Raw genomic sequence first — 144,179 nt, 5'->3', positions numbered from 1 at the left:
AAGCTGCAGCTGAAAACGAGCCTGTTTGGCTATATCTGGCACATTTACTGTGCATGATGATAAATGTTCATAGTATTAATGTGCATTGTTCCTTTTAAATAAAAAAAAGAAATATAACAGTTCAGTCTGATTGGAAAGGGTACCTTTTGCCTTACCTAACAGTCCATGAAGGGGCAAAAAAGGAAACTCCGCCTATCTGGCATCAGGGCGACTTCAGAACAAATGCTATGAATTATTTACAGCTTCTACTTCACCCTGTTCTGGTATACATACCCTGTGTGTTTATTTGAAGTGAAAGGGTGTGGCAAAAGCCGGGTAATGAAACCCAGCTGCAGGCTGCAAAAGACACTGGATGGCTTCCTTGACAGCATGGTCCAGAGAGAGGGCCAGCTAGGAGCATAACACAACAAGAAAATGGAAAAAATACAAACAAAACGAGTGATTTGCACACAAAAGAAAACTGAATCAAGTGCGGCCCGTCCGCTGGAGAGATGTTCTTGTAAACAAGTGGCCGTGCTAAAACAATACAGCTGGATTTCCTCTCGGTGCGCGACGATAATCATCACTCACTGTTTACCGCAGCAGAGAGAGGTTCCAGCCTCAAACAGCCTCAGGTTCCTCAGTAACACAAACGAAGCTGGATTCACTAACTCTATCTCTATGATGATGCATTTCCACACGAAGATTTGGCACCGAGCATCTCGCTACTGTCCAAACACATCAGGAGAAATGTGAATCATGTGTCTTTTCTGTGCACAGAGAGAAAGTTTAGCTGCAGCGCTGTTTTTTTAAATCAGAAAACCTGAGTTTAAACATAATTTTGGCATAACTTACCTCCTAACTATGACAAAATTTCTCTTTTTTTTTTAATGTATTCTAAATGTACTTAATATCTGAGAGCCCAGAACACTTTTTCCCCAGCAACATTTCCCAACCATTCCAAAACTAATCATTTCTCTTTATGGAAAAAGAGCTTATCATATGCAAAGTGCTCAACATCAATGTCTTCATATTCTCGTTTGAGAAATTCATTGCGCGGTGAATTCCCTCGGGAATGCTGCCGCCAAGTTTCTGCCTCGCAAAAGTTTTTTTTTTTTTCCCCTTTCTTTTTTTTTTTTTTTTTATTCTCTCACTTTAATTCAACTTGGCACGTTATTTCTCAGAAATACCGTCGGGCTCCGGGGAGAAACATAGACGTGGTCTCACTTGTTAGTGCGGGTTTTAGTGCTGAATAAGGATCAGACAATGGCTGAGGGGAGAGGGGGCTGCAGTCTAGCGAGGTATTGACACAGGAGATATTGCCTGAACAAAGTGGATCCGTGAGAAAAGAGAGCGAGCGAGCGTGAAGGAAGAAAAAAAGAGAAAGATTATCTTAATTATCATTCAGGAGCTGCTTAGTGCAGCACCTGTGCATGAATAATGTCATTTATAGGCACATTGAGATGTGCATAATTCCCCCTTAAATCATACACATTAGCGGCATAACAAGGGATGAACAAGTCGGCCTCTCACAGGCTCAACTAGGAGCGAGGGGGTTCATTGTCAGCCCTTCACCTCCCCAATAAGAATGTATTTCTTTATTCAAAGACTCCACTCTTCTCTCATTCAACACTTGCTATTTGGTCCAGGAGAGCTGTGAGGTTACATATCCTGCTTCATATTACCGTGCTGGATTTCATTTGTGCACCGCGTGACTTCAAAATAGAGGATATTTCAGGGGCTCGCGGTGTGATTTAACAGGCAAGAGGTATGATCGCACTTGTTCTCAAGTGAAAAAGAAAGAAGGAGCTTCTACCAGTGTTCATGAAGCAACGTAAAGCTCCTCGGGGTCAGAGCCTGGATGTAAAAATGAAGCTTAGATGTTTAACAAAGTGACTGTTAAAGATGATTTGTGCTTTGAGCTGCTTCCTCTCCGGCACACAGAAAACAAAACACATTATAATTTGAACCCTAAAAATACAGTTTATAAATCACACGTCTGTGCAGCACATCCTGAATATTACAAACCAGCGGGGAAAGTAGCACTCCAGCCTGTTCTCATTTTGTCAAACCTGGCAACACCTCATTGTTTATGTTTACTGGCGTTTATATGACCATGTATCTCTGGCGATGTTGCTGAGTAGCTACACTCATGGGCCACTTTGTTTGGTTCAACTGCTTGTTTAGGCAAATCTCTAATCAGCCAGTCACATGGCAGCAACTGAGTGCATTTAGGCATGTAGACATGGTCAAGATGACCTGCCAAAGCTCAAACTGAGCATCAGAATGGGGAAGAAAGGTGATTTTAAACCTGGTATGGTTGCTGGTCTGAGTATTTCAGAAACTGCTGATCTACTGGAATTTTCCCACACAACCAACTCTAGGGTTTACAGATGATGGTCTGAAAAAGAGAAAATATGCAGTCAGCAGCAGAGGAGAACGGCCAGACTGCTTTGAGCTGATAGGAAGGCAACAGTAACTCAAATAAACACTACAATCATTACAACCAAAGTATGCAGAAGAGCAACATACAACACACTGAACCTTAAAACAGATGGGTTACAGTAGCAGAAGATCACACTGGGTGTTACTCCCATCAGCTAAGGAAACTGAGGCTACAATTCACACAGGCTCACCAAAATTGCACAACAGAAGACTGAAAAACGTTGCCTGGTCTGATGAGTCTCAATTTCTGCTGCAACATTCAGACGGTAGGGTCAGAATTTGGTGCAAACATGAAAGCATGGATCCATCCTTCCTTGTATCAACAGTTCAGGCTTATGGTGGTGTAATGTGTGAGGGATATTTTCTTGGCACACTTTGGGCCCCTTAGTACCAACTGAGCATTGTTTAAACTCCACAGCCTACCTGAGTATTGTTGCTGACCATGTCCATCCCTTTATGACCACATTGTACCCATCTTCTGCTGGTTTCATGCAGCAACACGATGACCATGTCACGAAACTCAAATCATAAACTTGTTCCTTGAACATGACAATGAGGTCACTGTACTCAAATGGCCTCCACAGTCAATAGATCTCCATCCAGTAGAGCACCTTCGGGATGTCGGACGCACAAATCTGCAGCAACTGTGTGACGTCACCATGTCAATGTGGACCAAAATCTCTGAATAAAGTTTCCAGCAACTTGTTGAATCTGTGCCATTTAGAATTAAAGAAGCTCTGAAGTCAAACGGGGGTCCAACTCAGTACTAGCACCTACTAAATAGTTGTACTTAATATAGACTGTATAAAGATAAAATAAGGTCGCTTTTGTTTCTGAATCAGATCTAACCCTCACTCATTTTGTCGGTTTGAAAGATTAACAAAAGGTGTGGGGTGTGTAATTTGATATTCTCATCAGCTTGTTAGCATGGCTGCCACACGGATCCGTTTATATAGTTTTAAATCGTTTGAATCATTAAGTTATTTCCTTTCATAATTGCATCAACACTTTCAGCAGGACTGAGGTGTTTTCTTGCATTTTATTATCTCTAACAGGAAGGTTTGTGATTGGTTTGATTTGCTGACTGTTAGCAGCATCAATCAAATACTTATGAACAGATTTTAATGAAAATTATACCAGAGGTGGAGCTTGACCCAAATTTGGTGCAGCCATTAATTTTTGAAAGAAAAATGAATCATTGCATAAATTACTAGACATGACTGCAAAATAAATGACTTTATTTTTGTGAGACAGGGCAAAAATTGAGTTTATAATGTATCTTCACAAATAAATATCAAATTAAAACACAGAAAATTGGAAGACATTCAAATCAGTCTAGCTAACACCTGCAAACCTCACTGATTCCTGGCAGTAAACAGCTTTTTTTTACCGTCCGTGCCAGAAATATCTGGAAGCAAACCCCTGCTGTGACAGTTTGCATTGGTGTAACTCAGAATCCTAGGTTTGTAAAACTTCAAGACATTCACATTCCAATTCCAAAATTAAAGCTGTGTCAGAGTTCACCAGTAATTCTTCAACGTCACCGTAACCTTTTAGCAAGGGAAAGTTAGTGTTTAAGGCCCCCTCCCCCGTAAAGAAGTAGGAACACCATGCCCTTGGTACTATTTTGAGCTTACTTGACTACAAAATGAACTGATTGCATCACAAGTCTGTAATGCTAACATCAGGAGGCAGGAAGGTGATGGTTGTAACAGTCCACCATGCAATAAATAAGACAGATCCTTGTACCCCCCTCGGCTTGCTGCCTGTATGTCAGAGTTTTCAGTGGACGAAAGGGTCACTTCCCTGAGCCTTTGGGCCAGGGAAGTGACTCTATTGAGTGGGTGACACCATTATCCTACTGGGAGACTTCAGTGTGATCTGGAAGGGTGTGATAAGGAGGAATCGTCTGACTGATATGAACCCGATTGGTATTTTGTTACTGGACTTTTGTACAAACCACAGTTTGCCATAACGAACACCATTTTCGAATATAAGGATGTCCATAAGTGCATGTGGCACCAGGACAGAAGCGAGAATCGATTTTTTAATCATATCATCAGAACTGTATGTTCTGGACACTACAGTAGAAAGTAGAGCTGAGCTGTCAGCTGATCACTACTTCGTGGTGAGTTGGATCAGGTGGCAGGGGAGGATGCTGGACAGACCTGGTGCACCTAAACATATAGTGAGGGTGCACTGGGAACACCTGGCAGAGGCCCCAGTCCATGAGCTCTTTAACCCGCACCTCTGGCAGTATTTCTACGGCATTCCCAGGGAGGCTGAGGACATTGAGTCTGAATAGACCATCTTCTGAACTTCGATAGTTGAGGCTGATGCATGGCGCTGTGGTTGCATGGTGGTTGGTGGTTGTTGTGGTAATCCTGAACCAGATGGGAATGCTGAACCAGCTTTTTATCTTCGTGAGGATATTCAAGTGCGTGTTGCCTATTCAGTCTACATGTGTTTTGTGGATTCAGAGAAGGCATTTGACCATGTCCCTTAGGATATCCACACATTGCCAGCAATAAATTGGACTCATTCCCGTTGGTGTTCCTGTTGGGTGCTGGACTCTGCCTGGGCTGCCCTTTGTCTCTGTTTCTGTTCATAATTTTTTGAATAGAATTTCTAGGTGCAGCCAAGTGGTGGAAGGCTTCTTCCTTGGTGACCTCAGCTCTCTGCTTTTTTGCGGATAATGTGGTCCTGTTAGTTTTATCACGTGGTGGCCTCCAGCTCACAGTGCAATGGTTCACAGACAAGTGTGAAAGAGAAGGGAAGAGAATTAGCGCCTCCAAGTCTGAGGCCATGGTTCTCAGGTGGAAAAGAGTGGAGTGCCCACTCCGGGTCAGGGATCAGTTTTCTTTTGTTTCCATTACAATTGTGTACCACCTCAATGTGGGTGGAGTTGCTATAGCAACATGGGCAACAGTCACTTGACGTAATTTGTTTGCGACTCAAATGCATCCACTAGCTCGGAGACCTCCTGATACACTTTCTCATTCCTCGTCTGCCACCAAACACAGAAACGTCTGCACCTCATCGTTGAACCACGGTGTTCATTTGTGTATCTCCATTTCGCTTGCTGTCGGGTTTTTAAAAATGACGTGTTTGACTTTGGTGAAGGAGTTAGTCATGTCTCAGGTAGTGATGACACGCCCTGGCCAATCAGTGGCATGCTGTTCTCCAACGTCACATTTTTTGGATCGCTTGGAACCCTGGCTGAGTGGGTACTAAAAAAGTACCTGATACCAGGACCTAATGTAAAACCCTACAAACCGTGCCGAGTGGAATCAAGTTGCACTGAGTAGGTACTAATGGATATGTAGCATTAGTGGAGGTGTTTAAGTACCTAGGGGTCTTGTTCACAGCTGCGGGAAGAGGAGACCAGGAGGTTGACAGATGGATTGGGGCCCCAGCTGTAGTGATGCAGACACTGTCTGCATAATTCTTGTATGTTCTTTACCTTACAATATAAAGCTCCTTCACTTGACTGTTTGTTGTGATTTGGTGCTATATAAATTAAACTGAATTGAACTGCTTCTTGTGGTGAAGAGAGAACTGAGCTTTGGGTAGTGACCAAAAGAACTCAATTGGGATACAAGCGTCGGAAATGAGCTTCCTCCAAAGGGTGGCTGTCCGCTTCCTCAGAGATAGGGTGAAGAGTCATCTGGGAGAGACTCAGAGTACCTCCACATCCTATTCCTCCCCATTGAAAGGAGACAGCTGAGGTGGTTGAGGCATAGGTTGTCACCTGGGCACCTCCTGGGTGAGGTGTACCAGGCATATCCTACCAGGAGGAGACCCCAGGGAAGACCTAGGAAATTTGATTTGTGCATGTTGTAGAGGGAATCTCCAGCTTTGGTGAATGTTTGCAGTGTTGGACTGCTCGTGTTTTCTCTGTAAAGATCCATGTGGGCACTGAAGCAGTTCAATGACACTGTGGCCACGCTACACCACGGCCCTCATCTGCATCAGCGCTGAATGTTCACATTGAGACCAAAACCACATTTCTCCTAAATGTCAGCCTGAATAACAGCCTTGTTGCACCACAGCGTACACTCATTCCATCTTAGGGAAAACGGAGGATTTCAGAACACTACAGCTGCATGGTATTTGTGACGACAGGGATGTGAAGGGTTATACATAAGGTCTTGTTGTTGGTGCACCACTTCTGTGAACTAAAAAAGAGTCCCTGAAGAATAGATTCACACCCAGTGTATGACAAACAGCCCTTGAAAATAGCTGCTCAGGCTTCACTGGGTGGAGTTTGTCGAAACAGTCCAGAGCCGGAAAGTATTTGTCATCCAAATCAGATTTTGCGTTGCCAGGGGAGACATGGGTCCACACAGAGAGGATGCATACAGTACAAAACGAGAGTAGCAACAAGGCTGTCATCACGGAGAAATGTCAAATATTCCACCCCACTGCAGTCTCCTCAGCGCGGTCCGCTGCTGTCGAGGCCCAGCCCACGCAGTCAAAAGTTCACATCAACAACAGAGGGCATTGTGGGTTCTCTCTAATCAGAGGGGGCTCCCCGTTACAGTCGAGCACTTCTGAATGCTAACTATGCCAACAGAGATATGGAGTAGGATTAAACTCGGAGTGTGTGGACCTCCTCTATGCTGGGGTCAAACTGCAATTTTAAAACACTTTGAGCACTCGCTTGAAGCCCGGGCGGAGTACGGGGTGGGTGCACTTCGTCATTTTGGGAAAATGTCAATTGGTCACTGAGAAAGATGTGATTGGATCTTGAAGTGAACTCTGGGGGAGAAAGCATGCATTCCCTCACATACAATTATCAAAACAGAGAGCCGCTTCAGCTGTTGTTAAATGTGAAACTGCAGCCACGACCTGCAAAACTGAAGAGAAGGCAAAGAGGTGGTTCACAGCGAACGTGAAGAAGAAGTGTCAGACAACAGTGACTCATCCCCATATTCATTTTCAGACATGAGTGAAAACATACAAAACCGCTGTGGCAAAAACAAACTGACCACACAGGCCCGAACGCTTCCCTCCTCGAAGGGAAAATGAAGAGTTGGTTGAAGCTGCAGGAAGAAAGCAAATGACTCAGAGTGCAAACATGATATGAAACGTTTTCAGAAGAAGTGATAAAATATGTTGTTTTCTGAATTAAACTCACAACACAATTTACAACACGTTTTTCTCCATTTGTACCACATTAAATGGCCATAACAAAAACCGTAATTGTGGCTTTTGAGTTTTTTGAGGTAAAAACAATACATAAAAAATAAAATAACACCTTTACTCATTATCTAGATAAAGCTCTGAAATTTTCTGGAGGCTTGCTAATATAAGCCATTTGCCCACTGTCTGTGGTTAACCCTCTGAGGTCTCAGTTTTTATTGGTGATGACTCCAATTTTAATCCGAGGCAATCAGACTGTGTAATTTTTGCTTTTATTTCACTGATTTTCTAAGTCTTGGAAATCAGGGAACAGAGAAAAAATTCACATTTATTAAAATTATATATATATATATATATATATATATATATATATATATATATATATATATATATATATATATATATATATATATATATATATATACACACACACTTCTCCAAATAATATTATTACAGCTAAGGATACAACTATGATGGCGTTCACCTAACAGAGTGGCTTTGTGGCATTAGAAGAATAGCAATTTCACATTAGTTTTAAACACGTTACTTACAATATGTTAATTAGTATAGACACATAAATAAATTCTGGTGGTCTGAACATGCATTTTAAGCAGTGCAAACCAGGCAGAAGTAAATGATCCTTTGCTATGCTAATCTTCTGCTAACTACATCAAGAGGTTTTCAGTGAGGTTAAGGCTTCTGAATTTATTAACATATAGACAGAAATTAAGATGTGCAGAAATGCATTATAAACAATTCAATGTATAAAATAAAAACATAAATAAATAAAAACATTGAAATAAACAGAATTTACCACAATTTGAGGAATTTAAAGGAGCTATTATAATTTTGCATTTTCAAATTATCTTTGGGGTTTGCAAGTTTCAGTGCAGCGCTTTTTGTTTGAAAATACCTGTTTCAGTCTATTCCATTTAAGTGTCATAACTGGTGATCAAAGTGATTGCAATTTTCTTGGCTGATTTTCTTTTTTTTTTTGACCTGCTGATTCCGGTTTTCTAAGAACCATAATTGACAACGTATAATAACAAAAATTGACTTTTATTCAGTGCAAAATATGATTTTTCACAAATCATAAGAAAATAATATTTTTACTTTCTCAAAAACTACGGGAAGTTACAAAATATCCTCTCACTGAAATAACTGAAAATAAAGCGCTTTGCTACTGGAAAGAGGTGCAGATAATTAACTGAAAATGAGCAGCTATACACTCACCTTTACCTGACCAAACAAACACAGGTGCAACAGATTTACATAACAAAACAAATGTCAGGTACTTCCATCATCTTCCAGAATGTAAATAGCCCCTGTCCATAATTTTCCTTTAACTGCTTTGATATTTTGCTCATACCGAGGCTGCTGGCTTGTCAGCTGGCTCTGAGCTTTAGCTTTGCCTTTGTTGCCCATGTTCAGCTGGGTAAAAGTAGCTTAAGTGTCTTATTAGGTTTACTGTTACAAACACTTGTGTCTTCTTTCATAGTGACAAGCTTCCATGCTAACAACATGTTAGCATGTGGCTGTGAGTGTGCTCATGTTGTGCATGCTTGAAATGGACCGGCTTGGGAGATATGGGAGACCAGTTACCAGTCTGGGGCAAGAACCCTGGAAATCAGACAATTTCCAGTCCCTATAACCTATTAATCTGTGCATCTCTAACTATAAGGTATGTTATGTTTTCTCCATCATGTTGACATCCTGAGTCTTCATCAAAGCCTCGTCAGGCTAGTTGTGCTGTTAAATGTGACCCAAATCTGTGGAAGCTGGTGAACCAAGAAAAGTGAGGAAAACCAACCCACAGTATAATGTTATTTTACATTATTTGGCAATTTATCTACACGTTCTTATAGTCAATGTAAACTTAAGCAGTAAAAAAGTCTAAAATGCACACAGACACACACACACACACATACATATATTCATATACCTGATAACATCACAGGTTTGACTCCTTTTTCTCTGTGTTTGTGCCCCCTTCCCTACCATTCCGGACCTCAGGAGCAACAGTCATTCATATTCAGATCATTATTCTTAATACCTCTGAGTATTCTGGTAATATCTGATAATTGCAGTGGAGTGACCTAAGGACAAATGCCATTGTGAGTTTAAAGGATGATGACTAATCTGAAAGATGTAATTCCCTCTGAATATTCGGAAGACGCTCGGTATAATGTTTGAACTCAAGTTTTATTTATCCACCATTATTTCAGATATTTAAGATACTGCAATACAAATAAATTATTCATGTCAATTAGCTTTTCATCTTCCAAGATACGAACTTGTGTGATCCCTATAACAACTATTTATTTCATGCTAAAACAGAGCTCTCCCTGGAAGCCCACTGTTATCGCCTGAGGACATGTCTTTTAAATAAAAGCATCAGAGCTTTGCATACCTACAATTTGCATATTAAAGGCACTGGGAGACAGATGATAGAAGAATTGGGTGAAGCAATCTAATCATCACTCAAGTCTGACTGGAATTACAAACTCTTTTTGGGTTTGGCCCTTAGAGACACAGCAGAAGAAAAGAAACGCTCACAAATTAGCAAAAAAAACGTTTCAAGTTGTTATTGCTGGAGCTCGGTCGTTGCTCCTGGAAGCGATCGGCCACAGTGATGGGTTTTTTTTGTGTTTGACAGTATTTCTGACGACTCAGTTCCTCCAACTGCCTGTGCTTCCAAGGCTCACAATTGGGGATGAAAAGAGCAGACATGAATTTAGAAGATGTTTAAGGATAAATTTCAGTTTTGCTTTCACATTGTTTGCAATATCCTGTCTTTGTTGCTTATGGTATCATAGCACTTGCAAATATAGAGATCGGGAAATACATGAGAGCTTGTAAAAAAGTTACCAACCAGCCAATGACAAGCACACCTGACTTGCTGTTTATGACAGCCCTGGGACCTGTAACCATAGTAATTGTTTGGTTTTCCTTCTGCTTTCTCTTTCTTTGTCCTAAAGTTTGGCTCTTCCCACTTTATTTACATCCTTTATAGCTGGGGTCATCAACTACATTTCTCAGAGGGCTGGAATTTTTCTCGGCAAACACTATGAGGGCCAGATGCTCTCGTATGGTAAAAAAAAAAAGGAATACTGTATCCTAAGTAATATATTATCATTTGATATATCAATTTTCCTTTCAAACTTATTTTTAATGATGTGATGTACAAGTCTTGCACTAACATGCTCTTCTCAGTTAGGTTGACAGTTATCATGGAGACAGTGCAATTGTGTGCTGTTGTGCTCATCATAGATATAATGAGAACAGGAATCAATAAAATCTTACGTGAGAGCAACAAGTTTGACTCTGCATACTCTACTTTTCAGAAGGCGCTTTTTTTTTTTTTTAATATTTTTTTTTTTAATGATCTGGGATGAATCTGGATCTTATGGTAAATTTTAGTAATTTTATTTCACAGGCAATGTTGAGGTCCCTTTCTTCAAAAATGTTATAAAGTAATTTACCTACTTTTTAATAAATAATATTTTGTTTTGAGGCAAAGCCAGCAAAATCTTCAGTCCATCTTCTGGCCAGAGTGAAAAGGCCCAAATATCAGACTTGGACAAAAAGATTTTGACATAGATTCACACAGTACAACTGCAATAGCAAAAAAAAAAAAAAAATGGCAGCACATTTATTTTAGCAATATCAGAATAGTAGTTACTAGGCCGCGGGGGACGCATTTTTTCTACACAAAACACAGTTAGACTCACCTTCAGCTGTTTACACTCTGATCACCACCAACATGCTGGCTGCTCTGTGCAGACAGAAAATGCTTGAAGTCAGATCTTCATTCTGATTGGTTATAGGGACATGGAGGCATTTATGTGCAATGGGAAATCACGGTTGCAAGCATTTGATGATTCAGTCTAGTCAGACGCGGGTATTTAATGGGTTATGATGATTGATTGGCTATTGTACCTGGGGCAGTACTCTTTGGTGGGCCGGATGGAAAGATCTGGCGGGCCGGATGTGGCCCGCGGGCCGCCAGTTGACATTCTCTGCTTTATAGAGATGGAGCAAATTCTGATACAATTCTGATACAAGTTAAAGTCCAGAACTTCAGACATGGCATTATGTATCAGAAGCTGGGCTAATTTTAAGGGGAACAAAGCAGTGTTTTATAGAATCTGTGGGTCGTACTGTATCTGCCAATAATTGGTCAACTTCTTACTGTAGCCTTGCTCATATCCACTGAGGTCGGGAGTTCCAAGTCTGGGTACCAGCCAGCTTTTTGGCAAGATGGAAGTGCCTGGAACCAGATTTGGATTTCCTTCAGCTGGTGCTGGTAGTTAAAGAGGAAATTAATGAACTTTATTCCCCTGCTAAAAACACTAAGCTGGAGGAAAAGCTCCTTTAAAGCACTTAACCTGTTTTTTTGTTCAACTAGTTGCTTTATTCTTTTTTAAAGCCACGTGTAATTTTCTGTTACCATCTATTCATTTGATCTATTTATTTAATTTTTGAGTTACCATGACTAAAATGCCAATTTCCCTTCCCCTAATGTGCTAATGAGCATAAAAAGTTCCAACAGTTCGAAAAGATTTATTTTGAAAAAAAAAAAATGTCCACGATTTCTGTGCTTTTCTGGTTTTTACTTCTTCTCCCCCTATACCAGCACTGATGTGGCGGTTTTGTCTGAGTGGCGACACGTATCATTCAGGAGAACACTGCAGTAAGGCCTCACACCCTTAGCTATGGTATAAATGATACAGAGCTGTGGCGGCATCACTGTTTGCATGGGAAGCAACCGATACGGTAAGCATAAATGGGCCCTCTGATTCATTTTTCCACCCTGGAGGTTGCTGCAGCTAACTAACTGACATTTATTGCAACAGATTGATGAGCTTCAACAGTGTACACAACATAAACAGCACTTCTTTTTTTTTTTCTTATACTAGTGGTTTTACATTAGACAGAAATGCTTTACATGTCTCCAGAGGTCGTGGAGTTGGAACTGAATTTGAGTGCAACTCTGCAACAGATCCAAAGTGAAGCTGAATGTGTGTGTGTGTGTGTGTGTGTGTGTATTTGTGTGCGCATGTGTGTGTCTTCTCAGCCTGCATCATCCTGATCACCTCTGATATGCTGCTGCCCCGTGGCTACACATGCCCTGTTTAGTCAGAGACAAGAAGACACCAGCTAATATCATGGTCAAAGACTTACAGGGCTGCAGTTTCATGCTGGATCCAACTGAAACGGAACTCACGCAGATATGAGTTGTGTTTTATGCACGCTCAGTTTTGGATGTAACAGTGAAGGCGAAGAGGCTCTGCAAGGAGGATCTGCATGCTGGTGTTAATTAAGAAAATAAGTACTGGAATGAAACATCTCAAAAAAATGTATGGATAGATGAAAGAAGTCAGTGGAAATCAAATAACCAAATGGTAAACTAATAAAAAGGCTAGCAAGTGGGACCTTGAAGTCAGATTATTTAGTCACACAAGCTACAAGAAGAAAGAAATGAGGAGCGGACGAAGGAAACTGAAACTTAAAGGAAGGAATGAGGAAACAAAAGGAAGAAAATCCAAGGAAAGAAAATGCCAGAAATAAAGGGAAACAAAGAAGGAATAGAGACAGGTACGAGAAGATGAGGAGGGAAGTCAGACCTAAAAAGAAAAGCCTGTAAAGTAGATACCATGTTGTCAAATAAAAATAATTATCCAAACAAAACGCTTGATTTTTCTGGAGAAATTTGCAGCAGAGCCGCGGCTCCACAGTTTCCGAGATCCGACATGAAGCGCAGCGAAGTGCAGGGCAGTAAACTCAACCAGCATCACTCTGACTTCCTCTGATTTGTTTGCCCCGTGGCTACCGGTGTCCTGTATCGGCCTGGACAGACAGGACGAGAGCTGCCCTCGAGTCCCTCCACGCCACCGCTAATGGGTCACATCACACACACACATCCGCACACCGGTGTCACTCGCATGTCCGTTCACTTTGGACCTGACCCACTTCACCCAGTCCACTTGAGCCACCGCCGTCATCATCGTCATCCTCCCTGGATTGGCGGATATACCCTGACACCCTGCAATCTGAGCCACGCGGCTAATTAAAGCCTTCAGAGGCAGCGGCCCCATATCACGGACATCGTCACAGACAGCAGATTGATGCTTGGCGAGATCACGCAAATGAGGTTGGTGGGGCGTTTATGAGAAACAGAGCGATGTAATAAAGAAAAGTTCTCCCTCAAACTTCCCGGCAGAGAAAGGGCATCACTGAAGGTGGAGAAAAAACTTATATTTGGACTCACACGTGGATATTTTTTAGCATCTTACGGTTACAGATTGAGCTTACTTTGTTCTTTGATGTGTGAGGTAATGCCAATAAACATCATAAACATTTAAATTGAATGAAACTCCAGTAAATGAAGTGCAAAATCTTCACCCATCTCATTGTCACGTCTCGTGCGATACATTGACCAGATGTCCTGGCTGCACAACGAGGTCCGAGTGGCGCGCAGGCTTCCTCAGCACACATGGCGGCCATCACTGCCACCCTCACCCCTCGGCGGCGTCCGTTTAGAACCTCTTTCCTGGAAGGTTGCACCTCCCTTCGCCCAGGGGACAAATGTGAAGCATTTTACAGTCAGACGGGCTTTTGTTATAAACACTACGGTCTCACTGCTAGCATGCCGGCTGGGCCCTGCTGATAGCTAGTGCCACTGCCAAGGTGGGCTCCAACAGACACACACACACACACACACTTACACAGTTACACCAGCGAGTGCCACAAACTCCTCCAAGCTGCCCAAGAGCACACACGGCCTGAATGGAGATGTGCAGGAGGAAGCCAAGTACATGTCGACCCTAACAAGAACACTGCTTTTAAAATCTGAACCGATGTCCAATTTTGTATTTAAAACAGAATCAGAAAGCAGCTTTGGCACATAAATAAAATTTTCAGTGTTTTAAAGGAGGAACGACAAAGAGAGGAGAATTAAAAATTATCTACTCTGGTCTAATTTGCTTTGCAGGCATTGATAGGAAAGAACAAAAAGGCAACTCAATACAAGGTAATTAATCTTTCAGAAAAGAACATAACAGTGTAATTGGTCTGCAGAGATAGTAGCAGGAAATGGAGATGAAACACGAGTTAAAGAGGTGCAAAGTGAAAAAAAAATCAAACAATAGAGTTTGTGTGTTTTAAATGGAAGTTAGATACTGCATGTTTTAATTGCAACAGCAGCTGTAAAGTACTCTGGAAGTATAAATACAGGAGATGTAACTGTAAAACAAGGTTAAAGGCCAGTGATAGCTTTTATCTATATTAATATACATCTGATTCTGAAATTGTGCATTTTTTTTTTTTTTGCCTAACACGATACCTTTCGTTAGGACTGCCATGATATTAGACTTTCACTTCACAGTTATCCTGGTCAAAAATGTTCCTAATAGCAATATTATCAGGATAAGTAGAGAAAAAAAAAAGTCAGTCACCTAAAAAGTTTGTGTAAGTGCGTATGTGTGTTTTCCATACAAAGGCGTACAGTGCTGTGAAAAAGTATTTGCCTATGATTCAACAATAAGAAAGAGACTGGAGAAAAATGACATCCATGGGAGAGGAGGAAACCACTGCTGACCAAAAAGAGCAAAAAAGGCTTGTTTCACATTTGCCAAAAAACATCCTGATGATACCCAAGACTTTACATCTGGCATAAAACTAACGCAGCACGTCATAAAAAGAACATTAAACCATAGTCTGGGGCTGCTTTGCTGATTCAGGACGACTTGCCGTAATTGATGGAACCATGAATTCTGCTCTCTACCAGAAAATCCCGAAGGCAGATGTCCGACCATCAGTTCATACCCTTAACATCAAGCTCACTTGGGTTATGCAGCAGGACAATGAACATAAACACACCAGGAAGTCCACCTCTGAATGTCTCAAAAAAGCAAAATGAAAGCGGATGGCGCTGTGCTTCAGTCAAATGCTGATTGGTTGAAAGGTTGGGGCTGGAACATGGAGCGACAGCAGAGTTCAGCGGGAACGGGAGAAGCACAGAAAAATCATCAAAGATCGAGAAATACAACATGAAAAATGCAGACAGTGGCTGCAGTGGACACTTCATTGTTTTTAACATTCGGTTAGAACTTCACTCTTCTCCATGTCTGGCTGACAGACCAACAACAGCAGAAGAAAGAGTAGCCCAAAGACCAGTTGTGGCCGTGTTTATATGTGTAAACTTCTACTATCTGATTAAAATTTGGATTAGAATGTCACTGTTTACATGGACCCTAAATGGCATGTTTACATGAAGCATTTTTATTCTGGTCAGGATTTTAATCCAGTTACTTGTGTCCATGAGCTTTTCCAGCTCCATGGCTACTGCCCCCATCTGACAACAGATGCCCTCTGCAGGTGGACCATCACTGAATCATAATTTACCCAAAGAAAGCCAGCTTTCTTCTGATTGGCTGTCCCTCATGCACAGAAGTTTTAAACAGCAGGTGGGTGGGGCTTCTGTGCCTGACATGGCCATATTAGTGATATCCTATCTCTCTGACCTCATACAGAACCAAGAGTGGAAAAAAAATGTGAAACTGAGTTTTTGGAATAGCTTGAAGTCTGAACTTTTGACTTTCTGATCTTTTTCTTTCATAAGATCATTAATTCCCTAATTTCATCTGGTATCTATCTATCTATCTGGTTGCAGAGGTAGCAGTCTAAGCAAAGACAGCTAAGGCCTCCCTCTCTAGCTGTTCAGGGGGCCCTTAAGGCCCTCTAAGCCAGCTGAGAGACATAATCTCTCCAGAATGTCCTGGGTCTCCTCCTCACAGGACATCCCCAGAACACCTCACCTAGGAGGCATCCTAGTCAGCTGAGTCTCTCACCATTCACAACTGTAAACATAACAGTATTCATAAAACAGAAATGAAGAAAAAGCAGGATAGATCCACTCTAAAGAAACTAGATAAAGTCTACCTAACATTTCTTCTTTCAAACTCTTGTTTTCAAGGCTGTATAATTCGGTGGAGACGTGTCCCAGACAATATCCAGCAGCTAGTTTATTGTTTGCAGCAATAATTTTACAATTAAAATTGCAGTGAGTGGTGACTCACTCTCTCTTGAGATCAGCTATATAACTCCTCTCTATTGTTATTTGTGCATTTTGTTTTTATTGGACAGTGACAATTAAACAGCAAGAAGGAATGTGAGAAGAAGGAGCAGAGGTAAAGACAGAGCTGAACCAGGAGATCAGTCCTGACAGCAGATTGGCGATCAGCTCTGCCTGAAGATTATACAGAAAACATCTGGTTTTACCAATGTGGGGGTGGTTATTAACAGCTACTCACTGCACAGATAGTCATGTCATTAGATTGCAAATTGTTTTCTTACACCTCCCAATTCAAGTGCATAATCCTAGCTACAGTGGCCGCTGTAGGACAAACATGTTCTAGACAGCCAGCTGTTTTAGTTACCTCAGCTGCCAGTATATGTCTACTTACTCTGGAAGAGGCTGTAAAACTTTGTGAAAGGAGTCCAATATGAATCGATGAGTCTGTGAAGCTCACTTCTGTCCAATGACAGTGATACTGAGGTGAGTTGTTGAGGATATCCTGAACTTTTCTGTCGGTAAGCGCTGCTGCTTTTGCTGCCGTTAGCCTCTGTTAGCTGCTGTTAGTGAAAGTTAGTGAAACTTTCTTTGATGATCTAACATCGTCAGACTCAGACACTTAACAAAGAAACTCTCATACGATGTGAAAGTGTAATCAAACTGTTTAGCAAAGGGAAAGTGTGATTTTTAGGATACTTGAGGCTAACATTAGCTGGTGTAATGTTGCCGATCACATCTTCTCTTTCCTTTGCATTTTTGCTTCTTTGGTGAGGGGGGTTCCCTTCTCAGATGATAAAACATATCATATATTATGGTCTGAAGGTTCAGGCATGAATTAAAATTTGCCTCCACTGCACGCGAATGCCTAAGAGCTCTCTTTTCCTCTGACTTTGGAGTATTACCTACGTGTTCGGTCTCTAGCCACATAAATAAAAGCGTAAATAGGTGGAATAGCAACGTCCATCTCACCGTATTCAAGATGGCGGGGTAGCATGGCGGCTTCTACAAACCAGCAGCTGCTCATATGTACTTTTAATGGATTAATTCTTTATGACAATGCATCAATTTGTTGGAAGATGTAATTATACACTAATCAATGTATATTTATTAATACAATATTCTTTTTTTTATTTAATCTCAAAAATGACTGACTATACTATATAAGGCAGTTATGACAATAGATATGATCAATGATTTTAGTGAACGTACTCATACAAAAGGGGTCATGTCCATTAAGGGTCAAATGTGTTCAGTCTTAAACAGCCTTGTCTGAGACCCTTTTTAACACTAGCAAATTTCAGATTCCTCATACTGCACAAAGGTTTATTGTCCCAAAGTGCAGAAAAGAACAGTTTAATCACAGCTTTGTCCCAGCAGCCATCACTCAGCTTTGTTAATGAAGTGTGGTGGGGATAATTTGTTATTCTTTATGTACTTCTTAATTACATAAAGAATAGATACATAAATGTATCTATTTATGACTCGCCTACTTCAAACCTGATCTATCTACAGATCCAAACTAAATGCCTCGGACCATAAACAGCATTTCAAAAATGACTTGCTGTTCTGCACTGTACAATACAATGCAAAAATGATTTCTTTATATTTTACTTCCAACCAGTCAGACTTTCTCATCATTTTTTAAAGTGGTCTGGAGCAATAGTTCTCCAGGCTTCCTGAAGGTCTTTCAAAGTTTTTCTTTGGACATTGGCTGCTTTTTCACTCATTTTCAGTCCAGTCCTTGTACCTGACCATTTTCACAGAATGCTTTTTATTTGTTTAAGTCACTTAACTCTGACCTATGAATCATTCAAGCATTAAAAAGGCACCTAACTCAAGGGACGAACCAGTGTTCACATATGACAGACAACTTAGCAAAGAACCAATTTTATTTTGTATTTTCAGGCACTTTTTTACTAGCCGCCTGTCACAGAAACACATCATTTCTTTAGATGAATCTATGAAAAATGCCAAAGATAAGACAGTTTGACAGACATAAAATAGTATTTTTGCACCAACAAGGTGATTCCCAAAGAGCTGTTGGCCAAAAACCTGGCATATCTCAGCATGGTGTGCAGCATGTCCTTAAAACATTTGAAAACATTTAAAACATTCACTCTGATGTAACACGCGAAGCGCTCGTTGTGGAAATGCTCACATGGGTTTTTTTTGGAACAAACATCTGATAATGTCCTTTAGATTTGAAGGAAATGTTCAAAAATTAGTGCAATCACAAAAATAAATGTTTGAAATGACTGAAGTCAGGTAGATTTACCAATCAAAAAAGAAAAATGATCCAGTAAAAGTTTAAATTTATTTGTAAATGTATTCATTTAAGCAGCTTATACAAAGAATATTTTGTTAGATCTACATTATAATCTGATAAAAATTGAACAGGATCAAATTTTTACATTTGTGATTTGTTTTTAAGCACATATTGATCATGATTAAGCAATGAAGTGCTTACTTTTGGGCTTACCTGGTGAAGACAAGACTCATTCACCTTCAGGCACTTGTAAAACTAGCAAAATATATTTAGGAATGCATAAACAGCTGCTAGACGATTCCTTCAAATGTTTCTGGATATTTTCTGTGACGTCCTCTTCCTGTGAGTCGTTCAACTTGTTTTTACCAATTACCACCAAGGCTTTCCACCAGTGAGGACTTCTCTCTGCATTCTTTACATTTATAGTTTATGTACTTGTTATCTGGCAAATGCAGCTTTCCTCTTTCCCCAAGCAAATCTTCACTTTTAGTTGGGAAAAAAAAGACAGAGGAAAATGTTTTTCGAGCTCCGCATTTGAAAGTTTGAAAGGCTTCAGAAGGTGATTTGGATCTCGGGCGTCTGAGATCGGCGGTAATCAGAAGCGGGTTTTGTAAAAAAAAAAAAAAAAAAAAAAAAAAAAAAACAGAAAACACCCACGCAAGTTCACATGGCTCTCCCCTTCCCCCTGCCTTCCTGTGCAAATTTGGACATGATTACAAGTGAGAAAAGCCGAGGGGGGTCTGGCTTCACGGCGGAGATGGAAGATACCGCGCCGAGTGTGTGTTTTTGTGCATGTGGAGTTTTGCATGCAAGTGTATGTGAGAGAAAAAAGATCCCCATGCACACACACACACGCATGCACACACATGCACTTCAGCCACGCAGAACAGACAGTCGCAGCAACATGAAATTCCAAGTAGATTTAATATGCACAGTTGCACAAATGGCATGACTCGGAAAGCCTCCAAACCTCTCTTTCTGAGGTGAAAAACCTCCTGTAAGTACTTTAACAATGGCATTTTGCTGGTTTAACATACCAGTTATGATTGAATAATACTTTCTCGTGAGTCTTTGATCTGGAAAAAGCAAGGCAAACCTAAATTTTGTACAGATTAAGGGCTGTTCAAAGCTGCAGAATGACGGCGGTTTCTCTTCCCCCCCCCCCCCCTTTTTTTCCCCTCCACCTTTTAAGTCGCCTGAGTGGAGAATCATTACACTTCAAAAAAAAGTACTGGCCCTTGCTGTAAAAGCCAATCATTAAATAAAAACTTGGGGAAGAAATACACCTAATTACAGGCAGACAAATGCACATAATTCCCCCAGTTTTTTTTTTTTTTTCACTCCCTCCTCCTGGAAGAGCTCAGAAATGCTTAAAAAATGCACGTTGTCAACTGTTTGGGGGATTAAACGTACAACAGCTCAAGTACTTTTTTACTTTACGTGTTTCACCAGCTTGAAGAGGAGAGAGAAAGAAAACTAATTCCACGGAGGACAGGAGTTGTAGCCGAGCAAGCGGAGGCGTTGGGAAAAGTGTCTCTGCAACACAGACGGTGAGACTCGCTGCAGCTCATCTCCTCCTGCAATTGTGAATGTACTTTGAGCATGTCATGATGGATAAATGCTGTCACGGAGAGAAAGGTTTGGTGGATGTGAGGCCACACTTCCAGGGGTCCTTTTCCATAAAAAGTTTCCTTGTCACAGTACAGTTATCAGCCAGCTGTACAGAAACAAGCTTGCATTTGTGGCTCTTCTGTGTGACATAAGGCCTAAGGTTAATTTATACCATAGACTGAGTACTCCACTTTAGCTCTATGGCTGGCACCATCTTGCCACCAGAGACTTTTCGGTTGACGTGTACAATTAACTGCACAGCGAGACATGTTATTTATCAGATAATTCAATTAAAATGCTCCAAAAAGGCACAAAGACAGAAAAAACAAGATTAAGTTCAGTGACTCCAGTTAGTGCATATGACGCTAATAACTGCAGCTACCTGTATGGGTAAATCTGTCAATCAAAGCAGCCCCGCCCTTAACTTAAAAATCCAAACAGGTGAGTTATTAAAAAATGTACCCACTGCAGCTGTTATTAAAAAGGGAAATTAGCAATTGACACGTATTTGGTATCAGGCTGTAAACATGTTTATTTCTGCCGTAATGTTGCGAATCTGTGGGGACTGACTCACTGTAGGAGTCAACCTCAAGTGGTCATTAGAGGAACTGCTTTTATATTTTTATTTAGTACTCCTTTTTGCTAGATTTATCCTTTTAAATTATTATTATTTTTTTATGTGTTTATTTTTTGTGTTGTATCTTTTATCTGGGACGTGCTTTGTTCAACTTTGTTGTCTTTTAAAGTGCTTTATAAATAAAGTTGGATTGGATTGGATTAGAGGAACTGCAGTTTATGGCACTTTGATACAGGCTTCACTTTCAGTGTAGTGTAGTGGTTAACACATTTGTCTAGCATGCTAAAGAGCCCTCGTTTGAGATCAGGAGGAAACACAAAATCCTGGGAGGGTTGCCTTTAGAAGGGCAACAAATCTGCTGTATCATCCACACCCATCCGCACTGAGGAATAACAGAACAAAAAGATTTATATTTCAGTGGGAAATCTACACCATAGATACATCAAACTGCAAACCCCCCTGAAACCCTACAACATCCTGATGTGCATTTCCTGAGAAACTGAAAAAAGAAGTGGAAAAACTTGCCGCACCATAGAGTGGGGACCCAGGAGGGACAAAAAGTCCCAGCATTTTACAAAGCTGGCACTGCGTGTAAAACACTGGGACACAACCACAAGGTAATCAACACTTAATACACCACACACACACACACACATCACAATCATAAATGCCAACAATGACCTGATTCGGCTGTAGGGGAGCGTCCTATCCCAGAGGTGTTTGCTAACAATTAGATCACCAGGTGTGGCAGTCGTGGCTGTCAACAGGTTCCCAGATTCAGCGCCAACCTTCAAATCACTCAGTAGAACTCATTTTTATACACGTTTATGTAATCTCATCGTTTATAGTCTTATTGTTTGGCTATTTTCTTTCAGTTGTCTCTTCTGTTGCCTTGCTTTTAGTCTCTTGTTTGGTCCTAGTTTTTGGCTTTCCATTTCAAATTACTCTTCCTGCTGGTGTTTGTCCAAGCTTTACTTTACTGTGATCATTACTGTTTTGCAGTAGTACTGTTATGAGCAGCTAAATAAGACTATAGTTATAGTCAGGGACATTATTGTCATCAAACACAGGAGGTTATTATCCTAATAATCTCTGCAGGTGGTTTATGTCCCAATGTTAGCGTTTTACTTTTGGTGATTACTACTTAATTTAGGACTAAAAAGAAACCATTAAAGTGGCATTAATTTATGAAGAAAGGATAAAAACACACATCATAACCATCTGTTTGCTATAGAGCTTATGTTTTACTATCCTTACCCAAACAGACCAAAGAACGAGTGCAACGCTGACTCCCTGCCTTTGTACAAGCAAAGAACGAGACTGATCCCTCTGCTGTGAATGCTTCTCTCTGCCTGGTGTTCTCCAAAGCTGTTGAAGCCTTCCCACACTAAATTGTTCCCCTTTCATGTGTGCAGCTGACCAAAAATATTGACCACACAAAAGCGCCGCAACTGCCCCTGCATTCCCACAATACCGCAATGTGAATATCACATTACTGATTTCACCCACGGACCATTAACCGCTGAACTCCTAAAAGTTCCCTTCACCCATTACTCCTGTCCCACATGTTCATTTTCTTAAGATATTAGGCAATTTAATTACAGTTAAGAGCATTAAGGAGCAATTTTAAGTATAATTTGCAGTTCATGAACTGTTTTTGAAAATTACTCTTAATATAATTAACTTCTGTCATTAGGCCTAATCCCTGCGGGCTACAGAGAGAATGCTTCCTTTAAGAAATTACATACATGTAACGCTACATTCATTCCTTTTCAACAGGAAGGTTGGACTGCAAAAGGTTCGCCTCCTCAATGGAGTAATTATCTATTTCCAGCAAGAGAGTACAAAACAGTGCTAAGTCCATTAATGGCAGGGAGTCTCTCTAGCATGAATAATCATAAACCAAGCTAAAAAAGTAATTGGACTGTTCACGAGGCAAAAAAAATACACACAGAGAAAAAGCATGTTTGAAGCTTGAGAATTTAGGGCGCAAATGCCCCTCAAAAAAAAAGGAGGGCAAAGGGTAAGAAATCATGGATTTTTTATGACCACATTAACCCTGTGTTGAATTGTGCTGTCTGGTCTTTCTCTGGTGAAGTATACTGCTTAATTAGAGCAGATATTTCCTTGTCAAAAATAGTGGGGGCCAACGTCTAATTAAATCAAGAGGACAGTGGCGCATTAGTGATGGGAACGCCCAGGCAGGCAGCCATCCACCATCGGCCATGATGCCTTCATAAAAAATGCATGCAGCGCCCTGCGAAGAAAGCTCTAATTTACAAAAAAAAAAAAAAAAGAGGAAGAGGATGAAAATTCATTCAAGGCTGAGGGTCTCGGCGGGGTGAGCCTCGCACCTTGACGGGTAAGTGATGGTTTGCTTAACGTCTCCTCTGATGAGGTTAAGGACGTGTCACTTTGTCTTTGGCCGAGCTTTAATCAGGCTCCAGCCGGCCCTCTGGCACGAGCCGAGGCTTTGCCGGCGCGTAACTGACCGGTGATTTAGAATGATATGATTACACCTACACCGGCATGCTGTGCAGCCGTGTGAATTAGCCTTCCCCCTTCTAGAAAATGTGTAATGAGCGATGTTCCCTGCGCCCAGCTGGGGCCCCGCGGTCTCAGCCATGAGCCGGCATCCTAATCAGCCGTCAGCCAAAAAAGCCGCTGTTGCAGGCGCATTAGAATCTGTGTTTGTGCATATCAAAAGATTTCCACAAACGCATTGGCAAAACACATAATCACTTATCCCTTAGAGGGAGGGCAGGCGGAGGCTGGATGGACGACGGACACGCCGACAGAGATCATTTCCTTTGAGTGTTGGAGGAAATCACTGTCGTCACGTGACGAGCCTGCAACGGCTGCTGGTCGTGTGTGTAATTGAAGGGCTTGGATGTTCCTGAATGTCTGTGCGGAGGAAATACACTGAGCTCATGAAAGTTCAGGACTTCCAAAAACGCACAAACTAATCAAATCAGAGCTGCACGTCCGCTCATTGTTCCTGACAAAGCCTGCAAATTCACGCCGGTCCCTAACAGCTGCTTTCCTTCTAATAAAACGAAGTGTGATTGAGAGATTACAGCATTTCATATGAACTCACAATACGCCGAGATGCAATACAAGAGAGGAACAAACTAAAAAATGAAGATTATGAAAGTGGCATTTTGTAACCCAGCCATGTGGGGGGGCATATAAATGGGGAGGGTTGATGGAGGTGAGAGGAAGGACTTTATATGTGCTATCAGAGTCCAGGGAGACTGGCCAGGTGCTCCCAGGTGCACTAATTAACCCGGCCTACCAGGAACCTGTAAGGCAACACAGAAGGACAAACAGGGAAACAAAGCAGGTCCTGGCCAAGGCAGAGGGGCGCCGATTAACCCCAGACCAGTCAAATTAAACATAATAGGCTATAAATGTACATTAATGCATTAACTGTAAAATGACATGGCTTCAGCCAGCCAATAGTACAACAAAAGGCACTGAATGTCACACACCTCCATTTCAGCATTGCTTCCACAACCTTATGTCACCTACTTACAACCTAGTACCAAAAAAAGCAAATTAGAAACAGAAGACAAAGGTTGGACACTGGGCATACAGTAGGTAACATACATAGATATTTGTCACTGTTACTAATAAGGAGTCTGAGACAATATGTCTGCCGCCATATTACCTGAACATCTCATGTACTTAATATCTAACCAAAAGGACGATAATAACAGTAAGATTACTAATCTCTGAGCCAGAACACAATTTTACAATTAAAATTTTTATTAAAAAAAACATAAAATGCAGTCGTGTAAATGCAGATGAACTTCAGCAACCATACAGCACTTTATTTATTTAATTTTGCATTCCTCAATTTTACTTCGTGGTTTTTATATTTTATTCCAAAGATTTTTTTTCTTTCTTGAAGTTCTTTTAAGCCTTTTTTTTCAAAAGTGCATTTTAACCAGTGTAGCTAAACTCAATCCTACTTGCTCCATTTCCTAGACGGTATTTAAGGTTCAGCCCAATTGTGACCCGCATCTCTAATTTTCTATGAGCCACATCTGACCTTAAATCTGGCTGCCACAACCCAGCCACAGGTGCGCCTTATATTGGCCAGCTTTTGCATGCGTTGCAACATTAGGGCAACATCTGGCCCACACAACACTTGGCAGACTCCACATCAGTCCCAGCTCGTGATTATTGGGCTGTACCTGAGCTGTAAGTGCTAAAAGAAGCCCAGATTTGGCTCAAACGTGTTTTCTGGGTCTGGTTTTCCTGCGTGGGTAGGAGCTTGTAATGTGAGATGTGCAACACTGAACTTTAAACCCACTTTTTTGTCACGTTCTGTGCGTTTAGTTGGGTTAGTTTGAGTTTTCTGTTGGTACTTCTTAGTTTATAGTTCTGATGTTTTCTTTAATTCTGTAAGTATACTGTAAATAGGATTTATTTTTATTAGGTTGTGTTTATTGTCTCTAATTTCTTTTTAATCCCTAGACTCTTTGTTTAGTTTCTTTTACTTTTTGCTACTTTAGTAATCTGGTTTTCATTAGCATTTATAAAACTTTACGTCCTTGTATTTTAGTTTAGTCTCTCTGTTTGAGTGTCTTCTCGCATCTTGTCATCAAGTCTTCATCTCTGTTGTGTGATTCCCCATTTAGTTACTTGCCATTTTGTTTTGTTGGTCCTCTGTCTCATGAGCCTCGTCATTAGTTTTAATCACTTCGCTACTGTCTTAATTAACTCTGCTTGCAGTAACTCCATAGTGTTGTGGTTTACACCTTTACTGGCCAAACAAAAAGATGCTGGTTTCATGAAGTATATGATGTTAAGCATTACATACTTAAATTGAGTTAAAACTGTTCAAGGAGACAAGTCTGCACAACTAAACACAAAAAGTACAGATAACTCAATATGAATAAGCTTCAAAAACCTGTTTAAATTAGGTTAACTTCACTCATTTGTGATAACATTTGCATTTACATTGTTGTAAGATTGTTGTTCTGTATGTGTTAGGGATGCTGCAGCACCATGAGCCACTTTACGGTATCTACCATTTTGATTTGAGGCACGAAGCAAGCAGCAGCTTCCTGATAGCGTCACCTTCAGGGTTCATACACCTTTTCCAGGGTCAAATTCAAGCACTTTCAAGGTCAATTTTCATGATTTTCCAGCACATTAACACTGGGATGCATATTTATTCAAATACATACATACATACTAAAAATTATTTTACATTTTTTAATCACATTAAAAAGATGGTAGTATGCCATAAGTCACTTGACAGAAAACAATAACTACTGATAGTTAATTCTGGAAACTTTTTTCCAGATTGTGAGCAAGTCCGGTTTAAAACAGCTCTTATGTTGCTGCCGCGGTGTACCTCGGTCTAACACAGTAACCTGAACAATCCATCAAAGTGACCAATCAAATTAGGCTTCATAGGCTCCGCCCAAATGGTCAAAAGTCAGTTTCTTCACAGTGTTGAATTCAGCTCCATGTGCATAAAGTTCCCTCACGAAAGCATAAACCTGCTGCAACATGCGCACACAGCAGACACCTGCGTGCGCCGTGTTTCTTTGTGCGCACAGCTGCTGAGTTCTACACGAGAGTTGTTGAATTTATTCTTATTTACCCGGGTTATGTTTTTTTCTCAAGTGTGACTTTTGACCTAAATATAATTCCATACTCATCTTATCCATATATCCATAATTTGCAGTTTTCCAGCGAACACTCATTGAAACAGCGACTCTCTGTCTTCGGGGGGAAGGGCGAGGTCTCAGACTGACAGGCCACGTGCAGATGTGCAGGCCAGGCGGAGAAATTTTCATTTTAGACTTTCCGACTCATTTTCTTTCTCCATCTCTTAAGGGAACTGTTCAAAGTTATTTTTTTAATTTAATAAAAAAAAATTAATAACAAAAAAACAGTTACAATTTCAAGCAGTTTCAAGCACCATATCCAAAATTCAAGCACTTTTCAAACCTTGAAAACAACATAAAAGCATTTTCAAGCACCCCTACAAACCCTGAACCACTACAGCCAGCTGCTTCTTAAAGGCACATGAAAGTTTCTGCTGTGTTTAGCAACACCTGTAATGTCAGCTTATTGTTTAGAAATGGATGCTATTCAGAGTGTGTCCTGCCAATGATCCTTAATGGACCAATCAGCAGAATGCGATCATTTTAAGAGCAAAATCAGCTCCACTGTAAGAAAAACAAATTATCAGTAATGACTTTGAGAACGCTAAAGTAAAATGTAGACATTTTTATCTAGATGTAGGTGTAAATTTATATTTAACAGTTTCACTCCATTCGCTTCGATTAGTTGAGCACTATTTCACAAACACCCCCTGCTGGGCCCCTGTTAAACTGCAGGCAGTTTCGATAAAAGTTGTACTGGGCGTCTCTTTATCTGGTTGCTGATCTTCTCAAAAATCCCACTTTTTACAGGCTTAATCAGGTTCTTTTAGGATATCCTGGAGTGGGGACTTTTTCTCTGATGAAAACAGCTCAGAATAGCCGAGCTTCATGAAGTATGAGCCACCCTCAAACAGCCCTCTCTTTCCTGCGGTGGAAGACCTCCATAAGTGGAGGGCTTCTTTTCTGCGTTTGACTAAGATTTCCTCAGTTTTATATCCAAAACTGCCACAAATCGAATCTATCTTGCTTTACTTTATTCTGTATGGGCTTCTTCTTTGGTACCATTTAGCTGATAAACTTCTATTGGAGATTTTTACAGGAGCACCAGCAACAGAGAAGCTGTTCCAGATCTCGGCAGGAGCCTGGTTCAGCACTGCCATACCATGACTCCACTGTGCCAAACGTGGTGTTTCGGTGGGAGTGAGAGGATAAAACGATAAATGCAAATTAATAAAATTCCACGCGGGGGGTCCTTGCAGAGCTGTCCAACATCACCGCAGTGCACCGAACCCCCTCTGATGGTGCGAGCATTGTTGTCTTTGTGGACGCTCTGCAGCTGCTGTATTCACTGGACGAGGCAGCGATGGCACTCTGTTCTCCTCGGACTCACACTGTCACCTCCAGTTCACACGCAAGTCTGCAGAAAATATCCACAGCACATCCTAAACAGACAGATATATGTTTTAATGTTCAGGATTTCTGTGTAGAGATCATGTGATAGCCCACATTGTATAGCAAAGACTGGAGCTAGCCAGTCACTAAGCAGTCTGGGAAACGTAGGACATCGCTCACTTTAAAAATAAGCATTTGAAAATTTCTGTGACCCATAAACACACTGCACAGTTACAGGAACACGGTTTTAATTACTATTTGATCGACAACAAGAACAATGACCAGGAGCCATTAATCGCTACAGGAGCGTCTTTGAAAATGAAATTTTTTGGGGTTTTTTTTTTTTTTGGTATCCCAGAAATCCTGTCAGCAAGAATCTCTTTATCAGCACCGCTACTCCAAATCTGTCCATTTAAATTCATTTAAAAAGGAGCTCAAAACTTAGCGTTTATATTCAGCTCAACATTTAGTTCTGTTTAACAACAGCTTTGTTTTAGCTATACGGTTAGCTAACATGTTTAACTGTTTATTCACGTTAGCCCTATTTCTACTATTCTTATATAGTTTTAGCTAACTGCTAACTAAAGTATTATATTTTATATATTTTACTAATAATTTTAGTTACCTATGTAGCTGCTTTAGCTAATTCCTCTTTTTATTATCCTGCTGGCTAACAGTTTCAGCAGTTTTAGCATAGGTTTAGTGGCTAAACTTTAAAAAATAATTTTCACATAGTTATACAGTTCAAATCATTTTATTTATTTATCCATAGTGTTGGCTAACTTTTTCAGCTACTGATCGATACCTTTATCATGTTAGGCCTTTTTTCTAATTTTAGTGAAATATTCTAACTTATACCTAAACTTTCAGGTTGTACATATAGGGGTCATTTCAGCTAGCTATTTATCCATACAGTTAGCCAACCATTTCAATTGTTTATCTACACTCACCTGCCACTTTGTTAGGTACACCTGTTCAACTGGTGATTAATGTAAATTTCTAATTAGCCCATCACATGGTAGCAACTCAGTGCATTTAGGCATGTAGGCATGGCCAAGAAAGTCTGCTGAGCATCAGAATGGGGAAGAAAGGATTTAAATGGCATCGTTGTCAGTCTGAATGTTTCAGAAACTGCTGCTCTACTGGGATTCTCCCACACAGATTTTCTGTAGGGTTTACAGAGAAGGGTCCTGAACAAAAGAAAATATCCAGTGAGCAGCAGATCTCTGAGAGAAAACGGCTTGTTGATGTCAGATACCAGAGGAGAATGGATAGACTGCTTCAGGCTGATGGGAAGACAACAGTAACTCAAACAACCACTTGTTAAAACCAAAGTATGCAGAAGAGCTTCCATCCATCCATCCATCATCCATCCATCTTATTCTGCTTATCCAATCATTCATGAATATATTTCAGCTGTCCTTTTTGACTGTGTATGCATTACTTTTAGTTAACTGATTAGGGTCAACCTGTTCAGGTCCAGTCGGTTCTTTACTTAAATGTGAACTCATTTTAGCTTTATTAGCTTCATGTGGCCCATATAGGCTATGTATGACTTCTGACTTTTACCTTTGCAACTTTTTGCTTGATTGCGTTTTCGCTCTGCAAAGCATTTTGAATCCATTACCCAAAATGGCCCATAAGTAAAGGCTGAGATATTCTTATGTCCCTGGAATATTTATGCATAATAACGGTAGGCAAAGGAGTAAGCACCAGGCAGCCAAAAAAGAAGACGGCACCAAGTCCAAAAGTAATGAATTAACAGCCCTGCATTAGGCAAGGATGCGTTTCTTTTTATCATCTTCTGCTTCTTCCCCTTCTTTTTTCCCCTCCTCTCTAGCACCGCTGGCACCGGGCTTCACCACCTGCTCCATGGCTCTTTTCGCTCCAGCCAGAATGAACAGCTGGCTGCTCTTCTGAAGCTCTGATTGGCTAATCCCTGCTGGTCACTTGCGCTTTTCCTCCCTGCGTGTCATTGAACTTTCTCTCGCTGAGTGCCAGGTCCGAGGAGTGTTTTCTCTCTCTCGTCTTTGCCCAGGCCCGTCCTTCATGTGCCCTGCAAATGGTCCGGGTGGCATATGGGGATATGTAAATAATTTAATGAGGTCAAAAGTGTGAGAGTCTCCTCTACTTCCCTGTCATCCAAACCATTTTCCATGGTATTGATGGTTAAATATGAAATATGCTTACTGGCTTGTCACCCAAACCACATTTACACCTGCTATAACATGCACCTGCATTCACTGTATACTTAATGCAAGCTGGAACATGAGAACTTCACCTTCCTGCACCAGCTCAAGTAAACCCTGAGATAATAAGAAGATCTGAAGAAGACCTGCTGACCACCTGTTATATGTTTCTGATGATATCAGTTTAAAACCTTTAGTTGAGCTTAAACACTGGGAACAAGGGGAAACGGCTAGCATAGCTCTGTCCAAAGTCCAAGAGTGTTCAACAATGCACCTCAAAATGCTCAAAATACCTGGTTCAGTGCACGCACGCACACACACAAACACCACACATATCCTGATTGCCGATGTCTGGCTTCTTGCCAGATACTATGAACTTCCTTCATAGTGAGTGAGCAGAGACCAAGACACCAAACCTGTCTCAAAAACTGCCACCAAGATGACCTAAAGGAAACAAACCAAAACACAAAGTAGTTCCTTGTGTAACATAAAATTGGAAAGCCAGCTCACCTCCTACAAACTCCAAAAGCAAGAGCTGCAGGTGAGTACAGGTGTGGCTGGTTGGAATGAGGGGAAGCTAAATGAATCTTCTGCCCGTATTTGGGATTCTTGCATTGAGGGTGGAAAAACTAATCGAAATAAAAGCACTAAACCTGTTAATATGGACGCTACACCTGCCTCTCAGTATCCTGTGCTTCACCAAGTGGACTGGCTGGTTCTGGGCAGCCTCCTCCTCTCTTCATCAAATGCAAAACTAGCACTGAGTCATATACTCTGAATATTTCAGGGACTAATCTGTTCTCCAGTGGAGCCCAGACTGACTTCAAAATGGAAAAAATGCCCCTCAAATCCTCAGTTGCAACCAAACCTCAAACCTATTTTCATTCACTGGCCTCCGACGTGTTCTGTCATGCTCTATCAGTCATATTTTGTGCATTAAAGCGTGATCTTTTTTTCCCTTACGTCTTCATTTTGCTGTTGATGTTTCATGCTCTGCCTCCCTTTTTTTCCATACTGTAACCCCTCTGCTTCTTGAAGCTCATGTATGCGCCAGCTTTGTGTTTTTAGCCCGGCGTATAAATAGATTTGATTGACAACCATCTACAGTATTTGACAAATGACCTTTGCTTCTCTCTGGGGATGAGGAATGCAGGTAAGGGAGTGAAGATGATGAATAATACAAGACAGACGAGTGTTTTCTATGCAAAACGAGTCAATTTTACTACTAAGTGTATCTGTGGAGGCAGCATAATAGCCTGAGGCAAAATGTAGACTTAGCTTTGGTCTATACACGGCCCAGCAGTGAATCATCAGAGCTCAGCTGTCCAAAATACACCACCAATCTGGCCCAGGCATATGGCTGCATGACACTCGTATGAATTACTACTACACGCCAGTGTTGTTGTTTTTCCTCCCTTTTAAATGTTCTATGAGCCGGGCAGTGCTCCCAACACCATTTTACATGAGAGCAGATCAGAATCACTGACCTGGCGCCTGAGACGCGTCACCAAACAGGTCTGCCTTTTTCAGCTTTTCAACACCAGAGAGCGAGCGAGGGGTCCAATCAGGTTCAGAGGTTTCACAGATCAGTCTGAATGACGTGAAAATGAATATTTGGGGGTGAAAAGATTGCGTTTAAAATACGAGACTTAAAGAGACTCTGAAGGCAGTAAAGCTATAGCTGCCCTGATGCTGTCACGCTGGGGTTTGGATAATGCTTTAGTTCAAATTTAGCTTGATTACCATCTGCCATCAGAGATGACCATTTTTTAGATTTTTAGGGTGCAGACTGCCAGATGGCATCTCACAGTTACTTAAAAGGTGTCTAACATTGGAAGCCAAGCGATAACAGTGCCCTTTTAAAGATTTGCAGTAGTGTGCAAAAGTCTTGAGCCACCACTTGTTTCTTTGTATTTTGCTTCCAAGCAGCCAGACCTTCTTGTCATTTTCTGGCATGTTCTGGAGCAGAAGACCTCCAGGCTTTCTGAAGATCTTTCAAAGTTCTTCTCTGGACATTGCCTGCTTTTTCACTCATTTTTAGTCCTGTCCATTTTTAGAGGAATGTTTTTTTTAGCCACTTAACACTGACCTATGAGTCATTCAAGCATTAAAAAAGGCACTTCAAGGGGTGAACTAGTGCTGTATTTACACATAACAAACAACTTAGTAAAGAACCAATTTTAAATTGTATCTTTAGGCACTTTGTTACTAGCAGCCTGTCACCATTTGTTCCTATTTGTTTAGTTGACTCTATGAAAAACACAGTTTAACAGACATAAAACAGTATTTTTGCACCAACAAGGTGATTCCCAAAGAGCTGTTAGCTGAAAACCTCCATGGTGTGCAGTGTGTCCTTAAAAAACTTTGTCCTTAAGAGACAGGAAATAGAGAGCACTGCAGCCTTCACATTTGAAAAGATGCAAGTTTTACGTTGAAGGCAAACGTTCAACGTTTCCAGTTTGCGCTGCACTTTTTTACAGTTTCACCACAGCTTGGAGAGCTGCTGGTCAGTGTAGACAAGTCCATCACTTCCAGTCAAACTACAACTGCACCAATCCCAATGAGCTTTTTTCCAGCCATTTGAGGGCTGTGCATTTTCCCCCAGTGACGGGTGGTTCCCAAGGGTTTGCCAACTTTAAGCCCTTATACAGTTGAAACGGGTGAATTATTAAAAAAAATTACCACCTGTACAGTTGTCACAAAGGAGGAAATCAGTTATAGAGACCAAAATCATTTTTATACCTCTCTGTAAACATGTTTATTTCAGCTGTAAAGTTGGACATCTTAATATGGAGTCTATAGGGACTGACTCACTTTTGAAACCAGCCTCTAGTGGCCACTGGAGGGACTGCAGTTATTGGCGGTATTTATTAATTTATTTATTCCTGTGTGATGTGCAGCTTCAAATTTTAAAAGGAGCAAATTTCAATTTTCTGTCAAAACATATTTATAGAAAAATGGTAATACACACACACACACACGCACATGCACACACTCACACACAAAAATCAATAGAGGGCACCATGATGCAGCTTGATTGCAATTAAAAGCTGTCCTCCTCCGGGCCTACAGCTAACAGTATGAGACAGTATTGATCAGTAAATGTAAGAGTAGACTGGATCAACATCAGTGTCAGTCAATATTTAAGCGTGACAGTAGGAATTCATAAAAATGGGAGAAGAGAACAGGAAATAGATGGCAGAAACACTTCAGAAATCAGTGGACTCTGATGTAAACAGAGGTGGAAAATCTGTTTCTTTCTTTCACACCTTTTTTTTTCTTCTACATGACCTGATAAGTTTAAAGTCTCTCCTCTTTTTTTCCCCCCTATGTTTCCAATTCCTTCTCTGCCTCCTTTCCTTTAGGGTTGCAGGAATGTTTCATCACTCCCATCTCGACCTTTGACCTTCCCCATTAGTGGTTTGTGAAGTCAGAGAGTGGCGAACTTAGGCTTGTACGCAAGTCTAATAGATGTAAAATGCAGAAGTAGAGGAAAGTTGAAAATTTCTTCCTTAATGATAGTGATATACTCCAGAGGGTTCCCTCCTCTCCCGCTCATTTTTACGCATGTGTAATTGTCCAGGCGGTTCACGGCACATTATCAAATTCATCAGCTAATCATTTAAGACCCCCTCTTTTATCTGCAGGATGGTCCGCAAATGATCCGATGGCGTGCCGATCGATAGCAAAATCGGGATATGCAAAGCGCGTTCTGATGTTTGGCATCGCTCAACCTTTGGTGCTTTCATCTCGGCCTTTTGATGTTGCTTTTAATCTGCATAACGCCGCGTGAGTGGATGATCGAGGCGAGCGTCTCCTCCACTGGAGAGGACTCCTCTGCTGGAGTCCACCTGTCAGGGTGGAGGCAAATTTTAAAAAGAGATTCGGGAAATGAAGAGCTGATCTATGGGTAGGAAAATAAATGTCAGAAAACCGTGGAAAACTGCTGGTCACAGGTCCAACGTGACGCCTTCAGACGTCTTCTTTAGTCTCACCAGGAATCCAAAACAAACCAAAGCTTACACGCATCCTTGGAATATAACTGCAGAATGTTTTTGTTATATAACAAATTATAACTTCTTTTGAAATCTTTACCTTTATTTTGAAGGAAAAGGAGAAAATGAATCAGTCCCTGTTTAGAAATCTTTGTAATGTGCCTAAATAGGTAGAGCCATTTTTTTTATGCTTGATATTAAATAACCTAGTTAAAAATTGGTTCACATATTTGATTTTTACAGGGATTTGTGTCTCTTCCTGGGGATCGTTCCCTTTGTAGGTGACCACCACACAATGAAGCCACTACTAAATAACCTCATTTAGATGGTTAAAATTTGTTGTCAGCTTCACAAACTCAAACCTGTTCAGGCAGATTGCAGGATAGCTCAAGTTTGGATTATCAAAATGTGTGATTAATGGAGGTCTACTTTTGACTTTCACCATTGAAGATGCTTTAAACGAGTTTTAAATGTTGTTATAATTCAAAATAAAAGCTTCAAAATGTGTTTTTAAATGAAATGCTAAATATTTTGTACACACTCATAAATGTTAAAGGGACAAGTCAGATAAAAACACATATCGCACAAAAAGTTTAGTAATTTACCAAAACAGCTGATCAGCGTAGTTTTCCCTAAATGAAGAGGAAGTATTTGGACTATTTATAGGTACTATTTTCAGTGGCGGATTAATACACACTGCCTGCAGCAGTGAATTTAATTATCAGTTGGTTTTTGGTCTTTTTAATGGATTTAACAGAATATCTTTGGACTTTTTTTTTTAATACTTGCTGTTTAAAAGTTTGTTTGTCGCTTGAAAAATGATTAAAACACTGATAAACGCACGATATCAGATTTAAAAAATTGGGGAATAATGCAGGTCACAGGTTTCAGGTCCACTGTAAAGCCTTTAAATCTAAATGGCATTTTTGATTATTATATAAATTATTATTAATATTATTAGATAACTTACTTGTAGCGCCTCCCATCAACTCACGGTGCTTTTGACAGTCGTATAAGTTGTCAACATTTCAAAATAAAGGCTTCAAAATCTTTAAAGATGAAGCCTTTATGTTCAAAGCCTTTAGAATATATCTGGCATTTTTCTCATTGGTTTCGTATTGATAAATTCTAAAAAAACAAACAAACAAAAATCACATAGATACATTTAAAAAAAAGCAAGTTACTGCAGTTTTTACCCTGACAGGAGGAAGCGGTGCATGTCTTTTGTTACTATTTTCAATAGCAGATTGATACATATTTGCTACTCCAGTTGTAATAGGCTTTAGAATATTTCATTGTTTAAATGCTGGTGAAGAAAATGCAGGTGAGAGTTTTTGGCCTTTTTGTCTTGTTGTCCTCATATTTAAAAATGATAAGTCTGTCATTTTTGATACTGTCAATAAATTCTGTGAAGACTTCAAAATAAACTTGGTGTATAGTTCCATTAAAGAAGGTTATAACTTCCCTTATTACTGAAACAGGAGGAAGTTATGCATTTGCATGTTTTCTTTTTTATTATTATTATTATTTTGTTGTCGACAGTGACAAACAGAATATATCTGGCCTGTATCCTTTAACTTTACTGGTAGTCACTGATTTAAAAATGTGGAACAAATGCAGGTGAAGGTAGTTTGTGGCTAAGCATATTTAAATGATATCTGCATTTTTATTACAGTAAAAGTCTGTTGAGACTTCAAATTTCCCAAAAAGAAAAAAAAAAAACAGCTAAAATAAAAAAGCTCAAGAACTTTCCAAAACAGCTGCACAACAACTGTAGCTCCTCAACCACATCACTAACAGGAGGAAGTAGGACATTTTTTATGAACTATTTTAGGTGGCGGATTAACACACAGTTGGTGCTCAGTTCAGTGAGTGTCAGCAATCAGTTTAGTGCCATTCTTCAAAGTAAAAGCTTCAAAATGAGTTAAAAATGAAACTTTTAATGTTTTAAATCCTTTGAATGTGTCTTTACTTTGTGTTTTCTTGTCTTAATCAACATTTAAATGAGTAGTAACTGCAGCTTTTCAACAACAGGAGGAGGAGATGCAATCGTTAGGATATATTTTCAGTGGCGGATTGGCACACACTAGGTCCTCCAGTTAGTACGATCAGCTCAGCGAAACAAAGCGAGTCATTTCAATTATTAAAAATGATGAAACTTATGAAACTTTCGATGCTCAAGTCATGGAATCAGTTCAATGAAACAAAGCTGAAATTACCTGAGACGTTTATCAGCTCAAAATGTCACACTTCAAAATAAAAGCTTCAAATATGTTTAAAATTCTGAATATCTCTTCACCTTGTGTTTTCATGCCTTAAACCAGTATTTAAATGATAAGTAATACCTATAGTTTTGCTCTGTACTATCCTCAGTGGCAGATGTTTGGTGTTGCAGACGGCAGGGCTGGGCTCAGTTCACTTTGACCCATCACGATGCCGCTGAGCACGCCTCACCATTTGTGAATAAACACGAAGCGCTGAGGGTTTGGTACTCTGTAATTTGGCTACTTTTATTCGAGCAGGGTCATTTTCAAGAGAAATTACAAATTAAGAATTCAATAATACTTTTACAAAGACATTTCAGGAAAGATTCTTCTTCAGTCATGATATCATACATAGTATTTAACAGTCCCTCTTCATTTTTTTTAGCTTAAAAAAAGAAACAAAGATGAAGAAAGTGGAATTTTTCAGTCGAAAATACAGTGTTTTCACAATTGTATAAAAGTTCCCAAATTTGGAATTTTCCAGTAGCTGGAAAATAAAGGAAAAAAAATAAAAATAAAATAAGATTAAACTTCGCATTTCACAATGTTTCAAAACACAATAAATGCTCTCTTTACGTAAAATTTGCCCCTATGATCGACACCATGTTCCTTTTTACTAAAATATATCTATATATTGAAGAACTATAGTACTGTACACAACAGTATGAAATAAATAAAATTAGGAAATATAAAATGGGCCACATAAATAATGTTTTTTTTTAACCTACAAATAAATGAAATGCAATTTGTTGTTTCCAAAAAAAAAAAAATGGTTTGGTGTAATACTGACAAAGAAAAGAGGTGAGAAAACATTGCACAACATAATGTAAACTAAAGAACTGCTGCCTATAATACTGACACGGGTGCTTCAAAGAACAACGGTGAACCATTTCATCAATACTGAAGCTGGTGAAAAAAAGTAACCTTCCTTTTACACAATACGAGGGTGGCACTTGCAGAAAACACACAGGTTAAAAGGTTTGCATATAAGGCTTCTTTTTTCTTATCAAAAACACCTTACAAAGGCTTTGTCCTTCTTTTTTTTTTTTTTTTGCCCCTCCCCAAACAACAACATCTGTCCATAAAACTGTATTTTCCCTTAAAATGAAGGTTTCTTTAAAAAAAAAAAAAAAAAAGAAAGAAACAAAAAGGAAAAAAAGCTCCTTCACACAGTCTTTGAATTTAAATTCCTTCATTTGATTCGAGAGGCCTAAAACAGTGTGGCTGGAGATGAAAACTAAAGACGACACCGTAGGTAGGTTGGTGATAACAAAGGTAATACCGAAGGACTGTAGTAGTGCAGGTACTACTGCTCTTTTTCCAACACTGTATAAATATATACATAGGCAATACTTTTTATTATTTTTGTTCATGATTATAGAAGCGGAGTGCAATTTGTACAAGTCACTAGTTGTGCTATAAATACTATGGAACACAGGGGTTTTTATTTGAGGAGGTTAGCACCACACATATTTTTAGGCCTTAGTACTGTACATTTTTTGAAATGTATTCATTTATTCATTGTTCGGTTTGCATAATGCAGCTTATTTCACAAACCCAAGCCTCCCCTTCCCCTTCAATGCCTCCTCCTCCTCCTCCAGATTGATTTTTGAGTCCACGCCGAGGAGTCCGTCAAGCTTCCCGGAAGCTTCAGGCACGTGCACGTACAGCTTAAAACACGGCGTTTTAAACCGAGCAGGTAAGAATACTTGAACCGAAAAGAGAGAAACTTAAAAACTTTTTTTTTTTGTTGTTGTTGTTGTTTTTTTAATTCTTAAAGATGGGAAGCTTCTGAAGTGTCGCCGCCGATTACACGCCATCCTCCATCGCGTCCTCGTGATCCGATTTGGTTTCCGTTTTGCCGTCCAGCGAGCTATCATCCATCGAGTGCTCTCCGTTTTCCTCCTCGTCCCTCAACGTGTCCGGGTCCGTGTCCATGCTCTTGCTCTCCTCCTCCTCCTCCTCAAACTCGTCATCCCTCCGTCCAATCTTTGCGTACGTTCCGTCCACTTCCTTTCGCCCTCCCTCTCTGATCCCTCCGTTTACCACGTCGTGCCTCAGGATGGCCTCACGCTCCGCCAGCTCTGGATAACCCTGAGGAGTCATGCCCTGCAAGTACGCCCTGCTCATGAGCAGCTCGGTGGGCTCCAGGTGGCCCTTCTCGCGGGCCTCCCTCTCGGCGGCCTCCCGCTCCTCGGCCTCCCGCTTGCAGTAGGAGTAGCGGTGATTCATGTGCTGCGAGTAGGAGCCCGAGTGCGAGAACCTCTTCCCGCACTTGTCGCACTGGTAAGGTTTCTCCCCCGAGTGCAGTCTGGAGTGCTCGATGAGATGGTGTTTGTGTTTGAAGGCTTTCTTGCAGATCTGGCACTGGTGTGGCCTCTTGCCTGCAGAGACACAAAGAACAGAAGAAAAAAACGGGGGGACGTGAGAGTCGGCCTGCCTTGCGTATCCTGCAGCCACAGCAAATCACACACAAGTCAGAATCAAAGCAAAATGTTGAGGAATAACTCTGATGAATTGGATGGCATGGAGTAAAAATGACATCACGGAGCATTAAATCCAACTTACGACTTTGGGCTATTTGTTTATTCAAATTGGGAGCACGATGAGAAAAGTGTGCTCGCATTCACGGGCCTACATTATGGAAATTCCCCTCCCGCGGTTGAAGCATGGAGAAACTCAACCGCAACTACTTATTTTAGGCCCTGCGTGCCACACTGATGAATGCAACATAAATAAACTACTGCAAAGCAAACAAACAGAGCAGGCGACAAAGGGGTAAACAAACCCGAGATGGGGCTGTGGGGTGGGGGGAGGCTCCAAGGGGTAACCCTGCTCATCTCCGATTGCAATTCGAGTTCATGACGAGGCCTGACCCTATATTAGGTTTTGGGCTGGAGCTCCTTGCCTACCAAATATGACGGCACGGTTCAGATGCCAAGCCAGAAATGAGAAACTCGAGCCGGCTGGAAGCGCGGGGTGAGATAGCTTTATGACACAAGGCCTTAAACTCTCTGGTTAAATGGCACTTTTTCTTACACTTCTTCACCTAAAAAAATACCTGAATGCTTTTTGAGTAGCTACAAAGAAGCCTCTAATTTTGGCACTTCCCGCACTGCTGCTCACCATGTGTGGAAATATGGTTTCCTGCCTCGCACAAATCACAACTCCCCCCTCTGACAGCTCTGAAACTGCACTCCAGGTCTAACATCTGGCTCGATATTGTTAAAAACACACCGCGACGCATCAGGACTAGAGATAACACCCCCCCCCCCATTTTTTTTTCTCTTTTGAATAAAAAGGAGTTCTGATGGTGCACCCCCCCCCCCTTTCCTTTTATGTCCAACCAGATAACACGAAGGCTGTATAAAGCACAGAGCGCTCCTCTACAGATAGTGGATAAAATAAATGATGCAACTTAGTGAAAGAGGATCTCTGTATAATAACTATAATGAAAAACTTGTTATCAGTGCTCTGAAGCTTCTAAGCGCTCCTCCGCTGATGTGATCTATCGCCAATAATGCAGCCGATAAAGGCATTACGGGCCCTTTTGCTGGCTTTACATATCTAGGTGAATTGATGTGTGTCTTTTAAGATAGCAAAGTGGCTCATACAGGAGGATATGATTGGAAAATAAACAGTACAATCCTTCCTACACCTGTGTTAATTACAGAAAAGAACACACAAACTCTTTACTCATTCGCTGGATCTCAACCCTGTCAATGAAGAAGCAAGTTAGGTGTTGGTTTACATATACAACTTAAGGGTCAAACAGAGAAGGAAAGAAGGAGGGAAAAAGGGGGTAACATAAAAAAAATATATATATATATAGATATTTATTAAAATATATTCATACTGATAAGATTTGGCAACACAAACATTTAAAACATAAAAAAAGCATGGGGTTTAAAATAAGGGTCTAGAACAGTATATACCTGTGTGTTCATATTTGTGTCTTAGAAGGGAACTGCTCTTCTGGAATGTTTTGTCGCACAAGTCACACGCGTACATACCACTTTCAGTCTTCTTAATCTTCTTCCGCGACAGACAGGAGTCGGGGTCTGTCATGTCGTCCAGCCCTGACATGTAATCTGGTGTACCGTCGAGCAGGTCCCCCTTAAAAAAAAAAAATACAAACAAAAAAAAGAGAGAAAAAGGAAAAAATAATAATGAATTTGGTGTGATAAAGTATTCCTTTAAAATAAAATCATTAGTAAGTTTTTTTTTGGAAATTACCTTGACAGGTTCCAATTTTTAGCTTTTATTTGTTATTGACATTATTTTCCTTACATTTTTAGCTGTTGAATGACATAACTAAACTACACCTATGTGCTAAGTGCTAAACTATAACTTCTCACTTTACCGAAAAAATACCAAACTTTGATGAAATATAAAGTATTAAAACTATAAAGTCTAAAAAAAGCGTGATAAATTAAGTTTGTTTAGCACACAAATGTTTCATATGTTGGAATTTGAAGTTTTTCACCAATTAAATTAATTTTTAAATGAGTTTACATTCTTAATATGACTTTAAGATAAATTCATTTGTAGTTATCTTGAGCCATCAGACTCCTATGTTAACATGCTAATTGCTAAGCTAACTGTTACTTGAAGTGAAACTGCAAATGCCACATGTTGCTCCAAGACCATGCACTTTAAAGTTTCAAAAAGTGTGTTAAACTACATTTATTTAGGTAACACATACAATAAACATGGCTTTAGCGGTTGGCATTGCAGATTTTAACCTATTTAAGAGGGGTTTTAGCTTAAGCTACTGTAGCAAAAAAGCTCATATTTGTTGCGGGCATTATTGCTAATCCAGTGTCTTTGTGTTTTTAGTTGAACATAAAGTTTATTTTGACTAGAAAGCTATAAAATCTATAAGCACTTAAATTATTTTAAAAAGTGGTGTCTACTTTTTTAAATGTGAAAAAATTAAATTAGTTGTTTTTTTTTTTTTTTTTATAATGTGTGTGTTACTAGAGTTTTTGTTTTCCCAATAAATCGACCTTGGTAGAATAATTTGTTTTATACTGGTAATTCAATTCAGATTTTCAGCCATATATCCGCTTAACATGACTTCTATAAAACTTATTTAGAGTTAAATTTAAAAAGAAAAAGAAGATGACTGTGTACAACTACTAATTTGACAGAAATCTCAGGTAAAAAGTGAGGCTCAAGAATTTTGGATATAATTTGTAGTTCTATTTAAATTTAAGCTATGAAAAATATTGATATGACTTTATTAAAAAGTTCACACAAAGTTGAAGAAGAAAAAGGGATAAGCTAATTGCTAATCTAACTGCTAGCTGCTGGTTAGCCTGTCAGTTTGTTTTAAAGATGTTTTACCAGTGCTTTAAACAGTTTTGTTGCTGACATAATCCTGAATGAGATTTTCTTACAGTGAGTTTAAGCTAGAATCTTTTTATATGACATGAATCTAAAGTTACTTGCATCATAGTCAAAGATCACGTGCTAATTTAAATTAACAGCTAATTTGAGGGAAGTCTAGAAGACCAGATTTATTTTAGAGGTGAATATCCACTTTCCTTTAAACAATAGCTGTTGAATAATAATAAAAATATCTAGTCTGATGCCATTTGTACATACATAAAGCATTAAACCAAAGTGTTCCTCCCAAACAATCACACAACGCTGCATGTTCTCATGCATTTTTGATTAGCAGCACATACCGGCATTTATTTCTTATAAAACTTTCAGCTCTGCAGTAATATCGCCCATCTATAACTGACAGGCCCCTCATTATGAAACACAGCCATAATGGTGTATTCAGTGTGGTCTAATTTTGTACACGAGCGTTAATTCTGCACATTCCTTTAAAATTCTCTTTTATGATGAAGATTAGTCTTAAATATGAATTGATGGAGAACAATATTACAACATTAGAGGAGGCACAGTGAGCCATTCTTGACATTGCAAACTCATATAATGATTAAAATCAGAAGGTGCACCTTAATGGCCAATATTGAGCTACCAAAGCTTTTTTAATGAATATGTGTGTGATAATGTGAGGACAGTGCTGCACTGTGTTTTAAGAAGGGACCACTATCACTCTGCAATCAATTTGAACTAAACGCCTGTAGCTGTATTTTTAAAATCTAATTTAATAACTTAGAATAGGAAACATTATTAATACTTTTTTTCATCAAAATGGTTCCCTCTATGTTAAACAGCCTTCAGCATTCACTGGTAATGAACATGGAGACTGTGCATTATTAATCCACATGTAGAAGCTCATTTTGGCTTTGGCTCTCTTTAAAATGCAGCAAAGTTGCAATGGGAAATTTCAGAGAAGTGCACAGCTCCGGGGCTCACCTTTGTCATTTTTACAAAGGCCTTTCACCCATATTTAATAACAAAGTATGTGAGTTCAGGCCAGCTCTGGAGGACGACTGGAGTCGGGAGCATTAATGTACTCCAGCGGGTAAAATTTACAGTGCAGAGTGGTAACAATTAGAGCTTTAACGAGATTAAATTTTAGGGCCAATATGGGTCCTGTCATATATTTGAACCTGATGCTGTTTGATATTTTGTGCCAGTGTTTTTTTTTTTTTTTTTTGAGGGTAAAAATTAAAACACCACTAACATTCATAAATCTGCAAATGAAACTCTGGTAGAAGGGCTGGAGGCTCATTAAGGCAGGATGAGATAATCCAGTTAAAATGAAGTCAAGAAAGCAGGAGCAATTTTTTTTTTTTTAATCACTGAATGATATTATTGCTAAAACAGCTGAACACAAGCTGCACAGGCCTTCCTTTTCTTCCACTAATGACGCCTCACTTTTTCCACCCCGAGGTTGTGTCACAGCTGTTTATCTCCATCGCCTCTGCCAGTTCAGTCTACCTCAGGTGAGCGTTTCACTCTCCTGACTCCTGAGTGGTTTTTTAATTAGTACAGAAATGAGTTCAGATCGTTTTAGAGTATCGGAGTGAGCCTGGGGCTTTCACAAAACCACAGGTGGCTTATTTACCTGGAAACCTGGTTTCCGCTGGTACTTTCTCCTCTGCTGCATCTCGGCAAAGGTAGCTGCCCCTGCTGCATAAGTGTAGGCCATGTGTGGTAGGAAGCCCATTTGATCCATGCCCGGATAGGGCCTAAGACCTGGTATGCTGGCCTGCATCGGGGGCATGAATGTGGCGGGTGGGAAAGCGCTCTGAGGTGGAAGCGATGTGTACAAGGGTTTGGCCGCAAATGGGTTAATGCCGAAGATGGGGCTAGTGCTTTTTTCTAAGTTTCCATTGTTGGTAGAGCCTGAGAAATCCTTTTTGAGATAGGCCAAGTTCAAAGGCTCTTCGAAGTGCTCTCGGGGAGAAGGGATGCTGTTATGGTCAATGGTAATGCTGTTGACTTTAGGTCTGCTTTTGACAGTCAGTGCATGCTTGGGTTCCTTCATGAGTCTCGGCAGAGACAGGTCCAGCGGCTCAGCCTGCAGGTCTTCTGAAGTCAAGCTGTTTGGAGTGTAGGAGCTGCTGTGAGAGTTTTTGGAAGAAGTGGAGGACAGATTTAGCGGGGAGGGGGTGTTGCTGCGGGAGTGGTCCAACTTTTCACCTGTGGGTTTGGCGTGGCTGCCGCTGAACTGGTGGTTTTTCAAATGTCTGAGCGAGTTGTCACAGTTGTTCACGTTGTTATGGAGCTCTGCTATGGAGGGGGATGTGATGCGGTCAGTAGGTTTGATTAGAGACAGTGGCGACCTAGCTGCCAAAGAGTCTTTTGGTGGAGTGTGGTGGTTATTTGTTCCGACAACCATATCCGTGTTGTTCCTGTGCTCTAGTGGTGGGGTCCTGTTAGTGCTGTATTCGTACATCTTTCGCTGCTCAAACCACTCCTTAACAAATTCCTGAGGAAGGCCGACCGCTATGGAAATCTTGAGCAGCTCCTCCGAGTTGGGATCCATGTTCATGGCAGAGTATGCCTTCAACACGGACATGTGGTCCCTGTAAGGGTTAAGAGGCCCAGTGAGTACCTTGTCAGACAACACAGAGGAGGGTAAGTGAGTGTTCTTCTCCATGAATATCCCTGGTTTGTTGGGCATCAAATTCTCACTGGGCTGCAGCACAGCTTTGATCTCCTCATTCATTTTACACAGGTAGCGTTCATGCTGATGCAAAGGTATTGGCCCGGGGAAGGTTTCTTTGCAATATTGGCAAGCGTAAGGTGTAAACATGTTTTCCTGCACCTTCTCATCCACACCTCCTTCAAGCATGTGGTTCGGTTTCTCTCGTTTGATATTGCTAATCTGTCTCTTTGAGTCTGTAGTCAAGCTCTGGAGGCAGGCTTTGGCTTCGTTCACTTTTTCTAACGTGTAGTCGATGATGCTTTTGGTGGCGCCGTTGTGATTGACAAGTGGAAGACCGACCTGAGGGCCCCCTGCCGATGTCAGCGCCTGTTTCTGCTCTTCTATCTGGGATCCCAGCTCCTTCATGTGGGCCTTGAGCTTGGACAGCTCTTCCGGCTTGCAGTCCATTTTCTGCCTGCACACAGTGTTGTCCACGATCTGGAGAACTTTCTGCACCTCGCTGAGGTTATTCCCCAAAGGACCTGGGTAGCTCAGGAGCTGCGACTCAAGTCCGGCCATTCCAAGATGCTGCAAAGGGCTCTGGGCCGTTGAGTGGACTCCCAGTGGGCTGTTTCCTCCCACTCCTCCATTCATGAACGGCCCAGGAGCACCAAAACCATGAGAAGCCATCATCAGTTTGTAGTCAAAGTCGAGCGGCTCCGTCTTAATGTTCAGGTGGTTGTTGTGCTCGGCAAGGCCGAGTGGCTTGCCGTTCTCGAGCTTCTGCCGCAGCTGGGTGATGGCGCTGTTGGTGGGGGAGGCAGAGGCAGAGGTGGGGGAGGAGCCTGTCTTCATGTTGCTGCGCATCCTGCCATTGACAGCAATCAGGCCGATGCACTTTTTGCTGCTTATGTGGGAACTGTAGGAGCCCGAGTGGGAGAAGCGCTTCTTGCAGTTGGGGCACTCGTAAGGTTTTTCACCTGAAACCAGAAAAATATGGATAGTTAAAGAAGACTATCAGGCTGAAATTAGTGGTTTATTTATTCATTGAGGCAGAGAAATGCACTAGAGCAACAGTTTTTAGATAGAGATGCACCAACTGATCAGCCTGTGACTGGAATCATCAGTAACCAGCCGACTGGCCTCAAACGTGTCTGATTCAGTTGCCAGTCTGCTGCAGCCTGATGTTCACTTTTTTTCATTTAACTTCATCCAAGGCTCTGCAAACATGCTATATTGATATGCGCAAAAATATGCAACATGCACTAGAGCCGGTAATCTGCCAGTATAGTATCTGCACTTTCCTGGTTTTCTGCCAAACGGAGTCAGTTTACAGATCTTCACTCTGTTTTGCATTGCCACATTTTCAGTTTAAGTAACCATTCTTCAACATTTATTAGTTCCAAGTCTGGCATCATCTACTCAGCTCGGTCAGCATTGACACGAAACAGAAATGCATGGAAAGCCCACTGCCAACCTGTGCTATACAGGATTAAAACATATTAGAAAAAGTGGGATGGACTGCAAATTATTTTCCTTTGATTTTATTTGTAGAAAGAAAGCTCTTGTCCAGTAAAGTGGGGGTGGGGGGGGGGGGGGGGGTATTTTTAAGATTTCCTTAACAGTGTCAGAAGATCCTGCAAACTGATGCAGCTTTTGCAAAGAAAGTTATTTAATTGCTAATGTAAATTATTTTGAGCCTATAGTCAAGTTTTCATTGAGTAAAGTTGCAAAAATAATTATATCAGCTGAGAAAAAATGCACTCGGTGCCTCTCTAATTTTATTGTAAGAATAAATGTAAAATTATAAAATAATAAATGGCTATAGCTCAGTAATAGGTAATCGGTTTACCCTGGTTTGGTTAAGAATATGATTTGTTTAGCAGAATAACACCTCTATAGTACATGAAGCAAGTTTGGAAGCAAGTTTTAATGTAAATATGTGGCAAAATAATGTTCATGTGTTTACCTCTTTACCACCCCAACCACATTCAGTTTGTATGAGGCCAATCAATGGACAGTTTTCATGACAAATAAACTAATAAATTCAATTCAATTTAAAAGCTTCACACAAATTTCTAAGCAACTCACCGCTATGAATCCGGAGGTGTTCCTTCAGATGGTGCTTGTATTTGAAGGCCTTGCCACACTCGGTGCATTTGAACTTGCGGTTGCCGGCCGCTTGGTTGAGCAGTTGGTGCTGCGAGAGAGAAAAAGAGAGAGAGAGAGATTTTTTTTTTTTAAAAGTACAAACATGGAGGGGGTAAGAGTTCAGTTCACACTACAAGCCAAATGGCTCCTGCCGCAAACGAAGCATCTTGGCTTTCTACTCCCACCTCCGTTGAGCAACTACAGGCAGCGGCGGCGATAACAGAGAGAATCACATACCTTTTAATTTCCTGGCTCCTCAGCCAAAGGAGGCCTGCCTTTAGAATTTGGCAGCCCGGAAAATAGAATAAATGAAAAGAGTCTTTTTTTAGAGCGTTTCTCCTTCATTAGAGCTGCCGATGTGATCTACTTTTCATTAATTTGGGGCCTAATCAGTCCAAAATGTATTCAGAATCATCTGTGAGCTCTCTCTCACCCAGCATACCTGTATTCACACCATCTGAATTACACTTTCCCCCCCCTCTCTCCTCCTGCAAATGTGTTACAGTAATTAGGTCTTTTTCTAAAACCTCAAATGTTTCTTTAATAATCTTAGAATACAGGAGTGAACACATGGGCCCGGCCTTGATTTGCTGTTCAAAAAGGTAAACATCAGTTGCAATCCATCAAATTTGCAATTCAAACACAGCCTTCCTCTCTAAAAAAAATACAGAAAAATCAAAATGTAATACCCAGCGACAGCAACATGAACACTGGGTGTGTAAACCTGGCTCATCGCTCACAAAACAATTAATTCCAAGTGGGAGGTAGGGATGTTAAATGGTTAGTAAATATAAAACAAAAAGAGAGGGAGAGAGGGAGACGTATTTTCTCTGAGCTCGCTAGGGGGAAAAGCAGAGCGACTCCCTCCTCCCTGTTCAGCCTTGACAAATGCTGGGGTGTGTGCTGACTCTACCCACATTCCTGGGGAGACAGATGGTGGCGCGCAGGACACTGGGAGGACTGGGAGGAATTGTTCAAACAGCCCCAACCTTCAAAGATCAAGCAGGGAGAGTCGAGGCCCCGCCAAGCGCCGGAGAGGGACCCCACCGCTCGTATGTTGCTGAGTTGCATAAACAAACAGCAACAGCTGCTTCGCTACCTCCGCCCCCACCTCCATCACCACCTTCCCCTTACAAATCCCCCCCCCCTTCCCTCTCGAGGACCCCTGCCCGGTAAAGTTTAGTCTCGCCACCACTGCTAATAAGACACAATTGCTCCACGCTCTTAATTGTGAATGGCACTGGCAAAACGCTCCATCTCTCCTTCATGGCTTGTTGTGTGTGTGAACACCACCACTGCTGTTTGTGGGCGGGGGCCCGACTGGATTGGACTGGATGTTTGCATATGTATAACCTCTAATTAGTCATATTTCAGCTAATTGCTTAAGAGGAGGAGGAGTATTAACGCTTGTAAACATAGAAGACAGAACGGCGCAGCACATGTTTACCTATCAGAACATTACTCTTTATGTTAATCTGACTGCGGCTTGGCTTGTTGTTAATTGCCAAATGTACATCTAATGTAAGCAAACAGTAGATTTTGTCGGTCTTGATAATTAGAGGAAAGGCAAAAACGAGAGCGCCACCTAGAGAAAGAAATCAAGATGAGTAAGACATCACCTCAATCTCATCTGGAGGATTACCACTTAAACAATCCAGCTCATTTACAAATCAAGATAACCGGCTTTGTAGAAGGAGCCACGGCGCTTGAATAGGAGTCTTTGGCCATTGACTGGACTCCGGAGGGGAGCAGCAACAGCATTGTAATATGAGGACTGGGACAGCGGCTCAGTTGGCCGGCCCATCTGCTCACGTTTACACCCAGCTGGTAGATCAGGTGAAAGTGCTGGCTGCTGACATCTGATCAAATCAGCCACAGTCTGAGCCTGTCATCCTCGCTTCAGAGAGCACAACACAACACCCACGACCTGGGACTGAACACCGCAAAGCATCAGAGTACATGATATCATCTGTTATTGGCTGAATGGCTCAGTTCTTTTTTTATAACTCTACTTGCATTACAAGGTTTTTCTAGCAGAGGAGGTCCAAGAGAAAATTGGATACCAAGAAGTGACAGATTATTTTTCTCCAAACGGAGCTGACCCATTTGTGCTGCAGTTTTTCTGTATGAAAAAGGATGAAACGTTATAATAACCACTGTTAATAAACAGTAAAGTGACAGTTAATTAATCTTTGTATGAAAGGTCAGTGGGAGGAGCGGGAGCACTTTAGTTTTGATTTTTCACTTTGGCTGTGTAAATAGATTTTGGAATGTCTAGTTATTATTATTATTAGCAGTATTATTAGCTAAGTTATTATTGTCATCAGCCAATAATAAAATGTATAACCAAAATACTAAAGCCAAGCATCTAATTTAAGTGTCAAACTTTAGTTAATAGTTCTACTTTTAACAAACCACGAAATTATAATATTATTTGCTGATTGGTTAATAGTTTTTTTTTTTTATGTTCATTATGTGGTTGACGATTATAAAGTTGTAATACGTGTTTAAAAGCGGAGAGGTGGGATGGTGGTTTGGATCCTGTCGCCTTATTGTTTGGTTGTGGTTAGGCACCAAAACTACTTGGTTAGTTGTAAAGAAACATTTGTGGTCCAGGTTAAAATTAGGGGTGAAATCCATCTCACACCCCCCTCTATATGACGACAGGTTCACTGACCAGTAAAGAAAACTTTATTAGAAAATGGCAATAACATGCACTGATCATTAACAGGTCATTATATTAAATGTTGTGTCATCAGAATGTATGTGTTACAATATTTTATATGATTAATAAATTAACATAAATTATTATAACTTAATGTTTTCAGGATTTTTGAGTGGAATATTTCTCTATTTATTTACATTTTTTTTTAATGGTTGCGGCAATTTGCTGACACAAACAAATGAGCTTTGTTGGAAGGCCCTTCCTGAGAAAAAGTAGTTCCTTCTTCCCACTTTCGCCGAGCGATTGCTCCTATGGGATCAATTGCTGGCTTCTCACTCTTGAAATGACTGTTGAATGGCGCTGTTTAAATAAAGCTGGCATGGCTCAGTAAGTAGATTCTTTACATTTAGAGTCTTTAATAAAACTTAAATTCTTCAATTATAATTATCCTTCCAAGCAAAAACACCAACTCCATCTACTTTGAAATTTACTGCTCCAATTTCAGCTTTCCGGGAACTTATAATTATCCCCAAATGTGTAATGTTTTTTTTGTTTTTTTGCCACAGTTTATCCCAACTGCACATCTTCAACTTAAAGCTGACAAGCGAGTTAAACGCCCATAACTGCTGGATGCATCTTCACCTCGCAGGACTTTAAGGTGATTCATGCTAACTGCCAGAGGATTCACATTATATTTCAGATGTATAGGATATAAATCGCAAGAGAAAATTCAAGTATACACAGATGTTTATGCAGTGCATGAAATTAGAAGTGGAGGGAGGGGGTGGAGTTTGATGGAGTGCTACGACTGCAGGCTGCACCAGAAGAACATTAAAGGCCAGGAGTGAAGTGAAGTTAAGGAGCTGATAAAAATTTCCAAATTGGAAATTAACACAATCATTCGATCGTGAACACGAGACTGGAAAATCATATCAGGGAGGGCCATCAAAAAACCATTTAGGGCCTCAATTAAAGTTATTACCATTAAAGGATCTGCATCTTCAAAATGCCATGAAAAATTAATAATGATTGCCAATCAGAAAAAATGATCTCCCTTCTCTGAGGGATCGGCGCACATTAGAAATGAAATGAAACAGGGGACAGGCAGAGGAGGAGGAGGGGGGGAAAACAGGAAGAAGGGGATGGATGAGAAAGGAGAAAAAAAAAAATGAAAATCCCCCTCACCTGATCCCTCGCAGGCTTGTGTGTGGCCATATGCCGCTCAAGCTGAGTGCGGTAAGCAAACGTGTAGTTGCACAGGGGGCAGGCGAAGTTCTCCTCGTTCTTCTCATGGCGGTACTTGATGTGCTCCTTCAGCGATGTCAAACGCTTGTAGCCCCGGTCGCAGTAGGGGCAGGTCAACAGTTGGGCGAAGGCATCTGGCGTTCCAGGTGGCAGGTCTGCACAGGAGACAGCGGGAGGAGGAGGGAGGAGGAAGGGGAAGGGAAAGCGGGCCAAAAGGTCAGCGAATCAATGGCAGCTAACGGGCGGGCTGCCCAGAGTGGTATGGGAGTTATCTCTGCAATCTGCTCCACATGAGAGCCACAGTGTCAGGCTGGCATCCGCTGCACTACGACCTCCTCCCGACTCAGACACAGTACTCCCACTCGTTCTCACTTTCCTCCACATAGTTGCAAACATGCACATGATACTGTATGTACACACTATTCCCCAGACCGTCCTAATTTCTTTAAACAGCCCTCACTTTCTAGATCCTAGCCCCCCCCCTGCCCCTCCTCAAACTGGCACGTTCATCGTGTCTCCAGCATGAATCACGAACCTGTTCAAATTCACCCCCCCTCATCCAATTCTTTCCCTCCGGGCAGCTTCAGAGGTGTGCTATCTGATTTCAAGCCACTGCCCAGCTGTTGCTTAAGACTGTAGGTAAACACCCAGGCATCCGACGAATCTGTGGGACCAACAGCTGCCCGGTCCTGTCAGCGAGAAGACTCCTTTTTTTTTTCCTTTCTCTTTTTTTTGTTTAACATTTGCTGGGACATTAGCTGAGCAAGCACGCTCAGTTTCTCCAGGAGTTATGCTACAAGAGTAGGCCACATGTAAAGCTGGACAGCTTTTAAAATGGTCAGCAGAGATCTTAATAGGACACATTTTTAAATCCCTTAAAGTTTAAACGTTATTCTGGATGTTTTTCTGCAAACGTCTTCACCTCTTAACATCCACCAGGCCACTGGGAACATATCGAGATTTAAGAGCAGGGTTTGGGTTAGGTTTTGCCTACTTGGAGAGCCTTGAACTGAAAAACTATGATGCCAAAACAAATGCATGTGGCTTAATTTGAAAGGTATCATCTTCTACTTTCTGAAAATATGCCTGTTTAGCTCTGTGAGGTCTAACCCTAACCCTGCCTATGTTTTGGAGAAAAGGAAAAAGGACTTATTTGGAGAAAAAGAATAATACTTTTGATGCTTTTTTTTGATCTTAGAAAACTTAGAAGAACAATTACAAAAATTCAAATGAGAAATTCTGATTGCATGGGGTTAGGATTAGGGTCATTGCTTATGATCTCTTAGTCCTCACTTTGTTATTTTTGTGCCTAAAAATAACAGTGACCCTGACTCTAGATAAAGCTACCTTCAATTCTTTATTACACAGGAAACAATAGATATATTATCAAAATTAGGACTTAAATTAGCAACATTTCCCAATTATTCTAATCTTGATTGTGAAAACCTTTACCAAAAATGCATTTATAGCTGCTCTGGTCTTACATCTTATCTCGTGTCCTTCCTGTCACCCTAAGCTTTCACCTCTGACCCCTCCCACTGGACAGGACCCGTACCGTTCTCCTCTGGTCCAGTGGCCTCCGGTGTGCCCAGGCGGGACAGCTCCTCTGGGGCCTCCGGGTATATGATGGCAGTGTCGCCTCGCTGCAGGTACTCGGCGATGCTCACCACGTGGCTGTCGCTGTCGTCCAGCTTCCGCTTGGCAAAGAAGTCCTCCAACTCTGAAGTGCAATCGACGCTCTTGACTGAAGAGAGAGAGAGGAAGAGAGAGATGGTGAAGGAGGAGACTGAGGAGAGGAAAGGGGATGGGTGGGGTGGAGGAATAAATTGGATTCCCTTCGTCCTCAGAGAAATGTCTTACAGGAGGATATTGGGAACATCTTGGTGGAAATGCAATGAGGATAGCCACCCTAAAACATTATAGCCATGCTTTGGAGAGAATGCATCTAAATTACTGGGCTTGCTTGTCACGCCATGTCAGCTAAGAGAAGAATCGTAACTTAATCTGGCCAAAAGTCGGGAGATAAACGTGCTACTATGAGCTGTAAAAAAAACTTCAGTGACCTAATTTAAAAAAAAAAAAAAGACCCTCATATACATGCATATACAGACAAGCCTGGCTTAATCAGCAACAGAGCCACGTTTCTCCATATCGACTTTCACATATAAGGTCAATCAAGAGGCTGTGGCTTTTGTTGATTCTGCGTTGAACAGATTACCAGGGCCAAACCACAAAAAGAGAAGAAAAAAGAGCGAGAGAGGGGGGGGGGGCACGCTTTGCCATAGCTGAGCTGAATGAATCTTAAGCCAGCCAAAGTGCTGAGGCCACACAATGCGTTTTCTCAAATTATTTCCCAGTCCCTTCTCTTCAGGGAAACTCTTAAGCTGCACCGTGGAGATAGCTGCCTCCGAAAAAACAAACCAGAGCTAAAAGAAATCAGCAGCCTTCATTAGTCAAGGGGAAGGCCGACTTTCAAAACACAAACATCACACGTATACACACACACACACACACACACACACACACACTGTTAACAACCTGAAGAGATCCTGGAGGCTGTTTGGCTATCCAAAAAATGAAAAAAAAAACAACCAAGTGACGTCTCATCAGACTTCATCCCCTGTTAATTAGGCTTTTAGACTGCGAGCCAAGGTGAGGTTTAAAGAGCAATTTGTTAGACCGTGATGACTTTGCAGGCCAATTTGCAAAAGGTCAAGGTAGTAGATATTTGGATGTCAAAAATGGCACCGAAATGTCAACAGTGCCAATGGATCGCTTTTGATAACCGTGATAGCATAATTCACAGTGTTCTCATTAGATGATTCTTTGTGGCTTTGGTGGAAGCGCTAAGCTAATTGTGATGATTGACTGATGATTGACTGGGTGCGGCTCAAGGCAATCAGTTCCTGGACTTTAAACTGAAAAGCTTCAGGGTAATGAAATATGGTTTGTTTTTACATTCAGCTGATGCAAGCGACAGAGCTTCTACCATCCAGAATAATAAAATGAGGACATATTCTGGATGAAAAACATAAACGTAAAGTGTTTCTTTAAGGAGGAACGACCAGCTTTCGTTCCAACAGAGGAGGAAATCACCTGGATCAAAGTGTGCTTTGGCACCAGGGACGTGATCAAACTGCTCATGTCTTTAAATGAAATCACATGTGATCTAGTGGCGAGGAGCTTCCAGAGCGGTGCCACAATATTGTTTCCAAAAGTCCTTTAAATGGAAAACATTTGCTGGGCTCGAATTTTCAGAACATGAAGAGAGGGAGAGGAGAAAAGAAAACGAGGAGGAAAACACCAGCAGAAAGTAATAGTAATTAAAGCTGAAGGGAGCATTTTGATTCAGGGCTTCATGGCGTTCTGTGGGGCGAGTTTGGTTTACCATAACAGCATCCAAGGCCAATTGTCAGGGTGGCCAGGATGATATCATGGAAGGGAGGGTATGTGGCGACAAATCAGCTTTGGTGGCTTAATGAAAAATGGCAGATAGGGTTCGGCTCCAACAGAAGAAACACTTAGCTAACTGGGAAGGCTGAAAGTAGCATGTGTAATCAATGGTTATTAAAATCAGAATCACTTTAGCTGCCTATAAACATACACAGGATTGCCTCAGTGATCACTGAGTCAGCAGAGGAAGATTTTCCTTTTAATTACAGCGCACAGTTTGTGGATATGTTTGCATTGTTCTGTTCAGGAACTCCTCCAGGGGCTGCGAAAAGCTCACAAGGCCTATACTAACTATCCACCAGGCCACTAGCAACCGTTTAGGGTTAAAGGTTGATTTTTGTTTTATCTACATGGTAATTAGACAAATTTTCAGAAATTAGAAACCCTAAATCTAACCCTAGATCAGTCGCCAATGACTTGGTGGATCTTAAGAGGATCAGGTTCTGTGGTTTTATATATAACACTTCTCTTACAACCAGAATAAGTTTACTTTGAACCCAGTTTTCACCTGGAACTGGTCATTTTGATTAGTAAACCTGATGTTCTACGACAGGCCATCAACCATTTAGGGTTAAGATTAGAAACTACAACATGCTACCATTCAGATTAATCAAATCTTTTGATGTCTTTCTTGTCTTTTAAGATTATGCAAGTGGGTATCCAAGACAGGTAGGAATCCCTTCAGATGGCTGAATGTTACCCCAACCCTAACCCCAAACTAGCCGCGGTCGACCTAATGGTGGTTGGAGAGGATCTTCAGTTTACTAAAGCCTTTTGAACCTCTTAACATCCACCTGGTCACCAGTAAATCCTCTATGTACGACTGAGGGTTTGGTTCTGTTTTAGCCACATGCTTGGTGGATTTTAAGAGGTTCAGGTTATTTACAAGTAGGTTTAGTTGAGTTTGAACTCAGTTTTGACTGTGAAACTGTCATGTTGACGAGTTCTCTTTCAGTTTGATGAACTCACAACATCCACCAAACTGCTTTGGACTTGGATTAGAAACTGTAATGTTACCTTTACAATCAGTCAGCATCTCACATGCATTTTGGCCTCACAGTTCTTCTGTTGTAAGCTTTTCCATTTGGGTATCCAAATCAGGTAAAAGCCTAATTTGGATACCCTACCTCGAAGCAAGCTGCAATCTAACTAGTGGGGGTAATTTATCTGGACACACTAAAGACTTTCTAACCTCTTAACATGACCTGTTGGATGTTAAGAGGGTAAAAAGCAGTCTGAGAATGAAAACTATAATATTCAGTAGTTGATGGTTGAGTACCCCAACCCTAGTTTTTGGAGGAAAAACTAAGGGCTTTCATTTGTATGTTTATTTTTCCCCTTAGAACTGGGTTAGAGTACTATTAATCAATGATAATTTAGACCTTAACAAATTGAAGGCCAACAAAGAAACATGTTTTATTTGATCATGTAAGGCACCAGACAAGTATGGCTTAACGTGAAAGGTTTCACACACATACAGTAAATATCGTAACTCACCTGTACCGTTTCCAACTGTCTGCAAAGTGGTATCAGGCCCCAGGGTGTCAAAATCATCTTTTATTTCATCTGCACAGAAACAGAGAAGAAGAGAAGGTGGAAAAGGGAGGGTGAGTACCTCGATGTACCATGCACAACGACAAACGCTGACAATGAGGCCTTTAAGAAGAAGGTATGGAGAAACCAATAAAGGCACTGCTGTGCATCGCAGTGCACCGCGGCTTTGTTCAGCATGCTTAATGAATGCTATCATCTGAGCCAGACAGTGACTTATTTACCTTTAACATGACAACAAGCGGCGGGGGAGGCGAAGGAAGCTTCAATCGCCAAACAGAGCGATTAAATATAACACGGAACACATCCACCTGAGCAATCATAGAGCTCCAGCCAACACGCAGGCTGAGCTTATTACTCCCCGGCTGTGACGCCGCTGCAATCCGCTGCATGCAGGATCACGCTTGTTTTTTATCATATGTCATTTGGTGGACGCTTTTATCCAAAGCAGCTTGGAGTATTGTGAGCATGCACATTTTTGTGATTCACCACAAGCCCTGGCAGAGACTTAGTAGTGCCTTGCTCCGAAACTAAAAGGAATACAACCCATAACCACAAATTAAGAGTTTTAGTTGCACAAACATTTCTCCCGGGCAGAAATAACCTCATTGGTTGGGGTAAACCTCAGGTGGGTGGAGTCAAAAAAAAAAAAAAATTAATGTTTTCTGGTGAGCTATAAAGCCCGACAATACAGAAAACATGTAAAACAGGAGGAAACTATTATTGCAAAGCCTCGCACACAAAACCGAAGGGGAAAGTGCATTTTGAACTACCCTATTTACCACTTTTCCAGGCATTATGGACCTTCCAATATTCTTTCTTCTGCCCCAACCTTTCTGGCTTGAAAGCCTTTTATAATAGTCTTTCATTTGAAAATTATCAAGCAATATTCCTCAGTTTCTGGATAAATTGCAGGCTCTAAGAATCTGTGGCTTTTTTTTTTGTTTGTTTTTTAGCCCCACCTACTCAAGCCTGACCTCAGCTATTCAGATTATTCCTTCATCTCAAAGAAACCCTGCCTCAGAGAAATGTTGGTTTAAGCAGGACAAGTTCTTACTGCCAATCAGGATAATGGCTTTCAGTCTGCGCAGATATTGTCCTGGCACAGGTGAGGCAGCAGTAAATAAACGGTGGATTGACAGGCTCATAAACAAACCCTCCACCTACACCTCATGGTCGACAGTAGGGCACCGACTTGACAATCAGCTTAAGAAGTCCCTGGTCACTCCTTCCTGCCTTGTCAGTAAAAATTAAATCAAGGTGCTTCCGAGAACATGAAGCCTTTGTCTTAAAATAATAATAGAAAAAAAACAAGAAAAGAAAACCTGCATTGTCTTCTTTTCACGCATCTGTTCTTGCTCTGCTGCTCCTGCAAGGACGTTACAAGTGTTGCATTGTAAGGATTTTTCTTTTTTTTTTTTTTACCAGATGACAACAGGATCCGATGTATCAGACTATCCCTTGGCTATTAAACCAGGATGAGCGCCTACATTAGAGCAACCTGGCCGAGATAATACAGGAAAGGTGGTGGGTGTGTTGTTGATAATAATGTTATCCTGCTTACATTACTCTGCACAAAAGCCAGAAGGAAAAAGAGTTTTTATTTGGAGTTGGAAACAATGGGCTCGATCGTTGTGGAATGCTTTCTAAGGCTCGCAATTCAGGGTTTGCTTAAAATTAGAGATTTGGCTTCTGCAGTGAAATGATAAATACCCCTGTCAATGGCTTCAGAGAATAATGACAGACTCTTCTGCAGGGGTATGTCCTAGTTTAACTTTCCCCATGCTGTACATTTGATTGCATGTCTGCCAAATAGCATCGAAACCACAGTCACACTATGGGAAAATAAATGGGTTTTAAAGAACATAAATTAGAGCTATGACAAAACAAAACAGATACAAAAAATACCTCTACCACAGATTAAAATATACCCACAAGTATCAGATATCAGAATGTAGAAAAGCTCCCCCCGCCAACCCCCCCCCCCGTGCTTAAAACTCCCTCACATTTCTGTGTCCTCGTAGGCACCGTGTTTGCTTTGGGTAATCAAATTTGACTGCATACTTTTAGTCTGACGCAAGGGGATGACCAGTGGGATTTACTGGCCCTTCACTTTCCCCTATTTACCTTGGAGAACTTTTGTTATCTGTGGTCTGAAGGGAGGGATGGCTGCTTCCAGTAGGAGGTAGACTAACACCGCATACACCTCTCTGCTATGGCTTCTGGCACACATACATGTCTAGATCTATGCCAGTCCTGAGCTACATTCAAATGGGACAAAGTGCTATTGTAGTGAGCAACAGTGCCTAGCAGCTCTATAGCAGTGGCTACCTTTTCCTTCTGACATATCCAGTACTCAGCCCTGTCAGATGAATGCAAATGAGTGCCCTCATTTTAAAGTGTCACTAAACTCCTCTCAGCTTACCATTTATTTTTAGTGATTTTATTCAGATTCATATTTATCATTTATAGATTGCAAACTAATTGGATGTTCATTCATAACCTGGCTGTATTTCAAGCATTTTTCTGCTACTTTTACACCTATTTATTCTCTTTAGTGATCATTTTCTAACCATTTATGTATTGTTGTGTTTTCCCCCATTTATCTTAACTAACAATATCACCTGCTCATCTATATTATCATATAAGCATTTCATTGGTTAATCCATGCTTTTAGCTTGCAATTTAAACTGACTGCTAACCATACTGTTAAATAAAGAATTTCCAAATTTAAATTAATAATTTTTATTCACCGCTTCAACTGTTTTTCATGCTTTTAGAAAACTACTTCCCAAACAGTTGGTGAGCTAAAATCCTGAAAATACCTGTAAATCTTTAACTATTTCAAGAATGTATTAATGCTTTTAGCAACTCATCAGCTACACTGTTAGATAAGAAATATCTAACTTTTAGTTCATAATTTTAGCTTGATTTTTTTTTAGCTTTTATTCTTACTTTTAGCTAACTGTTAGCTATACTGTTAGCTATGAACTTTCTAACTCTCAATTCATGATTGTCATTATTTCAACTGTTATCTATATTTTTAACTGTTAGCTAGAAAAAAAATCCAACTGTTAAATCATAGTTTTAGCATGCTATTTTAACTGTTATTCATACTTTTCGGAAATTATTACCTATACTGTTAGCTAGGAATTTTCCAACTTTTAATAATTTTAGCCCACAATTTATAATGTTTATATTTTCTTCTAGTGACCTGCTGGCCATACTGTTAGCTAAAAAAAAAATAAATTAAATGGTAATTTCAGCTAGCTGTTAAACATTTATTTGTTATGTTTAGCTACTAGTCTCTACAATTAGCAGTTTAGCAGGCCATTTTAGGCTCTTAACTTTTTGTTTAACCAATTTTAATAATTGATTTTCGGTTTGTACTGCATATCCATTACACTTCATTCGCACTATTAACATTTCAGCCTAAATCTGTTGGAGCTTTTTTCGCCAGGCACAGCTAAGTCATTGTTTTGAGTTATTTTAAAAAAATTTTAGGTTAGATATCTCAAAATTTCAAGTTAGTTTAGAGTAAGTTGCAATTTTGACTTACGAACTTCAGAAAAGAAAAAACCCAAACTTTTTTCCCATGGTGGTAGCAAACTTCCATATCAACCTCTTCACGTCCACTTAGTTTTTATAATAAATTGCATTTTCTCTTTTTTCATATGAGCTGGGCTGATCTTTCCATCTACTTCCTGGCTAATATAGATGCACCCCCTTTGGCTACTAGTACTAGTAAATCGCTGCTTTGCATTAATAAAAAGCTCCAGCATTTATGTTATTAGCCTCCCTTTAGAAAAATTAATTGTTAGAAAATGTGAGTTTATCCTTTAAAGGGAGTTTTAAATTGTTACAATATTAAAAAAAAAAACATTAATATCAAAAAAGCAAAAGAAGAGAGGGATTTGATTTCCTCTGGATCCACTTATGCCACAAATATGTGCCTATTCTTGGTCATGGAAACCATCTTGGATGAAAGTGTCCGCTAAATGGTGGAAAAGTATGTTTTGTCAGCAGTAAATCACAGAAGACCTGAGGCGGTAAGGTACACACCTCCTTGAAGAGTGATGTTGAGGTCTGAGAGCCGACTCTGGACTCAGGAGGAGTCCAGAATACCTTTGGCCCGACTGTAATTCCACCTATTTTCATAGCAGCTCGGATGCTGTTTATTTTGAAAACATTCCTATTTTTATGGCCGGTCACTGCAGTCACAGGCGCTTTAAAGTTCTGCCTTTGTGCATTTGGAATCATTTATCCTGAATCTGTCATGTCTGAGTCAAGCACCTAATAGTTCTGAATCTCGGAAACAAAACAAGAGTGGCTGGATTAAAGGTTTTAGAAGGCTAATGCAAAATGGGGTATTTTTAGACTTGTCAATAGCAGATACTCTGTTCCATCGCTGCAATTTTGAGCATTTAGCAGCCAAAGAACACAGTGTTTTCCTCTGAATTTTATTCTTGGCAGGATGGATAGTCATCTGAAACACTATGGGAAAGTCCTGGACTGCAGTAGGTGTTTAAATGACAAATTAATAACTGCACAACTCGATAGATGTGCAAAGAAAACAAGAACCACTGTTTGATCAAAAACAGAAGGCCAAATTTGGCTAAAAATATTTCTTTTTTTGTTGTTTGCAAATAATGCACACACGAAGCAAACAGTGCTGCTGTCAGAAACCCCCCGACGCCCAGGAGAAGGGTTTAAAAAGGGTAACGGGGGAAGGCAGGTGATTTATTTGAAAATGTCTGTCACTGATAATGATGTCATGCTTTCCAGCACATCGTGTCCAGCCTCACTGTGGGATTAAGGAATGTCAAGGACAACAACAGACACAAGACTCTGTTTGTGCCTAGGAATCAGACGAGGCTCCGCGATAAACTTTTTCTTTCTTACATGCAGCAGTTGTGTCTAGGAGAATCACCGCCGCTGTTTTGCTCCATATAGTTTCTATTTTAGGGGCCAAACTGGCCCAAATATTCCCAACCCTTCTCAGGACCTTCATTCACTCGCATTTCCAAGACCTGAGCAAAAACTCTTGATAGGGGAGTGATGGCTGGATCAGTCCGAGCAGGAAGGAGGGAGGGTGCTAACTTATCTCAGGCCTGAGTTATGTGCTGAGGTATCACTGTAGACACTTAGGCACCGCGGATGAAAAAAAAAAAAAGGAAAAAAAAAAAAAGGAAGGCTGGGAAACACAGCACCCACAAGATTGGGAAAGAGACTCCCAAACGCTCTAATGAACTTGACTTGCTCTCCGAAATATGTCAGACGCTTTATCACACAAGAAGCACATTATCTGGGAATTGCAACATAGTTGAATTACAGACATTATGGCACCGCAGGTCTTTATCAAATAAACAATTACCGTGTGCAATGACAGCTTGTTTATCCTTTATCTTGATTTATTTACCAAACTGTCTTTTCTTTCTTCCACCCCTTAAGGAGGCAATATGAACTGTTATTTAGGAGAAGTGAAAGTTGATACCCGCTAAGTTTTTTTTTTTTTTTATCCCTAATAAATGTGCAATTTTCCCCCATATTAAAATTTAAGACTGCTGAATGTTCCCCCCCGTTTTTCGGCGCCGTGCACAGCTAGTTCATTAGCAGAAATGAATAGCAAAGCCCAGCTCATTTAAATGGGCTGTCTTACATGACTTCTCGCCATACTCTGTTCCTGTCACATGCTTCCAAGAATCATTGACTCTTATTATACATGTAAATGGCTATCATAAAAATAAAAATTTCATTTAAGATTGTTAATGACTTTTTGCAGCAGTCTGGCTTCCTTTAATGATTATACCCTGCCCCCTAATTAAAAGTATTTATCTTTCAAGCATCCGTGACTGGGGCCCCTGCAGTAGGAGTTGCTCAAACAAAAGACGATAAGTCAGTCAAGTTGGGGAAGGTATCACCTGCCTGGGATTAGGCAGCTTGTTAGAAGAGAAGGATTAAATGGCATCAGTCACTGCTGGACATTGCTGAAACACCATAAAAACTGATACACCATGCTAACATTTCATTTCCTGCAGCACACAGGCTTTTTTCCCCCTCTTATACATTACTGTAAATATTTTTTGTTGTTTGGCTTTTCTCTAAGCATGAACCAAATGGTCTCCGTCGCTCACAGAGAAACTGTTTATCATGTCTGTCTGCTGAGGGAGCGTCATCAGGGCTTCACCGTCAGACCTGGCTCAAGCATTGTTTGCAAAATGCTCCGTGGCGTTTGTTTAAGTCTGCTCGGGCACCAGATGGGTGGGGTTTACAGCATAAGATGATACCACAAGCGGCAGGATGAGCACACATTTGCTATAAAGTATCCGAGACTCAGCTTAGTGGTAGTTTTTCTGATTGACAGCTCACCTGGTAACATCACATCTGGTAAGAAAAGCTTGGAGTTCAAGAGGTCTATATCATCATCGGTGACAATCCCAAGCCTAACTTTAACCCTAGGTAATCAGAAATTTATTTTTTTTTGCTTTTATTAAGCCTTGGTAATCAGGGAACAAAGAAAATAACCATTCTAGCTAACAAACATCAAACAAACTAATGTTCCCCCCCAAAAAAGCCCATTTTGCCCTTCTCTGGTGTTAGGGTTACCACCTATAATGACTTAGACCTCGGAGGGTTAAAAAAAATGGTTATTTGATTTTATGATTTCAAATATATTTTTCTAACGTCTTCTGATATTTCTAGTAGTGCAGGTCACGTTTCTCAAACAGTGGAAATCCCAGCTTGGAACAAACACCTCCATATGTTTTCTTTGTCATTTCAGGCAACAGATTGCTGCCTGTTTAGGAACCTCAGTGGGCAGATCCACAACTGTTCCAGTCAACAAAACCTAGACTGAAAGCCAAGCAGAATTTAATTAGGAAGTCATCAATTTGCCTTTTTGCCAACTTTACAAGCTGAAGCTAAATCCAGCACAGAGTTACTTCGGGAAGTCATAGAGCTCAGCCACAATCACAGCAGATCGGATCATCTCAAAGCCAGCCCCCATCAAACTGATGGCTTTCTACACATCTGACAACTGGCAAGGCTGCTATTAAGGTGTTGTAGCCTGCCTCACAACTAATGCTGCCTCTGCAAGCTGCTTTGCAACCCGCCTCCTACCAAACTCCTACTCGACTGTAGTGCTCATGACTGAATTTACTTATTTTACACTCACCAGTACCGTCCACGGAGGCACTCAGCATGTCATTGTCGGGCCAGATGTGCTCCACGCCGCTGTCCCTCATCTCGTCATCCTCTTCGTCCTTGGTCAGCAGGCCGTGGCCCTCGATGCATGGTGAAACCTCTGGGTTGGTGAGGCTGGCCGGGCTGCCGGTTCCGTTGATCAGAGGGTCTTCCTCGGACACTGGCAGCTTGTCCTCCTCCTCCGTCTCTGAGCCTGTCTCCACCACATTCTCGTAGTTGAGAGCTGTGACACAAAGGAGGAACAAATCTGGTCAGCACAAGAGAGGACTGCAGAGAAACTACTTTTTGTACACAGATGAATCTGACAAGGGAATTTGACCAGTTTTGGAAACAGGTTTATCCACAGTTTAAAAGGATAACCCCACATTACTGCCCAATGCAAGGCGTAGGCCCCCTTTTTTCTTTTGGTCGGTTACACCCCAATTACAACATCCACGGCAGGAATTTGTGACTGAACCACAGCGGTGCGCAGACAGCTGTCGAGGAGATGTGAGCCAAAATAGCCACTAATTTTCAGTCCTGCTCACATGTCTCAGATTCCAACGAGCTGCACCTTTCGGGATGGCTCTGCTCTGGAGCATACCGCTCACGTTTGAGATGCTCCACATAGCACGTACAATATTACAAATGTTGTTGCTATGCATACAAAAGGCTTAACCTATAGTGATTTAGATTATTCATTGCATGTAGCCCTCGGATGTCTTCACATTTGCATTGCCAGTGAACCATGAACATAAATATAAATGTTTCCTAACATATGAAAATATAAAAGCACGGTAGTGCCTTTAGGCGCACACACACACACACACACACACACACACACACACACACACACATTGAAAACTCCAACAGCAGGGCTCGCCCAGTTCCACAACACCCAGGTCCCAGACATATGCCTGCATTTCTTAAAATAGACGGCCTGTAAATAAGGGCTGTGAACTCAATCAAAGGTGGCTCTCGTGCAAATTAGTCACCACCATCGGCTGGTTCTCAGTGAGTACGCGCCGCGGCGTAAATCACTGCAGTAAAGGGACGTCAGAGGACTTATTGGAGCAGTGCAGATGGATGGCATCACATGGGGACACACCTCATTGGCAGCTTGTGCAAAAATGTTCTGTGGTGAGAGCCAATCATGGGAGGGCCCAGAGTCTGAGCCACCAAAGTGAAGAGGTGGAGGCTTTAGTTGAATTTATGTTTCCGAGTCATAAAAAAAGCCTTAGCGTGCCCACAAGTCAGCAAAGCTTCGGTGAAAATCAATAGATTTATAACATGTTTGTGGAAAATATGTAGAACTTCTCACATTGTGACCCTGCGAGGAATCAACAAGCTTAATTAAGGCAGTTTTTATGCCAAAGTTATAGCTACAAGTGTCCCTGCTTCTTGAACTCTCTGAGAATCAGGAGTGCCAACCAGATGAAGTTCATGCACAGCATTTCTGAAAACATTATACATATCAAAAGATAAGCCTCCCCACATCTCCTCCTGACACGTCTCTGTGCGATTGACTGGTCTGCACTTGCCTTCAGCGAACAACTGCACAACAGGTGCAAATTAAAATGAAAACAGGGCTTTCAAACGTGGGAGGGAAGGCAGTTGGGGGGGGGTGGCAGGCAGAAAGTGGGGGAGGAGGATGAGGAGGAGGGTGGGAGTGCGGTGACCTGCCTCGAATACCAATCGACGGAGGAAACAAAACCTTTTCAAGAGGTGTGATCACAAGGGTTTAGGCAAGTTCAGACTCAGTAATGCTCCTTGGGGATGACAAAAAAGGCAACCGGGGCAGGAGACCCACGAGTGGAAAGAGACGTTAGGAGTTCCTGGGTGGTCCACATCTACCTTGGTACAATTGACATTGTGATTTTTGAAAGGTTCGACTGAAAGAGAGCCATCTCTACCTGTCAAATGTCTAGACGTCAGAATGAGATAAAAGTTCGCCAGACTTAGGGATCTCTTAACTTAAAAATTGTTGGAATTCACCTCTCTGTGCCCCTTCACCCCTGAAGTTTGGAACTTTTCTCAGCAATGTCCCATCAGCTCTGTGTCCCCCCCCACCCCCACCCTCCAGCTTCCAGAGGAGGGGGCAGCAGCGCGGGGCTGGTAGAACAAAAGGCCAAGAGGCTTGGGAAGCTATCAACCCGTCGCTGTGAACCTGATCTCTGGATGCAGATTCAATGACGGCCGGGCAGGGGCCGGCTGAATGAAATTATCTAAGGCTGGACAGGTTTTAAAGGGCCTATTCTTCCCTAATAAAAGGAGCTGGGGAGCTTCTTTTTGTTTAGCAACACATCCACCACGGCAATGCACACCGTTCTGACTTCCCACATAAGGAATTAGGGAGTGCAGCAAACTTTTGAGGGCAGGACTAGGAATATTGGACTTCAAAGTACAGCAAAAAGAGAAGGAGCTTTCATTTTTATTTTTGACACCAGTTTATGTCTCCTGCTGCTTTTTCTTATCACTCGTGACGTCTTGTCCTCAAGTTTCTGAACAAATTTAAACACGGGGGCGTTGAACTGTCTCTGTGGATGCAATCTTCCCCGAACGTCAGCTGTCTCCTCCGCATTCAACGTATACCTCCAAGAAGGCAAAATGACAGTGGGGTGCTCGTCAAGTCAAACGCGCAGTATTAACGTCAAGAAAGCTGCCATTGTTTAGGTGCCACTGCTGACAAGAGCCTCTCCCTCCCTGAGCATGAAGCATCTATTGGTATTGTGTCAAGCAACAAAGTAATTCTAACCTACTAATATTTCGCAGGCAGTTATTTCATCCCCCTCCCCGAACCTCACTCTTAATCAGCCTTTTGTGTTGCCGAAGAGAGAGGAAGACAAAGAAAAGATAGTGTTTACTTCTTCAGCGCCTCTCCTCTCTTTTTCTTACCTTAAGTGTCATCCTTGACAAAAGCAATTACGGACGACATTTTACAAACTGTTGCTGCTACCTGTTTGCTTTCTTCTTCTCCTCTCAAGGTAAATTAAGAGGAGAGCGCTTCGACTTAAGTTTTGCAGATAATTAAAGTGACATGTGTAGCAGCGCAATTCTTGTTTAATATCAGGTTTTAAGCTATCTGACATAACCCTTTCACAGTCCTGGCATTATTCTGTCACTCACAAAAAAAGTACAGAGTGAGGACTAATATTGATTAGTAAGATTCAGCAATGACAGCCTGAGGGAAAAAAAAATGTGAGAGCAAAGGGACAAAGTCTTATTAAAATCTCATCATTTCTTTGATAAAGACAGGGGAAAAAAACAATGGCACAGGCGATACTTCAGCGGTGACAGTTGCACTCTGCAGATACAGAGAAGCCAGTGGAATTAATTTAGTCCAAACCTAACATGATTGTATTTACAAAGCTTCAGGTTTGACAGCGAAGGAGTAGCTCCAGTGATCAAAACATGCTTTTAATGTTGGAATCACAATCGACTCCTGCACGAAACAACACAAAGGATAACAGTTGTCAGGCCACATGCTGTATTCAAAGAAACCCAAAGTCACTTGGAGGAATAGGCAGCTACCAACTTGCATCTTTGATGTTGATCGTGTGCATCTGTGTGTCAGAAAGATTTTGCACGTATGGTGTGTCTGTATGAGGCAAGAGTTCCTGACCCAGAGTCTGCTTTTGAAACATTTGAACGTGCTCGGTTAAATTACCTGAGGACTATGTCATCATTGGTGATAACCCTAACCCAAGGCAATCAGAATATATAGGTTTTGTTTGTTTGGCATGCATCAAAAAAAAAAAAAAAAAAGTCCTTTTTGCTTGTCTCTAAAACCCAAGACTAGTGATTAAGATCATCATTCAGTGGTGACTTTGACCGCAAAAATCATCTAAAGCTATATCTTTGCCCCCATTTTCAACATCAAAAAGTGGTTTCGGACTCCTTAAATGACAAATCTAGTTGTAGCATCAAATAAAGTTTACAGTTTACATTTTGGGGAATGCTGAAACTGATGTTTTTGGTAAAAAAAAAAAAAAGTCAGAATGATTACTGTCATTGTTTCCTGACTGCTAATACTTTGGAGAACAATAAAAGCATAAATTATATATTCTGATTACTGAGGGTTCAGGGCTATGGTTGGAGTCATCATTTGATGGTAACTTAGACCTAACAATGTTAAATTCCCAAACCCTAACCCCTAAAATCTATATCTTTGCCCCATTTTTCTTCTTTCTTCAAAAGTCAGTTTTGGTCTTCTCCAAAAGACAGTGTTAGGGTAAGGATAGGGTTACAACCTATGGCAACTTAGACCTCAGAGGGTTAACATAAAAACTGGTTTCTACTTCCTTAAATAGCAGAAATCTGATGGTAGCATCAAGTTAAATAAAGCTGAGCTGCAACAAAACAAAACGGCTGGCATGAAGAAGGTTTCTCTTCAGTGCCCAAGTACACAGGGTCAGTCTGTGCGATAAAATCCTTCCCTTTACACTCTAAAACCTGCGTTCAGAGGTGTTCCACCTGCTTTCTGCTGAGAAAAAAACTTTTCCTGACGCTAACAGGTATAATCACATTTATTTAACAATCCCAAAGTAGTCATCAGGCTGTACTAAAGGCCCTTCCTGCTGGAGCCAGAGAGGAAAAAGAGCTCTTACTATTCGGCAGGCCAATGGTGGAGGTGATCGCTGCGGGGGGAATGACTAACACCCACGTTCGCGCTCTCACGCTAACCCCGGCTGACTTTTTAGTCAAGTGTCGAGGCTTAGCTCCAGGTGACACGCTCGGCCTCCTACGCCGATAATGAGCCAGGACATTCTCCCTATTGGATGATAACTGCTCGCGCTCGCTCCCTGTCTCATAAATGTGAGCCAAGCGGATCACCTGGATGGCTGCGAGGGAGATGGGAAAGCAGGGGCACTCTGTTAGTCAGAGTGGGTACGCGTTTGTGTGTGTGTGTGGGAGGGCATTAAGGTGGAAGCGAGGTCGCTGCCTTGTGGCTACGGCCAGCGGTAGTGGATTCTCATGATGACCTTTTGTCTGCCGTTGTTCCTGTCTGCAACAGTTTAAGCACTTCCTCGGGTAAGTCTTACTCCTGTCTGATGGAAACCTCACACTTACAGTGAACATGGCTAAATCCTCTTTTTACATATTTCTAGATGGACTTCACGGCATCTTTTTCTGCCTGAAATGAAAGTCAGGCTGAGCTAATAATTTTCTTTCTTTAAAGTGAAACAGTTTCATAGATTAATTTACTTGTGTGCTCAAACCAAGAATGCGCCATACTTCAGCTGCTAAACTAGAGCTGCTCCGACCCAAGTCAGGCCAGACAAAAGGATAGCAGACATGTTTGGATATTTTGTGCTATCTTGTCTCAGTATAATGGTGTGATCGAGCACAAGGGGCAAATCAGGGCCAAGTCGGTGAAAGGACGGTGGCAGAGGGCAAACAAAAGCTCTGAAAGGAGACAGAGAGGGAGAGTGAGGGGTGAGGGCCAGAGAGAGGGGAGGGAGAGACGATGAATGGTGAAAACTCAGTGAAGTGTAAACGCAACCTGGGAGTGTGTTTTGTGTGTGTGCGTGCGTCTGTCTGGGCAGTGTATGGTGTGTCTGCAGAGAGGGGGGAGGTGTGTTGCTGAAAAGTGAAGTAAGTGATGGATATAAGTTGCTGAGGACACCTTTAGGTGTTTAAGAGCTACTTTTGAGTCTAATTTAAGAGCAAATAAGTCGCTGTCAGAGCTTAATAAGTTAAAGAAAATCCAAGTATGGAAAACTGAGCAAAATACACTCCAAAAGCTGGGAAACAGAAACTGCAAGTCGATTTTCAGCAGAGTGAAAAGTAACTAATGGTGCGCTGATTTCATGCAAAGAAAAGCCTCCCAGCATCAGCGTTTTTCAGGAAATCTGCTCTCGAAAAGTCTTGTTGACCGTACGACACTAAAGCTTCACGAAGAGGACCAACGCGGGGTCAAAATGAGCCAATCACAATCCTTTCAAAAGCTTTTTTGGCTTTGCAGTCACTTAACTTTATATAAGTTTGATATGACAGCACTGTAGCGTGCATCCTCTGATAGCTCAGGTTACCCTGAAATCAAATGATGCCGATAACTTGATGAAGCTGAGATTACAGAAGGACTTTTACACAGAGACACATCACGGGCAACGAGGCCTCCGAATGGCAGATTTCTTGCTCTATTAGAGAGCGGCAAATTACACACCGAGCAAAGAAAAGTTGCAGCATCAATATTTGTGGCGTCTTCCGACTCGTTTGACTGCGTCGAATCGCCGCTGGGTTTTGTCCACGAGAAGCCCCTCGCAGCAGCTCTGACTCTAATTCAATTAAAGTCCCATTTATTTGCAGAGGAGGCCTGAGCAACAGGCTGGGGAGGGCGAGGGAGGCACAGAAAGCTTCAAGGTTTGCTCAACAGCTCAGAGGTCCCACCTTTGCCGGGTCCTGCATGGATTCACCATCTGTGCCCACCCCTCCCCTTCCTCTTCCTCCTCCTCCTCCTCCCCCAGTTCACACATGTTCCTGCCTCCAACAAATGTTCGAAGAAGTAAACCTCCCCTCCTCCCCCTCCTCCTCCTCGTCACACAAGCCAAAGAAGAAGAATAAAAAAGACACACAAAAGCTTCCCCTGGCTGCCCTCAGGACTCCCAGGCCAGGAGAGTGGGAGGGAGGATTCAGAGAAGAAGAACAGAGGAGGGAAAGGTTGGGAGGCAAAAGGAGGGGGGGGGGGGGGAGGCTGCAGAATATTTATTTTTTATCCCCGGCACAGGTGATCTTCCCCTCGCCGCCTCATGTTACCCTGACACTCGTCAAGCAACGGGAAGAAGGGGGGAAAAAAAACGGTTAAAATTAGAAAATTTAATTTATTTGATAATTTCCCAGAATAATTAGAGTTAATATGGGTTAATTAATATGCAAATCTCTCAGCAGATGTTCGGCAGCGAGGCTGCGCACGGCTGAGGAAAAACAGCCCCCTTCTACTTTCTCCTGCCTGGTTTTGGCTGTCAGTTATTGGGCCGTAATTACTGTAACTAACCAAACACACACACACACACACACGCACACACACACACACACACACACACGGGGGAAAGAAGAAAACGTTTGCCGGGTGAACTGCTTCCAGTTTTGGAGTCGTCACAGGCAAAGCAGGGCTTCTTACACACATAAAGGGAGACCATCGCTAATTTCCCCTCCACTATAAAGGCCCTTTTTAATGCTCCGAGCTGAATGAATGCAGCAAGTGCTTTAAACTATTTGAAATTTGCAGGGCTTTTTGTGCGTGTGCGCATTAACGTGAATTGTAAAGAAGAAGAAGGAGCAGCAGAGGCATCAGTGGAGGCAGCGACAGGAGCACCTGCAGGTTAATATCGAGAAGGAAACGCAGCTAATAAAACAGATGTGAGCGGAGTCGCTGCGAGCGCCATAAAGAGACGGACATGTTTACACGTGTGGCTGCAGCCGAACTGAAACGCAACAAACACACACACACACACGGGTTCAGACCAGAGGACGGATGAGACCCACGTCAGGAACTTTCAGTATTAGAGCCAGACGTGAGAAAAAAAAGAGAATTTTGCATTTTGAGAATAAAATCAAAACATTAACAGTAAAGTTTTCTCTCATCCACGAAGTCCAGAGATGACTTTTATTCTCACGTCCTCTCCATTAATTTCTTTTTTCTCGATAGTTAAACTTTTACTTTCTTTTAATATGTTGATTTTATTTTCTACCTTTCAACTTTATTCTCAATATTTCAACAACATTTTGACTTAATTCTACATTTCAACTTTTTCCCACCAACTTTAATCTCACAGACTGAACTTTTAATTAGTTTTGAACATTTTTCTTGACACATTGATTTGACTCTAATTCTCAAAATGATTCCAACATTTAAATATTTAAACTTTAGTCTTCATGTTTTGAGCTTTCTTCTACTTTGAAATTTTTGTTCCAGACTTGGTTGATTTTATTCTCTATTGCTCAACTTTATTCTTAATTTTAACATTTTGAATTCATTCTACTTCCTAACTACATTCCTGATATTTTGCGGCGTCGTTCTCTACTAATATTTAGGCTTTATCCTCTACTTTCAACTTTATTCTCAGTATTTACACTTTATTCATTACACTTTATTTTGTCTTTATTTTCCAATGTTTTGATTTCATTCTCAAACTTTCAAGACTTTATTGTCACATTTAAACTTTATTGTCAACGCAGAAGAGAGACATGTCGAGAATAAAATTGGCTTTATTTTCCAACATTTTGATTTTATTTTGTATAACTTTATTCTAAACATTAACTTGTGTTATTTGAACTTTGCTTCGGTGTTGAATTTGATTCTACTTTTATTTATTTTCCTGACATGTCGATTTTTTTCCTCTGCTGCTCCACTTTACGCTGCTTTTCGACTTTATCGACATCAAGACTTCTCACATTAAAACAAGTGTCAACACATTGACTGTATTCTCAAAATCTTGACTTTATTCTTCATATTTCAACAATCACTCTAATTTTTTTCAGCATTTATTTCTTTATTTTTGACACTCAGACTTTAATTGACTTTTTGAACTTTATTCTCAATATTTCAGCCTCATTCTATCAACATTATTCTCGATATTCTTACTGCATTCTTGCTATGTTGTTTTTGTTCTCAGTTGTAAACTTACATTCAGACTTTATTCTACTTTTCAACTTTATTCTGGAAATTTCAACTGTAACCTAAACATTATCTTTAGCTATTCTTAATATTTCAATCCTTTTCTCAAGATTTCAGGTTTATTCTCATTAAAATTAAAGCAAATAAATTCTGCTTTCTTTTATCATTAATATGACAGGACTACCCAGTGCTTCGTCACAGGAACCACGTTTCTTGCTAATGTCTGCATACTTTATAAATACTTGATCCATTCCATAATTTAACGAGTTAATCAGGAGAACTTCAAGAAAACACACCATCTATTGATACATGTTAACTGTGTCAAACTGTGCTGCTTTAATGTGAGCAGCTCTGAATTCTGGGCTGACTTTAATTGAGCTCCGACCACTGACAATAGAGGGGTTCTTTCTTTGCTTTTTTTTTTTTTTTTGCAACGTATTGATCATCTTACCAAAACAATAATCAGGAGATTGTTTGATAATGAAAATAATCACCAGTTGCAGCTCCAGATTGAATACATCTCCCTCGCTCTCCCCCCCTTGTTTGTATTCTTGTGGGAGGTGGAGAGAGTTACCTTTAATAGAAAGATTTAATTCATGGCCTCTTCCCTGGGGAGGGAGGGAGAATATAAGAGCCTATCTCGGGGTGCTTGCCAGGGTTCTCCTGTGGTCAGCTCTCTCCAATAATAATGTGTTTCTGATAGCAGCTCTGGGTGTGTGTGTGTGTGTGTGTGTGTGTGCGCGCGCCACAAGCTGAGACTGTTATCTAAATCGTTCCTCTTTCTCTCCCTCTCTCCGTTTCCACTCCTCCTCCTCCTGCCCAGTCTCAAAGGGACACTGTGGCTCAATGCCACGAGTCCACGCCCCACAAAAAACACACATGTACACACCTACACACAACAACAACATGTATTCATAAAAACAGTGTTTTGAAATATAGACAAACATATAAGACACATTCAGGTGGAGGAATCTGCTGACGGACCCTCGGATCAGGTTGGAGGCGGAGCAACAAATTGATAGAGGCAGCCTTCTGTTATCAGGTCTGCCTGTTTAAAACTGACTTTATCACGTGTGTGTGTGTGTGTGTGTGTGTGTGTGAGAGCCCCAGGAGAGCTGGTGTGGCCTTGCAGTACTTTGTGCACGGTGCCACCGTGATAACACATCTGCTTTGGGTTCATCTGTTTATGAATCACTCTTATCTGCCTTGCAAGTGTGTGTGCGCGTCTGTTTGAGAGTGTGTGTGTGGGACTGTACATGTTTTGATGTTCCTGTGTACCCGAGTGTGTGTTTCTTTGTAGGCTCGCGTTATTGTGAGTATTTACACGGGAGGAAAACAGCGAGACGAGGAGGAAGGTGGCGTTTGACCGGGAAGCAAACACACCTGAATCCATTAGAGCCCATATTTACATTTGCATGATAATACAGGCCAAAAGGTCAGCAAAGGATAACACGGAGTAAGTCACAGGGACTTACAAAGTGGTGTTTGAGGTGATTCTTTGATTACAAATTTCCAGTTTTTGCCTCAACCGAGAAGGTTACGCGATTGATTCAGTTTGTCTGGTTTAATCCGAATGATATTGTTACCAATGTTAGGACTTAAGAAGTGGCTAACCTCCGGCATCAGATCCAGATCTGGATCCAGGAATGCTTAAGAATACATATAATTAGACTGTGCAGTTTCTGGAGAAATTGTAGTGGGATTGCTGCTTTGGTAAGATTCTAGGATGTCAAAATAGATCAAAGGAAAGGTTCGAGATTGTTGCTATGTTTGAAGACAAGATCCTGTGTTTTAGATCGAAGCCACATTAGGCCCTCCACACACAGTCTGCCCATTATAATGAATGGGATTGTTTGTGATAAACAGTCATAAATTAAGAACAGTAAAACTTGTGAAGCATGCATCACACAATCAAGCAAGTCATCAAGCGCTCAGTGTCCTGAGAACAAACCCCTCAGTAAGAACTTCTGTCTGGTGTCTGCAAGTACTGCAGAACAGGAAACTTCCTCAGTTACTTTTTGCACTGCAACTTTTCTGCAACTGTAGTTTCCATATACAAATGAGCTAATATCTCATTAAATATGCACTGATTTGCACGCATGCCCAACAGCCTGTGGTGTCTATGAACCCTAAACAGTAGTATTAAAAACACTCCTGCATGGCTGTAACGCAAAATGACCTTCAGCAAAGGCAGAGACATTACAAACATTAGGAAGCAAGGATAAAAAAGCCACACACCCCCCACCCCACCCCGCAGCCGTCACCATGTGACCTGTCGCCTCCTGTCAGGACAGGTGCTCCGACACCTTCCCTCACACCTATGAGGAAACCTTTTCCCTCACAGCACCGAGAGGCAAAAAAAAAAAAAAAACCACCAGCAATTCTTCATCTCTGACGGCCCCCACGTGCCTCAGTTTAATAAAAAAGAATCTATAAAAATAAATTACTCACACTAAGTATATGCAAATTCAAATGTAAGCAATCATTGCAAAATTAATTTTGCCAGAACTGATTAAAAGCTTTAATAAATCTATATACAGTATTGCGCCAATCTGATATTGTAAATTTATTACGCTCCCTGTAAGATTAATTAGAAAGCGACGGTAACATATTGCACTGCCAGGCCAGATTACTGTACTTTTTTGTTAATAACAGTTAAGCAGAACCTGAGCTGTAATTACCGACTAACAGGAGCTTTTTGATTTCTCTTCACTGGGAGGAAGGAGAATGGGATGCAGTAACAAATGAAGGCGTCTATTTTGGAGGGGGGGAAAAAAAGGAGAAATTAATCACAGCTTGAAGTTCATCTTTTAATATTGCTAAAAATCCAAACTGGAAGACTTCATTTCGGGAAGAAGTCATTTAATCTCGGAGTTGAGCAATGCTTTCAAGGGTTAGCGGTTGCAGCCCCAGTTGAGCAACACTTTGGGGTTAAAACAAAATGTTGCAAAAAGCAGTAAAAGATCAGAGTCTGCTTGCATAAAAGTATCTGAAGTAATCTCCTCCTTTCACAACCAGTCACCTCGCAGCTGCAAGAGAGACATCACCGTGGTTACGCAGACTCCTTTCACCTTTCCTCCTCAGACGCCAAAACTGTCGCCCCGGCCAGATAGCAGCAGGGCAAAAAAAAAGAAAACACACAACAACCGGTTTGATCTGGCCAAGGTTGCTTTGCATTCTTGTTCACAGCGATGGGGCCATGGCCACGTTTATCTCAGCAAAACAGCACCTGAGAGCGAAAGCAACTGCTTTTCAGTCCTGAAAAGGAGCAGCAGAGAGAGAGAAAATGCTCCTATGAAATGTTTCTTTGAGGCGAGAAAAAGCAGAGCAGAGTGAGACCTCTCGCTGCCATAAAACTCTGCCAATCAGCAGCTGTTTAAAGGTCGATTCGTGTGTGTGTGTGTGTGTGTGTGTGTGTGTGTGTGTGTGTGTGTGTGTGTGTGTGTGTGTGTGTGTGTGTGTGTGTGTGTTGGGGGGCTGAACAGGGAGCTCAGATGGACTAAAGAGATCAGACAGGATGAACTGCTGAAGGGTGGGGGGTCCAGGTGAGGGGCCACCATGTTAAAGGGAGGAGGTTTGAATCTGCTTCTTCTTCTGTGGTCTGAGCCAATCTGGGGGCCCGGGGCCTCATTCACATGGTAATGAGAGTGTAAAATCACATCTGTTACCCCCTCACACACACACACACACACACACACACACTGAAGCTCTTTGTCACCTGAATAGCATCCCCTACCAGGTATCAAATAAGCACCAGGAAATGGGGAAGTGTGTGTGTACACGTGTGCATGAGTGTGTGTAACATTCCCAGTAGGCAAACTGCCCCCACCACCACCACCACCACCACCACACACACACACACACACACACACACACACACACACACACACACATGAAAGGTGGCCTGGACCCTTGCAGAGAGGGAAAGCCCTTTGGAGAAAGGCAACTCTCTCTGACACTGTTACCAACTTCCCAATTAGCTGCCAGCCAGCCAGAGGGAGGAGAAGCGGGAGGTGGAGGAGGATGAGGAGGAGGAAGAGGAGGAGGTCGCTTAGGATTTGGACTGATGGGGTGCACAGCCCCAGAACCATCTCCCGGTAGGTCTTTTGTGAGGTGATTTAGGTTAAATATCTGGCTCGGTGGCACTTCGGTTGAACCCCTATAGCATGACTGCTAGCACATTATAATATAATAAGTTGTCACAGTGCCTTCAAATGTTGTGCCTAAGCATGACAAAGACCTACCAAATTGTAATTAGGATTGATAAATGCTGGTTAAAGGGGACCTATTATGCTTTTTATTTCTTATTGTCTTACTTCCTGGCTAAATAAAGCCTTAATATATATGAGGGCTCTAAATATGCTGTTTCTTAAACTCTATGGTATCAAATGGGATATCCCTAATATGGTCATCTCACAAAAGCCCAATCCACCTGCTTACGAGGGGCAGCCAGTCAGAACAAAGTTGCCTTGAAGGGGTAGAAGCTTGTTTCAGGATGAGCTGAAGGCATTATAAAGGCTTATTTCGGTTTGTGAATCATGCAAAGCTACCCTAGCAGAGTCCAAGAATCAAAATAGAAAGCTGGATCTGGATACAGGAGGGGAGAAAATGCTTGCAAATGTACATTTACGGCTTTCTTCAATTGATTTTAGCTCTTATTTTGATTTCCATCTGAATGAGATTTTGCACACCTTCTTATGCGTACGTGTGTGTGTGTGCTAGACGGCGCCAGCGGCAAGGTACGCCAGGTGTAAGACAGTAGCTAGATGACACAACTTAACCTTTTTCTCGATCTCGGTAAACGGCACAAACAGCCAGCGCTGCAGTCAGAGGGCCCCAGAGCCCATGACTTATACATGACGTGGGTGGGAGTAAACAGGAGCAGATCGAGGCATTTTGTTTCCTTTCTTCCCTCTTGCCAGATGCTTTTTTTTTTCATGTGGTACCTGTCTTTCTTATCTAGCCGCAGGAGGGCGAAAGCTACACTTTTAATTACATGGTGGGAGTAGAAGGTGGAAGCAGGCGAGAGTGATGGGGAAGGAGGGGGGAGATGTGTGGATACCTAGGGCTCTTTTAAAAACACCTTAATAAGGAAGCTCAGACATTAACTGCAAAGTTCAAAACAGCAATAGCCTCGATGTGCACAGGTGAAAGACGTTTATTTGAATAGCTTGGCAGTTAACAGCAAAATTAACACCTTTTCTGCTGATTAAAAGCACCTGCAAATTATGTTTTTAACCACAGTCGTAGAACAAAACTGCAAGATAATTGTCTTAAAACCCCAGGAAGACAACATATAAGAAAGTTATGATATTTCTAGTTACATTTCAGGTATTAAGCTGTGTTTCTAACCCTGCCATTAAGCCCTAGATGACTAAAAGCACATGCAATAAAGTCTTGTTGTGCTTTAGCTCACTAATCAGCCTTGCTCCATGCAGAGAAAAGTACAAACAAAATTTACTTCTAAGGGAAAAAAGTGGATTTCTTACTGAAGGATATGATTGCACAGGCTCTGACCTGTGCATATGAACCTAAATATGGCTTACATAAACACTCACTGGCCACTTCATTAGATATACCTATTCAGCTGCTCATTGAGGTAAATATCAGCCAACCACATGGCAGCAGCTCAATGCATTCAGGCATTTATACATGATCAAGATGACCTGCCAAAGTTCAAAGTGAGCATCAAAGTGGGGAAGAAAGGTGATTTAAGAGACTTTGAATGTGGCTGTTGGTCTAAGTATTTCAGAAACTGCTGCTCTGCTGGGATTTTCCCACACACCCATCTCTAGGGTTTACAGAGGATGGTCTGAAAAAGAGAAAATATCCAGTGAGCGGCAGCTGTCTGGGTGAAAAAGCATTGTTGATGCCAGGAGGTCAGAGGAGAATGGTCAGTGTTTCAAGCTAATAGGCAACAGTTACTTGAATAAGCACCCATTACAACCAAGGTATGCAGAAGAGCATCTCAACAGCAGCAGAAGACCACACCGGGTGCCGTTCCTGTCAGGTAAGAACAGGAAACTAGGACTACAATTCACACGGGCTCACCAAAATTAGGCAACAGAAGACTGGAAAAACATTGCCTAGTCTCTGAGGAGTGTTTCCAGTAACTTGTTGAATCTGCGCCATGAAGTGCTATAGTAGCTAGCAAGGTCTACCTGATAAAGGTGCTTCTGCTTCTTAGAATCACCTCCAAACATTTTATTTTCCATCATGGATGTAGCAAAGAGTGGAAGATAACCATAACAGGGCTAATCGGATGTCAGGTGCTGCTAAGGAGTCTCGTGCAGAGAGAAATACAAACAAAGGTCACAGTGTGATTTCTTACTATAGGCTATGATTGCACACACTCAGTCCCATGTGTGTGTGAATGTGTATGTATAGACGGCTTACATAATTGAGCAGCTTCATTGGCATGATGTGAATGGCTGCAACTGGCACACACACACACACTCACACACTTTGTGGTATACTGTAAGTAAAAAGGAAATTTTGATCTAAGGCTTTTCCCCCCACCTACCCTTGGGTTCTGCCTCCCTGTGTTTCTGTCAATCCTCTTCTCTTTTTTTTTTTTTTTTTTTTGATCAGTGGCTTGAAAGAGGCGAGCATGTGTGAGTGCTCAGGTACCTGGGGTATGCAGAGGTGCTAATTAGCTCGGCAGGATAATTGATGTGTAGATTACACCGTCGAACAAATGCTCCGACTTGTTTGTTCTTCGCACTTCTTGGTCGCTGTGCGAGGAAAAAGTGGAAAAAAAAAAGAAAAAGAGAAAAGAAAGCCCTCCCAACCCCCCCAACCCCCTCCTTGTACCTCGGCCCTAATGAACAATTTACCTGGCTTGTAAAGGAGGTGGTTATGCCTGCCAAGGCAGAGGGAAAACAAAGGAGGGGTTGCACTGGAGTTCATTTCCCACAGGTGGAACTACTGTCTCCTGTGCTTCCAGACCTGACTCCGCTCCCTGGTGTTAGTGGAAGAGGAGAATGTGTATATACGCTTTGCCAAACCCTGAAGGAGAGGATGGCGAGCATGCATAATTCCAAAAGGGAAACAATTTTCAAAATGAAAGAGCATGCCATTAAGAGCGCCGGTAGGCCTCCATTGTTCTACACGCCCCCCCCCTCCACCTTCTCTTCCTATAATGCTATTTCCTCCATCTTTTGTCTTTGGGACGCTATTATTAGCCGACTGTGCACGCGTGCAAGCCCCCCACCTCCCCCCTCCGCGTCCGTTCAATAGGGTTTGAATTTGCTCATTAACGGCTAAGAATCCGCAAACACATTCGCCGGAGCTTTTGCTACTGCTAATAAACTAATCATGCCCTCGCGTCTAATTGGGAAATGGAATGAGAGCTTCGCCTGAGGATTTTAGGAGCCGGCTCTCTAACGGCAGGGAAGTGGAAGCGGAGCCCATTAGCAGGACAGATGTAGAGGCAAAAGGTGAGCGGCTGAGACGGCGGCTCCTCGCCGCACTCCCGGACCGCCCGTAATCTGTCACCCGCGCTGGTTTACAAGTTAAACACATTATAGCGCTCGCCTAGGCTCATTTCTAGGATGCATAGCCCCTGCTGTTTTTTTTTTTTTTTCTCTCTCCCTTGTGAGATGCTTACAGACCTGCCAGGGCACTGTCACCGAGCATTTTTCTCAGCAGACCTGATTATTCAGGCAGAAAAACAGAGACATCTTAGATCTGAGTCTTATTGTTTCCTGATATTTCCCCTCACAAACTGTGCCTGTGAAGGCCCTAAATTACCTCACCGGAGTCTGATCTCCACAGCTCCCGGAAGTCATACCATTTTTATTTTTCCTGTGTAAGAGGCAAATGCTTTCAAATGAGAGGACATGTGTCCAAATACACCCGTTAAGACTGTATTTACCAGTGATTTAAAGCCACAACCACCACCCCCCACAACCACCACCACCACCACCACCAATCGCCATGCTCACACAAGTTCAGCCATGAAAAATGAACTCAATACAACCTTCCTCAAGAAGATCATTTTATTCTCCTGTTATTGTGTCGCTGGCCTTAGGCACCTCCAGTTTGCTATGTCGGTGTGATAAGGAGGAAAAAAGATGAGCCCTCTTCTTTAGATCAACCCTGAACTCCCTGGGACAGATTACCGTGTCATCGAAAACCCGCGGCGGCATGTTTGGACTACACCGGATTGGGAGTCTTGCTGACTAACTGGCAGTTTCCATCGCCAACCTGATAACTCTCTTCCAACATCTCTCACCGCAGCTCAGCCAGCCAGCTAAGCAAGCAGGCAGGCACTTTCTTTTTTTTTTTTTTTCTTTTTTTTTTTTTGTTTTTCCTCCCTGCCTTTTTCCTGTCGCCATCTCGGTATTTAATCTAACACCGGCAGGCGGCAAGAAGGGTTTACTTTTCCCCCCTCAAAGACAGCTTTGCGAGGCAGAGAAGGCAAAAGTGGGAGGAAGAGAGCCGAGCACTCAGGCGGGGAGGGACAGGGGAGTCTAGGCAAGGCACAGGAAACCTGGGCCAAGCGTCACTTTTAACAAAAGCCTTTCATCTTTCTCTCTGCTTTCCCCCCAAGACAGTACGCTTCCAGCAGTGGGATCCTTTTAAGTACATACCTGATAAGGAAACTTTTTTCTTCCCTTTCGAGAGTGCATAAAGGAAAAGTATCCCCCTCCCACACACATATACGCACACCCCAGTGCGGCTAAAAACCTCTCATTGCTTTGAACGCCAGATACTGTCCCTTTTATCCCCGGCAAGCGGGTTTCCTATGGCTATTAACTCATTCAAAACAGGTAATTACGGCGGGCAAACAGAGACGCCACGGATCAGAGCGAGCTGCTCAGGCCCACTCCACCTTTGCAATCAAACCAGGCGACATCTTGGCTAACAGGATGGAGGTAGTCAAGAATCCATTTGTGGATAACTGTACCTAATCCATTTTAGTCAGGAGTCGCTGTGCCAGGGCTGTGTGTGCACTGGGGGAGGGCCCATGGGACGTATCTGATGGAGAGGTCATAAATCACAGAGAAGAAGTTGGAAAAGTTGAGCTCCCATGAAGAGAGTGAGATAGGAGATGGGGGGAGGGGGGGGAACGCCCCTCAGAGGAAAACAACCAAGGCTATCATCACCTTAGTTAAAATATCAGCAACCTCAGGCTAGTAAGGGCGGGAGCTGCCAAACAATGCCCTCTTCCCTGTGGTTGGAGAGGAGGATTCATGCAGAACCTCCAGTGGGTGGTTGTTATTGCAGGACAATTCCCTCAAGTGTAGTTAACATAGCATGAGCCAGTTGGTGGACATTTTTATCCGAGGCGCTTTTACTGCATACAATTTTAGCATGGGTGACACCAGCGGGAGTTGGACTGGTAGTCTGGCATTGTTGCTCCAGGAGAGTTGAACCTTTAACCCTGTAGGAGTGAGTGCAGAATTAAACACCCAACCCTAGCAAAATAATCAGATTACCAGTTCAGATGTTTTCATAGCTAACAGTTGGCATTAGCTAAGAGTATAGATTAAAAGCTCAGATGTTTTTTATGGGTGAAGCTTTAGAAAGATAGTTTAAAGTTCCTTAGCTAACAGTAAGGTTAGCAGTTAAAATTGTTAGCTAAAACAGCTGGATGAGTACAAATAATGGTTAAAAAGTGAATCAAATGTTGAAATAGTAAGCAAAAATTATTGCTGAATTTGTTAGCTAATAGAACGAAGGGATAAATGAAATCCTGACATAAAAAGAAAAAAAAAAGTTGAAAATAACTGCTAATAGTTACAGTTAGCAATTAAAATGTAAGCTAAAAGTATACATTAACAGGCGAATTGAAATTGTGCCGCCATTGAAATTGTGACCTAAAATATGGATGGTTAATTTGCTTTTTTTTAATAGCTAGCAGTTTACACTGTTAGCTCAAAGTACAGATTAACTGCAGATAAGCAAGATAAAAGTATAAAATTACAGTCTAGACTGTCAGCTAACAGCATGGATAAACAAACAATACATAATAGATAAGATGAATGACTGACTGAAACTGTAAAGCATTAGCTCTGCTAGGCATAAGTGATAAATGCTAAGCTGACTGTAATCGCTACCCAGACCCAGTTTAAAGAGTTCAGGTGAAGATATCTGAATTAAGAGAGTCCATCTAACAGGGCTTATGAGGCATTTTGGATGGAAAGGTTGGAACACATAAAATATGAAAATCTTAACCCGATCTCAGGAGCCAAGTACTCTTTTTTCACCTATCTCCTTATCTGCACAGGAAGTACATGGCGCCCCAAGGGAGCACTCAGTCTTTCCTTCCTTGTCTCCTATTTTTTTTCTACACTGTTTGTTGTTTCAGGTAATGAAAACAGAGCAGCTGACAGAAACATTTTCATGTTGTTTTCGTGACCTGGACAACGTGCCAGAGCCTCCCGCCACGCTTGTTCGAGTCAGAGGTGAGGTCTGACAAGATTCTTAAACATTTTTTCCCCCTCTTCTTCTCTTCACCCGCCCTCCACTCAAATTTTGAAGCAAGCTGTTGTGTAAGAAACTCTCTGTATCTATGGTAATGGGCAGCTAATTGATCCCATGGGGCTTCGCTGGCATGGGGAGAACTTATTTACTCTTGCGACACAGGAATATTTCAGCTCAGACATTTTTCTCCCTCCTCTCAAGCTCTTCCTCTAATGTGACTACAACTCTCAAATTCTCTTATCTGTGCAGGGCACGGTGAGGTGCAAAGGAGGACAATGTCTACACATTTTCCCATTTGAGAAACATGTGTTCATGGGGTGACAATCAGCCACCCATTGCACCACAGAGAGGAACCAATCAAGCTTTAACACCTTGACTCTTCTCGCCGAATGTGGCCACCGCTGCTGAGCCGCTACACCGCCTCAATGTCAGTGCAACAAATTGGCTTCCAACAGGAATCCAAGGTGCCAAAGAGCCATTAGACGAACAAAGTCTCGAAGCCTACCCGGCGATTAATGCATTAGAGTCCTTACACGAGAATCAACCCCGTTTATTAGGGCTTGCTATAAAGGCAAGAGAGGCAAAGTCAGTTCACCTCAGTATTTACTATGATTTCAAATGATTTGAAGGTTTTCAAGAGCTCGAGTGTTTGCCTGATACTTCCGGTGAGGGTCACAGATATCAGTCTCCCTAAAATCTAATAATTCAGGGAGCTATTCCAAGAGTCTAGGAGTCTAAGAGTCTTTGCTGGATGCACGATGATGATGAAAAGCACCAGTAAAACACCTGCACCACTGAGCAACAACAGGCCCGATTGTCAGGAAAGCCCATCTCCAATTAAACAAAGTCGTAATCTGTCCCTGACAGAGCGGATTAGGTTTTGTCCTGGAGGGGCCCTCACAGAGGGAGGAAGGAGAAGGAGGAGGGGGGTTAGCCACGGCTGGCAACTTCATTTCCTGTGAGCACACCCTTGTATCCTCCTGTGGAGTTACCTGACTCAGCGCAGTCCGTCCGCCAGGCAAGTGACAGTCAGCTGACTTGCCTTCCTGCTTGTAGGAATCAAATCCTGTCTAAGATAACAGCTAATCATTTGTCACCCTGAGAAGCAATTCCCCCAAATCACCCAGGAGGAGAGTGCCACTTTATTCCAAGGTGCTGTCAGGATGGCAAGAAATTACATTCAGCCATGCTTTCCCTTAAGTCCCCACCCCCTAAATCTCTCCCGAGTCCTGTTTGGAATGACAGAACAACAGCTGACAGGACTGGAAGACACTGTTGTTCCAGACCCAAAGACTACACCTGGCAGGATGTTCCTTAAAAACAACCCCGCGTCCAAGCTTTGCCCCAAACCTTGCAAAATGGGTGCAATCGTTGCCTTTCTTATGCAAACACATTGCCCCAGACACGTAATCACACAGAGGCTTTAGGAAACTATGGGAAAACACATGCTGGCAATATGCAGGCCTGTATCAAACACACACACACACACACACACACACACACACTGAGAGAAACACTTCAGCCTGTCCATGCAGCTGTTTCCTTTTGGGATTCTTGAGCTGTTACACTGTGACACTTGCTCTGCTTTCTCACTCGGATGAAACGGCGTCCAAGTTTCAAATTCTGCAAGATCGTCAAAATGTTCAAGAACGCAAACCTATACTGATCTGCAAACATGACTTCCAAGCTATTTAGGAAAACGTCTAAATGACAAACTGCCCGGATCACATATATCTGCACATCCCTTCTCTCCTACAGCGAGCAGCGGCTTCACTGTTTCCCACCGTCGTCCAGTGAACTTTAGCTTTGTGTTTTGAAATTATTTTCTTAAGCAACGGGAGCTATTTTATCATCAAGAAAACTCTCTGTGCCAAATTTGTGTTGTGTTTGAAATGTTGCTACAGACAGAGCGTGGCCCACATTTGGCCTTGATTGTCGGCACTGACTCAGGGTGAGTCGCAGCTCAAAGTCCACCTTATATGGGCCAGATGTGAGGTGTGCTGTGGCTTTTGGGCCACCTTCGGTCCACACAGCACTTTCCATAACGTGTTGGCCCATGTTTGGCTTGTACTGCATTTGTCAAAGCCGTAAATGCCCCAAATAGTCCTGATTAGGTTGAAAATGTCTAAAAACTGAGCAAAACTGTGCCAACACAACCAGTGTCAAACTGGGCTGGTGACTTCTGAGCCACGTCTGGCCCATACTGTGTTTGTCGGTGCCATAACTGAGCCAAAAGTACCCCAGCCTAGGCTGAAATGGATCACACAAAGCCAGATAATGCATTACATTTTTCTAGTATCATGCTTTTAACTGTCATATTCATGTGAAATGCATATCAAGTTCAGGCAAATACAATCTTGTACTGCAACTATAACACAGATTTTCAGCTCAATGCAGCTGCTGCTCAGCGACAGAAAGGCAAAGCAGTGGCAGTTCATAAGGTTTTTATATTTTGAGTTAGTCAACTGACTGGCTCTGGGACGGCTGCCCGCACAGCATTGGTCATACTTAATTACATTATGCACGGCGTGGGGATATTCATAGCATACATGAGCAGCAAATTAAAAGGAAAAAAGAGACAATATTGCCAGTGTGGAAAAGGACCTCTGACATTGAACGAATTTGGCGATTTATTTTAAAAAAGACACCATCCCATTTGATTAGCGATGCTAAATTAACGTCAATTTAGAAAAGGGGAGAAGAAGTCCAACCTGAGAGGAGATCAGTGCGGCAGTGGCGTCTGGGAGACACCAGCTTGTTGATGGCATAATGCTAAGTCTGTGGGTTGTAGATAAGAGTGCCATACAGTAGGCCCTAGGCCCAATGCTGCATGCGTACGGATGCGTCTCACGTGTGTGGGGGGAGGACGTGTGTTTGTACACAGATATATATGAGTGTGTGTGTGTGTGTTAGCGTGCAAGACAAATGAGAAAGGTGCTTGATGGCGTGAAGCGACTTATCTCTCATTATGTGGAACAGTGGATGAATAAGGCTGTCGATAGAAGGGAGAAACAATTAGAGGAAGAAAAGTCCAGGGACTGAGTATAGATGGAGCAATTTAAGGTGTGTGTGTGCAATAATTTCTTCTTTAAAGAAGAAATGTGGACCATTTTGAGCCTTTTTGTTTCAATTTGATGGTAGTATCTGGAAAAAAAAGGGAAGAAGAAGAAGTACCAAAAAGGGAGACATCTCATTTTTCTCAGGTTTAACTGAATAATGTATGCATACTTTCACTTGCTGGGCATGATGAAGCAATTCTGGCCTTTACAACCTGCGCGAGCAGCGGTGGGCTTCACTTCCTGCACCTTTAAATAATTCAAACGGCCAGGTGCAGAATCTCAGAATACACTCCGCTAAGTGAAAGAGCTCGATTTCCACAGCAGATTAACGTAGGTGTGAGGAAAGGATGTGTTGTTGCACAAACAAAAGCGTGGGTTGACCTGGATTTATCACACCCATCTGAAATTTAAATTTGAATGATGCATTTCAGGGATCAAAAGGTCCCAAAACCAACTCCCCAAATTGTAATAAATACATATAAACCTGACCTTTCACCCTTCGGCTTGCCTCCTTTCACCTACATCTGACCGTTCAGGTTCAGCCCCGCCGTTGTACTGTCTCTGCAAGTCACCGCGGATGAGAGCGTCAGCTAAACGGCTAAAATGTAAATGTAAAATGACAGGCCCTGGAGATCTCCCTGCCCTGGATGTGTGTATGTGTGTGTGTGCGTGTGTGTGTGTGTGTTTTTCATGGAGTTCAGGTTTGTCCTTGATAAAAGAGAGAAAGGAGGTGAAAAAAAGGGAAAATATATTTGTGCCAAAGAAGAGAAAATGAATAGAGGGATTTGGCGTTACAAAAGTGTGTCTGACAGGTTGAAGGGCTGGAACCGTGAGCGAATGGACACCTTGGTGGGTTTCCTGAAGTAGCGGCTCTCAAGCAGATATGAAAGGGGGAATATATGATATATATTGGGAACATAGCAGGATGTCCTTCCTGCCTAACTGTTTGGGGAGTAAGTAACACTCTAACAGCTCGGATCCTCAGTATTTCAGAGATATAACGTATTTATTGTGTCCCACCTTCTTGCTGACACTTAAATTTCCCTCTGGGATAAACGGGCCCAGTATATAGCAGAGGCCCTGCTGTTTTAACACACAAGCTCACACTGAGCTGTCTGCGAGAAAACCCAGGTACCAGTCCCTGCAGAACCTTCAAATTACTTTGAATTGATGCAGTAAAATAAAGCAAAATGCATAATAATGTGTTAGCTCCCCGGTGGGAGCGCAGGAAACGCAAAGAAGACGAGGATAAAGAGGCAAAGGTTTCCCGGGCCAGGCAGCGCTGTCAGTTTCTCGGCTTTCTCTCTCAAACTCCAAACACCCCACGCTGCTCGCTCCTCTTGTTGCCCTCGGTGACCAAACAAAGAGGAGGATGTTTGTCAGAAAAGTAACGAAAATCAATAAAAGCAAGACCCCACCACCAACCACCTGGCCAAAGGCTCGCCGCGTTCATACACACTATTACGAGTACGGCTCCTTTCCCTCCTAGGTTTTTCCTTCCTACGCTAGCTACAGCATAGAGGAGCAGGGAGGAGGAGGCCCGGGGGGGGTGGGGTGCGGGGGCTCCTCCCACAGTGTTGCCCGTGGGCTGTCTGCGTTGCTCTAGAGTCGGGGCAGAAGGCATTTGGACACTATTACCACCACTATTACCACCAGCATTACTACCTGCAGTCAGATTTAAGGTATTTAAAGTGGTGTTTGTAAAGTCAGAATCCTTGCTGTTTCCCTCTCTGGTGCTAAGTGGTCTTTGCTGAGGTATTTTCAGCTGAGATCATTTGGCAGTCTAATGGTGTGGGTGGTACTGTGTGAACTCCATTCTGCAAATGAAAGGTGGGTGAAGCAAACCAGAGTTTGGGAGGGTTTACTCAAATATCAAAACTAAATATCTTAAGCACTCCTATTAGAAAGTTTTTAAAGACTCAAAAAAAAAAAAAAAAGGTGTTGTAGTGGTACAAAATAGAGAAAAATATTCAATAAAACAAGTCGACCTCTATGGGGTTTATCGAGACTCCAAAGGTACTTTATTTGGAAAGTTTCTTCGCTTCCATGAGGTCTTTTGTTTCTACTTTTAAGGTCACATTATGTTTAGCAACTATTAAGAAATCTTATCAGCTCTCCTTGGCTTGACTCACTGGTAGTTTTCTCTAGATTACACAATGGTTATTTGGATTTTGGCAGGGGATTTTTGACCTATTAGCATGCACTAGGTTGCTAGCGACCTAAGGTAAGGGTTAGGTTTCCGCCCCTTTGATGTGAAATCTATTAAGACTGGTTCTTGAAATTAGGCTTGTTTAACATGTGGCTAAAACAAAATAAAACCCTAAGTGGTTTGCCAATGACTTGTTGGGGGGTGAGGGTTGCACCTAGCCCTTTAATATCCAAAATAGAAGTCTTATAAGAATTGTAAATCTTAAAAGAGACTTGATTTTAAATGGTAACATCTTTTAGCTTTTGACATGAGGCCTATGAAGACTGTAGCTACAGTGTAGACAAACCCTAAGTAGTGTGCCAGTGATCTGCTGGGGTTACAGTTAGGGTTCAGATCTACCCCTCTGACATAGTCAAATGTAAAATATTATAAGAGCTATAAGGCCATTTTCTAGAGAGACTTGAATTGAAAAGTAACATCTTGTAGAAGTAGGCTTGTTTAGCAAAAGCAATCCTAATCCTATTTCGTTTGCTGATAGCCTGTTTAGAGTTAGGCAATGTTGCTGGATGTTGAGAACAACCAAGCAACCAAGCACTACAGCTACAGCACTACATCACTCCAATAATCAGCAACTGCCAATATGTCTGTGAGGTGTATCTGAATGGCAAGCAACTGTGCCATCCATCCATTCAACCAACCAACCAACCAACCATCCATCCATCCATCCATCCAGAGTGCATGTTGTTAACTCTCTGGCCATCAGTGATGCCTCAACCTAAGACATACCTCTAGATGATAAATAAAATGACAGAGAATAACAACAAATTCAATAAATGCCCCATTGAAAAATCAATAATCAAGAGATTTGATCAGTTGTCGATAGTCAATAGATTCATCCAATTGCCCACTCTTTATAGAGATCTCAGTTTCTTAATGCTTTGAACTGATTTAAATATAAGCCAACCTTAAATAAAGACCTTGAGGTGTTTGTTCTTTCCCTTTTTGCTATACTTTTCAATCTCTGGCTCTCCTACGGCTTTAATTTCTTCACCGGCTGGTGCCAAACCCAGTTACTTCAGTTTCAGTTAGAAACCCTTCCTCGCTGGCTGTTTCAGAGTATTTCCCTCTGACATCATGCATGAGCTCCTCTGGATAACAGTTGAATGGCTAAAATCAAAATATGACTCAACACTCCCTCCCTCCTTGCCTCGCTCTCTCTTTCACTCTGACACACTGTTCTGGCAACATATGGCAAAACAACATAAAACCCCTAATGCACTCCAACTGTGACTCGCCCTAAAATGCTGCTGCACCCTGTAAAGAGAGCACTTGTTTCCTCCCACACAATATGAGAGTGCGACTTAATCTCAATTACACCCAGAGGTGAGCACCATTTTACTTCCCCACCTGAGTGATTGGCGAACAACAACCAGCTGAACTCTTAAGAGCGGTGCTTTTCTGCACTCCTCGACTCCACTTACCCAGCGAGAGGGGAGAGTATTGTGGTTGAGGTCAGCAGAAACAGCCTCTTACGGTTCCTCATTCCTGTACTGCAATCTGTATTAGAGCGTCTTAAAGGACGGATTTTAGTGACCAGGAGAATTTTTCTTTATTTTATTTTTTTCTCAGAGATTTTGGTTATGGATGCCAGCAATCCCCTGGATGCCCGCATGTTACAGCAGAGGGCTGCCCACGCCGAGACCGCATCACGGCTGACTGCTATAAAGGGTCACAGCTACTGCCCTCGGCCTCACTGCAGCGCACTGGGGGGATGTAGGTGGAGGTTACACTGGAGACCTGAAACCTTTCTGGCGTATTTGGTTGTTTGGTAATTTATGTTTAGCCACTTCCATACATTTCCCCAGGAATTAAAAATTTTACTGTAAAAGAAAAGTTTTGGTCCTTTATTACAGAGAAGAGAAGCTTTTAGCAGTTACTCCGTTTAACAGCTGTCTTATTAAGTTTAGTGACCAGTTTTACCATTTACTTTATCCATATCATTCAGCTAACAATTAGGGTTATTATTTCATACTGTTAGCCAACAATTTCAACTGTTTATCCATGCTTTAATCAAGTATTTCTATCCATTAGAATTGGCTAACATTTGTGCATGTTTATCTAAATTATTCTCTGACTAATGTAACTGTTAGCTATGCTTTAGCTCAAAAACTTCAAAATCTTAAATTTTGCTTACATTTCTGATATTTATCCACTATTTTTAGCTAACAATTTAATTTGTTTATCTATACTTTCATTTAGCTTTTTAAGCAGCTTGCATAGCCAACAATGTTAACAGTTAGCCATACTCTTAGCTAAGAAATTTATAACGAGTTAATTATTTTAGCTAACCATTTCCGCTCTTTTATCTGCTAATCTATACTTACAGAAGGCTTCAAGTCTTAGCCTTAGTTTTAGCTAAGACATTTAAGTGTCATTTTAGCTAGCTATTTAAGTATTCTCCATTATGTTTAGCTAACAATTTCATTTTATTTGTTTATTTTCTTTTACATTTGTAAGTTGAGCAGTTTAGCTAACAACTTTAACTGGTAGTGATACTATCAGCCAAGACATTTCTAATGTTTAATTCATAATTTCAGTTAATCAGTTCCATTTTTTTCCTATTATGTTCAGCTGACAAACAAATTACTTTATCCAGACTTTTATCCAGCTTTTTAGACTGCTAGTTGGTTATGTTTATATGCCTGGTTGGGAATCATTGCACTGAGACACTTAAATTGCCATCACTCTCATTCAACTCCAACTTTTTGTATCTTCCACTGAAGAGGGAAAACAGTCCAGCTTAATTCCTGCTTGCAGTCCTCCAACACTCGTACCTGCCTCCCCTTTCACAAAGAAAAAGGGAGAGAGAGAGACGGTTTGAGGACAAGGACAGGCACCATGTTTTTGTATTTTAAATAAACATGACCCTTGTGGTATCTCTCAAGGCGAGGCATTAAAAAAAAATAGAGAAAGAGAAGGGCTCTCAACAACAACAACAACAACGATACCTTCGCCTGGACAAAAAGAGACGAGGGGAGTTATCGGGTTGGGGGGGCAGAAGTGCCATTCAGAGCCACTCAGACCTGCACTCTCTAAAAATAGCACAAAGATAACCTCATTGCACTCAGGAGAGGAGAAATTAACAAAATAAAAGCCTATATGCAAGAATATTTTCATCATTTGAGAGTATAATCTTAACATTTGAGCTGTTTATAAGTCCGCAGTGTGCCTGCAGATAGAGCGTATCGAGCAAAAATAACAATCAGAGTTCAACAGGTAAAAGTTCAGACTTTCTGTCTCCTTAGATTAGCTAATCTTGTTTTCAGGGACATTCAAATTGTTGGTGCATGTACAGTAGCAACAATAAAGAAACAGAAACACAACAAATACATTTCTAAGTGAAGAAACGTCACTGAAATGCCAGTTTTTCCTGCATTTCTAGATGTTTTGGTGGACACTGGTTCATAACAGTAAATGAAGAAGCGTCAAGGAAAAGGAGGGCGAGGGTCTGCTTTGTGAAACCTTCACTGAAATCTTCCAATAAGGGATTATGACACAGATCATAAATATACTCAACCTTATAAATATTTGAGCTTGGCTACTCCCCTTGCTTAATGTGCTGTACAGGCCCTAATTAAGCCAGTATCTGATAGATGCCACTGCATAATGATGTGCGGGTATCTGGGGGGGGTGGAAGGCTGGTAAAAGGCGGCAGCAATGGCGGCAGTGGCGGCGGTGGCGGCTGGGGACACGTATCATCTGAACTGCTCGCTTTGTAATAATGATAGCAATGTTAATGATGGCACTGCTGCTTCAATTAAAACTACTTAGCTACTACAGCTGACCCCGGCTGAGCCCGTGAGAGCGGAGAGGTAAGCTAGTCCTCCGTCTCCCTCGTTCACAGGAAAAATCCTCCCTTTATCATCAGGTCATTTGGAGTCTATTGTGAAGGCTAATTCTCTTAAACCAAGTGAGAATATTTTCAATAGAGATGGACTGTTTCGAGGACGGTTTGGGATGAAGGGTCATTTAGCGCTGTTCTGGTGTTATATCTACTTTAGAGATAATTACAAGGCTTAAAGTGGAACTAGTTTGCTAAAAACAAGTGCAGGCCAGGTTGTATCAGTTGTAATGCATGAGAAAACTGCTAATAAATGATGGAAAATAAGCAAAACTGGACAAAAACAGCGACTTATACCTTATAAATGAATTCTGAAAGCGAAAGTTGATTCAAACAGGAAAATTTAAAGTGCACGTTACTTTATTTTCAAGGCATGTCTAGACAGTGCACACATCAGCAGACTTCTAGTCTTCAGCCAGCTTCATGGCTTTATCCGGACTTCTTTCAAAATGTTTTTAATAAAAGTGAGTAGCTAGAAATAAGACAGAGAGGCTGAGTGGCAAAAAAAAAAATGTTACTTTCTTCTATCTTGTTGGAGAAAGGGAGAAATGAAGTCCCAAAACAAGCAGGATTTTCACTTGATTTAAGAAAAAAATGACTTGTTTCTGCCTCTCTGTTTTACACACACACACACACACTCACACACACACAGAGCTCCTATTTGGATGAGATAGAGCAGGCATTGATTTACACGTCTCACTTTCACTCCCTCCCGTCTCCCTTCGACTGCAGCCGACCACCTTCTCCCGCCTGTTCGTGCCTGTATACGGGACGCCGTTGCTCTCCTGCACCGATTTTTCTGCTGATGAGGTCCGTTCGCCGCCTCACACGCCGGTCTTGCCTTGCCAAGCACTATCTGAGCTGTGATTCACTCACTAACGTGCTATCCAGGTCTCACCAAGAGGAAGTTTCTCACTCCTGACCAGTAAATTATTCTAATAAAAGAACAGTAAAAGGTGGCCATTTTTAAAACTTGCGTGCGCGGCTTTTATTGCTCATGCTGAAAGCTCCAAACAATCCAAATAAAGAGAGGAAACCTGACCCAGTTTGGGTCTTGAAACAGTTTATAATAAGAAAATAGATGCAGAAAAGTTTTTACGACGCTCCTCCGGGGAGCTGATTCTTCTGAGCTTCCCCTAATTTAAAAGCTCAACTTGTAACCTTCATTAAGACCCAAGACTGACTCGTCACCTCGAGTTCAAAATGTTAAAGCATTGTCTGGTGAACTCGTGCTGCCACAAACCATCCAGGGAGGCACACGGAGTGAGCGTGGGGGGGGGGGCCTCAAAACTTCATGACTCAATTATTCTCGGCATTTGATTCATGTGCTAACCAGATGATCAATGCAGATTAATTATGTAATAGTCGTTTTGGCGGCGCGCCACTTGCAGCAGAGGTAAAAAAAAAAAGGAAAGAAAAGAAAAGAAGCTGTAGACCCTTGGCTTGAATCGGGGTTTAAAAGCCACGTGGGCTGCAGGCTTGCTCAGGTACTTATTCAATTACTGCTCTGCAGAACTGTGCTGGAAGCATACACGCTCTCCTTCTCTCTCCGCTGGCCTGGCCTGCTTCTGACAGGCTCTTATTACTGAGCAAACATGCCTGCCAAGTAGCCATGAAGCAGATCCTAATGAGCACATTATTGTATTTACCTTAGATAAGGTGAGCCGCCCGAGGTGATAACAGGCAGATAACACCGTGTTTGGATAGTGGATGTATACATGCAGGGGATCTTTTGGTATTTGGCGAGCGGGTTGAATTAGGAATGTGATACACCTGGATCAAAGTGGAGGCAGGGGAGTGGAGGTTTGGGGTGGCGACGCCCCACCTGAAATGTAACTGCCAGCCCGTGGTGACCCCTACCACAATAAATGGCGACGTCATATCAATTTAAGAGTTTAAATTTTCTGGGAAAATAATGATGTCCTCATTGTAAATATGACTATATAATAGGGGTGTCGAGATTATATTTAACTAAAAACCTAAACTAGGTGTAAAAAAAAGAAAATCAATAATAACTTGACTTTTGGGGGGGGGGGGGGGGGGGACTATGAGAATATGAAACAACTGAAATAAACAAAAAAATATATATTTGCAGAAAATGTGATCACACTTTGGTGCCTCTGTTTATTGAGACTCGTTTGCTTTGCAAACTTAAAACAAAGGATGTGTGAGACGCTGATCTTTATTTCTGCCTCTCACCAGAGACAAACATGATCGCAGTTGTAACCACACTGCATTTTGTTGGCTCCATTACCTCGCTGGTTGAATTCTGTGCTTCAACGTGGGGATGCTGCCTCTTCTAATGCACGTTTATGGAGGCGGGTGGTCTGCTCGTAATTAATATTATTATTATAACTCGCTGATTTTTCAATTTTCAAGTGGTTTGGTTTGGTATTTATTACTGATCGCTGATCATTTTCTAATTTCACATGGACACGCCAAAAGTTGGGCTGGGGTCCCCACGTTCAAAAAAAAGATCCTAGAAGCACCCTCGAACAGTCACAAATCAGGGAAAATCATGTTGAAATCTTAAAAAAGCTGAACCATTAAGAATCAGGGAAAGGGATAGCAGGCAGGAAGTGGCCTGACGATCTGATTTTGGGGGTAAAAGGTCACCAACGAGGCCTTTTTTACCTCAGCTGCCCTGCTGCCTCCTTACCCCTGGAGAGCTCACATCTAAATGACTGCAAAGAGCGCCTCTCAGATTTATCACCTATTGACCACAGTTCACAGCAAAGTCATAAATCCTCGCTCCTGCCCCTACAGATGGAGCTCTGTCAGCTCCATAATACAAACGGGGCACAGGCAGAGAAGAAGAACAAAGCCCCAAACTCGCTCTTGTGTGAAAAGGTATCCGCCGCTGTCAATCCCGTGCATTCGCAGCTTCCTGATTTGGAGTTTTTTGTCCCCCGGTGGCACCTATAGTGTGCCAGATGTGTGTTACCCCCATCCTCCCCCCTTCCACTCCAACTCCCGTCCTCCTGCATGTGACCTGAGACAGGCCCGGGGCTGAATTCTGGGTAATTTCTCGCTCACATCCTACACCGTCGATTGCGGCGCCTTTTTGAGGTGAGGGAAAGTGACAGCACCGACTCTCCAGGGCAGAGCTTCCCAGTTGAGTGGATCAGTGGTCTGAAAATCGCTTATGAATAGTCATTAGGGCCTTCATTACAAAGCCCCTCACTACCCACTTCTTCCTGTGCAACCAAATGCCTCTTGTCATCTTCACAAGGTGTATCATTTAATTGCCAATTGATTTTTCTCCCCCTCCTCCTCTGTATATGACAACATGTCACATAGCAAAATGCAGGCTCGACCAGCCCAAGGCGGCCGCATATTCTTGGCATCCTGAGCAGCCTGTGAATATTCTTTAAGAAAGAAAAAGAGAGACAGGAAGAGCGCTTAAGCGCCTCACACAATAATTAAACTCAATACATGTGAAGACAGAAAGAGAAAAACACTCTTTGTGCGACGGATTGTTTCTTTGTGACCCATTTTCCATTTTGCAGGCCACAAAGCTTTTGAGAGAGCGTATGTTCTCCTTTTTTTTTTTTTTTTTTTTTAAATGTACAGGGTGACTCGTCATGGTGGCATTTTCTCCTTCTTTAAAAATCTGTATATTTTCCACTGACATGCCTGTTTGCTGCTTCACAGTCGCTGTCAGTGCCATTAGCAGAAGTGACACACCTATTTTGTCTCAAAGTAAATGTAGGACAATCGCCTCTGATCGCAAAAGAGTGAATCTACCGTTAAAAAAAAAAAGAAAAAAAGAAGAAGAAAAACCCAACAACATTTCAGTGACAGCTCGACACACGTCCGCTCAAATCTCTCAGCGTTTTCCTGTCAGCCTGCCTCGCAACCCCTCAGGTTTGCGCCCAGAAACTATGGAGCATTTGAAGTCAGAGGAAGGACACAAACATCGAGCCCCCCCCGCCCCCCAAACATGTTTCCTCGCTCATCAGATGATGCCTGTTGTGTTTTCTTTTCCTTCTTTTCCTTTTTGTCTGTGTGTGCGCGTGTGTGCCGACAGATTGCGACGGTCCCGTTGTAATGACATCCAAATCTGCAGGGTTATCTGTCAGGTGCACTTCGCCTCGGGTTCAACTACGGGGAGGAGCGTGCATTGTGTCCAAAAAAAAAAGAAAAGAAAAAGCAGCAGCATTACACGTCGCCCGTATTTACAGAGCAATTTCATCCCGCCTGCATGCGTGGAGGATTGAGCTCGGAGCCTTGTCTAGCCTTCAAATGTGGCAAATCAGCACAGTCGCCCCCTTTGACACGAAATGCAGCACGATTATCGAGTTGGTGCAGCCTTAATAAGCTGAATAATGAGGGAATTTCAGAAATGCCCAAGCGCCATTATACCCCAACAATAAGAGCTAGGAGTGAGTAAACCAGTGCAGGGCAGAAGGTAGGCGTCGGGGATATAATGAGGCTACTGTGTAAGTAATGTAGTCTCTATTGTATACCCATGTAAATGCCCATTTCTTCACATGCACAGCAACGACGGCATTAAGCCAGTCAGATTTCTGGAAGAATGGCACACACAGTAGCGCTCTCTTTTTCTACTTCGCCCCTCTCTCTCTCTCTCTTTTTTTCCCGTCCCGGTGACAGCCAGCGACAGTGGCTGGCAGCCGCCCGGCTTCTTGAAGGCAAACATTACAGCGAAAGATGAGCTGCAGGTGTGCCAGACTTGTAAACACGCGCTAATTACACATTTTTCCAGCGGATGACAATGAGGTCACTGGAATAATTGCTGTTTTTTTTGTTTTGTTTTGTGTTTTTTTTTTTTACTCCAGTGTAATCTAAGTGAGAACGACAGGCTTTTGAATCGTGCTCCGCTGCTGAGCTCCAAAAAAAAAAAAGTGTAGCTCCTATAAATGAAGCGATTTAAAAAAAAACAGCATGTTTTACCTGTTGCAGGGTTTTCGGAGCCGTTTTCGGACAGAGTTATTTCACTATTAAACTGAGTCCGTAAAGACTTATTTCAAGTTCACGCAAAGCAAACTCTTAAAAAAATGCAGTTCCTCAAGCGGCAGCTAGAGGCTCTATTCAAAAGTGAGTCAGTGCCCATAGACTCCCATGTTAAAATGCCAGCCTTTTACAGCAGAAATAAACATGTTTCAGCCTGCTACAACAAGCAGATCTGGTTCCTAAAGCTAATTTACACCCTTGTGAGAGCTGCACGGGTGGTGAAGTTTTATAACTCGCCCCCGATTTAAGAGCATTAAGGTGCAACATTAGGCATTGGCTCACCTCAGCTAGTTCACGTCGCTGAAGTTGACCTCCCGACCCTGTGATTTTGATGCCCTTTTCGAGCATCTTTAACACAATTACCTGAGGTCAATGAGCTTTAGTATTTATGAACTAATTAGCAGGGGTGTGCAACTCTGGATGCAACTTACCAACCAAGCTATCTAGCATTAGCTGATAACTGAGCACCCTTGCCTCCAAATAAGGTTGCCTTTTTACCATATATTGGGGGAAAAAACACCTGATGGTCACCTCCGTAAATCTAGAGCTGAGGCTTCAAAACTAGGTCCAAAAGCCAGTGGATGGAATCACGTTGCCCACTGACATCTTTCATATTCAGTCTGAGTGACTCTACAAGCGTGCCCTTTACCCTGTTTTGCTTTGAAACCCCGAGCACAAAGCCCGATCTCTATTTTACATCTGCTAAATGCATGAATGGGGTAAGTGGGCAAACAATTTCCGCATGATCATGATCGCCATTAATTATATTGGCGGTTCGTTCAATACCGTTTGTCCTCATCTTTTGAAATATGAGTCCCCCGGACAGTAAATGATGTCAGGTACCTCACAAATCATGCCTGTGCCCAGCTAAGTTGCTTCAGCTGGGAGATGGCGGGGGAGGTCTGTTTGAGGAAAACAATCTCCCTCCTGCATTGTCAGACATGGAGGGGGGGCAGGGGGGGTTACGCAGCGAATGGGCACATACATCAAAAGAACTGCCAAACAATTGTCTGTTTTTTATTAATAAGCTCCGAATATTGCTGCCGGACAAGGCCAGGAGAAATGCCTGGCTTGCACTTTTTTTTCCCCTGCAACACAATACAGGTGCAGCTTGGTGGTGTGGATTTTCCTGCAGCATAAAGAGGCTTGTAACACGTCCTAATCTGTCAGGCTGCGGTGTGGCTCGGCTCTATTGAGGAGGGAGATAGGCCTTCGCCAGGACGCCTGCTCCTTTTCAAGCCGAGGTCACAAAAATCCAGGTGGATCGTGTTCACGAGCCAAGTCCCCCCACTTTTATTCCCCTAACACAGTTAAAGACATGAATACAGATCTCCCTGAGCCTGCAAGGCCTGGCAAACCTCCACAGTGGAGCTAATGTGAACAAGCTCCATCTCAGCGAGTCAGTACTGACTGAAATTGCCTCCTAAGAGACTCGTTTTCTTTAAAAGTTTTCTAGAAATGAGCTAGAACGGATACATAAGGCAGGAGAATAAAGAAAAAAAATGAAAGCAGGGATTTTTTTGGCTTGTTTTCTTGATTTTTTCTCACTTGTTTTAAGAAGAGAGGATCGGAAAGGACTTGTTATGAGTATTATTTGATCAATGGGAGATTTGCCAGTATCCAATATGGATATTGGAGATTTATGCTTCTTGTTGAGTTATTTTTGTTTGCATTTTAATTCCTAGAGTTATAAATGCACCATTTCTGATCCAGTTGGATGCTTCGGGATTGTTGATCTTCCAAAATTTACATGTTTCTTCTGTGGTACTGTGATATTTACCCAAGTCAACCAGCTGCAGAGATGACCACCTTCTCGTGAATGTAGCCCCTTAACTGGCAAGGGCCCGGTGACGGGCCGTTTGTAGTCCCTTTTATATGGCAGGCTAGACCCTCCCATTTTTATTGACACGTCATTCGGCCAATCATGTAACTGGCTGCACCAAATCACCTGACAAAGCTACGTGACGCCCTCTGAGTATTATTGGCTCTGGGAAACCCATTTCTTAACATGATTGGCCGAATGAGGTGTCAGTCAAAATGGGCGGGTCTAGCCTGCCATATAAATGCACTTCATTCGGCCCGCGGACCAGACGCAGCCGATTAATAGGCTATGAAATGGGTTGTTCAGAGCCAATAATAACCAGAGGGTGTTATGTAGTTTTTGTCAGGTGATTTTATTTGCTGCCAGTTAAGGGGTTAAAGGGACTAAATGGCACTCACCTTGTGGTGCTTAAATGTGCCAAAATAAAAATAAAGTTCAAAAACTCAGCAGAAATCATGACCTTGTTACTCCGAAAACCTTTCTGTGAGCAGTTTCATATAGGAACTACTTTCTTTGCACCAAACTGTGTCTGCAAATCAATCAAAGCGTGGAGCTCAGCCAATGGGGGACGTGTTACCAGGGATAGATACACCCTTCCTTCTGCTGGATCAGGTGTAATTGTTCTTTTTAAGAGTAAACGGTCCCTTTAAATGCCCAAGATGTTCCCGCTAAAGTCTGCATCCTTAACATTACTCTCCAGCACACGCATCTATCCAAACAAAGTTTTAAACTTTTGAAGTGACTCCAGCGCTAACTTGGAATAAAGCAAATCAGTTTAGCACCAAAGCAACAACTTCCCTGTGGAAAAGAAGCCAAAGAGCTATTTTCTTTTGACTGAACTACATCCTCCAACCACAGCATGTGCAGAAAAAAAGGTCTGTCTGTGATGCGATGGTCATCATTGGTAATGCAGTGAGGTGGCTCCGCACTTCTTTCGTTTGGTGGATGTAGACAGTAGAAAGAAAATAGTTCCCATGCAAAGCTGCTCACAACAAGGTTTATTGGTATTTTTTGATTCCATTAAATTTGAAGACGTTTCTACAAAACTGGGCACACCAAAACGATCTAGCTGTAGAGGCCAAAGAGAAAATGCATGAATTACATCTTCAGTCAAACATCCCCTTTAATACCACAGACTCAGATGAGATTATAATAAAAAATCTACTCATGACAACCCTTTCCTTGCAGAAATATCCACCTGCTGCCTCAGTACCTGTCACCTTTCACCGAGACAAACACTGGAGTTTCTGTCTGATCTGCTGCACTTTGTTTAAGTATCTCTTTCCATTTGTTGGGGGAGGCTAATCCTTTGCGGTACTCTTTACAAGCTGTTAATATTGATTGCCGCCGCGGATGAGAGAGGGGGCGGCTCAATCTCAATAACAGCATTCCATTATATGGCAGACGACAGCCGTGCCGAGTGTGCATCTTCCATGCGGCCACGCATTTAGGGTATTATCAAATTGATAGTGACTCAAATTGATTTGGATAATGAAGGTCGCTGCACCTTGAAATATAATGGCCACTTATTGTAATTACCATCACAATTATCAAGGTCACCGCATCAAAAACAAAAGGGGGCTGACATTGTGACCGGAGCAATGGAGTCTGATGAGCCTTTATATGAATCCCGATCATAGAGGTTGGGATGGGAGGGGCGTGCTGTTATATGTGATGATGGTAAATCCAGATCAAGGCTCAAGTGTTTGATGGAGGTTGTTAATTTACCCAAAAAACACACAGGGCTCAAAATCCTGGTCTCATTTAAGGTCAAAAAACAGAGCAAATGGCATCTACCCCTGTATGATTTTGACTTCCACTGCCCTTCACCCTCCCTCTTCCCTGTTCTTTTTTCCTCGCTGCCTCTGATGCCCGTCAACATGTCAGGGAAAACAGGGATGACATCCCAACACGAGCGAACTGTCACGCTCAACACCTCAGCTGGGGCGCTCGCGGGTGTGAGCAAAAAAAAAAAAAATCCACAAGAAAAAAAAAAAGACACACACATCCAAACAAAACCCACGTCTCTCGGTTCAGACACAAACCGACCTGCTTGATGGCGATAATACGGTCGTACAAGCATTCAGAGGAAGCAGCAGGGATGGCTGCCGACTATCTCCGAGAATCAAACAATGTTGGAGTGTGTTTCCTTTCACACAGTCGGGCCTGCAATAAACCCTTGGCCTTTGTTTCGACTACGCTGAGCAGAAGGATGACCTCAGCTTTCAAACAATAAAGGGCCTGTAATGGTCTCTCATGAGGCCTGCTGCTTCAACTTTGTTTCTCCTGAAAGTGTGAGAAGGCAGGAAAAAAAAAAAGAGGGCCGGGTTATAAAGTTTTCCTGCTCTTTAAAAAACCGTGCCCATCGGTGCCACCTTGGAGATAAATGAGAACGATAAGCAAGGATTTTCAGTCTAGGTGTCCAAACCAGCACGCTGGACGGATTTGGAAAATGTGAAAACTGGAAAGCTCAAAATGTATGATTTTTAACGGCTTTTTGTTGGTTTTCAGCCTTCCTAATAACAAATACATAATCCATGACCTGGCACGCTACATCAGAGTAAAATGTAAACCATTAAATGAGAGAAAAGGTCCTGTTTTATCACCATTTCCCTTTTTGGTTTGGCCCACAGTAAAAACAGGACATACTCATACATACATGTGAATTAACAGGAAATTTGTGTCCTGGTAATGAAGCTGTCAGTACCTTTTTGACAATTTTAATGCACTTATTTCTTGATTAACTTGGTTAACTTGTTTTGTTAACCTTGTGAGGTCTCAATTATTCTCAGTGAGGACCCCAACCCTAACCCCAACCCTGGGGGATTACAGTATGTAAACTTTCTTCGAACTCTTGGCAATCAGGAGACAAAAAATGAATCACTCCAATGCACATGCATCAGAAAACTGGATTTTTTACAAACGAAAAAGTCCTTTTTGATTGCCTATGAAACATAGAGTTCTGGGCTAGGGTTGGACATTGTCATTTGATGATGACTTAGACCTCATTGTGTTAAAATCTTTAACCCAAACCACCAAGAAATCACACAAACTCATACCAACACCACTGGTTAACATCAAAACTGGCTTTGAACTTCCAAAATTGTCATATATTTCCAAAAAAGTTACTTTTGGCATCTCCAAAGTACAGGGTTTAGGGTAGGGTTAGGGTTACCACCTTTGAGGTCTTCTTGAATCCTCAGAGTGTTTATCATCAGTTTTGTAAATGGATGAGTTATTAATTGTGTAGTTAAACTTTTTTTACACTATAAGAAATAATTTGCAGGGTTTTTTTTTTACAGGTTGTTAAGCAGTATCGCCATGGTCTGGCCTACTTACGGCCCAAAAACTAAAATAAGTTTGACACCCCTGTTCTAGACAGTTACAGAAAAGTGTTTCCCACCCTGCTGGGAGGTAGCGGAGCTCAAAACAAACACACTGAGGTTATTTGCTAACAGGTGACAAGAGAAATCGAGAGAAAGAGCAAATGAAAGTGTGTATGTGTGTGTTAATAGTAGTGGTAATAGTGGTGAAGGGTACTAAGGGGGCGGAGGCATGGCAAACTGCTAAGAGGATCAAATATCGAAGCACAACAAAAGCTGTGTCACAGGGGCGTTTGAGTCACAAGTCTCCCTTCGACAAACCCCTCCTCCGCCACCCACCTCTTCCCCCCCGCCCGCTACCCCGTACCTCTAACCTCCTGTTACCACGACAGCGCTCTGCCACAAAGACAGCCCCCGATATGACAAAGAACAAAACGGCAGACAGATGTAGGTATTGTCATGCAGAATGTTCCCTCCCTCCTCCTCCTCCTCCATCCTCCTCCTCCTCCTCCTTCTTCTCTCACAGAGAAAACCTGCTCTTCTTTGCCTCGAAAAAAAAAAAAAAAAGAGCATCGAGTCGCTGCCCCAGAGCCGCCGCTGCTGGAACTTGGAGGCCGCCATGTCGGTCAGCGATCCGGCCAACTCTCTGGTCACGTCTCTGCAGCCCAGTGGTGGCGTGGAGTGACACAGAGGTAAAGCCAGATGTTTTTAAAAAGCTGCAAAGGTGGTAGTTTGCGCTGATATTTTGGTGCATGTAATGTGGGCGCTTATGGTGCCAAAAAAAATCCAAAGATTCCTGCTTGTTTTATTCTTAGGGAAGAAAGCCACAGAGGCAGGCCTCATATCACGGCACACGAGGGCTCTGGAGTGGAAGTTTGCAGCAGCTCCTTAAGGCCGGTGAGGCCAGCTGATGCATTGATCTAGTTTCAACATCAAACAGGTTTTATTTTTAGCTTGTTGGTAAACTGGGTGAGACTGAATGCTCTCATTTCACTCTTAAATCACAGACAGATAAGAGTGGACTATATTTGGTTTGAACTTTCCCTCGTGAGCACGAAAGTTTAGTTTAGAAGAGGGGGGGCTCTTCAGTGTCCTTCTACTCAGGTGTTGGGTCATCTGACCCATGGGCTCTTGGTGAAGCCGGGGCATATTATTGCAGCTGGGAGATCCAGAGGAGATGCTAGCGTGGGGACAAGGTCCTGATTGATTCAGACCAGATGGGCGTCCCAACACGCTGCAAAAAAGCCGCGACTGAAAATAGCTCCTACGCCGTCTCGCTGCATTCCTCGGGAACACATTGTGCACTTCATGGCAGAAGATCTACAAGTTGTTCCCCATGAGGGAGGTGTGTGTGTGTGTGTGTGTGTGTGTGTGTGTATCGGGGTGGGGTGGGGTGGGGGGGTGCCTTAAATCCAGCTTTTTAATATCCACACGCGATTGCTTATCAGAGCTGGACAAGAAGTGAGACGCTTAGATCAACAGATATTACAGGAGGAGTATTAAATATCAACAACCTTTCTTTCCACACCCATGTTGAGTGATTAATCACCTGACCAGAGCCATGCCAGCTACAGCACATGACTGAACAAACAAGCCTCAGATCTATGGTTTCCCAGCACTCCGGCATGATTCTGCTTCTCAGAGGTAAATTAACAACTATAATCGTGCTCGTCGCTATTGTTTAAACCACTGAGCGTGTGCACCAAAATAACACATTGCTTAACACTGCGGGAGTTGTGGTGGCCGGAGAGGTACCTTAAATTAGCTGGGGATTTAGCCTTAATTGGTGAAAGTCATCTGCCTCAACCTTCACCCTGCTAAATCCCCCTTGCTCTCTAGTCTAGACTGAATTGACGGCAGTAATGTCCCAGGCCGGCGGTGGCAGCAGCAGCAGCAGCAGCAAAGGGACAAATGCAGAGCGGCAGGCCAATCTGACATGAAGCCCATCTCCGGGGCTTTAATGCAGGGTGGCAGCAAAGGCCTCTTTTTAAGGAAATCAATTAAGGTTTAAAAAGGTGATTCCTGGATGCAGTGTCTGGCTTTATTCCTGGGAGAGAACGAAGGGGAAAGGAGGAGGCTGGAGGGAGGAAAAGAATGGAAGGGTGGTCCCATGGGGGTAAAACAGAAACCACACACACACACACACACACACCCATAATCACACACCTCAATGGCACCATTGTTGTAAGCAAAGCGCATAACTGCAAATTTGGCAGAGCCGTTTCGCCTGATGTGTAAGTTTACATGGTTGTTTTAGTGTTGACTGACTCTTGGACCTTGGAAACATGATGAAAGTTTAACTTCTTTACATCTTTCATCCCTCAACGGAGTTTCTTTGACAGCTCAGATAGGCTTCAGCCTCCCCGTGACCTTAAGTTGGATAAGCGGCTAAGAAAATGTTTGTATGTGGGAGTTGGAATGGAGAGAGAGAGGTATCTAAATTAGCCTTCACGTTACATCCTGGACAGGTCACCAGTCAATGTTTGGCAGTCTAGACAAAAAAAAAAAGAAAAGAAAAATCTGCTCTAGACGGAAGGTCTGGAGACATCAAGCACGCTCTAGTGAAGACTGCCAAACATGTGAGGAAAACATGGTGCCTAAAAATATGACGACTTTCCTGCGTGATTCTAAACTTGTGACACTTTTGAACATAAAGTGGCTCGAGCAGGAGTCATGGACCCAATTTGAAGGCAGAGATCGCTCAAGTAGAAAACTGAAAACAGCTGAGTTGATCTGGCTCGGGCTGCGCTGGTGCTAAAACGACTATTTTCCTAATGAACTCTGGGTCACCTTGTCACCCTCCATTTGAAACCACTAGCTTCTCTCCAAGTAGCCTCCTGGTTCTGTTTTCAATATAACTCACATCTGATGCCGCTATCACTCGCCACCGAAACTTTCAAACCTGTGGGAAAGGGCAGGAAGGGTTTTAGCCTCATTCTGCACCGTTTAGCAGTGAGCTTGTTGGATTTCACTCGGTTACGCCATGTATCAAAGGGAAAGAGTCTTTATCAACACAAAGGTGCCTCTACACCTTAGAAGCGACTTTAATCTCCGCCCTGAGGCGCCAGAAGAACTATTCTTTCCTCAGCGAGGCACCTTGCATAAGATGTCGAAATCAGCTTACGACATGATCTTTTAAGAAAGCCCGCTCTTGTGTGCAGGTTTCAGACAAGGTGAGATGTGCAGGAGAGTAAATACCATTGTGTTCTGTGAAAGATGAACATCCTCCTCAGGTCCCAATCACAAGCCTTCAGCACTCAGATACACATAAACAAATCCAGGGAGTCTGGCTTAATGCATAACTCTTATTTATGTCATTCAATTTAGCCCTGCTCGCTTGGCAATTCATTTTCATGATCAATTACAAAACCTTAAGGCATCTGTAATGCATTTGGCTTGACAGGGCACGTTCACAGACACTCACTCAAACACGCAGCTGTAAAATATTCAACCCCAGCACCTATGAGAATAGGCTGAATTGGCTAATTTTCTTCCCTTTTCATTGAGTATTTGTTTATATTTATCCCCGGGGAGTCAACAGTTACCTACACCTTTGATGCTAATAGCAGGCTTTGTGTTGCGTTGAACTCGCACACTATGTGAGGTGTGTCTGCAGCTGACTGAGCTCGTATGAAACGAGATGAGAAACAAGCTGCAAACTGGTAATTTGCACGGTGTAGATGTAATCTAGATGCAAAGAAAAGGGTTGACTCTGGATATCTGACTTGAGCCGATGAGCAAATAATGGTCGGTTTCCCCTCAGGGAAAAAGAAAGATCTTATTATAAGAATCTCGCAGAGGGTAGAACCGTAAAATATGCTCCTGAAAACCAACATCACCTCTAACCAGGGGGTAAAAGGAGGAAAAAAAACCTTTGGACTTAACTTTGACCTCGTGTTTGATCAGCTGATGATGATATAATTAAGCTCATATCGACATCTTATCATATTCTAGTGTTGGGCAGTTGGGTAACCCTACCAGCCACCACGATAGGTCTCTTAGAGGGGATTTTTGGGGTGGTTTTATCCCAACCTTTAACCTTTGAACCTAATTTTGACTTGATGTTACGTCTACATTGACATCACATTAGATTCTGGCATTGGGGGATAGGACAACTCTCACAGCTACCAGCGATCAGCCGAGTCCATCACATGTTGGTCTTTTAGAGCAGATTTTTGCTTTTGGTTGTTTTATCGTGTCTGTTTGAGAAATTGGCTTTGTCTAATCCTGACCCTTCACCTTTGGGCCTAACTTTAATCTCTGTGCCACTGGACAGCTATATCAGCTATCAGCGACTGGACAAGTACAATGGTTGTTTTTTCTTTTAGAGGTCTGCCTCCTTGAGAATTTGACTTTGCCCAAACCTGACCTCCAAGTTCAGATAAGTTTAACTACTTGGATTCCACTTAAGAGCAAGATCATATATGATTAGTTAATGGCTACACAGAGATCTAATGTTATATGGTTCATTTGAGTTACAGATTGCACACCCTGATTAGTTAACAGCAAATCCTTTTTTTCAGAAATGGCCACTCGGACTAATGGAGCTGTAGCTGGTTGGAAATATCTAGTTAGTGCCATCCACCTGTGAGCCATTGAGGATAATTTAGTTAGTAAATGAATTTAACTACTGCTGAAAAGCTACTAACACAGAGAGACTCGTGTGTCTTGGTTTTAGTGATGCTGAGTGCCCAGTGACGGGCAGGATGAAAAATCCAGAGGAAATATTTGAAATTTATAGCAGATAAATACCAGTGCTTGAATTATCTGCCGCCTGTAGTAAGAAAAAAAAAGTTCCTAGTATGAAAGGGCAAAAGCCTCAGCAGCTCAACAGCAGATGTAGAAAATAAACAAAACATTTGAAAACCACAAGGCTGTCCTGTTATTCTGCTGTTTCTCTTTTCTCTCCTCACACCGAGTTCCTCCTTCAAACAGGTTCGATTTTATGAATCACTGCTTGCTCCTCAAGGGAACGCATTGTGCATTCCTAAAGCCACGGCTCCGGCCGTCTCTCTGCTTATATACTGGGAAAATTCATTTCAATATTTATCTCCATGAATATTTTTCTTATTCTTCTTCCTTTTTTTTTTTTTTTTTTTTTTTTTTTTTTTGCGAGGTGAAAAATAACGTGGAAATCACAAAACGGGTTTGGGGGATGCGCGCCTGGCTGCAGCGTGGAGGTGGGAAGCTTGGAGGAGATCATCAGAAAGGGAAATTGTGCACAGCGGGAAGAAAAATCATTGTGTTACCCCAGGTGAAAAATATTGTTGCTTTGCTTAAAAGTGCATGCAAGGCGAGCTACATTATTAGAATGTTTAAATATTAATTCTTCTGCTGGGTAGTAAAGATGATGGAGTCGCGGAGTCAACTACTTTGTTTTTCCTCCCCCCGCTCGTAGGCCACAGCTGCATTATTTTTTATTTTTTCCCATCTAACCTCGCTTTGTTCCCTGTTCCTGCAGAAAAATATACTTTCCTCTTTGCACCCAGGGTCACTCTGCAGATTCCTTTCACAGCTCAACATGCTAATGTTTGATGTTTAAGCAAAACGCTGCACCACATGCGATAATACTGAAAGGATCCGGAGGGTTTAACGTGTCATCTGACCAGCTTCGATTTGAAAATCAATACCCCTCGTCTTCAACGAAGGTGAGGTCACATTTAAAGTGCTACAACAACAACAGACACTTGGTGTAAAAGCCTCCTTCTGAAACGCAGCAGCTTACGGTGGAAAAAGTGCTTCTTTTTTTTTTTTTTTTGTCAAGGTGACTGTCATCTCAGGGAGTGGACATGAAGAGGTTTCACTCCAAAAACACTATGAATAAATTCCAGAAAGTAATTATCACCTGATGCTCATTTCCACAGCCTCACTTCTACTGATATCGTTCTGTAAAATATTAATATTTCTTGTGCAAATGACTCAAGATTGCTGATAACTTCCACGCAGCAGCTCGGTTCATTTCAGAATGAAACTCCTCAGACGCTAAGAAGTGCTTACAGGGTGTTACTGAGAAGAAAGGAGGGGAAAGTGTTTGCCCAACAAAGCCAGGTGTGATTTACAAGGATCTTCACCAGCACTCAGGTAAAGTGGAGGGAAGCTAAGTTCCCTTGTTATGTCAGAAAGAGATTTCAAAGCCCCCAGCTTAAAGGTGGGTATTAAGCTGCTCACATCTGAAATACTTTGGGATCCTTCAGACTGAAATGGATAAAGATACAAAGAGCTGGGGGCAGGGGGAGGTAGGGAGGGGGTGGAAGAGAGCGAGAGATGGAAAGGCGGCATTCACACTGCAGCTGCGAGTTTAATCAATTCAGAAGGACCTCTGGACCATGTATTGTAGGCTATATACTATATATCAGTGATGCTCAAACATGGGGAACTTTTGTGGGACAGTTATTATAGTTCCATCTCCTTTTAACTCATTTTTATTGTAATTTCATCTTGATTTTTGTATTTTTATTCAGTTTATTTTCAAGTTAGTTTCAAGGGTGTGTTTCTGTTTAGCTTGAAAATGATTAGTTTTAGTTTAGTTATTATCAGTTTCTGTCTTAGCTTATATCACGGGATAAAACTTTAGCTATTCAGATCAGGTTTTGTTTGGCTGTAATATCTGTGAGCTGGGAATATGTGTAAAAAACAAATACAATTACAATTTTATTTAAAGAGCTGAGTGAAAAATTAAAAACTAGAGGTGGACAGTAGAAATAATTAAAGTAGATTAATATGAGTTCAAATAGCTAGATAAAACTATGATGAACTGTTGTTAATGAACTTGTTTGTTGGCTAAATGATAAAGAATAAAAAGTTTAAAAAACTTTAATTTAGTTTAAATTTTTAGGACCTGCCATTGGAAATTAGCTTAAACTAAAGCTAGCGGTTGGAACTGTTAGCTAAAAGTCCACATAGCAATTAAATTATCAGCTGTTGTTAGCCAAACAATGTAAAACGGTTACAACAGTTAGCTGAAACTAGGAATAAAAAAAGGAAAATTTTGAAATGATGTGGCTAGCACTCAAAATTGTTAGCTAAACCTAAAACATTTGTTTGAAAATGTTAGCTAAAAGTGTCTAAAAGAGAATATAAAAAAATAAAAAAAACAAAACAGTTAAAACAGCTGTCTGTTTGGGGATGTAATGTTAGCTAAAATCACATGTACCTGTTAAACTGTAAGCTAAAAGTACTGATTAACAGCTGAAATTGTTAGTTAACAGTACAAACAAAGCTGTTAGCAAGACATAATAAATAAAGATTTAAAATTGGCCCCTAAACATAAGGATAAACTGCTAAATACACTAATAAAAGGGGATGAACTGTTGAAATAGTAATATTACCCAGATCAAGTTTAAAACAAGTTCAAATGAGCATACATGAAGCCATTAACAAAGAGTTTTGAGTTCATCTAAAAGGGTTTAGAGGCTACATAATGAAAAAGGCTGGGAGTCACTGCTATAAATGGTACTAAATGAGATCCTGGACTACAGGTGGCTGGTTTTGGATGCTTTTATCATCTTCCAGTGCTTACATAAAAGCTCACTTAGAAGGTAGATAAAAAATAAAAACAAAAATCCTATGAAAAGTCTACATTAGCTGCAGGTCAGTGCACTCTAAGTTGTCCTTCTTAAAATAACTTTTTAAAGCAAATTTCTATTGGAAACCAGTTAAATTGGTTAAAATTGGGTTTACAGGACTTGCTGAGATAGCTATTTTTCCCCAATATGTGAATGCAACCTGACACCATGAGGGCAGTGACACGAGGAAAAGCAAAGGGAGGGACTGAGCGGAGACAAAGCAGAGCACAGATAGTGACATGAAGGCCTCCAGTGTATGAAAGTGAGAGTGCTGTCACTCTCGGCTGCCTCTGCCAGCCCTCTTCACCCTTCCAGCTCTCTGAACCGCCCCACCTGAGAGCGATTGCGATGCATGTTCTAGTCACTCATGCAGGAGAAGCAATACATAAGTTGGGTGTACAGCCACTTTAAAAGCTCATCAAGCACATACTCGGCTTGTAGGAAATACCTTATTCATGACGGAGCTGGCTGAGGCCTAGGTAATTACTTGAATCAAGGTGGCCTCGGAAATGTTTAAATCTACAAGGACTGGGAGAAAGCATGAATAATGCAAAATAATTTGCATCTAAATTTTTTAAATGTGCTTTATTCGAAAAAACTAAAACGCGGGCTTCGATTAAACTTTGATGAGTGAAAGCTGAGAGCATGCGGACGGGTTAGGGTGGACAGGCGTGTGTGCGTGTAGCAGAGAAAACCTCCTAATTTGTAGAAATTATTTAGAGGGAAGGGGACAGAGGGAGTGCCAATAAATAATAATTAAGAGAGAGGTATTACAGCGGCGGGGTGTCTAAAGGATGGGGTGAGGAGTATCCACTGTTGTGCAGTCAAACAGGTTGCAACCACACTCTTACATTTACGCTGAGCATCTTGTTTGGAGACTTTTTTTTCCCCTCCTCATACACACATTTTTACAGCTCTGCTTGCGTTGAATATTTATGAGATTGTGTTGTTCACAGAGCAATATTTCCCTCTTAGTTATGGCTTGGGAATTCATTGGGCTGAGATAGCCAGGTCTGCGTTTACAATGTGAAGCAAAGGGGTGCGTAGTGCTTGAAAGGAGGTAACACAGGTGCAGTTTACATAATGTAGCATGCGCGAGGAGATGAAGTACTTACCTGCTTTGGTGTGAAGAGGCGCAGGTGGAAGGAGGGCATGGGGCGAGGAGGAAAAAAGACAAAGAGAAAAGGGAGACTGATTAATAAATGACCACTTTTAAGTTTTCAATCATCTTTTGAGCCCTCAAATTTGTCACACAACCTCTTAGGCAGGCTTGAATCCCCTGTGACAAGCTGCTGAATGAACCAACATCAACTTTCGGTGAACAATATGACATCCAGATTTTAAAAAATCCTGATAATTCACTGAATAATTGTCAGCTTTTGACTCTGGTGAAACACAAATATTTATTATCTGCACACAATATCATCCCTTTGAGTCCAAAATGTCCAAAAATCTGTCACCACGGATCCAAATGATTTTTTTTAAAAACTGAATGGATGCACACACATCTCTCTCTTTGTTAAACAAACCATATATCTCCTCTTCCTCTCTCTGCTTGGCCTGGACTGGGAGGTGATGGAGGAGTAGGGGGGGAGGAAAAGGAGAAGGAGGAGGCGGCGGTGGGTATTTTTAAACGGAGGCTGGAAACAAAGGCCCCTCCTGAGGCCGGCCCCCTGCCCGGAGGATCACCTAGTCCCAGGCTACCCTGCTCCACTTTTCCCACGCTAACCTCCGGCCTCATTTGCATCCCCTGCTGCCCCTCGTAGCGATTATTTTCAGGTGAGCTGCTCTGTATAGGCGGCCCGGCTTAAGTACGTGTGTGAACGTCTACGTGCATGTGTGTATTTTTGCAATTTTATGTCCCTAGGTCTATCTCTGTGTGTGCGCCCACCCCCTGATCCTGCTCTTAATTACGACTGACTGGCACCAGACACAATTGCCCCCTTGATTCAGTCAGTTTGCCCCCCCCCCCTGCACCCCCTCCCCCAAACAAGCAGCCCGCAGTGACCCGAATCATCTCCCAGCAGCTGGAGGAGGAAAACCTTGTCTGCACATGATTACGAGCCCAAACAGAGATAGCCGAGACAGACTTGCGCTGTCTCCCTCCTCGGCTAACACAGCTCGGACACTGCTTAGGCTGTCACTGCTATTAAAAAGGCTTTCTATAGGTTACAACAGCCCCCTGTGTGCTACTGTATCATCCCAGCAGAGAAGCAGCAGTGCTGTCCTATTCATTCATTAACGCAGCTGTCACACTTGTTAACTAGATTCACCAGTCAACTGTTACATATTAACACTAAAGGCTACAGCACTGTAATATACTGCTCTAATGGTTAGTGCAACACATGCTCTAAGGTGGCAACATAAGATTCTTACCACACTTGGTCTCTTCAGGTTAGTAAGCTGGATGATAAAGCTTGCTTCATCATTCAGCGGCGCATTACTGCACACGAAGCTGTAGTATACCACAGTATACTCGCTATAATGGGGTACTGTTTTGCATATCAGATATAGTATTCAACATACAGTGATATTACAACACATGCAATAGATTTGCCAAGAGTAACAGTGTGCGGACTGTAATCTACAACAAAAGTACCCCACTTTAAAAACACAATAGTGGTTTACTGCTGTTCTTTTCCGGTGTCTGCGCTGTAATCTACAATGGCAGATCACTGATGTGAAGTATTTCAGCAGGAAACTGTTTACCTACTTCACTCTACTACACGCTGCTGTTTCAGTACAATACCGTCAATTTTTGCCATTATACTGCAAAAAGTCAACTATTAAAAAGACAGTGTTATTTTACTGTGTTCAGTTTGATCCACAACAAAAGTGTCCTGTTAAACTTTCACAGTAAAACACTGTTATTTTATATTACAGAAACTGTAATCTGCAACATGTAAAAATACAACAGCAACTCACTGTTGTTTCACAATGTGCAGACATCAATTTACAAAAATAACAGTAGCACCGTTATTTTACAGTATATGTAATATATCCCAACAGCTTCCTGCCTTCGACATTTCACAGTAAAACACTGTTGCTGCAGAGTCCTGTAATCTAAAACAGCTTCCTGCTTTAAATTTTTAAAGTGAAACCGTTTTTTTACAGTACTGTAAACCAGAACAAGTTAACTACAGTGAGAAATATTGTTATCTATCAAACAAAAGTGCTCTTCTTGAAAAACATAACAGTAACAGCTAGACCTACTACACTGTAGGGACTGTAATCTACGACAACTTTGATTTCATTTGAACACACCATGTAAGACATTATATTAGGTGAACTGTAAGACATTTATGTAAAAATGTTCTCATCTTTTGTGTTGCTGTCCCAAATAGACCCGAACTCTTTCACCCCAGCTGTGTTGGTGCCTTGTTCTTCCCACTGAGCAACACATACAGTCAACCCACTGATCTCGGCCACAGCGGCGCTTTATAGAGATAGCAAACAGACAAAAACAATGTTTGTCCTGCTACAGCCGGGAGCCGCACACATAGCTGCACCTTATTATTTCATATCATCATGAGCTCCGAACTCTCTCAGCTGTGGCAAGGGGAAAGGTAGCTACAAGGCAGTGTACAGGGATTTACACATACAGAGAAACAAACACACACATGCCTAATATAATTGTCAGTGTCTGTCCCTCCCCGTCTCAGAATGAAGTCCCAGCGTTCACAGAGAAGGGTAATTATCGTGTATCCGAATGGGAGGATGCAACCATCTCTAGCTCTGATTAAAGGGGACAAGAGAGGAGTGTCGCCTCCCTTTGCAAGCCAGCGTTTACGGGGAGGCGCACCTTTCACTGTCCAAACAATGTCTGTCAGCCACTATCAATAGCTGCCGTGGGAGGAAACAGTAGCCAAGGTGCCTGGACTGCAATGCTGACTGAAAAATGGATATAAATTGGGTGAAAAGTGCATTACAAGGCTCTGGTAACCCCACAAATCCCCGTGTGGAGGCGGAGCGTAGCGGCGTAGCGGAAAATGTTGTACAAATGTCCCTTTGCACTTACAGCAGGTTTCTATTATGAATCACAGTGCCACGCTTTGTAAATCTACACTGTGTTGTACCTGTAAGTGATGAAGACAGAACACAAGAAAATAATTCTGGGTGGTTTTTTTTTTCCATTCGGCCCGTGTGTCACGCTATGCTCCTCTTCCCTCTTCCTGCTTCACTCCCTTCACCTCATTTTGCCTCCCCAGAGGTTACCATCTGTACCCACTCCCTCTCCCTGCCTTTTGCTGCACATTTCAGCTTCATCTTGCACGCTGTACTCCCCTTGTCTTCATTCGCTGATTCTATAACTGTCTTTTTATTTAAGGCACTACTTTTTGCGGGCTGAAAGTCTCGAAGAAGAGCGCAAACTTAATGTGCCGACTGCCTTTGAAGTTCAAGGGAAAGGAAGTTGGCTGCCACTTGAGATGTCATAGCTAATTGTCCATTGCATACATGATCATACAGCAAAGTGAAAAAAAGGGGGGATAATGACAAAACAGAGAAAGGGGAAAAAAAACCAGAAGGGACATATGTGAAGGTGTCATTTAGTAAATAAATGAGCTAAAGGGGAAAAGGAAGCTTCGCTCATACACGTGCACACACACACACGCACACACACACACCCTGAGCTGAGTTAACGCATCACAGAAGATGATCGTCTCGACTCAATTTCTGAAAATTGCCACTGCTGCTGCACCCCCCCATGAGAGAGAGAGAGAGAGAGAGAGAGAGGAAAAGAAAGAGGAAAAAAAAACTTATCAGCAGTTACTCCTCCTTCATTTTATTTCATTTATGAATTACAAGGAAAGATGCCATTATATATTATTAATTCTCTGCTGTTGCTTTGGCTCTGGCTGCTGCAGCGGTGAGCTGCGGATGTCGGCGGCGGTGTAATTACGTTCTAGCCGGGCAGCCATCCGTTTCCTTTCAAAAATTTACAGGATTCTTAATCACGTTGCTCATTTGGGTGCACGGTGGCGGGGATGGCGAAACACAAACAGGGGCACGTCTGTTTGCACGGGAACACCTGCTTAGCATTGATAGCAGATGTCAGTCAGTGAACTGAACAAAAAAAAAAGTGCAGGGAGGGGAGGGGGTGGAATTAAAAATGCAAGCATCACCAACTTCTTATTATTTACTTACTCCAAAAATGAACTACTGGAATGGGAGAAGGAAAATCCTGGCAAACGCCAGGGAAGCTGGGCCTCGTAATTGTGCTGCTGCTGCTGCTGCCTCCCTAACTCCTCTTCTTCCTCTTCTCCTCTCCTCCTTCCTGTCAATCTCCTTCTCCCTTTCAAATCCAGCTAAGTAGTGAGCATCAAGAGGCATTTTTTAACCTTTTCCCTTTCCTTTCCACCCCACTTTTTTCCTTCTCTCTCGCAGTCCCCTATTGAGCGCAGGAGTCTTATATTTCTATCCGTTTGCATCAGTCTTTGCTGCATTATTCATTTGCATTATAGCGCTGGATGGTAATTAAATCTTGCCTGGGATGCTGTTGTATTTAAATGAAATGTGAATATTTTAGCGGGGGAAATGCAGAATGCTTAATCTGCCCCCCACCCACTCACTCTCCCTGTTTTGTTTTTTTTTCTTCCTTTTAACAGCCTGACTATTGGCCGAGCTTTAAAACTGTTTATTGTTCTCGCAGATTTTTCTTGAGAATAATAGTGTTGAGTCAACAGCTGCACTGATGAGCATATTTCAGCTGATGCATTTGCCCGGGCAGGGTTATTTGATACCTCAGAGACCCACATGCTTGCATGCAGCTTCCTCTTCCACACACATGTATGGGGGCATGCAAAATCTGGCCCACAAAATGGCCACTGAGGACCTTCAACACACAGAGAGACAGCAATAGAGCGGGAGACCTTGATAATGTAGTAAAAGATCGTGAGAGCCCGTTAAGGAATTAGGGAGGAAGAGACAGAAAGATAACAAGAGGGACGACTGACAGGAGCGAGGAGATAAGTAGACAGCGAGGGGGGTGGGGGGGTGGGAGACCTTCGTCATAAATACATAGGATAAGCATAACCGCTAATGAGGTTGGAACCTGTAAACTGAGCTTTGAAAAACTTGTCTGCATATCAGTCTGGTATCATGAAATGACGAATGAGTAACACGTCATTACTTTGTATCCATCATTCATCCCCTTTAACAATGCCCTAATCCTGACCTTGACCCATAACCTCTTCCCAAGTCATTTAATACAGGAAAATGCAACACAAAAACTATCTGACGGGACATGAGAAATGTGCCTTTAGTGTTTGATATTTAATCCAGTGTGATTTCATCCTGGAGATTGGCTACATCTCCAAAGAAGCCTCAACTAATTAGAAGGTAAAGAATTTAACGTCTTAAGATCCACCAGCTCAGTAGCAACCTGCGTAGGGTTAGGTTTAGGTCCACGACTACCTTTTTACAGGAAATTTTCACCTAATACACATAAATTATAAGGCCAAAATAGCTGCAAGAGACTTGATTTGAAAGGTAACATACCCACATGAAAGTCTTAGAGATGTGGAATCATACCCATAAAATGTGTTGTGGAGATTGCCTGCCTCTTTTTGCATCCGGACAACCACGACTTAAGCCAGAAAGCATCCTCAGCTGATTAGCAGGTAACATCTTTAACCTCTTAGGATCTGCCACGTTGCTGGCTGCACATTAGAGACAGGGTTAGATTTGCATTGTTTGATTACCCTGGAACACCAGTGCAGGAGTCCAGTGGTGAAATCAGCCAGCCTTATAACTTCAACAGAGCAAGATTATAAAGGAGATTTGTCCAGCCATCAAAATACCCCCCGAAATACCCATGAAAACACTCGTTAGGTTAATGATGCTCCTCTCTAGCTGCTGTACAGTTTAAGATGTAAATATTAATTTGCTGATAATTTCACAATCTAGACCAACTAGCAAGAACCTTCTCTGAATGAAACCTGACTGAGACTAGGTTACTAATACCAACTCAAACAGAATAAAGCTCAAAAACCTTTACCTGCAAAGTCTGACTGCAGCAATCAGGAAAAATCAATAGTTGAATGGTTTTCTACCTCTAAGCAATCTATTCTCTACCTCCTCATATGGAATCTGCAGCCATTTGGCATACCCAAATGGAAACCTGTTAGGCCAGATTTCATGTCGTTGACTTAATTCGAAAGGTAACATCTTCTAGTTTATGAAACTAGGCTTGATTAGCATGTGGATAAAATGCAACCAAACCTTAATCTTACCCCTAAGTGGTGGATTAATCAATTTTTCTCTCTGTAGCCACAATTAAATACTTTGTTTTGTTTTGTTTTGCAGCCAAAATGTGATAAAGTGGGGGGAAAAAAAGGGCTTTCTATGAACGACCTGAAAACATTAGGGTGGCTGCCCTCCTTTTGTATATGTGTTCATTATTGGTGGGCTTAGTCCAACTAACACAGAGCGGCTGACAAAGAAACAGTAAAACATTGGGGGGGGGGGGGGGGGGGCAATAAACCTTTGTCAAACATTTGCAGATAGTAAGAAAAAAAAAACAACGGGAGGAATTGGAGAGCGAAAGAAGCAGCAGAAAATGAAAAAAAGAGAAAGAAAGACAGAGATAAAGAGACCCCGCGGATGAGATGACAGAGCAGAGAGAGAGAGAGGTTGAGAGGCAGAGGGATGAGCTGTACCTTTAATGCCCATCTGGCCCGGAGATGTAATAAAATTGACATATTGATTCCTTTGAATTTACGAATGCCTGTTTCATAAACTCCATTTCCAAAGCCGAGGCCTCTTTAGAGCCCTGTCATTTTTCCCCCAAATGGATCAATTATGTGCCCACGTAATCCTGTTACCTGAGAAACCCACGCATACTTCTCCCATTTGCGGCGCTTCACCGGGCGCATAGACTCGCATTATGTGCACATAAACAAACTCTAGGTTTTTTTTTCTTTTTTCTGTGAGTGTCTTCACCTCCTTCCCCACTCCCCACCCCCCTGTTCACCTCTCCTCCTAATATTAGCGATTGTTTTCTCCTCCCTGGTGTCATCGTGTGAGTCTCTCCCAGAGGGGTTTTAGGGAGGCTTTTCCTCTTGTTCCTCCTCTGGCTTGTTTTTGAAGTTGTAGAAAATCCCTTTCACCCTCTTTTATAAACTGCAATTCTTCCTCCGCTACATCAACACAAACATCACATCCTATCCTCTGTTAAAAGCCATATAAAAGCATAAATTTCATTTCCAGCTGAAGGGGGGAAAAATGGTTGCTTCAGATCTTCTTTAAAACGTTAATCACAAAGGAAGACAGTTACAAGCTACAGGATGATTTTCTTTGATAAATACACCTTCTTCTCTCAACTGTGCCTCGAGCAATAAACAGAGGAGAGTTTGCAGTACTACACACAGGAGGTTTACCCCATCTGCTGTAAGATAAATACTCTTTTGTGGCACTGAGTAGCTGGTTATGAGGGCGAGACACTATCTCAGCCAGGGGTTGGGGGATTTATTTCCCAAGGTGGTCACCTATAAGAGTAGTATGCCACATAAGTGAGCCCTAAAAACCTTGTTGTAGCACATCAGAGGATGAAAAAGCAAAAATCAGCCAATGTAATGCCAATATTTATGGTGCTTTCCTGCAGAAATCAACAGAAATCAACCCCTTTAAGCTAGCGCCAAGAGATAGGAACTTGTGACATTCAAAATGAAGAATTCAATGCATTTTTTTCTTTTACTGATGTAGCCATACAACTTTTTATATACGTTCATATGACAATGCTGCTGCACATATATCCTGACAGCACAGGTTGTCCTGAAAAAATTATGTATAAATCTTGATTATGCATTACAGATATGAAATTATGCAAGCATTTTTGCATAATGAGACTAGGCGGATCGAAACCATGAAAAAGACCTAACAAAGTCAAACAGGAGCTCTTAAATGAGTATCCTTATTAAATAATAAAAAATCAAAGTGGCTTTTTTCAGTCTTGCAAGGTGCATCTACAGGGATTTCCTCATGTAACAAACTGGTTTCAGGGAACAAGCAGAAACAGAAGTGGAATTTGTCCTCATCTCATTGGTGCAGAAACATGTTGACAACAGTTCCTGACCCGTTCTGACATTACAGGGATGGCTCTCATGTCTAACCCGGGTGAAAACAGAGGAGTCAGTATGGCTACTGCCTGGGCGGTAATAGCATAATAGGCAGCTACAAGTGGTCACGGGTCAAACCGGTGCGAGTGTAAATGCTGGAGCAATACAGCGGGCTGTCAGGTGGAACGGAAATGTATGAAGAGCGACAGCAACGCCAGTGCACGGGAGAGAGCGCTCACTGAGCCACTGGATATCTATTTTACTATCTCACATTGTTGTAAAACCAACACAGAGACAGAGGGGGAGGGAGAAAGGAGGGAGGTGGTGGGAGAAAGGAAAAAAAAAAAAAAAATCAGTCCTCGATCTTATTTTCCACACTCCGGCGAGCTACAAGCGGCTCAGTTACACTACACTTGCACCGAACAATCAGTCTGGCAAAGGTTCACAAAACGACGAAATACCTTGTCACTTACTGCCTGACCTGTTCAGCGGAGTGACTCGGAGAGGGGAGAAAGAGAGGAGGAAGAAGACGGAGAAGGATGTAGAAGACGGAGAGATTGTGTGTGTGTGTATTGGGGGTGGGGGGGGCAGAATTATAAAATAATCATGAAGGAGCTCTGCTTTGGGTGACATGCATGAAACAGTTTAAACAAATTCATTCACATTATTATTCCTGTTTTGAGATACATTTATAAGACATGTACTCCAGTTTTTTGGGTTTTTTTTTTTTGTTTCACCATAACGTTGCCTCAAAGGTTTGCTTATTTTTCCAGATCTACTAAATGGAAAAGTTCAAGATGGCTTCTAAATCGGTGATTCTCAACTGTATTTCATCAGACGTGACCTCAGAGGCCCGTCAGATGTTCATAAACTCATTTGAGACTGGATCTGGTAAGCTTTCAGTTTACCATCATTTATCACAAAAAAATTCACCTGCTAGCATGTTTAGCTAACAATTTTGTTGGTTAATCCATACTATTAGCTAACTATAACAACACTGTTATCAAGTTAGACCCATTTCAGAGCATTAATCTGTAGTTTTAGCAATCCACTTGCACTCCTAACTACACTATGAGCTAATCAATCCAATATTTTCTATACCATTTTAGCTAATGATTTATCCGGTATGTGTCGCTAACAAATTTATCAGATTAGCTATACTGTTAGGTATCAATTACAAGAGCTTTTCCAGATTTCCAGCAAACACTTTCAAAAGTTTCCATGTTATTAGCTAACAATTACAGCGCTGAGCCATACTTTTTCGTTTTTCTAACCATTTTAACCTTATGATCGTTATTTATCTGTTTTAATCTTTATGCATTTATTTTGACTGTCTGTTTCTATTGCATGTGTGTTACTTTGCAGCTTAAACTTATTCTGGTCCAGTCAGTTCTTATAATTAAAACCAATCTGTCCACATACTCCACGGGTCCTGCAGGAGTACTTGTATCCATGCTTTGGAATCACTGTTCTAAATTATATACATAAATATTCCCCCAAATTCATCCTGACATTTTCAGTATGTTAGTACAAATTACAACCACTGTGAGGCTTTCACACTGGACACCTCATGTTTTAGGATGAGAGAACTCCACTGGATGCTGCAACAAGCATCTCTGGTGTCAAAAGCAGGGGGTAAGAGGGGTATAAAGTAGATGATTTGTCACATAGCAGCTGTAGAAAGTTAGGGGAGCTTTGAGGCTGAGTGAGAGAGGCGATTGTTAAAAAGTGAAGAGGAGGAGGGGGGCTTAACGGGCTGACAGGCGGCTGGGTTCTGCTCACTGGACTTAATCTAAAAGAAAAAGGCCCCAGTTATGATGAAAGGTCGACAGAGTATGTCTCAGCAAATTGGCTTTCCTATTTTTTTTTTTCTTTAAACCTTTGCGCTGGCTGATGCTTCAGCTCCACCGCTGTGGAAGCCTAATGATCTCCGGCCTGCTAGCTCACCCCCTTCCTCCCACCTGTCCAACCCCCTTTCTCGGTTCAAGAACGCCAATTTCTGTGAAAACTTTGACTGCTGATGCCACTGAAGTTTTTCCAAAAATCACTGCTGGTGACAAATCAGGAAAGGTCAGATTTTTGGGGCCTGTCTCTGTCAGAGAATCACTGACAGAAGCATGTAAGCTTATGCAAACTCTGACATATTTCAAGAGAGACAGATAAAGCAGATAAATGAGACAGATAGGTCAACGGGGCACATTCAGAGACAGAGATGTGACCCAGTTCGGAACACGATGGAACAGCTTGGCTTGGTCTTGTTCCGGGCCTGACATTTCTCCAAGGCCAACTATAATGATGGACAATGACAGGTAATTACTAGTGTTGGGAGGGGTGGAGAGCGTACACAAGAGTTCGAGATCAGCGGTATCTGTGAAGTTTCTGGAAACTCTGAGTGGGACGGAGGACGCCGGCCAACGAAGTCTGAGGGGAAAAAAAAAAAACCGCAGCTCCAATGTTGTGTTTTCCCTGACTTGGATTGAAAGATTTACAACAACCATTTGAGCGCTGCTACAACCTAAAAGTTCTAGGCAGATTTTGGATGCAATCTCTGCTTCCTACCCGCACAACCCCCCCCCCCTTCCCTCTTAGTGCTTGGAAGTGATTCTCCTGACTCCCTTTTTAACCTCTTGGAAAGAAAATGTGTGTTTGCCTTCATTCCAAAAGCGACGCTAACTAAGACAGAATACCAAGCAGCTTCGATGTTTTGCAAACAGCTTCACCTGCATGCCGGGAAACCAGCTATGTGGATGGAGGAGTTGGGGTGAGGTGCGGTGTGGTGTGGTGGGGTAGGGGAGTCCGTGTTGCAATCTCAGCCTCTCCTCGGCGCTCCCCCTTTATAAATTACCTCATCAGTGACTGAAATTAACACCGATTCTTGCAGGCAATTTCTCAATTTCCAATGCTAATTAGCTTTCTCTCTTTACTTTTAAATTCTGTAGCACCTGTTTAGGGGGACGACATCTTAGGCAGTGCAGGCGCATTTAATCACAATTTTAATTAACCATCCCTGTAGATGTGAAAGAGAAGCAATTATAATGCAGATGAATGATGATTTTTCCACATTAAATTGTTTTGTTTCTTCGTTATGTTGATTGCATAAATACGGGCGCCGTTCAGTTTTTATCTACTGTAATTTTGTAATTGTTTTGCAGGGGGAAAAAAAGGCAAAAACCAGCAGCAGAAAAAGGGGGTTTGGATAAACTGTCTGTTGACAAATTGTTTCATTTAGTTAACCCGTTGATTGCCGTGGCAGTATGGGGAGGATTTGGCAGGAAGTGCCTTATTTGCTTCCCCCACCACCACCCCAGAACAACTGTCATCAACTTCCTCGTTTGTCAGTCATCCCGAGATTTTAAGGCTTTTTGAGGAGATGGAGGAGGGCGGGGATTAAACCATCTCATTTGACCTTAACAAACTATCGAATCAAATGAAAGTCATCGCTGCGTCTTAACTCTGCCCTCCCCTTTAACTGCTCAGCATATAGTCGCAAATGAAAGCACAGATGGGGTGCGACTGAAATGGACTCATAATCTTTATGCGCTCGTGAAAATATCATTGGGTTCGATGACGGCGCTTTCAACTGCGTTTACGGCCCCTTGTTCTCCGAAACTTTCATTTTAATGCCGGAGTCACTTGAAGTAAAACTAAATAAATAAAGCAAACACACATATCCTTAAAATGCCTGTGTATGTTTTGAGGTGGGAATTGTACTTGGAGCCACAGAGGTCAAATTTACATGTTTCATCTTGCCTGTGCAGCTATTTATCCTCCTCTAGATTGCTCTGGCATGAGTTGCCAAGTTTTGGAGATGTTCACTTGAGTGCAGTGGTGCTAAAGGGTTCATGATGAGTGGTTTACACATTTACTTGGCAAGCAAAAGGTCACTGGTTTGATTCTAGCCTAAGATACAAATCCCTTTCTCTTTACATGCGGTGCTTCCTGCTGTGGCGACCCCCTTGTGACGAGCCGAAAGCAGCTTTTTATGACCAGGTTACTCAAAAAAGATCCACAAACCTTACGTGAGCAGTAGCTTTAACATGTAAGAACTATTATTTTTTTTAATTATTCTTTCTAACAGCGAAAAGAAGCATGCAGCCTGCTAACTTCCCAGCTCAGGGATGGCAGGAAGCCATCAGTGTTTACAGCACAGGTGGATGCATGCTTTTTTCTGCTGAGTGATGCAGCCGGACAGGAAGTAGTGAAACTGAGCACAAGTTGTTTTGTTTTTTTAAACCCGTCTCTACAGCTGATATCTCCAAACCTGGGCGTCTCACACAAAAACAATCTAGACACATAAAAAACATGACATGCCAAAGGAATAATGTGAAAATTTTTTTTTTTTTTTTTTTTTGCCTTTAAGTTGGAGTTTTATTCTCGAGGTAAAAGGCTAAAACTAATGCACTTTAATGCAACTGCTCAGTTTAATAGAAAAAATATGCTGCCAGGTGACAATTCTGGGAAATTATTTGGTATCAAGAGCAATCAGGATTGAGGATTTTTGGATGCAACCTTTAGGAAGCAGTTGTTTTCTCTCTATAGCAGACTGCAGCTACAACAGGGAGAAAGAAAAACTCCCAGAATCCTCTTGTGTTCTGACCCCCCCGCCCTCCGCCACCCCGAGCAACACTCATTCTCTAATCCCACTGAGCACTGCTTTCAGTTTGCCCAAAGACCATGCAGGGTAACTCCAACGGACTAGACACACACACACACACACACACACACACACACACACACACACACACACACACACACACACACACACACACACACACTTTCCCTCTGTGTGACACACACATACACTTGTTTCATATCTCTCCCCCAGTCACCGTCACTCTCGCTGTTTGCAAAAAGCATTTGGCATTATTTTAAAGATTTATGGGATTCATAGAAAGTTTGGGATGTATGAAGAGCGCTGCACTGCTTCTGCACAACATACAGGCCTCGGTTGATATTTTACTTTAAAAACAACTTCCTTTCAAGACTTTCCTCCTTTTCTCAAGATGGATATCCTGTATGACACTCCTCTATTTTTTTTTTTTATTTTTAGGGATGTATCTTAAAGGAAGAAGCTCCTCTGTGAATATTAGTGGCGATTGGCTGGAGGTAAACAGAGCATTAAATCCTGGAAAACTGTGGCAAGGCCAATACGGGTGCGGGGGACAATGGCTCGGCCCCGGCATCTCCGAGGCCTTTGTTCTCGGCTTAACAAAACTCTGCCGTCACACCGTTTTACCTCAATGCTGTCGCAACGGCCATCAGCCCATCAGATGCACATGCAAAGCTGAGGACGGGGAGGCAGGGAATGGGGATGAGAGAAAAGGGGGGAAATATTAGGGGTGGGGAGGTGGGGGAAAGATTAAGATAGAAGGTGGGAGAAGTGGCGAGGAAGGATGACGCAAGCAGATGAAGATAGAGAGGGAGAAGGTGCGACAGGGTGACGCGAAAGTGAGGAGAGAGCGTCAAAAATCCTCCGAGGCCGTTAAAGGGGAAAGAGGGGGAAAAAAAGAAAAGGCGCACTCACCTCTCCCACTTAATAAGAATATATAACAGCTGTGAGGAGGGAGGTGGGGAGCTTTGTGCGACGTGGTGGCGACAGATCTGGAGCAAGCGAAGAGTCGCTGAAAGTTTCATCACAAAAGTCTCTCCGCGGGCCGCGGCGAGGTTCAGGAGGAGAGGAAGACAGAGAGGAGCGACACATGTGCATCTGCCTGCCAACGAGCACGAGCACGCATGTGTGGCGTATAAATGTGTGTGTACAAAATATGCAAATACGGATGCTTGTAGCCCCTCTTAAGAAAATAAACCACCCCGCCACCACCAGCAGCCTCAGAAATATGCAAAATAAAACTCTTTTGACTTCCTTTTTCTCCCAGCTGGTGATTAATATTCATACTTTTCTTAAAATTTATGTTTTTGGTACATCGTGGCTCCTCGCTGGGGGAAAACTGCTCATGTCAGTGGTTATAAGAAAGAAGAAATGTGGCAATCTGGCCCTGTAAATATCCAAACTATTAGTTATATTCTCGCTAATAAGATTTGATTCCGAGCTGACTTATTAGCACTTAACCCCAAAGCTTGACCTCCCGATCACCATCTTGGATGTAGTTCAGGCCTCTCTTGTGCTGTGATTTGCCTGCTTCTTCCCTCCCTCCCTCCCTCCTTTCTCTCCTCCACTGTCAGGTTCTGGCCTGCCAATTTCCACTTGAAGCTTGACTGGGCCTGATTTGATGCAAACTACCTTGGGGTGAGTTAGGGGAGAAAAAAAAGAGGAGGTGGGTGGAGGTTGGAGGAGGCGGCGGCGGGGAGGACTGAAACTGATGAACAGTTATGTCAAGTCAATTTTGCACCGTTGGGAAAAGGTAACCTCTCCGTCGGGGAGGAGGAGATAAAGGTAGTAGAAAAAAAAAAGAGGGGGGGGGGGGGGGGGGGTCAAAAAAAGAAAAAGAAGAATGGAGTCGAGGCTGCAAGCTAGGGGGATGAGGGAGGAAGGTAGGGTGGCAGAGGGGGCGTGTAATCACACCAGGGTGCACCCACCCACCCTCAGCTGCCTCACCTCGCCTCCCTCTGCTTGCTGCCGCGCGCGAAACGCTAACTGTCAGTGCGAGTACTAATTGCAGATGTGCCAGTCTGCCATCATAATAAAATCAGAGGCAGGGCGGACATTAAGCATGGCTGGCTCATTTGTGAGACCGCTGAAAAGGTAGCATAAATGAATATTTCATTACCTTAATTACTAAGGAATACTCCTTTCCGCCAGTCGTGGAATGAGTGTTGCTGTAACTAATTATGAAAAGTAATAACATTAGGGATACTGTGATTGCCAGTTTATAAGGCTGCGTCTGCCTGCTGTTGAGGTATAAACCATGTTGGGTAACATACGGCGAGAAGCGGAAGGAAGGAAGGAAGCGAGGGCGCGGGCTCGATCAAACCCGCACATCTGCAAAAAAAAAAAAAAAAAGTGGGGTTTGCAGGGATGAATGGAGCGCTGATTATTTACCCCAGGATGCTTGAGATTGCAAAGTGGAGGTTTTAACAGGTATGAAGGAGCTGGTGAGGTTGTGAAACCGGCTCGGTGTGTAAATGACAGCTTTCTGGCAGCGCAGGAAGCCCTTTAGTGGGCCGTTTTCTATAAATACAAACAGAAAATATGAAAGGACACATGCAATACCTGGACCGCGGAGTGCAATTTGACTAATCCTTTACCACGCAGCCCTCGAGTACCTGCACAGCTACAAAGGCCACAAGCTGCACATTTGCATCGCTTCATCATCCCACACGCCTTTGAAGTCGGCTCGATACCTCTGTCCGTTATTCACCTCTGCGGCCCGTGGGCACGTCCCCCCCCCCCCCCATGCCCGGCTGTAATGTATGACCACAGATAAGGTCGTGAGGGGGTGTGTGAGAAAAAAGGCAGAGTACAAGGTCTGCTTTGATGGCCATGCTAATTCCAATACCCCTAAGTAGTAAGAATAACAAAGTGGTGGGGAATTTATCTCAGGAATGCCGGAGCAAGACGGCCAGGCGATAAGGAAGTAGCTTCCCTTGGGTGGGGGAGAAGTAATTAGAGAGGGCTGACTGATTAGATGACTGACTGGGATGGATGGAAGTAGAGGTAGAGGGAAATGGACCGGTTGGGAGACACAAAGGGGGAAAAAAGGCCAAAAAAGAGAGTTAGACTCCCTCTGGTTGTCGATGTTTACAGTTTAGGCACTGAACTCATGGCTTGATAGTGCGACAGAATCTAACCTGAAGGTTTTCAAACTCTTAAATTGGAAGGAGATAGACGGAAAGCAGAGATGCACCCTTGACTTGATAGCTACCCCCTAAGGAATTTGTAAGGTCTTTGAAAACCCCAAAGAATAAACCCTCAGTGATACACAAAAACATCCTCGGGCTCTCAAGCCATAAAACGTTGACGCAACCAAAGGCCAGGCTGTGTCTCAGGCTGAGTCACAAGGCCAAGTCTGAACTCGAGTCTCCATATCGGACCCGATCTAAGTCGTCTCCCACAAGGTTTCTAGGTCAGGAAATACCCTTCCATCTAACAATCCAGTGTGAACAGCAAGCCATAGCTGAAAGGTCTCATCAGTTTTCCCAAGGCCTCAAAAGCAAGTAACAGTTACAACCACACAAACCTTGGGTTTATCACTTCATCATGACTTCTAAAGGTTCATAATAATTCTGCCTCAGAGCTTTTTCCAAATCCAAAACCAGAGTCGGGCTCTGACTCCCGAAACCAAAAACTGCAACCACAACCACAGAAAGCTCGGTCCTGTCAAACTTCAGCCTCCGGCTCCAAAAATCCTCCATTCACTGTCATGTATTTAACATTCAAACCCTTGACCTCTTTGCCGGACTACCTTGCCCAAAAACCTGGACCCGAGCTGCAGCCAGAAACCTGAAAAAGCCACTCTCCGTCACAGCCTCGGCTCTCCCCCGCCCCCTGTTCGTCCTGCGTGTCAGAAAGGCTGAGGACAGGCCTGTCGGTGTGATTATCCCCCCCGCTACCTGAGGAGGTGTTTGTTTGACATTCGCGTTTGACAGCGGCGGGACACGAGGCATTCAGGGGAGGGGGCTCCCTCTCCAGTCAGAACCCATTAACACATGGATTCACCTCTCAGAGTCCACTGCCTGCACCGCAGATGACATTTAAAAGGGAGGAAGATGTGCTCCCTGTCCGTGTTCCAGCTCCCCTTCGTGCCAAAAGGTTAAACGTACGTTTGAATAACAAGGAGGCCGGGGCAATTTCTGACCATTTCCTCTTTGCGCTGCAACCTCTGGTTAAGAAGGTGCTTGATCAACGTCGAGATGAAAGTGAGCGAAATTTGTGCAACCGCAAAATGACCTAATTTTGTCCTAATCTCACTTGGCAATCGGCTGCAATTAAATTGAGATAACACATCTGAATTTACTTCCACGCAAGACGGGATTGGAGAGGGGGAACTGGAGCACAAAGAGAAGCAGACAGCAAGTCCTCGTTAGAAGAAGAGGAATAAAAAAAAAAGGTAACGAGAGGGGCGCACTTAGGTGGCAGAGAAGCGGGACACCTTCTGAATAATGAACTACGGTAAGAAAGTGAACCCCTGATCAAATAGCATGTTCTATTATCCAGAATTAAAGGTGGGACGGTGTCGAAGGCAAACGTGGAAAAGGCCTAGATTTCCAGATGTCACCGTGCCTTAATCTGACGATCTGTTATTGATTGTTCCATGCGGCCGTGACCTTGCCAGAAGAGCTCTTCCACCCGACAATCAAACATACATCAAAGAGTGTGTGTGTGTGTGTGTGTGTGTGTGTATGTGTGTGTGTGCGTGTGTGTGCGCGTGGCACGAGCGAGCGCTTGCAGATCAGCAGTGCCGACATCAGAGCAGAAAAACTGGGGGCTGCTTTCAACACTTGTTTGCACAAAGGTGTCATCTCTGAAGCAGCTGCCGCCAAATAAAAAAAAGAAGAAGAAATGGGGAAAAAATTATTTTAATGGATTATTTCTGAAAAAAGCATCATGAAGCTGTGCCCTGCTTTACGCCTGACAGCAGCAGCAGCGATAAGTCACACACACACACACACACACACACACACACACACACACACACACGAGCTCGAAGCAGCTGTGAGGTGTTTGCTCTTTTGATTAAATCTATATTTGATTCTTTGTTGCTCTATTAAGACTCAATCTTGTTTGTTAAAAGCGCTTCATAAACAGAGCTGACGCGCAGCTCCCCCCGCTATGATCGATATTTGAGGGATTTCTGAGCTGCAGAGGTCGTGATAAATGTGCAGAGAAATGGGACATTTTAGAAAAATTAACCTCTGCACAAGCCTTTGGATTTGGCACAACAGTTGCCGTGCACACAGAAGATGTTGTTAGGTAAAAGTGGGTGTTTTTAAAGTTGTGTTTCTTTTCTCTTTTTTTTGCCTCCCCTTGCACCCCCCCCCCCTCTCCCGCCATTTAATTATGAAATCTGAACGTTAGTTTACACCTGCTCAGCAACCTGTCGCCTGTCGCGCCCAGACTCCCTCGCAAATGGGAAAAAGTCGTGGAAAGAATGTCGAAAAGCACTGAAGAAAAAAAAAAAAATCACAGGCGTAGAAAACGCAACGACTGAATAAGTGCAAACAGCAGGAACGAGATGGAACGGATGGGCCAAATAAAGACTTTGCATTTTCACTTGAGAAAGACTCAAATGAGGCATGATATTTAAAAAAAAAAAAAAAAAAAAAGGAAAAAAATAGAGAAAATGCATTTTTTTTCCCTCCTCCTTCCTTCCTACACGATGCATAAAACATGCCCGGCTTAGGGTAAAGAGTGTAAATGAAAAGTCCAAATGCATGCAATTATTTGCCGGACCACTGAAGTTTCAATTTCTGCGTTTGCTTTTTATTATTATTTTTTTTATCCAAAAAAAATAAATAAATAAATAATAAAAAGAGAAAACAAGAGGTGGAAGAAAACAAGCATGAAGGCATGAAATAAAGTCAGGGAAGCAGGAGAAAGACATCTGAGTGCAACTTTTAGAGCGAGGATGAGGAGGAGGAGGAGGAGGATGAGGATGAGGATGGCGGGAGCTGTCAAATCTGGGTAAAAAAATAAGGAAGGAGGGGACGAGCTGCTGCCACAAACACCTTGACGTCTGTCACCTTTGCTCCATCTCTGGTGCTGCTGCTACCGCCGCCTTCGCACCACCACAAGCTACCAGAGTCCGGCTCAACCCTCACTGCCAGTTTAGGGTGCAGATACGGGCTTTTTCTTTCTTGGCCTGACGCGTTATTTGCAGCGGGTTTAAACATAAAGGGAAGTCAGTGGGGCAGAGTTGGCTCACTATTGGCTGATTCATGCCTCGGTGTTAGTCAGGCAACGGATCCCAGCCACCGCTCTCGCTTTCATCGTTCTTGGCAGTTGCTGCGTGTTTGTGTGAGTGTGCATCAACCCAAATACCTTCTGTAAAATAATAATAATAATAATAATAAAAAAGCAAAATACAGGAAATTTTCACCCAAACCAGAGAACAAGAGATGGAGCAGTAAGAGGAGGAGGAGGAGGGATGGCTGCAGAGTTGTCATACAAAGAGTTAACCCCTCCACCCCAATTTCTCCAAAGCACGGGTTAATATCATGGCTGCCTGGTAAGGCATTATCCAGAACCTCTCTGAACAAAAGGCCCCTTTTGCAAACAGACTCCTATTCCTTTCTCCCTCTCCCCCCCACCCCCACCCCCACCCCACCCCACCCTCACCCCAATCCCACCAACAAGCCCCAGTGTCCAAAGGTGTTTGCTGAAGTAAATCTGCCCAAATCCTGCGCAGCTTGGCCAGGAGGGAGGGAGGGAAGGTGTACCGATAATCCGTCTTCTTAACCAAAAAGAAATTTAGGGTGGGGGGAGAAAAGTTCTGGCTGAGGAAGGGAAGAAAGAAAACTGGAATCCAGATCACATGATAGCCCCCCACCCCCTTCCCCTCCATCCATCCATCCCCAACACTTTGCTTAAGATTTGCATACATCCAGCTCTGGGAATCAGATGATAAAGATATCCTGCTAATCTTATTCTTTCTTTTTTTTTTTTTTTTCCCTGATCTAAAATAAAAATATAGTGGCTATATTTTTTTTTTCACGTGCAAAGTTGCTGAGAAGTTGCTGCCAAGCAGACGAGCAAGGAAGAAGGAAAAAAAGAAGAAAAAAAAAAAAAAGCGCATCGTGCAGACACCTGCTCCTGACTCTTATCTCCTTCTTTATGCACAATCCAGTCGGTCGCAGCCAGGATCTTTTTTTTTCTCCCTCCCTTCTTCTTCTTCTTAAGTGTGAGTGGCCACGAATAGTGTGGGCATCTCGTAACACTATCTGTCTGTCAGGAGGGGCCCGGGTCCCTGCTAGAGTAGGGAGGCTATAAAAGGCTTGTAACCAGGGGACAACCAACAAACAACCACAAACACCCTAGTTATTTCTCTCCACCACCCACCCACCCACCTCTTTCTGCCTCTATTTTTCCCTTCCTCTTCTTCTTTTCTCTCTCTCCTCTCTCGCTCCTCTCTCTCTCTCTCTCTCTCTCTCTCTCGCCCCCCTTTTCATCTCAGGCCCTTTTTCTGATGCTGAATGCAAATGTGCAAGCCCTGCTGCTGCTGGCGGCGAAAGGGGGTTGAATTGTGATTAAGAGGGAGAAGGAGAAGAAGAAGAAGAAGGAGAGGAAGAAGAAGGAGAAGGAGAAGAGGAGCTCCTTTTCTTTGTTCTCCCCCCCGGGGGATGTTTACCAGGAGAGACGCGGCGGATCAGATATGAAAGGCATTCAGGTCAGCATTGATGTGAGCGAAAGTGAAATCGTACCTAAGGCATTCCAAAGACCCGCGGTGTCAGGGGTCCGGGCTCGCCGTGCCTCTGCGAGTGTGTGTTCTCTGGCCGCCAGGCGAAAAATATCTTCACACAAGCAGGGCGGTCGAGGAAGAAGGAGAGGAAGGAGGAATGGAGGATAAAAAAATGTGTCAAAAATGCTTTTTGCGTGTGTGTGTTTGAGGGGGGGGGCAGGAAGGAAAATAAAATATATTAATAAAAGAGATGGGGGAGGGGATTGATGAAAGTTTCCTGTCCAGTATCCAGGATGGAGTTGAGATGATTATTAGCTTCTTCTTCTTCTTCTTTTCTTTCTTTCCTTTTTTGTTTTTAAAGTGCATTTATGTTGGGAGGTTTGAAGGGAGGGAGGTGGTAGAGGAGGGAGGAGGTGGGTGGGGGGGGCAGAGGGGGGGGGGGGGGGTACAGCCACAAGCCATGCTATTTGCTTTTATCTGCCTTATCAAAGCATGAAAAAAAAAAAAAACTGTGCATGTGTGGAAATGCTGCAGCCGAGCAACATTCCTGATTTAATTCCTGGTGGAAAGCACACATTAAGGGAACAACAGCCGGAGATATCACACCGCATCTCCAAATAAATTCGAATCACAATAATTTTATAAGGAAAAAGTCCCCCCACCCCCCTCTTTTTTTTCCTACCCTACTCTTCCCCCCTTCTATCGCGATCTCATTCATGGACACGTTTAGCTCGTGCAGCAGGAAAAATAAGAGGAGCAGGGCCTCGTGCTGGAGTTGTGACAGACAGGAGATTCGGAGGAATCAGCCCCGCCTGATGTCATTATTTCACTTAAAGAAAATAATGCACAGCCCAACACTCTTTCTTCCTCTTCCTCTGCGCTTCCTCCTCCTACAGAGGGACTGGACCTTCGTCTGCTCCGGCTGCTGCTGCACACAATCGCCAACCCGTATGGGAATGGCAGCAGTGAATGGCTGCCGTGGACAACCCCCCGCCACTATTGACGGTATAAACATGTAAATGAAACACATTACCGCTGACAATCAATTGTCCGCGAGCGCCCCACGAAACCTCCTCCTCCTCCTCCTCTTTTCTTAGTCGCCCTCACCCCCTAAATTCTCAACTGCAGATGCTCCAAACACAACTTTAAAAAAAAAGAGAGATAAAAGGTTAGACATCCATTTTTTTCCCTCCATCTTACTCGTAAATATGTGACAACATTTGCACGACTGAAGCAGCAGAAAGGACTTAGAGGAGAGAGAGAGAGACAGAGGCTGCTTCGGATTATGTAATCGCTGTATTTCAAGGGGGGGGGGAGGTCAAAAAATAAAAATACTAAACATGAAAAAAACATTTTAAATGAGGAGGAAACACAACTGCAACATCTGCATTTCCTCCTTCCTCTGCTCGTGTGCAGGGAGTTCAAATTGGAAAACACAACAGAGCCTCTTCCAGAGAGGTTTGTTTTTGATGCTTGTGCCGGTTGAGTAATAAGAAAATAAGGACAGGTGTGTGTGTGTGTGTGTGTGTTCTTTTCTGTTCTCACAGCTGGATGTGACAAGCAACACCTGGCGAGGGCCAAACTCTCAAACGCTTCACGCTGCTGGGATCAAGTTTCACACCAGGAAAAGGAGAATTTCTTTCTTTCTTTCTTTCTCCGGCGCTTTTAACAGCAGGGGGGGACAGGACGATAATAAAAATGTAATTTCTCAGCTTTTTAAATATTTCTCGGAGCCGTGAGAGCCGAGGGTTTTTCTGGGATAAGTCGTGAGCTGCGGTTCTAAATACCACATGACGTGAATGAGCAAAAGCTGCTGTAGCACCTCCAACCCTGAAGGCCAACAGTCATCTGGAGGAGAATGTCACAGGGGTGGACAAGTTAGTGAGGAAACGCTCCAAGAAATCCATCCATGGAGGAAGAGGAGGGTGTGTGTGAATGTGTGTGTGTGTGTGTGGGGGGGTGCATTAAATCATAAATTTTCTTTTTTTTTCTTTTGAAAAATGCAAAAACAGGTGGTGGACAAATTAGAATTAGCACAGCACCACCTCAGAGAAATCAGCTCTAATTCGACATATATCACATTTGTGTACATTCATCTGATTTGTCAGTTAGTGCATCTGATCTCCATCTGCTGAAATATTTTGCATTTCTCCGTCTTCTTCTGCTTCTTCTCGTTTTTTTGGTTTTTTTTCCCCTCTTTCTTTCTTAAATTTGTTTTTGTGGCGGCCGGCCGTAAACATGCTGCCATCCCTCCAACCGACCCACCGAGCGGGCGACCGAGCCGGGCAGGAAGAGGACACAGAGGAGAGGAGAGAGTGGCCAAGCCTCAATAAGCCTCTGCATTCCCAGAGGGGGGGGTTGGAGGGGTGAGGAGGGGGAGGATGGAGGAAGGGGGGGGGGGGGTCATCAGACAGAGCTTGTTTGACATTTTTTATATGTATTTTTTTAAAAACAAAAAAAAAAGAAGGGAATCTGCTGCATGTTTTTCCTACAGGAGATAAAAATATTCTTCCCACAGTGTGCCAGAGCTCCGCCGTCTCCTGTCAGCTTTACTGGGTGTGAAAATGATATTTGCTTTTGCTCATATTATTTCTCTTTCCCTAAAACAGGTGGCCACAGCTAAAACACACCGCCATCTCCTCCAAATGTGCTTCATTATTCCATTTCGCTGCAGATACACAACATGAGAAATCTCCTCCACTGTTGTGAGCTCTTTAGTGTGGAACAAAATGCTTGTCTGCCATCGATTGTGTGGAATCAATAAGTGAAATCTGATCTAGATAAATAACCTGTGGGGGCAGAGATTTTTTTTTCCTTTCTTTTTAATTTTTTTTTCTTTTAAACTGCAAATAAAAGCCTGCTGAATCACAGCACACACACACACACACACACACACACACACGCACACACACACACACACACACACACACACACACACTCACACACTGTTTGGAGCCTGTATGGAATAATCAGGAATAACGGGGCCAGGAAATGTCACTGCAGATTTGCCTCTTGTGGGAAAGTGTGCAGTCAAATGGAGGAAGAAAAGCAACAAATCTCCACCTCCAGCGCTCCCAGTCCAGACCCAGTTAATGTCCAGCATTTATCGGACATGTCATCCTATTTATACATGCCTTCTGCGCTGCTTTAACTTATTGATAAAAAAGGTTTGAAAAAAATAAAGTGAGCCAGCCAACCAAGTGCCACCTCCTGTGAATTATGTCCCGGAAAAGCAGCGACACTGTGGCGTTCAAATACTTTAAAGAAAAGAAGAAAAAAAGGAGCCCCACAGAGGGGATGTAAAGGCCCGTGTGCGTGTATATATAAAGAGAAAAATGATTATGGCGTGCCAGCGCGTGGATTAAACTCAGAGTCACAAGATTGGACTTTTACAGCGAGCTCCTCCACAGCCAGTGACCGCTGCTCAGGCAGCCAGTCAGTCCTCCCTATGGCGGATTTTTGTCCCAGCGAGAAAGCGGCCGGCACCGCCAACTTTCCAACATCCACAAGTTTTTTTAATTTTTCTTTTTACACAAACCTCCTGACAAGCTTCACCCCGCTTCTCTACAATAAAAACACAATTAAAAGCCGCTACAGTTTTGTATTTATTTTCTTTTTAAAGTGAATCCCTCCGACGCGTTTACGCACAGTTTCTCTCCCGGATACTGGTCCCTTTATCCCTGCGTAAAAAGCCTGAATGAATGCGCACCGGCACTCTCACACACCCCTGAACCGCAGCGAGAAGCCTTGAAAGCGGGCTTACATCCAAAGATATTGCCCCCCTCCCTCCACACAAACACACACACACACACACGCACGCACGCACATATACACTTACACAGCCATCACCACCACCACAACCTCGGCTGCTTGGCTTTGTGTCTCCCCCCGTGATTTTTCTTACCGTTTTTCCGTCTCGGGTTGGCTTGTTTTCGCCTCTTACACCTGGGGCCATCCGCCATGATCTCTTGCTTCATTGATAAGTGTGTGTGGGATCAGATGGCAGCTCGCATGGACTCGATTCCTTGATTTCAGCTTGAGATCTGACGGGGGAAAACACACACACACACACCAGCACCAACAATGTGAGTTGGGGTTGGGGTGAGGGGGTGGGAGGTGATCCACATCCACTTGCGCCCGGACGAGAAACTGAAAATGTGACTTGGATCGAAGGGACAGATTGTTTAAAAGAAAGGAAAAAAAAAAGGGGGGGGGGGGGGGGGGGGAGAAAGAGCGGCGAGAAGGAGCAGCGAGGGGATCCGTGTCCATCTAATTTTGATTTTCAGCTGATCGGCTCGCAGCTCAGTGCCACTAACAGCAGCAAGAGGAGGAGAAATAGAATTCCTCTTATTTAAAATCAGGGAAAAAAAGTTTCACAACCCGGTGAGCATTTTTTTTCTCCACTCTCAGGAAAATATAAATCTGACTTATTTTAATTAAACCGCGAAGATCTGTGCGCGTTTTGCGCTTTGGCGAAACAAGTCACATTTCTGTCTAATTTTAAAGGCTCTCACTCTTGATTTAAAAGTCATATAACTCCAATAAACACTTGAGGAAAATTGCTCTTTCAGGTTTAATAAACTGAATCCAAACTCTGTTAATAAATAACAGATGGGGAATAATTGTTAAAATGTGCCAAAGGAAGAGGAGGGGGGACAGAAAAAAAAACCTTTAAGGCACAAATGGCGCATAAACAAAAGCGATTAGACCCAAATTGCGCGTTTCGCCTGCAAATATATCAGCGCAAATACCGTTATTGGAAGCAGTGGATACTGACTGAAGGTTTTCTTTTAGCTGACTGGAAGAAAAGGTTAAAATAGAAGCTGAAGGAGGGGAAGGGAAGAAGAAGAAGAAAAAAACGGGATCGTCTTTTCTCTCTCCGGTGCTGTGCAGCGACAAACGCCCGACAAAAAGCAGCTTTCCCCCGGCTGTCACAAACCCGCAGGACGCCTCTACAGGACACCGCGCAGGGAGACGTTGGGGGAAACAAAATGAAGAGGATGGATTCAAAATAAATAAATAAATAAAAACCAAAACAAGCGCACCTCTCTCCACCTGTGCAGGTAAGGCGAAGTTGATCTCCAACTCTGGCGCGAGCGCGTGGAAGTTTAATATCCAACATTTCTCCGCGAGACAGAGAGCGCGAGAGAAAGAGGGGTAAAAAAAAAAAAAAAAAAAAAAAAAAAGGCTGGTAATAAAAAAAAGTGAGGATGCACGTACCTGCTTTTTTTTTTTTTTTTTAGGAGTGTAAAGAGGTGTCTTGCGAATAGGAGCTGCGAGGAGGGATGATAGCGGAGCGCGGCGGTGAGCGGATCCTTTTCCACCGGTGATAATAAAGCCTTAGAAATAAAGCCTTAGAAATAGTTGGGAGGAGGGAGGGACCGCTATTCCTGCTAGGGCAGGTTTACAACTGATGTCTTACACCCACTCCAGGAAACAAACCTGGGTAGGGACTGACGTGTTACGCCTCTTCTAATGACATTTTTTTTCTTTCCACCTCCTTTTCTTTGCCGTGCAACACAGAGGAGAAGCCCCCTGAAACGCACGCCACCTATCTTCACGGGAGGGGATAATTGAGGAGCGCCAAACGTGAGCATCTTCTGGGTTGAAGTTTTTTTTTCCCCTCCCTCTCTCTCTCTCTCTCTCTCTCGCTCTCTCTTTCTCTCTCCTTTCCCTCACTCTCCCCCTTTCTCTCTTTTTTTTTTGAGTGAAACCAACTATGTCGGGCTTCGACGCGGAGCAAAGACCAGGCGACGCTGTGTGTTTTCTGTCCCCTTTTTCTGTCTTTTTCCTTCTCTTGTCCTGTGAGTGTTTGTGTTGTAGGAGAGGGAGAGGGAGAGAGAGGGGGGGGGGGGGGGGGGGGGGGGGAACTTGGAGCGCGTCCACGCCGGACAAAAATCATGTAAGGATTATTAATTTATATATACATGTATGTGTGCATGCGTGTGTAAATATGTGCGTGTTATTTGTTTGTAGGTTTATCTGCAGAAATAGGAGGAAGATGCGGGGGGGGGGCAGTTGTATATATTCATTTTTGTAATTGGCTGCAAAATACTTGGGGATGTTCGGCTTTTGTGTACGCTGCAAAAGAAAAAAAAAGGACTATATTTAGTGTAAAATGCAGTTTTGTTTTTTAGTTGGAAAAAGGCTCAAAGTGTGCGCCCCCCCCCCCCCCCACCTTAGAAATGATCGTTTTCTCGTGTTTGTCTCCGCTTAATTAATTAATGCCGCTTTATTTTTATTTCTTTCTTTCTTTTCAATGATTTTGGGACCAAGTTTGGCGTTTTGCGTTTCGATCCTGGAGGGAAAACGTGCCTGTAAATCGGAACAGTTTTGCTTTTATTACCTGCGACGCACCTGCGCGCAAACTCCGCGCACAGTTCAACTCCGCGGGGAGATAATATTCCCACCTCTGCGTGTTCGCAGGAGACAAAATCGTTTCCTTGATGCTGCACAACTGCCGGGCAGCTGCAGCGCGTGTAGGGAAAAATATTTTTAAAAAATAATTTTATTAAAAAAACAAAACAAAAAACATAAAGTCGAATAAAGTGAGCGTAAAGTCAGCGGACAGCCGCGCGAGTCCCCGCAGGAATATTAGAGGAATATTCCGGGATTATTAGAGTGATTTTTTCTCCCTTTCTGGACGCCACTTAACAGGATGAATCCCGCATTTATTAGAGAAGTCAACCATCTCTGCACCACTCACACACACACACACACGCACACAGAGAGAGAGAGAGAGAGAGAGGGCGAGGGAGGAGGAGGCTCCACCTTTGCAGCGCCCTGATTGGTTATGTAAATAAAGTATTATTTTGTGTCCTGTCCTCCTGCAGTTCGCCACTGTATGGCTAATTAAATCATCAATCAAGGGGCTGAACTGGTTGATGCACCCCCCCCCCCCCCCCCACTCCACTCCCCCCTCCACACACACCCTCCATCACCTCCACCCCATCGCACCTTCCACCCCCCCTCAAAAAAAACCCGTCAGATGCTGCAAGAAAAGTTCATTTTTCTGCACTTTTGCACATAAACCCTTCCCTTTAAATTATTATTGTCTTTGTTGTTGTTTTCCGCACGGACAGGAAATTAATTCATTTTGTTGTTGTTGTTGTTTTGGAATTACTTTAATCATTTCCATCATTTCTTTCCTTGAAAATTAAAGAGGGTGATGTTAAAGGAGGAAGAGGAGGATGCGAGGATGGGCGAAGCTGCGTCGCCGCGCTGCTGCTCGGGTCCAGTTCTGAGTGAATTATTGTCATACGTAATTTCCTACCACAGTGCGTGGATGTAAACGACGGAGTCATGCTATATAACCCCCCCCCCCCCGCCATATTTTCACTCTCTTTCTCTCTCGCGCACACACACACACTTGAATCACAGCTCAAACTCTGCCCCCACTCAGTGGTTACCCCCCCCCCCCCCCCCACACACACACACACACACCTCCACCCCAATGGGGCCACATATTCACCGTGAAAACGGATTACAGTCGGTGTGTGACCTATAGGGGGACCTTGTGCTTAATGAATATATTGGTTTCAATGAGGGGAGGTTTGGGGGGGGGGGGGGGGGGGGGGTCTTCAAAACAACACATACATGGTTCATTGTGTGTGTGTGTGTGTGTGTGTGTGTGTGTGTGTGTGTGTGTGTTACCTGCAAAACTGCCAAATGAAAGTACAATAATCAGGAAAGTGTTAGAAATGTGCAGTTTTTGTTGTTGTTTTCATGTGTATGTAATTCCTTCTCTAAATAAAAATCTGGAAAATTTGCAGCACATTACCCCGCTGTCGCTTCTTTCTTCATTTCTTTCTGTCTATCGGTCGTTCTTTCTTTCTCCTCCTTGAAGTCGAAATGTTGCCCCAGAAAAATCAATAAGTGGGAAATTCACTTGGGTTTAATGGTTTTTAATGTCCAACACCTAAATTGGAGCTCTGCAGTTCTGCAGCTGTCCGCCTCAGGCGTGACTGCTGATTACCAAGATTATAATCCTAATTTTCTCTCCGAGCCTCAGTGTGTGTGTGTGTGTGTGTGTGTGTGTGTGTGTGTGTGTGAGAAAGGCCCACTTTCAGTTTTTTTTTGACAGCGTAAACACATAAAGACAGCGGTGCAGTGGGGCTGCAGGAATGTTTCGCAGTATTTGGAGAATCTGTCAGTCTAATTACGGCTTCTGTTTGTACGTACTATTGAGTAGTCGGGTTACACTCGCTGCTAGGATTGTATGCACGCTGTCAGCTGCTGTTACATGACCAAATGTCTCAGCAGCCTTCAAAAAAATACCAAAAAAAAAAAAAAAACCTCAGCATTAATAATAATAAACATCACTCAGCAGACATTCGTGCACAGTATGAAACGTAAAGATTACAGGCAGCAAATGGAGGAGGTCAGAGGTCAAAGCAGCTCACTTTTATGGGGTTTTTTTCATGTTATAAAATAAAAATTTCTGCACTGTTTTTTTTTTTTTCTTTTTAAATCTCCCAGTTTGCACGCAGAGGGGAGCTGGTAGGGCTGCATGCTTCAGCTCTATCTGAGCACCGCTTCTCAAAGATTTCACACGTTCGTTTGCTACGAATGACACCAAATCAAACCTCCGCACCTCGCGGGCTCGTGTCAAACACACGATGGGCATTATTTACCGGTAACAGAGAGAGGGGTCGAAAATTAGCAATAAGAAGCCAAATCAGAGGCCAAAGCTATGTGCTGTGCTGCGCGTCGGGGGTGGGGCTTTACTGGAATCAGAGAGGAATCTGTGACTGAGAGGGTGTTTGATATTATGTGTTATATGCAGTTAATAGTGCAAACTTCCTGCTCTAAAAGAAGGTCGAATACAAAGCCTTCAAATATTCCCTTCTCCTCTGGTTTCCACGGGCTGAACTGTCATGTTCAGGGAGCCCGTCTGTAACAAATTTACAGTTAAATACGTTCAGAAATTTGCAGCTAAATTTTCATGTTTTTCTTTAACCTTTGTACAGGTCATTTTTAAAATGATTACTGTGATTACTGTGCTATCCAAAGAGGTGATTTTATTTATCTATTTTTTTTGGAGGGGGGGGGGGGGGGTGAAACTATAATCTGCAATCTGTCTCACCTGGATATAAAGGTGTAATATATCTCCCACCTGGCTTCCATCTGTCCAATCCATAAAGATTTTTTTAATGATTTGCATGTGATTTTGCTCTGCTTTTTTTGACAATATTAAATTGTAAATGTACTTCCATTTATTTCTACCCTAACACACAGAGATGGATGCATCAGGAGCAATTTGGTGTTCAGTATTTTGCCCAAGAATACTCCAACAACTCCAGAGGAGCCTGGGATGGAACCACCAACCATCTGATCAGTAGAAGACCAGCTCTGCCTCCTGGAAGTTTCCTGATTTCTTATTGGGTGGTGTTCTGCAGCCTGTCTGGGCTGTGGGTGAACAGTAACAGTGTGCACTCACTTCTTCACACCCTATACAAGCACAGAGGAACCAAAATCACCTTTTACACCGGGGCTGTAATAACCACCTTAAATATTGCGCATGCAATTATGCATGAAAGAATAAAGTGCTGCAACTGATAATAAAATAACTGATTCTGTCTTCAAGTCAGAATATTGCACAACCCGTCGCACCCCTCATTTTGCCTGAGAAACTGCCATTTACTCTGGTATAAATCACATTGTTTAATGTGTTGTAGTGTAAATAATAAAGAAAATTTAGTGTTAAAAATCATTCTTCCCCCCCAGGATCTACATCCACCTGTTTCCAGCCTCAAATGGCTCCTATCTCATCCCCGATTGGTGCGGCCGGTCGTGTAACAACTCTCCCCGTGCTACAGCCATACCCAGTCTCCCCTCTGCAGCCGATACCACTGACCATCTGACGTCGTCGGATTGTGATATTTATTAACGAGGCCCACAACACGCTACGGATAAATTTGCAGGGATTAATGTCGTCATGTGGGCTCCGGTTTTTTGGTGCACGATGATATAAGACAAGAGGCAGTCAGAGCGAGAGAGGGATGCCATTGCAGAACACGCCTCGGGACTGTTGCATGTACATGTTGTGCATTCAACAACTCTGCCGCCAGGCGTCCCTGATTATTGGCCTAATTTAGATCTGTGAGACTCACGTGACGTGGCGGTGATGAATCTATGCCCAGTCCAGCAGCAGCAACAGCAGCTCGACCAAACCCATTACAATATGAGAAATACTCATCATGGTCATTTGTGCTCACTGCTCTCTGACGGTTTAATTTAAGGCTTCGTTTAAGGAGAAATAAAAGACTCTGGCATGGCAGTGATGCATTTGCATGTATTTGTTATCAAAAACTTACCTGTGCCTCTCAGATCTGCAGCATGAGAGCCGCAGAATCATCCTCACGGAGGATGGCGGTGAGGTGGAGATGCGTCTCATTTTGTTCACCGGGTGGAGTTTTAGTGCTGATGAGACATCAAAGAGGGAGACAGAGGGTGAAAATATTTCATGTGACTATAGATTAGGTTAAACATGCCAGCTAGCAGACACATTCGTGACAAATCTGGGCTCCTTTAAGCACCTACGCCTCAATTAATGTCACGACACACACACAACATCCAGCCCTTATACAGTGGAGCTGAGGCTGAGTAAACGGCGTCACTCGACGCCAAATGCGGCCCAGATTTGGGCAAAACTTTTGCTGCTACCTGGGATTACGCACAACCGACACAGTGGAGGTCAAATGTCAAGCTGAGGATGATCCCAGCACTGATGTCTTTGGCTTTGAGCTACTGAAAAATTGCTGTTTCGTGCCAGCAGTTAATACTATAATTGTTGGCACAAACAACTCTGACACTTTTCCAAACAAAACAATGATTCAGCATTTCCCTTGTAGTTTGGTTCATGATATCAGAGCAGAAAATAGCCTTACAAAGAACTGTTCAGCATGGGAAGCCGACGCTCTCCAGGGAGAAATGAGAGCTTCAGATGAAATTCAGGGCAATAATGCAGCAGCATTAGTACAGATCTGATGCACATGTCACATTAATATAATTACAGTTCAATTCTGTACAGCAAAGAGGAGTCCTCCGAAAACTACTATTATTAATATGTGTGATTTTACAAATAATAAACACTAACAAATGAAAGTCATAGACTGTATAAAAAAGATGGCCACTGTTGGTTCATGGACTACCTTATTTACTTTATTTGGTATTTTTTCTTGTCACAATATTGTTTTTGTTACCACTGAATACTCAGCTACAACTCATAAATCACAAGATAGGCCCACTTTACCTAAATCATCACCTGCTTTAACCTTATTTTAACCATAATTTATAAAATTAACATGTTGTAATAAATAAACTATCAAATTACCATATAAACTAGTCAGAAAAGTCGTTTGTAGGTTGTAAATCAAAGGAGAAGTAGGGCTGTTTCCTCAGACTGCTCTACAAACTGGATATCTAGTTGTAACCAGAGTAGTCGCCCCCTGCTGGACAATAGAAAAGCTGCAGATTTTTACACACATCTGCATTGGCTTCAAGCTTCAAACCAGGAAGCAACTCCAACTTTTTTTTATACTGGCTATTGGAAAAAAAAAAGAATTTTAAAATATTGTTATTTAGCTTTGGCAACAAAAGTTAATGACACTTGTTTCTTGTCAATTATTGCGAGGCTTTAGCTACACCGGGCTGTACCATGAATGCTCCAAGCTGCAGGATAAAAATCACATAAAGTATCAATTCAGTGATTAAAAATCAGAGATCCAAGCTACTGTTGATCAATCGTTAACTCGGGTCAACTCATTTTAGGCTTAACCATAGTCCTAACCTCTAACGAGTTACACACAGAAAGTCAGAGTCCAGAGTTTGTGTTTATTTATCTATCTCTCAAACTTTTTTTTTTTTTTTTTTTTTGCCACACGCAGGTTCATGTGATAATGCAAATGTCTGACTCAGCGGGATCAGACATTAGCTCCCTAGTACAAAGTCAGCGAAACGTCTATTTGAGCCCATGTGTGACAGCACAGTTTGGTGAATTTATACCAGAACGCTCCTGCATGCTCTATCCATGCAGCAGCTTTGAATAAACCAGTATCACCGCTATTAGTAGAAGTGTGAATGCATCTGAAGCAGACTATCGCTGGCTTTGGACCAGTAGAAACTATTTATATGACTGTGACACATCACCTTAAAATTTGATGTGATGAAAACCAACAAATCTTTCCTGCTACTAGAAGTATGTAGAAATACTCAGTCAGTACACACTGTCAAGTGAAAATTTCAATCAGTTGATATTAGCAGGGGTGAAAGTAGTTTTAAATTCTTGCAGGTATTATGACAAAAAACCTCTTTTATATATATATATATATATATATATACATAGCTGTGCTGTGTTGTTGATATTGAGCAGAATAACATGAAACACAATTAGTTAAATTGTCTTTGCTTTTAATTGGGATATTTTGTATCGAGCAGTTATTATTGGCTGTGGAAACCCTACATCATAGCCTGTTAACTGGCCACATCCTGTCCGTGGGACATATGTAGTGCATTTTATATGGCAGGCTAGACCCTCCCATTTTGATTGACACCTCATTCGGCCAATCATTTTAAGAAATGGATTTTCCAGAGCCAATAATCACCAGAGAGTGTCACGTAGCTTTTTCAGGTGATTTTGGTACGGCCAGTTACATGATTGGCTGAATGAGGTGTAAATCAAAATGAGAGGGTCTAGCCTGCCATATAAAATGCACTACACAGGGCCAGTGGACGTGGCCACTGGCCAGTTAACAGGCTAAATGGAGTAAAGGCTGGCCATAGATGAAAGCCTCGAGCTCCGAGGGGAGAGAAGATAGAGAATTGAGGCTCCAGCATACCACGAATAGCTCAGAAACAATTTGAAATGAGAATAAAAAAGCTATTTATTAACTGATTAAGTCGGGTTTTAGACTGCTGAATGCTAGCAGATCTATTCTGACCCAAAGTGCAGCCGTGACTGGTTCTGAATGATGGCTTTACAGCAGACAGCTGCTCTTCCAGGTGCTGCATACCGGTGCAGAATCTTTTAGTGGTGCGCAGTACCGGACCGTACCGGCTTACTTTCACCCCTGGATATTAGGATGATCAGCAGGTCCTTGGAAATGTTCTCTCCCTAGCTAAACAAAGTTTTACATCTACCAAGTTGCTGCTTACGGTTAGAGTTATTGGCAGGGTTAGGTCTCAATCATGCACACCTAGAAACCACATCCAACACCCTCAACCTCTGAGCAACCACTGTCAATGGCTAGGCGATTGCACAGGTTTCATGGTGGGAGGCAACCTGTCTCCAAACAATTACTCTTTGCAGTAGGGGACTCGGCTCAAATGGTTGCCAACTGGTTGTATTCTGGTTGTATTCCTATATAAACACAAGGTTGCAGCGCGCCTGTGTCATTTTGCTGTTAAATCACCGTCTTGCAGCCAGTCTGTCACTATTTGTGATTTCTGCATTTTTGTTTCAAATCTATGAGGTTCTCGCTGGACTCTGAATTTAATTAGTTAATATGAATTTCTCTGTGTGAAGATGGCAACATATTTTAAATATAATATAAAAAAATATTATCACAAACATCTAAAACATGATTGCCAACTTAATAATATGAATTACAGTGCATGGCGACAGCGACAGATGTGTGATTTTTGCTGATTTATTTGCTGATAATTGCAAAATTATCACAAACAGATTGCATGTAATTGCCAACTAGACCCCATTCAGTTGCAGACTGACGTCACCTTATTTCCATTCTATTGCCGTCTTGATGCAACAAAGATCACTCTGAAGACAGCAACTGACTGTGAGTGGTTGCAGGCTTTGTCCTCATCTTTGAAGCAACCGTTTCAAAGGCAACAAGACCGCAAGTTCGTTGCACACGGCCGTAATAATTTTGGCCGTGTCTTCAGCCACTGTTCAGCCACCTAACCCTCCTCCTAGCGTGACTGTCGCATTAATCAGTATTGTTCCTTAAAACCTACCCTCTGGAGTGAACATGGAGACTTTAAGGGGCGGTTGCAGAGTCTCAATCAACAACTGCTCAATGTTCAGTTGCTGTGATATAACCACAGAGTCTGACAGTAATGTACACCAGCTCCACCTCATGTGATGGGTGGTGCTGCTTTCCTCATGTGTATAGGGCATATGACATCTCGCAGACATT

The 144,179-nt window shown here is 42.5% G+C and overlaps 1 protein-coding gene and 1 long non-coding RNA gene across 7 annotated transcripts; one reads left to right on the top strand and one right to left on the bottom strand.

Moving 5' to 3' along the window:
• Positions 1-37,775: 37,775 nt before the first annotated feature.
• Positions 37,776-135,549, bottom strand: zeb2b (zinc finger E-box binding homeobox 2b). Of its 5 annotated transcripts, none has more exons than XM_030747020.1 (10): positions 135,244-135,549; positions 133,928-134,066; positions 62,823-63,077; positions 55,595-55,663; positions 52,200-52,388; positions 50,585-50,799; positions 46,675-46,783; positions 43,558-45,563; positions 40,580-40,682; positions 37,776-38,950 (listed from the first exon to the last, which is right to left on the bottom strand). In XM_030747020.1, the coding sequence occupies exons 2-10, from the start codon at positions 133,998-134,000 to the stop codon at positions 38,376-38,378; spliced, it is 3,594 nt and encodes a 1,197-aa protein (XP_030602880.1). In that variant the 5' UTR covers positions 134,001-134,066; positions 135,244-135,549; the 3' UTR covers positions 37,776-38,375. The 5 variants fall into 5 exon arrangements, with proteins under 5 accessions (XP_030602880.1, XP_030602871.1, XP_030602854.1 ...); XM_030747011.1 differs by having other exon boundaries at positions 40,502-40,682; positions 62,823-63,074; positions 135,244-135,547; XM_030746994.1 differs by having other exon boundaries at positions 40,502-40,682; positions 135,244-135,546.
• LOC115792487 (uncharacterized) lies at positions 134,269-140,302 on the top strand. Of its 2 annotated transcripts, XR_004021036.1 has the most exons (4): positions 134,269-134,406; positions 135,547-135,612; positions 139,261-139,670; positions 139,750-140,302. It is a non-coding gene; the product is annotated as an uncharacterized LOC115792487 (long non-coding RNA). The 2 variants fall into 2 exon arrangements; XR_004021035.1 differs by having other exon boundaries at positions 139,261-140,302.
• Positions 140,303-144,179: the final 3,877 nt, after the last annotated feature.

The sequence above is a fragment of the Archocentrus centrarchus genome, chromosome 2 (genome assembly GCF_007364275.1).
Source record: "Archocentrus centrarchus isolate MPI-CPG fArcCen1 chromosome 2, fArcCen1, whole genome shotgun sequence".
Classification (NCBI taxonomy): Eukaryota; Metazoa; Chordata; class Actinopteri; order Cichliformes; family Cichlidae; genus Archocentrus; species Archocentrus centrarchus.
Note: the sequence above shows the minus strand (reverse complement) of the source record. Positions and strands in the feature narration are given on the sequence as shown.

Coding starts and splice junctions, on each gene's coding strand:
- zeb2b (XM_030746994.1), bottom strand. CDS start 134,000: ATGAAGCAAGAGATCATGGCGGATGGCCCCAGGTGTAAGAGGCGAAAA. Junction 63,078..133,927: donor CAACCCGAGACGGAAAAACG/GTAAGAAAAATC, acceptor TCCTTTGTGTCA/CAGCTCTCAACTACGAGAAT. Junction 40,683..43,557: donor AGCGGAAACCAGGTTTCCAG/GTAAATAAGCCA, acceptor TTTTTTTTTAAG/GGGGACCTGCTCGACGGTAC.